Source organism: Drosophila santomea, chromosome 2R (genome assembly GCF_016746245.2).
Source record: "Drosophila santomea strain STO CAGO 1482 chromosome 2R, Prin_Dsan_1.1, whole genome shotgun sequence".
Taxonomy (NCBI): domain Eukaryota; kingdom Metazoa; phylum Arthropoda; class Insecta; order Diptera; family Drosophilidae; genus Drosophila; species Drosophila santomea.
The window spans coordinates 3,854,463-3,987,464 of NC_053017.2; the positions used below are offsets into that span (position 1 = coordinate 3,854,463).

Sequence of the window (133,002 nt, forward strand, 5' to 3'; positions counted from 1 at the left end):
GGTGTGGGTGTTTGGGGCACTTCCGTTTGGTTGTTGCGCCATTTTGACTGCGACTATTTCCGCTGGTCGCATTAACTGCAGGCGCATAACTTTTCCAATTTGCTTTTGGCAATTATTGATATAAGCCAGCAAGAGCAACAGCAACTTGAACGAGCTTCTGTCTGCCACTTCAGCCGATCCCGTCTACCCATCTACCCGTCTCTTTCGGTCCGTGCACTCCCCCTTCTAGCCATCTCTCTCTCTCTCGCACGCCCCATCACGTTTTCATTGGTCCAAGCATATTTTCCTGCATTCTTGCGCATATTTGTGCAACATTCCAAAAATTCTTGAGCAAAGTTTCGTTATTATTGCCATTTTGCCGACTCTGGCAGTTGGGAGCCTGCCACTTTGATTACTTTTGCACTTGCCGTTAGATGCAATTAGTTGGTTCATTAGAAGAACAACAACAACACCCCCGCCCGATAGGAATTCACACACTTAATTAGCAGTCTCGGATGGAGGGGAAACCTCAGTCCCAACTCTCACTGATTGCAGACGCTTGCACTCGGAAAAATTAATTTCCCCAATCATGCTTAAAAGCACTCAAATGGAAAGGCTTGTCGTCCTTGAAACTGATCACACAATCAATAGCAAGGTTTTTTATTATGAACAGCCCACTCTCTGTGCTTTTACTTTCCCATTCGAACACTGTTAATATAAAATAAATCAAATATAGATATAAATTCGTTTAATTTTCATTTCTATGCATTCATTTGCTCTTCTCTCACTTCGAGTGCAGGCGAGAAGTTGTATCTTTGTATCTTAAGGATGGCCGGACTACTGCTTGAGTATGCAAATCGGCCAGCAAACTGGAGCTGAGTGATTTGGCCAACTCTTTTGGCCCTCTGGGGTAAAATTTGCCAACCCCCCTCTCAAGAAGAACTTAGCATGCAAGCGGCCATGTGACCCGAGGCTTTGAGCCGGCTCTGTTGCATATTTGTTGCATAATGCCTTATAAACTTATGCACTGGCACATTGTTGACCAGTTGTCCGGAATCTCTCCTCCGGCATATATCCCGAATTCAGTGTCCAGTATCCAGTATGCCACTGCCTTCGCCCCTCGACTTACATTATTTGCCGCTGTGTCCACTGCCAAAGCGTTTCGGGTTGAAAAATCTACAAATCGCATGCCGCAAACAAAAGCAAATGCCAGCAGAAGGATGTGGATATCTGGGTATCTGGATAGCTGGATAGCTGGATAGCTGGATAGGTGGACGGATTGATGGGTGGATGGATGGAAGGTTAGATGGCAGAGCGCTTAGAGGGAAAGATGGTTAGCTGGCTGGCATACCAGCATTATTCCACGTCAACGGCCAGTGCACATTTCAAATTGGAAAGGAACGCTGCAAATACTGGGAACTTGGCTAAAATTCTCGGGCAAACTCTCATTCAATGCGAAATAAATAAGTAAATAGTTGAGATGCTCTCGCCGCTGTGACAATTTGGCTTTCTTTCTTCATATCTCTGCTCCCATCCTATGCGGATGCCCTCCCTGTCCTTGCGGTTTAATTTTCCCAACCCGTCGGCATGCAAATCACATACAATCAGAATGAAGTAAACGTGGGCCAAAGGCAAATATGACATTTCAGTCAGCCAAGTAAATAAATGTTAGGCGGCACAAATGGAACGTGCCAAAGCCGCTTGAAGAGTACGAGACCTCAGACACTCGACCCCAGAGTTACCTTCACCTGTGCTCCGGGCTCTTCATCTAGCCGACAGGATCCCCTTTCATCCCTGCCTCTTTGCCCCTTTGCCTCTTTGCCCCATGTCAATCCTCCGCAAACAACTGTGAGAAGTCATTTCGCAGTCTTAGAAATGTGGAGCTCTTCACACGAATTTTGTATGCTTACCAGTGTCTGGTTAAGGGAATGGCCAGTTATCGGGATTTCATATATTCAGCAAACTGAATAACCGATTTATAGGCAGTCGGTAAATAATCTTCAATTCGTCATCATCACATCGAAAGTTGCATATGCTGTATTGTTGCTTATAATATTAAAAGATTGATAATATATGCCTTATTAGGACAAGCATACGGACAAAACTTCAATAAGTTCAATAATTAAGCCTGTAACTATACAAGTGGCAGATATAGTTACTTCAAGATGGTGAATTTAGGAAGTCATATTAAATTTCAGACAGAATGTGCAATCTTCATCATACGATTTTCGCATCCTTGGGCATCGCCTTGCGCAGCTTCGCTATCGTTTCTTTTTAGCCTACAAATAATTGTATTAAAATGGGAATTCTTTCAATTTGAGAGTTTAGGCTGACAGGACTCGACTGCGACTAGCGGACATGTGACAGGCGAGACACGGAGCGAGACAGTCGGGAATGAAGTTGTGGCACGCATTGTCTGAGACTCCGGCGAAGGGGCCAGCGACATTTAAGCCACCAACCATGTGGGACTTGCTCCGCCGCCCCCACTCCACTGCACATTCTCCCGACTCCTGCGGGTTTGCTCGGAATTGTTTGATAATGACACTGACATGATGCTGCACTGACAACTAGGCAAGAAACCGGCTGCAGTAGTCCTGGCCACCCGTCTACCCAGCCACCCAGCCACCCAACAAACCACTTCCGCATCCTGTCTGGCCCACGGAATTATATACGAAAATTAGTTGAAGCGGCCGCCGCTGGCAAATTTTCTATGTGAGCTTTTCCTTTTTTCCTGGTCTCATTTCGCGTCTCTTCTCGTCTTATTTTACCAGGATGTTTTTTTGCCGTTGATTTGCTCTTCGGTTTCGGGCCTTATTTTTTGGGGGGCCAGTGCAAGCGGCGCTCTAAATTAAGTTTTAAGCAACATGTCTGCAAAAATCATGCCCCAGGATACTGGATACTCGTACTCGTACTCGTCCTGGCTCCCGACCGCCACTCGTGGCTCCCTTCATCCTGGCTGCTGTCGCTGGCAGTCGCAACGTTTTATTCTTAGCCTCCACTCGGTTTTACTTTTTTTGTGTATTTCTATTTGAAGAATGGAAATTGTGTTTTGTGTGTTTGCTGCAGTGGTCTTCCTTGTCCTTCGTGCAGTTCCTTGAGGAGCTGCAGGACTATTTTTTCGTATTTATTTTTTATTGTATTTCGCTGGCCGTGCTATTTACACTGGCGCAGTCAACAGTCGCCGCCGTCGCCAGTTGCTTTTCCTGTGCCTATTTATATATACATATACATATATATATATATATGTATAAAATTATATAGGTACTCGTGTACGTAGAGCTGCAGGACGGGCAGGGATTTAACTTCCTCTTCTTGGCTCGGAATTCGTATTTGTGTATTTGTCTTTTAGTTTATTGTGCGGCAGCTAGGCAACTTTGCCTTTTGTATTTGCGCTCCATTGAGGCAAGGAATTCAATTTTAAACCCCCAAACCAGGCGCAAACGAAGCTGGGACTTGTGGTCCTGGCCCTTCACTGCATTTGATTACAGTTCCCCGAGCCGAGGGCTCCATTTTAAATGATCGGCGGATCCTGGGCTCAGGAGCTGGGCTCAGCTAATTAAACGTGGCGTATACTTGATGTGCGCCTAGCCCAGTCGAGCATACGCCACGTTGAGCAAACAAGGAGCGGCCGCCAGAGCTTAGACAACCGACTTAATAGGGGATAAGCCAGCAGCCGGCAAACACTTGGCTGGCAATTAATTAAAAGCCCCCGAACAAGCAACCAAATATTTGGTTCTTAAGCGCGAAAACTCAAAGGAATGAGGGCAGACAACTTGGTAAATCCGATTTTATTTCCAACAATAAGCTCCAGAAGCTGAGAAAATCCAAAAGTGCAGCCCTGTCTCCCCTACATACTGCTGAGTGTCAACTGAAAATCACAGATCAGTTGCTTCAAGGCCACCGTGCAGCCCACTGTCCCAAAAATAAGACCAATCAGGATAAGTACTACATCCCGAATCAGCTTCCACATCAGCCGGCCATATCCCACGCTGTAGTTCAGGAACACATCGATTAGTGCCGGACACAGGAGGTTCAGGTTGCTCAGCGAAAAAGCGCCTTCCAGTTCCGTGAGAGCCGCTAGATTGGGCACACCAATCGCCACTGCACCTACGAAAATGCAGAAGTCCAGTGGTGGGTTTTTAATATTCTTTTTTTAAGTGTAAAACTCACCTGTTAGCAATAGGAACACTAACCGAACTAAGTATTCCATCAGCGTGCGATTCCTTTCATTCGCTTCCGATTTCTCATAGTCGCTAAAGATCACAGTGACCACTACAAATCCATTCAGAGGATAACTCAGAAATATTCCAGAGGCTATGAAGACCTTTATGAACTGGGAAAGGCTACGCAGAAAATATAAATATATATATACGTAAGAATATATATTATCGCATTGAATAAAATAAATGAAATTCAGTTGAATAGTTTGAAAAGCTAACTAACAATTGTATTACGCACATTTCATCCTGTGGAATATTTAGGGTAATACTGGCATGGACACTCTCCCCAAAACGCCAATAGCCGATAATGCCAAAAAACATGTTGGACAGCAGGATGAACAAAACTGCAAGGTTGAGAACTCCGAAGAGGCCCAGATAGCTCTGCGGATGTGCCATATGGGCCTCAACAACGAGCATCTGGAGAATGGGAATCCTAGAAGTTCTCAAGATATGTTACACAAAGTGATGAAACTTACAGAACCCACGGCTGTGAGGGAAAAGGCGGCGATGGCAAAGAATTCAACCCATTCGACTGGAGGCGTGGCCAGCTCGCGATCCTTAATATTGGGAAGACCATTGAACAGATAGTACATGATAAGGGCGAATCCGGCGTATAGCAGGAAGTTAGAGACCAAATTCAAGGGTACCAAATACTTTAACCGGCGTATCATAAAGAGCGGCAAAAGCAGCAAACAGGCGGCCAACACATAATACCTTTCGTTGTACCTCTCACCATAATGGTCACCAATCTCCTTGAAGTTCTTGGACACGAAAACCAGGTAAACGGTGCACAGCAGGAACTGACCGAAGACCAAAACACAAGTGGTCAGAAAACTAGCGGCCCGGCCAAAGCAATTGACCCACTTGGGACCCTCCTCGTACGCAATCCTCACGGCCTCCGGCATGGAAACTTGAGGAACCAGGCGTCTCCGACAGCACTCCGTCATGCCAGCTATCTGTTGAAGTCGTGAGGTATTTAAAGAGGGGATCCGGTTGGTCGAGGTAGCCACTTACAGACCAGCAAGTGGATGGAGTACGTCAGGAGTATCATCAGTAGAATGGACATCACGGCGCCCACCACGAATCCCGAGCACCGGAAGGCCAACGGCATCGCCAGGATGCCCGTTCCAATCACACATTTCAGCAGGGAAATGAAGGCGTCACAGTTACTTTGGGTGAAATGGCAAATTAAGCCATATGTTCATTAAGTTTATTATTCGCATCCTTCAATATCGCACATAAAACTCACGTTAGGGGCACCTCCACACTGCGCTTCTCGTACGGATTGTAGATGTAGAAAGAGGTCATGGACTGGCTGCAAAGTAGCCTTTATATTGATCCGAAAGGGAAACGGAAGCACAACACACTCACACTATGGTCGGCGGCTCATTCTGCGGGCCAGGATCGTCCCGGTTTTGGGCCTGATCCTGCGGCTTTGGCTCCATACCCTTGGCAACATCAGCGGCAGCGAAGCGAAAGAGTCAGGCACAAAATAGCTACAAAAAACACAAAGACAACGAAAACTGTCCCGCACTTTTGACAACAATTCCAAATTAGTTTAGTCGCTTGCGTAGCTCAGTTTCCATCCCCATTCCAATTCCCATTCTCATTTCCATTTCCGTTTCCGGTTTCCAACAATGCAGCTGCGCACATTCAATTCACTTACGTTTGATAACTGGCGTTGCATTTAGCACTGCCACTGCAATCCTGCCGCAGCCCAATCAAAATGGCTGCACATGCGCACCCATTATCATAATAAGCGCAACTTATTGCCCGTTTCGCGGTCCTGCAGGACATAAAGTTCTCTAACTAACGGCGGATTGGTCCTGTGGTCGCAGGACGAAGGTTTCCGCGCTTGGCTACGGTTAGCCCAAATTGTGGTGGAATTACCAGGCTAATATAAAACATGGTAATTTCAAACTGGTTTAGCTTACTAAATTACATTCGCACTCATCGGAAAACTTGCAACAAATCCTTTTTTTGGAATATTTTGTTACTACTAACCGTGTACTTAGAAACAGATATCTCAAATTAAAGAAGCAGCCCAATTTCATCAGCATGAACCCATCCTGAACCTATTCCCCCGTGCCATGGCTTCACTGTAGCCCTTGGCTGATGGTAATCTCCGGCTGCACCACGTCCTCCTCCCCTGCCGCCTGAATCGCGGGATTCCCGGGCTGCCGGAGGACGATTGTCATGCCAGAATGCGCACTTCCGCGTCCGCATTTAGTTAGTTGTTGTGTCTCTGGGTGAGTTTAACAGTAAATTGAATTAAAATTTATTGTGCAAATTGCAGAATTCCGAAATCGCGCTGCTCTGCACTGCGATGAGCTCCGTTGCACAGAGGAGGACTCGCCGAGACAGCGGCGCAAATCCAATACAAATAAAATTAAGTAAAAATGCACAAAACGTGGGCAGTAAAGGGTAACCAGGGTGCACTACAAACATACACACACGTACATACTTGTATACTTGCATACATATACATACATGTGCGCGTCTGTGTTGGCACAGAAATATGCAAATGCGATATTGTCGCTGGGCGACATTTACAACAATTACAATAACAACGAGGGCACCTAACTGCGTGCGACATGTGACACGAGATTTCGAATGGAGGCGGTGGGGCGGGGCCATTTATAGCATATATTTTGCATAAAGGGAAATATGCAGCAGGATCTCCGACTGCTGCAAGCAAGGAGGGGAAAACGGGAAGCGGGAATCGGGAATCGGGCGAGAGCAGCGCAGAAATCAAATAAAACAAATTTGGAATTTTACAGCAGACAAGGAACCGAGCGGCAGCGTCGAAGGAACCAAAGAACTGCTTATGTGCGACAATGTCCTGGTCCCAGGACCACTTTCTTCCTTTCCATCCCTTGCTCGCCCTGCCTGCCCTCCTCTCCTGGCTGCCTCCACATGTTCCTTAAACTGTCAGCAATGTGCGAGTGCGAGAGTGCGAGTGCCAGTGCCAGTGTGTATGTTATGGAAACAAACAGACTGACATTCAATTTAAATTCCTATACAAATAATTGCACGGCATGGGCATGGGCATGGGCATGAGCGTGGGTCAGAGGGCTGCGATTCCGGCAGGGAGTTCACTGTGATTGCTGCCGCCTGCCACCGATAGATTGCAGCTCCCGGATAAAGCCCTTACCTGCCCCTAAGCTCGATTCTTCACAATACTTATGCACAAAGCGAATCCAGGACACTGGGGACTGCAGTGACTGAAATGCTATTGATAGTTGCAGAAATTAACCTAAAGCTACCCGGAGCAAAAAACACAAGCTTCAACATTCACCCTAAACGTACCAATACATGTTTCGTTTAAAATCCCTATAAATTACGCATCAGATGGACTGAAAAGCAATCACCATTAAATCCAATAACTTTATAATTGATTTTTAACAGTAAGTTGATCCTGCAAAATCGTCATAAATTCAATGAAGTTATCCCCTTTTTGGAACCATAAACTATAAGTGACATGGTCCTTATTAAATAACTACTAAAATACATTTATTGCCGAAGGCCATTTAAAAAGCTTTGTATTGATTATAATTATAAACGGTTTAAATCTTTATAATTAATTTGTAACTAAGAGATTTTATATAAGTTTTCATGATCATGAAGTTCACACTATTTAACCACTTTTTGTGGCATTAACATTGAGTGTTAGGTATGCTCTTTTGAGACGAGGTTAAACAATAAGGTCAGGAACTGCACACTGATTTAAGTACACAAGCAGTGATGAATTTCCTGCTTTGCCCGTTTTTGGCCCAATGTCAATGGCCAGACTGCAGTCTCTAGCACATCCAGCTGAAATAATAATTATAAATTCCCGGTGCTGCTCGTCTGCCTGGATGCTCGCTCGCTTTATCCCCGCGCCATTATCCGTGGCTCGTCATCAGCTAAACCGAAAATAAATGCCATTTCCAACGAATTTCTCAATGCAGCGCACGCACAGGACGACGAGCCACGACCACAGCCACAAGGACATGCTGGCTTTTGTCCTTGCCAATTGGAGCTCAGGCGGCTCTCATCGAGGGCTGGAAAAGGTACAATGGGCTATCATTATCGAGCGTTTACTACCGAAGGTACTTCTATTTTTATTTGCATGTATGGAAAAGGCTAAAAGGATCATACACTTAATACTTTCACATATATAAATGATTATGTTTGTATAAAGAGCATAGCATTTAAATTTTGTGCATATATTAAAGGGACGAAAATCCACATACAGTTTATCCTTATAGTTCAGTACTGCAAGCCATGAAAAAGAATTATTTCAATCTGAAATGTAATATATGGTAGAAGCCATTGGTTATCCCTCGTGCGATTGTAGGTACACATCCTTCGTACCCTGGCAGGACTCCCCATGTTCGTCATCTCTGCTCCACCGACTCACCTGAAGTTGGGGATTTTGGCGGCGCCCCAAACATTATCGCCGCGCTTATCGCGTCGTCATCATCTGCGTTATCAACAGCTTAGCGTCGCCGCAAAAACTTTGCAAGTGCGCCACGTTCCGCTGCAGCGAGTGCCCCAGCACCGCCCCCTTCCGCGACTTACCCATTCCGTGCGCCTCAATAATTTTGATCAGATTTTCCGACGCGCTTGTCCAGCGGTGGTGTCGTGCTTCCTGCAATATTTTTGCATTTATAATGCAATTCATCGTTCATTTTTCATACTTGCACAAAGTGGATTTTTATTAGATTCCCTTTATACTCGCCACTTTTCCCCCTTCGCCCCGTCTTCCCTTCGTCCCCTCCCTCACTTCGGGAACTTTGTTTTCGCCATGCGTAGCCTGCACTTCTGCCCGCTTTTAATGTGGTCTGGTATATGACCGCTCCATATGGAGCGCTGGGCAACTTCGAAATTTCAATATCATCGCGCTGGGGATGGGTGACGGAACCAATAAATTCCAAATAAGTAGGAGTATAAGAATGCATTCGCAGGGAAAACTATTGCTAGTGGGGCTCGGGATTTTTCTTAATCTGGATAGCCACAAGTAGCCCTTTATCGAAAATGGAAAAATACAAAAAGAGATACAAAAATATTTCAGACATATGAATCTATTTTTTGAGACATAGTCCAGACCAGCAAGATTTCAAGATGCATGAACAACATATTTTAGATAAGATTTTTGAGATCTTCATGAGAAAAATATCTTTCCTTTCTCCCTTTAACTTTTGAGTTTTATGTAATAACTTTGTCACACAAATTCTAATTTTACACATAAATCATGATAGTAATTTAAAGAACGCTGTTTATGGAAGTTAAGAAACATAATCCACTTACCCAGTATTTATTGTTAGTGTCTTTAAATTCAGTCATGTCCTCGTGAGGAATTCCACACGCCCCCCGCTTTTAATAACTGCAAAAGTTCAAAGTGCGTGGCTTCATTTATTATGCATATTTTCTGCACAATTTGTCAATGCCGTTCGCGGTCGTATGAGGCCGTCGAGGAAAAACTATTTGGAAAACAAACGCCAAACCAGCTCCCATACACATTGCGAATTTTCTATTAAATAAACTGTCAGTCATTGACGATGGTGCGTCGGCGACGTGCGGATGCGAAAGTCATACCCGATGATGTTCCAAATAATTGCACTCGGCAGTGGGAAATAGGATGGAAAATGTGTGGAAAGGCGGGCTGGGAAATATTAACGGCATTTTTAGTGAGCGGCACGCAGACAAAGGATAAGAAGAGCGGCATGCCACCGCAGCATATTATTTGCCCGTCTGCGTCCTAATTGAATGTTGCACGTAAAATATTGGAAGGAAAGTGAGTTGGGTTCATTTAGGGCTCACTAAACGTGAGCTGGGGAGTTCATACATATGTTATGTACATATGTACATATATACATACATATATGTTTATCACATTTTGATTGCATTAAAAATGGGTGTGGAAAATAATAAAAAATGGAAAACCACAAGACATTGTCAGATATCCATTGAGTTAACGGTTACATCTTAAAAGTTTAATATATTTTGGACCAATAAAAAATTTTTTAAAGTCCAACATGCTTAAACCTAAGCAGTTGGAAAAGGGATCGATCTTCTTAACCAAATACAAAAGGTGTACCTTCTTCATTTACAAAAAAAAAAAAATGCACTTGTGAATTAGAATCAATTGTAATGAATTGCTTGGACCTGTCTGTCTATCCAGCGATCGGTTAATATACATATTTAATTTTCGTTCTATTTTTAATTTAATTTCCTATAAGTCTATTAGCCCTTGAACTCTACTGATGCAATCATGCAAGGTGATCCGAGCACGGTGCTCCGTACAAGGTGTCTCGTGTACGGTACCCCGTACAAGGTGCGCCGTACCCTTTGGGTTCTAAAGGTCGCTCCGTACAAGGTGCCCTTTATATTCTTGGTCCTTTTTTTAAAGGTCTACTGCTTTTAAAAAAGGGGAGCCAAAATCAAAAAAAAAAAATCACTTGTTAACTTGAATTAAACTTTGTGGCTTTTAATTTCGGTACAAACTTTTTCATTACCGAGCTAAAAATGTTAAAATTATTACACCACCAAATTATTACCACTCTTATAAATCGGTTTGAGTATTCGCTAAATATGCGACCAATGAACCTCTTTCGTATTTGCTGCAGCTGTCGAATGGTATTATTGGCAGCGGCACGCTCTGGTCCTACTATCGCATCCGCGTGCTCTGTTTATAATTTAGAAATTGTAAATTTTTGCAAATAACCATGGACGACGAAGCGGAAACCTACAAGCTGTGGCGCATTCGCAAGACCATCATGCAGCTGAGCCACGATCGGGGTTACCTGGTGACCCAAGACGAGTTGGACCAGACTCTGGAGCAGTTCAAGGAGATGTTTGGCGACAAGCCCAGCGAAAAGCGGCCCGCTCGCTCCGATTTGATAGTTTTGGTGGCCCACAATGACGATCCCACGGACCAGATGTTTGTCTTCTTCCCCGAGGAGCCAAAGATCGGCATCAAGACCATCAAGACGTACTGCACCCGTATGCAAGAAGAGAACATCCACCGGGCCATCGTTGTGGTTCAGGGCGGAATGACGCCCTCCGCCAAACAATCTCTCGTGGATATGGCCCCCAAGTACATCCTGGAGCAGTTCCTCGAATCCGAGCTGCTCATCAACATCACAGAGCACGAACTGGTCCCGGAGCACGTGGTCATGACCGTCGAGGAAAAACAGGAGCTGCTGAGCCGTTACAAACTGAAGGAGAACATGTTGATGAGGATCCAGGCGGGCGATCCCGTGGCCCGATACTTCGGACTCAAGCGCGGCCAGGTGGTTAAGATCATCCGTTCCTCTGAGACGGCGGGGCGGTACATATCCTACCGATTGGTGTGCTGATACTGGACTTTTGAACCACCGACTTCCGATCATTATACGTATTTTAAGAACTCTAAGATTTAAGGAAAAGGCAGCGAGTTGTATACATTAATAAATCGCAATCTTTTCGACGATTCTTGTTTGGTATGGGTAACAAAAAATGTACTTCCTTGAATATTAGGAATTTACTAAAGTAAAGAAATAGTTGGAAGTCTCATCTCTCTTACTTACGATAAAAAATACTACAAGTTGGCAAACTAAAATTAATTAAAGTAGCATATTTATTTTAGTTTTAACAAGTATTTAAGATCTAAAGTGATTTTTTATTGGTTTCTTTGTGGAGCGCTTAGGAAATCCAATTACAAACTTTTCTTACATTACAAAATTTACTGTGGGTATTTTAAGTTATCCTTTTCATAAAAGAAAAACCGTAGGAATTAAGGGAAATCAAAATTTATAAGCAAACAACATTTTTTATTGAAACAAATACAAAAATAATTTTTTTTAAATATTTTAACAGAGTTTTGCTTTTGTCCATTTGTGCATACTGAACTGCGGTCACACTGTTCTGCTTGAAGCAATTCGGTCGTAGGAAAAACAGAAAGAAATAAAAACAAATCAAATGGCCGGACGTGAAGCCGTGAAGCGAGCCGTGCAGCAGGTGCGTCCCATCCTGTCCGTGGACCGGGAGGAGGCCCGCAAGCGCGCCCTCAATTTGTACAAGGCCTGGTACCGCCAGATTCCCTACATCGGTAAGTGCTCCTGGTTATGTCATCAGAGTGCGCATCCGTATCCCGACGCCATATAATGCCATCCATACCCTTGCAGTCATGGACTACGACATTCCCATGTCCGTGGAACAGTGCCGGGACAAGCTTCGCGAGGAATTCGTAAAGCATCGCAATGTGACCGACATCCGGGTGATCGACATGCTGGTCATCAAGGTAAAACCATCCACAAACGATAAATGCTGAAGGTCATCATATCCTCTTACGCAGGGCCAAATGGAGCTTAAGGAATCCGTGGAGATCTGGAAACAGAAGGGCCATATCATGCGCTACTGGAAAGAGTCGCAAGAACCCAAGCCCACCGACTTCCTCTCAAAATTCATCCAGGGCGTTAATTAGTTATTGAAATTGAAATAGTTTAAATACAAACTCCGACAGAGTGTAAAACGAACCCAAGGGAGTTTTGTGCGCTTCAGAAACGCGTGTGTCCTTGTTTATTGAGATTGTGACTTCAAAAATATCATGGTTTCACTGTGAATACATATATATGAATGTTCAGATCTGAATTTGTTGAGCAAAATAGTTGTTCAAACTTAAACAGTGGTGGTGTATTAATGCTATTTCGGTTAGGGCGATTTGTAAAGTGCAGACAGTCTTCTTGCTCTCGTCAGCTAGTATTTGTGCCGTTTCAATTTGTAAATTCTATGCAGGTAGATTGATCTTCGCCTGTTTTTAAGGTATCAAATTTAGCAGGTTGTCCAGAGTGGCGGAGCTGGCAAAGAGATCTGTAGTTATGTCGTCATAATCCACGCCCAGGCTCTCCAGCTCTGTAAAACAGTCTTCCGTGAGGCCTGGAATCTCCAGCGAGTTGATCGACTTGTTGAATGCATCGTGACGATTGGTGTAGCCCTTCTTCTCGCGGAACATTTCAGCCAACTGCTCGTCGCTCAGCTCGATGCCATGCACCTTCTTGGAATGTTGGCGGAATCTGAAACAGGCATAGTTAGGAATTTCGGTCCCATTGATAGATTAAATTACGTACTTGCTGCGATCAGCGAACTCGCTGGTGCAATTTTGACACTTGTACGGGTAATCCATGTGCTCGTACTGATGCTGACGCCTTCGCCACCTGGTCTTCGTCTCAAAGTTGCACACCTCACAGCGCCAGACCTTCGACTTCTGGTGACTTCTTTGCTCGTGCTCGCGTAGCAAGGTCATATTTTGGAATTGATTGCCACAGGTTAGGCAGCTCACTGGTTCCTCGTTGACGTGAGCTCGTTCGTAGTGCACTCGCAACTCAGCCGAGTTAACGTAGTTAAGCGAGCACTTACTGCACTGAAAGTGCCTCTCCGAGTGCCGCTTGCGATGCATGGTTAGGGTTTCGGCGCTCTTGAAGCTCCGCCGGCAGATCTCACACTCGTGTACTGTTTCCACGGCATGAAGTTGCTGCAAGTGCAGCTCGTACTTGCGCATGCTGTTAAACTGCTGATCGCAGAAGCTGCAGTGCACGACATCCTTCACCTGACAGAAACGCTGGTGGCTGTGCAGGCTGGCCTTCTGGTTGAACACCTTGTCGCATGCCGTGCAGGCGTATGTTTCCGTTGGCGACACAGCAATTTGCACTGGAGTGTGCACCCTGGTGTAATGTTTTCTGGCCGAGCGCTGATCCTTAAAGATCCTGTCGCAAGCCGGACAATTCGCCTGCATATAGCAGTACATTTCTGGTGGATAAACACATTGAGTAATGGATCTCCTAGTCCGAATGTTAAAGCCTACCAAAATCACCATCTATTTTGTGATGTTCGATGAGATGCTTCTGCATTTCATTCCTGTCTTTCGTCTCATAACTATTGCAAGGTCGGCACTTGAAGTTTTGATCTGAAACAAAACTCATAGGATCGGTGCAAGGAAGTAAATAGAAAAAGCAGCTCACTTTTGTTTAGACCAATTATATCGTCTTCGATCATAGAAATCTTGTGAATACTTTTGTAATGAATTTGTAGCTGCTCCGCATCGGTATGCGAGTATTGGCAGATGTTGCATTTCAGAATGGGTATATTGGCCATCGTACTGCTAGTCGTGGCCAGCTTAATTAAGAGTGGAGATGAGACCTCTATTCCATTGGCTAGAAAGCAAGAATTGATAACTATGAAAAGGCTATAAATAGTTTAGATATACTTGCATTTCATCTGAGTTTCATTGTTGGGGTCCTTCTTGGGACTTTGGCTACAACCGTCGTCGTTTAGAGTCATCTCCAGAGCGCGTTGTATAAGGTCACACTCCTCATCCGTCACATCGCCGTTTTTGTTATTGAAACTGTAATTGTTATTATTCTCACCATTTTTTTCCGCGACGGATACGACCATAACAGTCTCTCCAGGTGTAATACTGTTCTCAAAGAAGGTCTCATTGTTTTTGGCATCCGAGCCGTCGTTCTCGTCTTCCTCCTCCAGATCATTGGTGTCGTACTTGACATCAAAAAGAATTACTTTTTCGGGGTGAAATTATGTATGTTAGGGTACATGTTAAGGTAAGAAATCAAGAAGGGTACCTTCATCTTCCTTCGGCGCCGTCTTGCTGCTCGATGAAGCGTCGACATCCAGTCGTGGAACCTTGGTTCCTCGCATGTAGAGGACATTCTCCTCGATGGGACCCGTAGTCGCACCCTCGTAGCCCTCAACAAACTGCTCGAACTCCTGGCTAAACTGGTTCCAGGGGATCGTTTCGTTGCTGGCCTTCCGTTTAAGTTCTCCAGTGGGACTGGGCAGTTTTACGCTTTTAGCTTCGGCCTGGAGCTTGAGATTCGACTCCAGGGCCATCTCGACAAAGTGCATAGCCACCTCCAGGGCGCGACAGCACCGCACGCAGATCTGCATGGGCCACAGGTAGCCACCTGGACTAATGACCCGCAGGTCCAGGTTGGTGCACTGCTTCAGACTCTGGGCGTAGGTCCGACTTTTTTGCAGGTTGGGCACCTCGGCGCTCAACTGCACGGTTTTCCGGTCCACCGATAGACACGCTCGACACTTGGAGCCCTTGTTCAGCTTGTTCATGGCCAGCAGCGCGGGACCCGGTACGGAAGCGTCCATGGCGCTGCGGTTGATCAAGATGCTCCTCTGCGCTGGATTATCAGTTTGTGGTAGGCGTTTCAAAATATGTTCGGCAAACAATGTGTATTGTATTTTATACCGCTCTTTTGTGATCAAAAGCAGTGTGACCGTGTCTCGAGTCACACATGTTCCCATGCCGGCTGCCAGGAGCGTATTTTTAGATTCAAGGGCGTACCCAAAGGAGTCCGGGGTTAATCCACTTCTTATGGGAGCCAAAGGAGTCCGGGGTTAATCCACTTCTTATGGGAGCCAATTTGCAGGTGTATTGCATATATACTTACATGATTACAATGGCTGTTGCGTTCGGGCAGTAAATTTTGAGTTACAGTCGCTGATCTGAAAATGTTTCAGGGGCTATAGCCTTTGCGGTTCGCCTTCAAAAATAGCTACAATACTGGACAAAAGTATTCTTTAGAAATAATTAAAAATAAAAAGTTCTTTATCGCCCATTAACCCCCGTTAAAAAAAACTTGCATACGCCCTCGCCTTTTGTACGTGCTTTCGCTCTGGTCACACTGCACCGAGTATATGTGGGCGGACGGACACTCCCTTGAGCGGACAAGAAAACTGTCTAATTTTGCAGCGAGTTCCACCAATTTCGACAGATAATAGTGTTCATCGCTCACTAGTAATGTTCGTCTCCAAATATGCTACCGGGAAGAGTCAGGAAAACTAGAACACTGCTCACTTTGGAGGAGAAAATGGAGGTAATCCGGTCCCAGGAGCGAAATAAGCTAACGGTTCGGGATCTGGCTAAGAGGTAAGGTCAATGCTTGATACATACATACATACAAATGAATAAGTAAAAGTAACGAATTTCTGCAGATTTAACATTGGGAAGACACAAGCAGCAGACATTTTGAAGCACAAACAGTCGATTAAAGAGGGTTTGTTGACCGGAGAACTGAAAATGAACCAGATGCGAAGGAATCCCCTCAGTCAGCGGGGCGCCCAGATCGATGAGATGTGCTTCGATTGGTTCTCGCGAGTTCGGAGCGAAAACATACCCATATCAGGGGAAATGGTCCGGGAGAAGGCCAAGCAGATAGCGGTGGAACTGGGCTACTCCAATTTCTCCGCATCCTCCGGATGGCTGGAGAAATGGCGGAAGCGACACAACATCGGTTACAATGCCACCGGCGACAGCCTGGATCTACAGGAGTTCGAGGCCATTCTGGTCAAAAGCGAACCCATATCGAATAAGGATGATTGTGATGAGCCTTATCCCGTGACTTTGATAGAGCCTATCTACTCCACCGAAGAGGCTATGATGCAGTTGGCCCGCCTAAAGGAATTCGCTAAGGATGACTATGTTTCCTACCAGCAGTTGCTCAGCCTGGAAAACCAGTGGAGCTGGAAGTGGAACATTTTTAAGAAGGAGCTTCCTTGACCTAAGCAGGCAATATAAATGCAATTTTGGTCGAATCTAGTAGTAAAAGTTATTTAATGTATGTTTATTTTATAAGTATAACATCGTTGAAGATTACTAATCTTTCTTTCTTTAAAACTATTGGGTTATTCTATCCATGACATCGCTCGTAATTATATAAAATACACGACTCATAAGAGCCGCTTGCCAAAAAAAAAATTATATATATATATAATGAAGAATTTTAAACACTATATGTGAAGCGTTTCTCTTTGGCCATTACAGAGCCAGCTGGTAGAGGTTGCCTCAATCATGCTTGGGAATCGAATGGATTAATTACTGTCACCTTAAGACGGTGAGATGGTGGCGGATTGTTATGTCTAAAGCGAATCCGTAAGTTGCATGTAGCCATTTGTGCAAGCCTACTTTTGAATCCACATAATACATTGAAAATTTCACTTTCACTGGCTGGAATCTATCTGTCTATAAATGATCATTCGTCTGTATTTCAGCTAATTTTATATGAGAGATTGTGTTTAATGGCTTAGGGTACAACTTAACAGGAAAACTTCAAGACATTAGATGCGCTAAAACGATGGAGAGGAACAGTACTTAGACTATATCAAACTTTGTACATTGTGCGATTACTTTGCTTGATTGTAAGAGCGTAGACTGAAACTACTTGGAATTATCATCAGCTCCTGTGGGCTCCCCATTTTCTTCTCTTGCACAACCCACATCCTTTCGACGGCCCAGGTGCGCCCGGGGCATCGTGTCTTTAAGATCGTTAGGTTCGGCCTGGCGCTTAGCCTGGGATGAGATTTTATCCAACTCTTCGGTGGTGAGATGCAAATTATGGATTAGGACAACATGGCTTGCGAGTCTGCGTAAGAGAAATGATTTTAGAAGGCTTACAAACGATTATAAATTGAATTTCTCACCTGCCACGCCGCAAATAGGAGCGATCGCACTTAGGGCACTTGTAGGTTATCTCACCTTTGTGCATGCTCATATGATTCTTCAAATGCACATTGGACTGCTCCTCCTTATTGCAAACGGGACATATGTACCGTGTGCTCAAATGTGAGGCATTTTGATGGCGTACCAAATGGTGTTTGAAGGCAAAAGTCTTCCGGCAGCCATCCAAAGAGCACCGAAGCGTCTTATCCTTGCTGTGCTTGGCCTTCGTGTGCCGCTCGAGCTCTGCGATTGTTACAAAGGTTTTGGGGCACAGCTTGCACTGTGATTTCCGATTGCTGTGTCGCTTCATGTGGAACTTGAGCAACGTGAGCGTGCGGTACGATGTATTGCAGATGGCACACTTGTGCTGATAGCCCCACCGAGATCGTTCCGTGTTGGAGTGTAGCTCCATTTCATGCTTGACCAGCTTGCCCAGCTCGTCAAATGTTTGGCTACAGAGCTTACACACGTAAATGGAAGAGCGATGCAGACGGGTGTTGGAGCGTAAACCCTTCGCTGGCGAAGTTTCCAGGGCAGTGGTGGACAGCAGTTTGTCGCTTTCATTAATTGGGCTGCTGGATGAGGCATTGTCGGTAAAGGCTTTGGAGACGTCATGGATATTTGGCGACGATTGCTGGGCTTCGTCTCTCATTATGTCGTATTCAAAATCAAACGGTGTGGGCGTCGGAAAGAGAGTAGTTGACGATGAAGCTGTGGTTGTAACGGGTGACTCTGACGAATTAGCTTCCGCTGCAGCTGCCGCTGATATTGCTGCTGCTATTGCTGTTGTAGTCACCGCGGTGGCTGCGTCCAACGTTACGGGATCCAGTTCTTCCTCTAGCACCGCCGGTTCCGCGTGTTCTCCTGATCCATCATCTTTGCCGGCTACTTCTGGTGAGTACAACAACAATCAACGATCATTGTTCGTCGCCGAACAACAGCGTTTTTAGATTATCTTTTGAATTATGCGTTGGCGTGTGTTGGGCATAGTTGGAATGGGAATTTGAGTTGATTCGTGCAAGGCTACTGAGGCTCTTACCATTGCCATCGCCATTGCCTAAAGCAGCCGTCGTCATCTTCTCAGCCCCAACATCCGTCTGCATCATCTCATTATGCTGGCTATCCTCTATGACCGCGTTTTCTGGCCCAGATAAAGTTAACGATGATGTGGCCATGGTCGTCGTGGTGGCTTCCTCGCTTTGCGGCACTTGCATCTCTATAATTGTGTCCACCAAATGACTGCGCTGCAGATGGCGACTAAGGGTGGTCTTAGCAGCAAATGATCGAATGCAGCGCGGGCATTCAAATGGTAATTCTGTTGTTGGATTTAAGAGGTATTAATATAAAGCCATAAAGAAGTAAATGGTTTCTAAACCAATCAAAATAACCGAATTACTTACTGCGAATGATAAACACTTCGTTTGCATGCTCGGACACTAAAATGAAAATATAATTGATCATATTAGAAAAATTCCAAAAAAACATAGGCATAAATATAAATTATACCTTTAATAAAAAGTTTTCATGAAACAATACAAACTTATTAATTGACAATAATTGGAATGAATATAATCATTAATGATAGAAAAACCACAAGTATGGCTTCACATTTGTTGATATATTGTTTACTCACCTCCTTCATTAATCCCATGGTGGGCATTCAGATGCTTGCGCATCTCTGAATCTGATTCGCACTCGAACGGACACTTGGCGCACATGAGCATTGGTTCTGAAGGTAAATAGAAACTGCTGATGCTGTAAACTGAATTATACTTCATGCAGCTTACTCTTTATCCTGCCAGGATACAGATTTTCGATGTTGGTGCGGGCAACGGAAACCTTATCGCCCTTCGCCTGGACCATGTCCCTCGTGGGCATTCTCTTGTGCACAGTTTTGTAGTGTCTGATCAGCAGTCGCTTCATGTTGTAAAGGTTGGTGCACAACTCACAGCGATAGGGGGCCAGGCCTGAAGACGAATCAGATATGTGCATAAGTATTGGGTTACTAGAGCTATGTGACCGAGTCAGCTGACTTACCTCGGTGAATAAACATGTGGTTCTCGAATTTATACTGGCTGGTAAACTTCTTATTGCAGTAAATGCAGTAGGGCTTCTGCAGATGCTTCGACTGCTCGTCATCAAAGTCGTCCACATCATCATCGTCGCTGGTCAGCAGCAGATTTTGATCCGTGGCAGCATCATTGTTGTCATTCTCGTCATCGTTCTCGACGTCTTCTTCTTCCTCGCCCACTGCGTCCTCTTCCTCCTCGAAGTCCTCGAACAAATTCTCGGCATCAAAGTCCAGACTGATATTGTTATTATCAATCACGATGTCATCACCATCCACAACGGGCATATCATCCGCAGGAATTGTGCATATGGCAGCCACATCGGTGTTGTCAATGAAGTCCTGCATGTCGCCAAACATCGAATTGCCAGATATGTTTGCTGGTGTCTGCTGTACGGCTTCGTTTACCGGCAAATTTCCCTCTGAGATTTCGGGAAAGATTCCAAATGCATGGTTGCCGGCTTCTCCGGTGGATTCCACCACCGTTGTCACTGGCGCCGGGTTCGTCACAATCAGGGAATTGGAGGTTGCTGCATAGAAGAGCGGCGTCGCATCTACCACTACATTGATGTCGCCCGATTCAGTGATGGTCGTCGATGTTGTGGCCACCGGCTCTATTTGCTTCACTGGGTTGAGCATTGGTTGATGTACCGGTTGCTGCACTGGCGCTTGCGTTTCCACAACAGCAGAGGGATCTGGAAGATATTACATTACAAACACGCCAACAATATGAAACATATTTAAAGGAAAGCCGGGGAATTCAAACGAGTGTTCAAATTTAAACTGTTGGACTTAAATCAAATTTGGTTAGAGTGCAGGCTGGAGTAACTTAAAAACAACAACGGTAACTAAGAACATTTACTTATTATCAAAAACGAGATAAACTGCTCCTTTAAAGTCCTTACCGAAAGTCCACAATCCCTCCACTTGTAATCGATTTGCTCTTATTTACATGGAATAAAGGCCTCAACGTTTTTGTAGTTTCATCAGCGCGATGGCTAAAGGGATTCCCCAATCCTACCCGATAGTTAATGCCAAAAAACTAATTGCCATTATGATATGAGCATCAATTTACTAGAAAGAGGACATTGCCTTGATATACACGATACATTAAAAAGTACACTGTGTTATGCTAAGTTTGTATGTACAAAAAATTTTACAATTTCCAATTTGATTGCTATGATCTATATTTTCAAGGATAAACATTCAATTTTACTTCTGTGCCGAATTTTGGTTTATGGTTTGTCACAACATTACCGCAAAAAAAAAAAATTAAAAAAAGAAAATATTGCACAGTGAGTTAAAAGCTCAAAAAAAATCTAATGGACAAAATATACTCATTAAAGTAACGAAAAGCAGTGAGAATTTTCATTTGCAAATAATTTCATAACTGTCCAAAAACCCGGCGAAAACTGATACCAGTTCAAATGCCCTGGTTAAAACGATCTCAAGACTCACATTTAATGCCCAACGGGATGTCGATGTGATTTGATATCGTAGCTGGAGTCTGCTGCTTGGCGGCAACGCCTCTCGGTGTTGTTGGGGCAGGGTTGGCTGCCGGCTCGCCCGTCCAACTTGGACGCAGCTGCACCTCCGTGGGTTGCACCGTGTGCCGCTCCTTGTAGTGGATTCGCAACTGGCTAACGGTGGACGTTTCAAACAGACACATGTCGCACGAGTAAACGCGGGACTCTGCAACTTGCGCCTGATCCCTTCCGAACTTGCCATTTTCATCAAACCGATGGTGGACCATCTTGTAATGCTGTATAAGATCGGCGCTGCGCAGTGAGTAAAAAGTGCATTGGTCGCAGTAAAATTTGGGCAGATCTGTTTGAAAGAGAGTGAATTAGTCATCGGGTATGATAAACGACGGCTGTTAATGAAGGTGGAATAAACTAACTGCTGTGAGTCAACTGATGAGATTTTAGACGCGCTACAGTGGAAAATGCTTTCGGACACAATTTGCACTTGTGCTTGTAAATGGATGTTCCGCTGGCGGCTGGTTTTGTCTTGACTGTAAGCGTACAAAAAATAGTAGAAACGGTTTTTAAGTCTCGGGAAATGATCTTACTTTTTATCTGCGGCATCATATCCTCCACGATTAATTCGTTGACATCGATGTCCATAGGTTCATTTTGGCTGGACAGCAGATTTTGTAGGCTTATATTGACGTTGGCCGAATTATTCGGTTTGCTATCGTCAATATACTCGATGACCACGCCTAAAAAAAGATCATTATGAGTTTTTCATTTTGCAATAATTTGCTCCTTGCTCGCTCAACTTACCGCTTCCGTTAACCTGTTGCAGCGAACCATCGGGTAGAACGAGGTACTCTGTGCCGATGCTAACATTGGGCGTATCCATGGGCGGAAGGGTGGAGGTCAGGGTGTCCACTGCCGGTGCGGGTTCACCCATGCTGACGGCCAGCTGCTGCTCAATGTCTTGCAGTTGCTCGTTATCTATATGAGGCTGCGGCTGAACATAGTCTTCCGGCCTTAGTACGGTGGGTATCAGCAACTCCATGTCCTCAAGCGTACACACCGCCCTGAGCTCTTCTTCTTTTGGCGCTGGGTAATGCTTTGATTTTACGTGCTCCTCTGCCTGGCTAAGGGGCATGTTATGCATGGTCACATAGTGCTCGAACAAAACGCGTTGCTTCAACGATGTGAAACTGCACAGCTTGCAGTTGTACGACAGACCCTCTGGAAAAGAATTTTCATTTCAAGTTAAATAAATTACGGTTGTGGCGAAATTCAAACTGTACCTGCATGCTGACGAATGTGTTGTTTGAGCTCCAGGCGATTGTAAACCACTTCTCCGCAGACCTGGCACTCGTGCCGCATTGTTTTCAGGAGCTGTGTCCTCTCGGACCCCGGCTGAAAGGAGAAAACATAATATTGTACGCTGGAAAGGCGACCATTTAGGGCAACACACCTCTGCAGGCGCTGGCTCTTGAGCCAAAGTGCCATTCTGTCTCCTTGAGACCTTGGGACACAGCTTCCGGCACAGGATCTCGTGAGCACGCAGGGCATTCTGAAGGAAGTAGTAAGCAATCTGCAGGCTTTTGCTGCACTCGATGCAGATGTTCTGCGGCAGCTCCGGCGTATTCTCGGCGCTCACGCAGAAGAGCAGGCAACGGAGCAGCGGGATCTTCTCAGAAGCGTCCGCCGGGTCCAGGCTGCGCGCAACCGCCACCGAGTCCAGTTTGAGATACTCCACATTCGTCTTCAAGCAGCAGCGACATGACAACTTGTAGTCCACTTCGGCGCCCGAAATTTCGTCCGAGTACGGGCTCTTCCTCTTGTTCAGCGCCATCGTTCACGAGCTGCTCATCTGGTGGCACCCGTATCGCCAGCGGTCCGTTCGAAGCGATTAGCTGGTGTAGCGCCACAATTTATCACGTCTTAGCAAATAAAAGTTGATTGTTTTTCTCCACTCGCGTCGCGTCGAAATAAATTGGGGAGACAGGGTTGTTTGGCATTGGTGTTTTGTGCTGCAGGGCTGGCACACAATTACCAGGGCTGCGACTTCGGTCGATGTGCAGCGTCTATCGATAGGCCGACTCTTTCGCGCCATCACATTTTCACTTTCCCAGGGATACCAAACTTTTTTTGAAAATGTTTGCTATTATTTATTTCTATTACTCGCATTGTAGCATTACATAGACTCAGAGGAAAACTTAAACATGTAGTTAATAAAAAGTTGCTTACCCAATTGCTGTTATAAAATAAAAATTAAATATATCACGATTAAATAGTCCAACATTAAATGGTTTTTTGTTGGTGATACGAAATCCCAGCGGTTATTTAAACTGCCACCTAATTAAAAAAGCCCGTGGAGTCTTGAATCCAGAAAGCTAATGTAAAACACGTACGTTAAACTGAAGACCATAGATGAATCTAGTGAATTTATTAGCTTTTAGTATTCAGCCCAGTAAGAATATTAACTTGTGTACTCCATGGGAACGCACTCCTCGGCTGCCACCTCGTGCGAGTGAGAGTCGTCCTCCATCAGATGCTGCAGGCTCTCATTAGGATAACTAAGAAAACACGATTTTTAGATTGGTGAGCCAATATGGAAAGGGTAAAACCTATTACCACTTAGAGGGGCTCTCATCGCTGAGCATTGTAGTGGGCACAGTGGCCGAAGTACACTCCGGACTCATGAGCTCCAACGGGTTGGGTCGTCGTTCCTGCAGCTGGCGGGCAATCTCAGCTTGGCTGAAGCCAGGCGACACCTCCTTTGGAGCACTGTGTAGTTGCAGTGACTGCTGCGAAGGTGAAACTGTGGCGGTAAGTTGTTTTTTGGCAGCGATTGCTGTGATTCCATGGTTTGCGGGCAACATTCCGGTTAGGATTTTCCGTCTTCGTCCTCGTGTGGCGCCCACAGTGGGCATGTGCGGAGGCACACCTGGAATTCCCGGTGCGCCCTTGTCTTTGTGCTTGCGCCGAATAGCGTCCTTTGATATCTGCGATCCCCCGGCGGCACCTGACGTTGATGCTGGCTCCGAATCGGAGCTGTCGGTGGCATCCGAGTCGCTGGAGTCCTTGGCAGGCTTCTCGTACAGCAGCAGACGGTCCAGCAAGAAGGTGCGATCCCGGGAAACCTTGAGCAGACGGCGTTGGTTGGTGTGCAACAGATCTTGGAAGTATTCGTTCTCCTGTAAACACAAAAAGCTGTGACTTGCCGTTGGCCAAGTTCAACTTTAGATATTTACGTATATCAGGAACTTCAGCTTCTTCTTCAGGTTCTTGTAGCGCTCCTTAAAGTCGGTTTCGCCCGCTCCCAGGCCCGCGGAAACCGAGGATGAGCTAGCGGGTGCTGCTCCACGGGAAATTGGCGGGACACGATCTCTGGCGGGTGGTGGGAATTCATCGTCGCTCGGAGGCTCGTCCTTGATAGCGCCATCTTCCTGGTTGGCCAGGGATCTACAGTACCAACCGTCTAGCATTGTATTTTAATCGCCTCTCGTTTTGTTAATTTTTTTCTATATGTACATGCCTCTTAGAGATGGGAGCTTTGCGATAGCTACGAGTTCCGCACACTAATCGATTAGCTCGAGCATTGCTATCGGACGATTATCTACCGTTTCTGTTATCACTCATTCAAAAATTGAGTTTTGTCAGTTAAGTAATTTATATTAATGTAAAACCCGCAATTATCTCTTGCATTAGACAACTTTTGATTTGAAAAGAGCTTAACTAGACTCTTGAAACTAATATGCAAAATAGTTGTAGCTAAACATTATATTTATAATTTCCCTAGTTAATTTATCATTTTAATGAAGGTTTTATAACTTCATTTGACTTTAAAATAGGCATATTTCTAAAATGTTTGACATCTAAACATTTAAAAATCGTATTATAAAAATGATCACCTGAGGAAACCGATAAAGATGTTAATTGCTAGAAACTGTTTTAAGTTTATTTTTATTGACATGTTTGTTAATTTATAAAAGCAAGTTTGATAAGTTTTTTTAATTTACACTAAAACGTTTCTGATTTATAGCTTGGCATATTGACTCTCATGCACCACCATTGCCGACGTGATGTCTCCCAAAGTTTGGCAACCAATCAGTGCCATGGTGATCTCAAAGTCTTTTCTCAACACACTCAGCATCTCTTCCACGCCCTTCTGTCCATTGTAGGCCAAACCCCAGACAGCTGGACGACCCACAAAGACAGTTTTTGCCCCGAGAGCCAAAGCCTTGAAGATATCATTGCCCTGCATGATGCCTCCGTCCAGCATAACCACCAGATTCTCTCCCACGGCCTTCACGATCTCCGGCAGGGCTTCGATCGAGGCCGGAACCGTGTCGATTTGGCGGGCTCCGTGGTTGGAAACAATGAGTCCGGCGCATCCAAACTCCTGGGCCAACACAGCATCTTCGGCAGTCAGAACTCCCTTCACCACAATGGGCAGATGAGTGATACTCTTCAGCCAGGCAATATCCTTCCAGGTGATGGTTGGATCAAACTGGCTAGAGACGTACGCATTTATGCCTGAGGCGCCCATTGCGGCATTCCCTACTCCAGTAGCCTTAATACCCTGGAAATTGGCCAATGTCAGGTGCGATGGTAGGCTGAAGTTGTTGCGCACATCGGCTCGACGGTGTCCAAAAATAGGGGCATCGATAGTCAGGACGAGCGCCTTGAAGTTTGCCTTCTCGGCACGGCGCACCAGTTTTTCCGTGATGGTACTGAATTTTAAAAGGTTAGTAATTAATATAGAGGTACTTGTTTACACATATAAAGAGTATTATCTCACCGATCCTTGTAGATGTATAGTTGGAACCATTTGATGGTGTCCGGAGCACCATTTGCCAAATCCTCCAGCGAAGTGGTGGACAGTGTGCTGAGTATAAAGATGGAGCCGGCTTTTCCGGCCGCCCTGGCATTGCCTACCTCGCCCTCCGAATGTGCCATCTTCTGCATAGCCGTGGGAGCTATGCCCAGAGGCCACTTCATCTGCTCTCCGAAGATTTTGCAACTAATGTCCAGGCTGGAGACATCTCTCAGACAGCGAGGCCGCAAACGTAGCCGCCGGAAGGCCTCGCGATTCAGTCCCAAAGTAAACTGCTCACCGGCGCCGCTGCGGTAGTAGTCCAGGGCATTCTTCTCCAGTTGTCCGGCAGCCTTCTTCTCAAAGTCCTCCACGCACACCAAAGCCATGGCCGTTATATAACAGGGGAATGGAAATATACAATGTTTGGCAACACCTCTTGACGCACCTCCCAGACTCGCACTGAATCCACTGAGATTAGGTGCCGGCATCAACAGCTTTTGCCCGGCAGGGTCTATAAACCGGGGAATCGCGATAAGCACGCTGTCTGCCGGCTGAAGTAGATAATGAATCCCTCATCAGCCCGAGATTATAAAGTACAGATCATAGCAGGGATCATTCAAATCAGAAGACGCAGTTTTCCTTCTCTGCATGGGGCGAAGTTTTGTCCGAGATGATAAGAACCCTCTTCGCAAAGGTTAATTGGGATCACCTACCTCCTGCTGTCTTCCAAAGTAATCAGAGTCGCCAACACGCTGGTTCCTATTTCATATGAGAGTTCCATGGATGGTTCGGATGGTTTTAACGAGTGAAAGCTCGCTGGGAATTGTGAACTATCAACGGGTTTATTGAAAAACAACGAAAAATGTCTGTAAAAAACTCACTCTTAGAACTAGTTAACCAGCTGCGCATAATTTAGACACTGTAAGAAGCCTTAAGGTTGTTGAAATACTCCAGATCCTTGGCGCTGATAGAGGGTACAAACTTGTTGAAAGACTTCGTGAAGTCTTCCACCTGCACGATTACATTCTCCGGCACCAGTTCCTTCTCTGTTATTGCTCCACTCAAGTGTCTGTCTATGGTGCGCCTCACAGCCGAGAGCCATGCATTCGAGCAGATGGAGTACAGATCTGCCCCGCTCATTTCACTCTTCAATCGCTCGGCAATCTGTTCCATGTCGACCCCGGCTTCCAAAGTGAATCGCTGGGTTTGAGCACGCAGAACGGCTGCCTTGTCTTCGGCAGTTGAACAAGGTCCCACGTAGAAAAGCTTGTCAAAGCGACCCGGTCGCAAGAGAGCGGGGTCAATAAGATCGGGGCGATTGGTGGCGGCCAGAATGAATATGGGTTTAGTAGTGTCGCCATCGCTCATTCCATCCATTTCCGCCAATAGCTGCGACACCACCCTATCCATTACACCTCCAGAATCACCAGCCACACCTCGATTGGGAGCCAGGGAATCCAGTTCGTCCAAGAAGAGCACACAAGGAGCCGCAGTACGAGCCCTGGAGAAGACCTCGCGCACATTCTGCTCGCTCTGGCCCACGTACATGTTTAATAGCTCAGGACCTTGAACAGAAAGAAAACTCAAGTTGCACTCGGTGGCAACAGCCTTGGCCACCAGTGTTTTGCCTGTTCCTGGGGGACCGTAAAGCAGGATTCCCGATCTTCGTAGATTCTTGCCCATCAGGTGAACATGCTTAAGCGGCAGACCGATGCTGCTCTGGATCTCATCTTTAAGCTTGGCCAAACCACCAATATCCGACCAATAAACCTTCGGTACTTTGGGCGCACCCAAACTGTCCGCGAAAGAGCTCTGCATGTCGGTGAGGTTCTTGGCAAAGTGGGACATATCCAAGGTGCTCCTACCCAACCTATTGCGAATCTTTATGCGAACCGCGTTGTCGTAAAGCAACTGTAGGTCGCCCAGCAAAAAGCCCTGTGACTTTGCAGCCACATCCTGCAGGATATTGAGCGTTTCCCTCCAACTGGGAGAAATGCGTGACATGAACTGCGACTGATTTTCCCGCGAGAACAAGGGCAATTGCTCAATGGCCTTCTGGTTGTAGATTACATCGTTGAAAGACTCGCGCACGTGCATCCAACGAAGAATCTCGAATCGCTCCTCCTTGCTGGGCATATCAATGTGTATAATCTCCAGGAAAAGTCCTTGTATCATTGGTTTGAGGTGTCTGTCGCTAGTCAAAGCCATCACTACAATCGGATGCTTGCGGTCCCTGTTGAAAAGTTCCTGGACCTGCACGTGGAAGGCGGAAAGCAGACGCAAATCCTCATTACCCTCGTTGTCTATGCCGAAAATCTAGAAATATATGTTGTAAAGAGTTTGTAAATTTACTCGAGAGCAAACCTCTTACCTCAAAGTTATGAAAACAAATCATAAGCGGTTCGCAAACTTGGCTCTTGGCAAATACGGCCTTTAGCTTCATCTCCGTGTGGGAGGGAACTTGCGAAACGATCTCTGCGCAATCTGCCCCGTAAATATGCATTCCCAACTCCTGGGCTACAGCGTTCACGAGCTTCGATTTGCCAGATCCTCGCTCGCCTTGAAGCAGGAACACAGGAAAGATGTGCTTTGAGGACAGGCAGGCGGACTTCTTTGGCAGGAAGGCATCTACCGAGGAGCGCAACAGTTTATAAGGCTTTCGCAGACCACTTGGATAGTTCTCAACGATCGCCATGCTGTCAAGCACTTGAAGAGGCAGGAAACTGTGCGATGCCGGTACTTGAACGAGGTTGCTAAAGTTTTTGGCTACAACCGCTTGCAGCTCGAACTCGCTGCCCTTCGTCTCCAGGTGAATACACTTTAGGTGGACGTGGCGTAGGTGAGCGAATATCAGGTAATAGTGGGCATAGGTCGCAGTGCCCACCAACTCCGCGTTCACCTCGATACGGTAGGTATGTCCACGATGCATGAGCCGAGGTGTATTAAAATAGTTGCTCAGGATAATCTCTGTCAGTTCGGCGGGAAGTTCATGAGCATCCGCGATTAAGTACACATGAGCTTTGGTTGCTATTCCAGGTATTGTCTGCTCATCGGCAAAATGCTCCACCTGCACCCAACAGTTGGAGCGGATTCGAAAGCGATCCAATATGTTGCCGTAGAAGTTCTCCTAAAATTTTACCAAAATTAGAATTATAGCATATATTTCATTTATTTATACTCGATACCCACCTGAACATACAGACAATTGGGTTGGCACTGGGCAGCCGGCAGAATCTGGGCCACAATGGTATGTGGCGCCTCCTGGAGCATTTGCTTGATAACCGTTTGGGTCGTATTTCCTTCATCTGAAGCTAACGGCTTACCGATCCTTACCCTCCTCCCGCGGATGACCAAGTTGACAAAGTTGACGTCCGGCGATTCCGCATAGTTGTCGTACACCTCCTGGCTGGCGAACACCAGATGCTCCGACTTGATCAGCTCGTTCTTGATCAGCAGATCGTAGAGGCGGTTCGGAATGGGGGTCAGCAGCAACTTGCCCTTGTAATATTTGGCGTAACGCCAGTATACAGCGTATGTCAGATATCCGGGGTAGAGAAACCAGGGCCACTTGGGCGCCAGCAGCTGTATGGCCGAATTATAGCCCTCGACTAGCTCCTGTACTCTTCCAGAGAAGCTGAATCTTGGTTGTCCGGGATCTTGATGATCGAACGACACCGAATTCCGCTTGCCGACGACTTTTTTCTGCGAAAATCGATCACGACATTAGCTAATAGGGTTAATATATTTGTTATTGACCTACCGCATCTTGGTTTTCATTCATTTCATACAATAAATTTGGACAAAAACACAACAGAAAGCACGAGTACAAGGGTTAATTTCGAGGAGGCGGTGTCAAAGTTCAAGGAGTTGGAGGGTAGGCGCCAGACAAATACACTGAAATACGCAATGGCAAGTTAATCCTGTTAATGCATAGCATATCTTAGCCTCTGCTTTAAAAATAAGCTTGCTCACTTGACCGGTTACTTTAGATTTTACCTTTTTCACAATAACTCTCCTCTTCATTACGAATGTTTTGATTCTTGTAATATATTAGCTTAAAAAATACTAAAAGTATTCTGTCAGCTGTCTACAGTAAGCCCTCTTAATCTAAACATTTAATTTAATTCGTCTTAGCCTGCATAATAGTAATCATAGTTATATCCTTATGCAATGTAAGTTGATATTTGTCTAAATTAAAAATGATTATCATAGGCTAAATGCTAAGCAATTTATTAGATCTTGTATTATAAATTATAACCCGGTAACACCAGTATTTACTGTATATTTTGGCTGTACTTGTAGCATTTCAGTATATTTCATTATGCACTCAAGCGTGTTAGCCCGCTGCAAATCTGGTCACACACATCCACGCACAACAAAATAGTACACAGGTTCTAAATATTAAATTTTTCGGGAAAATGAGTCTGGAAATGAGCAATATCAACGGGGGAAACGGTACTCAATCGTCCCACGATAAGCGTGAGTTGCTGTGCCTGCTAAAACTCATCAAGAAGTACCAGCTGAAGAGCACGGAGGAGCTGCTCTGCCAGGAGGCGAATGTGAGCAGTGCGGATTTGTCGGAAATCAGCGAAAGTGATGTTCAGCAAGTGCTGGGCGCAGCTCTGGGAGTTGGAGACGCCAATCGAGAGCGGAAACATGTCCCATCACCGGCGCAGGCTCATAAGCAGTCCGCGGTGACGGAGGCCAATGCTGCAGAGGCACTGGCCAAGTTCATCGGCGACGACAGTTTTGATGCCCAGCATTATGAGCAGGCATACAAGGAGCTGCGCACTTTCGTTGAGGAATCCCTGGACATATACAAGCATGAGCTGTCTATGGTTCTGTACCCCATTTTGGTGCAGATCTACTTCAAAATCCTGGCCAGTGGACTGAGGGAAAAGGCCAAAGAATTTATTGAGAAGTACAAATGCGATCTCGACGGTTATTACATAGAGGGTCTATTCAGCCTACTTCTGCTGTCCAAGCCGGAGGAGCTGCTTGAGAATGACCTCGTAGTCGCCATGGAGCAGGATAAGTTTGTCATTCGCATGTCCAGGGACTCGCACTCTCTGTTCAAGCGACACATCCAGGATCGCCGGCAGGAAGTTGTGGCAGACATTGTTTCCAAGTACTTGCATTTTGACACCTACGAGGGCATGGCACGCAACAAGCTGCAGTGCGTTGCCACCGCGGGCTCGCACATCGGCGAGGCCAAGCGACAGGACAACAAGATGCGGGTGTACTACGGACTGCTTAAGGAGGTGGACTTTCAGACTCTAACCACTCCAGCGCCGGCACCAGAGGAGGAGGACGATGATCCGGATGCCCCGGATCGTCCGAAAAAGAAAAAGCCGAAAAAGGATCCCCTGCTGTCGAAAAAGTCCAAGTCAGATCCAAATGCTCCATCCATCGACAGAATTCCCCTGCCGGAACTGAAGGATTCGGACAAGTTGCTAAAGCTTAAAGCTCTTAGGGAAGCCAGCAAGCGGCTAGCCCTCAGCAAGGATCAACTGCCCTCTGCCGTCTTTTACACTGTGCTCAATTCCCATCAGGGCGTAACCTGTGCCGAGATTTCAGACGATTCCACGATGTTAGCCTGTGGATTTGGAGACTCGAGTGTGAGGATTTGGTCATTGACGCCCGCCAAGCTGCGTGCGCTTAAGGATGCAGATGCCCTTCGCGAACTGGACAAGGAATCGGCGGATATCAATGTCCGCATGCTGGATGACCGAAGTGGTGAGGTAACCAGAAGCTTTTTGGGTCACACCGGACCCGTATACCGCTGTGCCTTTGCACCTGAGATGAACCTTTTGCTCTCATGTTCCGAGGACAGTACCATAAGGCTGTGGTCCCTGCTTACCTGGTCCTGTGTGGTCACCTACCGCGGGCACGTTTATCCGGTGTGGGATGTGCGCTTTGCGCCGCATGGATACTACTTTGTTTCTTGCTCCTACGATAAAACTGCTCGTCTGTGGGCTACGGATTCCAATCAAGCGTTGCGAGTCTTTGTGGGTCACCTGTCGGACGTGGATTGTGTGCAATTTCATCCCAATTCCAACTATGTGGCCACCGGCTCTAGTGATCGTACGGTACGCCTGTGGGACAACATGACTGGTCAGTCCGTGCGCCTGATGACAGGCCACAAGGGATCGGTGAGTTCGCTGGCCTTCTCCGCCTGCGGACGGTATCTGGCCTCGGGTTCCGTAGACCACAACATCATCATCTGGGATCTGTCCAACGGATCACTGGTCACCACCCTTCTAAGGCACACGAACACTGTGTCCACGATTACCTTTAGTCGCGATGGTACAGTCCTGGCTGCAGCCGGCTTGGATAACAACCTAACCCTGTGGGACTTCCACAAGGTCACCGAAGACTATATCAGCAATCACATAACTGTGTCGCACCACCAGGATGAGAACGACGAGGACGTCTACCTAATGCGGACGTTCCCAAGCAAGAACTCGCCATTCGTTACCCTGCACTTTACGCGCCGAAATCTCCTGATGTGCGTGGGTCTATTCAAGAGTTAGGAGCACAGATAAGCTTACTTGGTATACGTAATGTAGTCTTAAGGAATGCTCGGAATGTTTAGGGTTAATGTTTTGTATTCCGTTTGTGCCCCATCCCCCTGAAATGTCTATTATTTTTTTAAGCAGAAATGTGTAAAGTGCATATATGCACAACTTATCAATAAATTTTAATTAACATAAAAGCCGATCATTAGGGTCCTTACATTTAATTCATATTTATTTAAAAGTCATATAAAGCATAGATATACACAGATAAATACGTATCTGGACGATTTACCTACTCCGCATCAGCGATTCCAAACGTCCGGCGCACGGCTATCGAGTTTTTGATGTTAAAGATCGCGCAGCGCGGAGGCTTCTCTCCACCAAAGGCCAAGGTGTAGGGATCTTCGGGGCATTGGCGCATGCATTGCAAGCGGCCCATGTTGAACTCGTGCTCGTAGACGTGCTTTGCCTCTGTGCCATCAAAGTTCCACACCTTCAGTGTGCCTTCCGTGGAGGTAGAGGTCAGCAGATTGGGCATCTGGTTGTTGAAACACACACCGGAGATTTCCTCATTGTGGGCCTTTACGGACCACAGCAGCTGGCCAGGAGAACGTTTGTCGGCGTAGTGCAAGCTTCCATCGTTGGTGCCCACGATGAAGTAGTCAGTCTGAGTGGGATGCCACAGGACCTTCTCCACCTCACCGTCAACTTTCCACTGAATGCTGGACGAGTTGACGCCTTCAGAGTCGCGGCAATCAAAGAGTCGCACAAATCCATCGGCACATCCGGTTAGGATGCTTTGGGCCTCTTTCGGATGGAATTCCAGCGACTGAACCTTTTCACCAAAGGCAGTAATGGTGGTATGAGGCTGGCCCTCGTCCATGTCCCAAAGAATCACAGTTTGGTCCACGGAGCCGCTGGCCAGAATGTGCTCAAAATTGGTGTTCCAAGAGAGATCCAGCACTGCGTCCTTGTGTCCATACTGCTCCTTGTTCTGCTTGCGGCTGCCCTTAGAACCCAGCTTAAAGGTGGGCTCAATAGAGTCCTGGATGTCCAAATCCCAGATGGTGATTATCGGATCCATGCAGCCGATGGCGCACATGTTGCCCGCCTTTTCGCTGCCCGCGTCGTGATTCATCCACTCAATGCACAGGGGAAAGCTGGGCAGCAGAAAATCGTGATGGGTGTAGAGAGCCTCCTCTTCCTGGTTGAACACCCACACCTCCATGGAAGCGGCGTCATCCTGCACGTGACCCACGAGAATAAGGTTGTCGCTGGGCTTGATCACCTCGTCCTCGGCCTCGGAGTCTTCGTCCTCATCGGGGATTTGCTCGCCAGCGTCCACGATGTTGGCCAGACTGGTGACATTGGCATTCGTCTCGTTGTCATACTCCTGGAATTGGAACTCGTCCTGGGGATTGCGGTTCTCACTGTTGGCATCCTCGTGGTCGTCCACATCCATGTCGTTATGGTCCTCCGCGGCATTTTCGCCCTCCTCCGCCTCGTCGTCGCTCTCCTCGTCCAATTCCTGCTGCGTATCTCCAATAATCCTGGCCAGCTCCGCCTGCGTCAGCACGATCTTGTCGGGGCGATCCTTGGCCACGCCGCGTGGTACGAAGCAAAGAGCTGGGACAAAGTCAATGCTCGGTTCTGGTGGTCCTTCCTCAGCCATTATGGGTAAATTTTCAACGCAGTTTGCACTACCACACGAAATAGTCAACACGTGCAGTTCAAACGAGCCAGGTAGTGTGACCAGCCCTTGTCAATGTCGAGATTACTAATACTTTATACAAATACTGAATATCAATAGATTTTTATATTTTTAAAAACTTTTGTTTTATTCAACCTATTATTTGGAATGGAATTTTTCAAAATGCCTTTTATATTTATTTTTTGAATTTGCATTCCCCAAAGATCGTTCTAATCTCCTAAAGATTTCTGTCTTATAATTTTGGCATCACACTTATCTTTACTTTTCAAAGCTTAAATTAAAATGCAATCAAAGATTAAGATAAACATTATCATAATCTGCAGCTTTTGCTATCTGCTGAGATACCAGAAATACCTGCAATATTTAGTCTTAAAGTTGCCCTCAGGATGGAAGCTCGAAAATTTTCTACCCACATATTGGTAACCTATTTTCAACTTTTATATTTATAATTCTATATGTATTTATACGAAAATAACTTTTCGTTATCCCTCTCAGGATACATCAGTGGGAAAGGCGGCAGCCAATGTGAGAGTAACAGTTTCCAGGCTAGACGAGATTCAGGAGTGGAGATCTCTTCGAGCGGCCCAAACTGATGCGGATGGTCGCTGTCTACTTTTAGAACCCGGTCGATTTCCCAGCGGGATTTACAAGCTGACCTTTCACGTGGGCTCCTATTACGCAGAGCGCAATGTGAAGACCCTGTATCCAGCGATCGACTTGATTGTGGATTGCAGTGAGAACCAGAACTATCACATTCCTTTGTTGCTCAATCCCTTCGGATATTCCACTTATCGTGGCACATAACGTGATTGTGGCTCAAGGAAAATGGGGAATGAATTGTATACAACTAAGGAAACTATTTTTCAGTTGATTTGAATAAATGCCGTTGGAGCTCCACAAAATGTTTATTTCTTAAACCAAGTTGGGGATCGCTCAATACTTCGTGCGATGTTCGTGCGTGAGCTGTCGTGCCATGAATACAAGTAGCCTCACGATCCCACCCCTATTCGCCAGTACGGCATCTTGCCATCTCTAGCCAGCATTCGGTGTCGTTTGGTTCCGACTCAGTTTGTATTTTGCGGATGTCGCGGGAGGTTCGAGCGTTCGCTCCGTTGTCGGTGTTTGGAATTGAATGTTTTTGAAACGGCGATCGGCCGAGTCGTGTGCCGGTAGCTTGAATACAAAAAACATACATATTTGGAAATTCGATAACGACGGCAAGTGCTCTCTGCAAAGTGAGTGGATGATGGATCCTTGCATCCTACAGATCTGTTCGGGTTTGAATCTGCCACCGAGGTGCAACAGTTGTTTCGGAATAGGATTCTAAGTGGAAATAATATCCGTGTGTGTGTATTTTCAAAGAGCTAAACAAGAAGTGGGATTTGTTATTGGAAAGTACAAACAGCGCTCCCATAGACACACACACTCGATGCGGCCGAGCCAGCAAATCCCCGACAAATCTTAAACCAGTTTTAAGATACATATTCTTGGTGTCAGTGTGTGCATGTTGATTTTTTCTGGCATTGTTTTCGTTTTTTTTTTTTCATATTTCGTGCTGCTGGCTCTGCGTCTTTTTTGTGTACCCATACCCTTTTCGCCTGCCCCTAATCGCGTTTCCATTTTCTGGCCATCGTCCAGATCGGAGGTTTTGGTTTTGGTTATGATTTTGGGGTCCGAGAGAGCAACAAGTACCCCCGCCTAGTACCTATAACCAGACCCATACCTACATATACCTTCATCCATATTTGTACCCATACCAAGTGCCTGCCCGCGTCTCGCTCCGTCTGCCATCTGAAAACCCGAAAAACACGGAAAGAAACGAGCTTAGATTCTAACGAGATCAGCACGTCAGTTGGTAACTCTGCCCCAATTGGTCCAATTTGAATGCGGTACGAAGCACCTCCGGAATCCGGCGAAGATCGCACATACATATTATTCCAAAAGGTGAGTGGCGGTGGTTCTAGGTGATCTCATCAGGAAACTAGGAATATGTAGTTTTGGAATATAATTTAATCGGCCAAAAAACCTGTTGTTTGAATCTAGAAAACATTCTTCGTTTATTAAATTAAAATTTCATTCGTTCCTTTAACCTTATCTAAAATAAAAAAAGTGCAAAAAAAAAATTCAGCATGTACCTTTTTTGAGTTCAAATATCACAGAAAGGGTATTTAAATAAACTAGAAATTACCTAAATGATTTATTATAAGGCCAGACATGGTAAACATTACATTATTAAGTCAATTTATTAAGAAATAACAAACAATACATAATTAAGTACATTTATTATAACTTAGCTAACATTATTTTATTAAGACAGTGTCCACAGCCATAAATACATTTTAGAACAACAAAACAATGCAAGCATTCTTCAGATCGCGCTAAGTTTTTAAGCCTAATTAAAATTTAAATCCAATTCAATTTTATGAAATGTGCGAAAACGTCGCCAGAACCAGTTGAGCTACAACGGCGAAATTACCACTTTCATTGTTTATTCGGTATACAAGTTCTTTGAAACGTGGGAAACAATTTATGTAAAGTTCATATTTTAATTCGACTGTTTGCTTTAATTTTGAAGTGTTTAAATTGCTGAACTGTCTAGCTCGAGGGCTGTTACCTCACCTTTTCTGCGACATTTGGCGCAATTTGGTTTACCTAATAATTGAAAGTTCGGCGCCGCATTAAAGCGCAATCAAAATGACAACTTGCTAACGGTCAATTAATCACAAGCCCCAATGAATGCGACGAAAAAGAGCCGAAAAATTGTGTATATGTAATTGATAATCGATCCGACGATAAACACTTTCCTGGCCCGCAGCTCTGGCCAAAACCAATCATTAATAACTGTAATCCAGAGATAAATTAAACCATGGCTTCGAATACCGTTAAACGCGGCGCTGGAAAAGTGTCAAAAATCGTAACCTACGTGGATATAATTTGCACTGACGTAAAGCCAAAAGCCCAATATGCGATGATGGTTAAACGCTGTAGGCAAATTAGAGAGCGGCCAAGCGGCCAAAGTGCAGAAAAGAAGGCAAAAGTTGGCAGCAAAAACAAAGCACCAGCACCAGGAAAAAACATCGAAACACAAAATAGTAAAAAATAAATGTAAAAACCTTTAAGTCTGCACAGTTGGGGGGTAAAAATTGGGGGAAATCGCCACTGCTTGAGCATGTTTGTCGTCGAGCTCAGCTGACATCGCAAAATGGCAAGAAGCCTCTCTGAGATGCACAGAAAAAAATAATTGTTTAAAACATCCATACCAAATATTGCCATGAAATGCAAATAAGTTTGAAGCACACATAAAGGAAATTTTTAAAAAACCCTACTGAAAATTTACTTCCACAAAAGTACTATATAATCAGATTAGAATTCGGTTGCAGCTGAAAGCCGTAAAAAACATACAAATGTCCGTTCATAATCAAAGTTCTCCTTTCATTTCCTTGCTGTTACTATTTGCTGCATTTTTAATACATCAACTGTGATTAGTACAGATTATTTGCAACCGTGTAGCTGAAATGGCAAGAGCAAACAGGAAATGAACCCGCATGCACTTTTTCAAGTACCTTTCGTTCGAATTCGCTGGCCGATTGCATCGAGTTGTTCACTCGAGCACCGGAGTTGGAGCTCCGACTTGAGCTTGAGCTTGGTCTAAAGTAAATTTTGTCGTCGTCTTGTGTTTTTTAGTTCGCCTTTAAGTTGTGCACGTACCCAGCGACTTTTACAGCGCTTCCAGAGGGGTATATACGCACCTGGAGTTGTGAGAACAATGTTGAATGTGCCAACTATTCAGTGCGAGTTCCCAACAATTACATTTAGCCTTGAATACCATTGGGAAATTACATTAGTTAACCCTGTTTTAACTGTCAGCCTAGAATAAGTCCATTCGTCTTACTGTTTCTTGATTTGTGCATAGTTTCCAATTCTAAACTAGGTTTCTTCCATAATTTTTCGTAATTTAAAATAGAAACTACTATAACTTTTGATACGTTTGCTAGCCTTTACCAATTGCGATTTACTAATAATACCTTGCTTCCTATTTGTTTCTGAGATTTTAAAGACCTTTTTCCAGCCGCAACAAAAAGTTGAATCAGAAATCGCAATTCTCCGCGTCATCGTTCAATTAAAAAGGTATCGTCATGGCGAATCTAGAGGTCTAGCCTCACCTTTTAGTTTTATTTCATTGCATTTTGTTTTGTTAATTTCCATGCAATTTCAGGGCATTTCATTCCGCTTGGGCGTAGTTGTTCCCGAACCCCAAGTCGATGTTTTTCGCAATGTTTGCGCAGTTGTGTGGGCATTTGCATTTGTATCTGAGTGCTGTTTGAGTCCGGGTTGCAGGGGTGCGGATGTGTGCAAGTGTGAGTCGGCCAACCTGTTCGGAACTCAAGAAAAATGAGTCAGCAGCGGCGGGTCGGGCTTTGGCATCCATGAGATACGAGTATATTTCGAGTGGACTCCGCAAAGTGTTTGCCGAGGATATCAGGGGCTGCGGGGTCCTTCTTCCTTTCTGACCTGCACCCAAGCGTTTATCCGCCGAGGGTTTTGATTATTTTGTTTCATGTGCCCTTGGCAATGTCTCATATTACTTGGAGGGTATGGGCTCGAACACATATCCCTTGCCATCCGTATCTTTTTCTCTTCGCTTTGTTCATCGCCCCTTTGCTTCATTTCCCGGCTATGCATGGGGCCACTCTAAATGTGTTCAATGTGTAGTTTCCGATAAGCATGCATTGTGATATACACTTCGAGGCGAAGCCGTACTGCGTCTCTTTAATTGAGATACAAAATGAACTGCAATCGAAGGAGTAGGTTACACAGAAAGATACATTTCTAAAAACACGCTCCATCCTGTAGATGGAAACTGAACTCATTTTAAACATTGAAGCTACATTAATTTAGTTCTTCAAATTAATCTGATTATACGGATTTCTTATAAGGAAAGAAACCTTGTGTTATTTAAGTATATCTGAATATAGGTAAGAACTTTCAAAGTAATTTCCGACCATCCCTCGATGGATATATAATTTTCTTTTACCCAATGCATTTATCCGGACTAACTCGTGTGAGATGCACGACCTTGACAATCTCCGGCCCAAGAGTCTCGGCACAATTATCGTGTTTGGCTTTAATTCCACACGCTTCGTCTGCAGTGTTTACCAAATAGATTTGGAGTGCGCTTAGTACCTTCCTTACCTTCCTACCTACTTACTGCCCAAAATCCAATCCCAAGTGGATTGCAGCAGGTGTCGTGACTAAGACATTCCGCCATGGCAAAGTGAGTTTTTCAAAAATTCGAAACTAATTTCAGACTTTTTGTAGTCGCGCTTTTGAGCTTGTTCGGTAGTTTGGTAGCCGCTGCTGCTAACGAGCATTCAGCGTTCAGTCTGCCAAGCAGGCTTTTATTTTAGCCAATTTTTTTATATTTTTATTTTTGCACACACATAAGCACTTTTATGGTTTCGGCATTAAAAATGTGGCGCAAAATTCAAACACAGAGGGGTGTAATTGAAAAGGCATGAGAGATGCTTTATGGGTGGGGCTAATGGGGGATCCGGGTGGTTTTCCAAGGGGGGATGGGCGATGGGCGATGGTATTAGCCGAAGTCAGTCGCGCACTAAATCCCAATGGTAACGCACCCATTAATCACAGAAGAGAAACAATAATGCTCGGACGAGCGAAAAAGTGGTAAAAGCCGTTTCCAAGACAAAGCACGTTGAAAAACTGCTCAAAGATGTTCCCCCAAGATACCAGCGAAGTGTTAATTAATAAGTTTAATGTTTTGTGCCATGAGCATGAGCATTCTTAATATAACTACAAGTTTAGTGAGTCAGTGGCGGTACTCAAATAGAATGGGATCACTTTCGACGCAATTTAGCTGCAGCATCTAGTGATTTTACTGCCTGACATTTCGCCATTTCTACATTTCCACATTTCGAGGCGTGGTACCTGGTCTCCCAGTCTATAAGGTTTAATTAATCCAAATTGCGTTGTGCAAAACAGTTAGCTTCTGTATCTGTCTTTGTCTTTGCCAATTTTTTGTGGATTGGGGAGCGGCTGTAATGGGGTAATTAAAAGCATTGTTAATGGGATTCAACGGGGGAGGTACATGGATACACATGTACATGCCATTCGTATAGACAAGTGTATGAAAAACAGGGAAAATACGCTCGCGAGCATGTGTAACCAATTAATTTGGTAAATTAAAAAGTGGTGGGGATAACACTTTGCGACTGTATCAATTACTTTCCAAATGGATGCGATGGGAACCCAAGTTTTTGCATTGCTTATTTTTCCAAAATGTTATGCTTTATAAGCTTTTGATTCCCCTTTAACTCGATAAGAACCTTTCGCTTGTGAAGTTCGTTATGTATTTTAGCTGATATATTAGATTATCCCTTAACGCATTTGTATTCAGCCCTCAATAGGAACACTTTGGCTAAGCCCTGCAATGAACGTTGCAAGTAAACTGCTATTATTAGCGAGCACTTATGCCCGTTTTGGCCAGCTCATTAGCCATTCTGGGCACAAGCCACGTAACAGTAACAAGGCATAAAAGGCGAAATACACGAGTTCGTATAGACGAAAGGCTATAAGACATTTCATATTCACACCATTCACGATGGTTTATCAGGTTGCATGCACGCGATTCAAATCAATTGCCACAATGACACACATACAAATTGCTGAGCTGAGCCAGCTGAGATACTTGTCGCAGTCACTGTGTTTGTTTCAGACCCAGACAATCGCCTAATGCCCAAACCAGAACGATGACGAGGCAGTCCCGCAAAGAAGACCTTCACGCTGGCAAACAAGAGCCACATATACACGTATGTGTGCATATTATATATTTTCTGTGGACTGAGTAACAACACCAGTCGCATTCTATATCCTACGTCATCCAAGGAGAAGGGCGGTGCGAGGTGCTCGAATCGAGACAATTGCACGTGCTTTGCATGTCGAATTACAAAATAACGAGAACAGCCACTTGTAACTCACTTTACAATCGACAGCTACGCAGAAGCTCTTTTCAGTTACAGAGCAACAGGTTTCTTGCCTTCAATACCACTGGGAAAAATAGCAAGTGACAGCGTCAACAAGTGAACACCAAGTCTTAAAATTAAATGTAAATATTAGTTGTTATTCTTCACACATTTTGAATTCAGAGCGTTGGATGCAGGTGACTTCGTCACAACGTTTTGCCTGGTTAAGGGATGCGCTTGAGAGTTTCAAACCACTGACATATATTTCTAATTATATAATATAATACTTTTTTTTAAATTTAAACTTTTTTTGCTTAAAAAGAACCGCTCAGAAGAGGGGGTGTTGTTCGCTTTCTTGTAGCGGTTTTTCTTTCTTAATTATGCAGAAGCCTCTTCGGGGCATCAAATATTCAATCGACACAGTGGCACACATTCGACCTCTATTCTCTTCGCTCTTTGTTTTGGTCAGTATATCTTATATTTTTATTTTGGCTGCTTTACTTTTATTTGGGTTAATGCTGAAAAATTGTCAGAGTTGGCGGACAACTTTCGTTGGGGCAAAGAGCGGAAAAAAATAAGAAAAAACTAATCTTTTGCACACCAAAGCCGACTTCTTCGTCAATATCATGTCCGGCTTAGAGTCCGGAAAGGTATATCAGCTGTAAGCTGTATATAAACAAAGTTTGAGGATGAGACTGGGTGAGTTGGTAACTTTGGCTGCCTATGTTGGTAGAGTAAAGTTACTTTTTATACACAAGAGGCTAAAACGATTAGGCATTAATGTTGGCCAATCTTTTTTATGCGTTTCTTTTATAATTTGCGCGCTATTAGCGTACTTATTTTTAATAACTTTTTTTGGTTTTCTTTCTGGGTCACTGCTATTAAGTTTCTAGGTAGCAGATGGGTGGCATGTCTGTTTGGTAAGGTCGTGAATATCGTGAAAAAAGGCCTAAAGACTTTCGAACTTGGTGCAGTAAAAGTTTGGCAGAAATTACACTAACCTTGAAATGTGTTTGAATAATGATTTACCTTTTTGTAAAATTGCAAAATATTATATACTTCATTTTGAGAGCATATACTAGCGATTTAATTTGCGTCAATTCTCTGTTTGAATCCACAGCGATGACCTATTGAGCTTAAAAAAAGGGTAATAAATTAGAGAAGATAAAATATTTATATATTTCCAAATTCTCGGGCAGTTGTCACGAAAGCAGAGCCTAATATATATTCATATTGTTATTCAGTTGCTTTCCCTTTTGTCCATTTATCAGCTGGGGTGTTAAGGGAAGTGCTTCACTTTGAAGAAGAAATGAGCTCCAGGCGGATAAAGCACGGACAGATATATGGGTGGTACGAGAATATACGAGCCCAAGCGTAGCTGTGGGATCTTCAACCTTATCGCGAACTGTATCCGGACCACACCCAGGGATTGGAAAAAACTGAAATGAAACCAGATCCAATCTCCATTCAGCGCAGGAATGTTCAGAAGTCACTTGGCGGATTTCATGCTCCGTTGGCTTTGATTAGAGCGTTCGATTTGTTTGTTTGATCCGATCATGCCCGCAATTAAATTCAATGAAATTTAATTTCGCAATTGAATTTCATTTTCAGCGTGCTTGCGAATTACTCGAGCGTTCAAACTTAGCCAAGTATTTATCGCCCCCACAATTTTCCCTTTCGCCTCTGGTTTTCCGATTTTCACCAGCCCACAAAAAGCAGACACATCGATTGGCTTTCCTCGTTTTCTTTTGCGCAAATTATTGGCCATCGAATATTTCAGTGTATACCGGAGTATTATTCATACACCTAAATTGCTTATTGTTCTGTTGACTAACATCACTAACTATAAAGGGTTTCTGCAGAGTTTTTATAATAATAAAGTTCATGAATGAAACAAAGATACAAAACAAAATACCTATGATCTCAGCATAAAAATCCTTTTTACAACTATTCATTATAAGAACAGGTTCTTTCGTCAGAGGAAAACCCATCTTATTATCCATATACGTTACAATTTGGTGTTGCTTCGGTTTTCGCTATTCATGTTCATGCCCCATTGACTTGTACTCGAGATGATCGAAGTCGAGGGGCTTGGGGAAGACGATGATGGTGATGATGATGATGATGAAGATGACCAAGGGGCGAGGTCTATTTCCAAAGCTGGTCCGTACTCGTTTCATTGCCGAGCATTCGGGTTGGGGCTTACAATATTCTATTTAACGGCTCATCGGGTCTGATCGCCCGTGGAGCATGCCCCCAAGAGGGGATCTCGAGATTTTCCTTTGTTCCCAGCCCGCTGCAATCTTAATGTGCGGCTTAGGTGAGTGACTAACGGCCAGCTAAACCATGAGTAAGTGGCTCCAGGGCGTGGGTAGCTCGAAGAGTTCAGGTGTTCTAGATGGGAAATGATATTAATTTTGACAAATTTGCCAATTTAAACCGCTCTATGAATGGTTAAATGGTGATCTTGGAAACGATGATGTTACTGTCAGCAGTCAATTAAAAATCTGCCAAATTCGAAACAAGTGAGTCACCAAACAGATTCAGATATTAGAAACAGATATACTTTGCCTTTTACTTTACCACTTGCCATAAATAATGTTTTGTTGGCATTTTATGCCTGCCCGCTTAACCAAGTTTGAAATCAACCCAAGATCATATTTTCAGCTCAATTAGAGCATATTAAGTGTGGCAAGACTTAGTAGTGAGAGGTGTGGAGGGCGAGGCCAGGAGAGAGTACGTACTTCTTGTTACTTTTTTCCACTGTCTTCAGAATATAAATTAACGCAACAATTAACAGAAACGAGTTTTTGAGTTAGGGGGAGAAACAGAATGGAGTGAAGAATACGGCCATGGATGATATTTCGGTGGAGGGGGAATATGAGAGTGGCAAAGCTGCTTTATTGAACAACACAACTCTTCAACTATTTATGATGGACCCCGCTGAAGTGGCAAGTTCTGAGCGGTTCGTTTTGGATTTGTTTTGAAAAAAGCGGATCGAAAACCCAACGAAGCAATGGAAAGTAAGGGAAATACTCCACTGAAACATTAGAAATAGAGTGGTGGCAATAAGAAAATGTTAATGTGTTTGTGGCGCATTGATGATGACTTCGATTTTCCAAGCAATACGTTCGTTTTTTGAAACACTTGAGAAAAAAACCCATACTTCTATCAAAAAGTTGTATCTAAACAGTTCGGCAAAGCGCAAAATTCGTTCGAGTTATCCAAACAAAGTTTGGGTGGTTAGCATCCAAATGATGTGATATTGCTAAGTTTGCTGTGTTTGTGGTTCTTTTTTGTTTTTTACGCCTTTGACTTGATGTGGTCTTGTGGTTTTCCAGTTTCCAGTTTTCAGTTTGTTGTTTGGGTTTTCGGTTTTACTTTTATTACCATTCCACTTACGAGCTGTGTGGCATTGAAGTGTTGAGTTACTCCAGACTTTAGGCAAATTCTGTCTTCGCTGTATTCGCAATCGCTGGCGTCATTTCTTGGCCCACAAAGTTATGTGACAAATTTTCCATAAATACATTTCGCCGGCGGGCGAGAGAGTTCAGTAACCCCCATCTGAACTGACCTATTTGCGGCGATTGCCAGGCGGAAAACGTGAGCGAGGAAGTGAGCCAAACATCCCGCAATAAGCAGTTCGGAAAAACTGGACACTTTTCTTTGGAAAATCAAATACATTGTACTCTTCTGAGATAGTATTCTACTATAGCTCTTATTCAAAGGCACTAAATGGGTGTTTGAATGTGCACATATTTAGAACTATAATCTTTACATATATTCATTCTGATATTAATAGAAACATTTAGCTGACTTGTAAAGTATATGAAATTATGTATATTATAATATATCCACCATTTTGTGCAAGAGGAATAGTTGGCATTCCGCACAGCAGGCAATTGTGTCTTTCGTTCACTTATTATTGCGTGGATATATTAATGGACATGCAAAGTGTATCCCTCACTCTTGCATTTTTGTTTATTTTTGGAGTATTCAAGCGAATTGCGTTTGGCCTGATGAGTCATTAAAACTAAAAATGTTGCATTCTAAAAATGGTTATATATGGGCTTACGCACTATCTTCTTCCGGCACAAGCCAATCTGATTTGGAGAAAACAAAGCAAATGACAAACGAAATTCAATTAGACTTTGAATTGGTAAAATTAAGCTGACCGAAACCCGTTTAGAATCCAGGTTTGGATAATTTATTCATGGATTCATCATTCGATGCATTGTTCGATGGCCCAAACAGAAACTTTTACTTTTCAACATTGTTATGGTTCCATTGTGAGTGCTCATCTTTGAAGAGGCTCGAAGAGATCTCCCCTGCAATTAATCTCCGCCAGCCCCAAACAATCCAATTAGATAACCCAGGGCCTACTCATTTTCAGCGGGGAGTGAAAGTTTACGGCTCGTTCTAGCCCACTGGCCGGACTGGCCCGGAATCAGAAACACGAAATCCGGAATACGATCGCCATTTGCATAAAACTCTCATCTAATAAAAGCCCTTTACAGTGGGCAGTCGCTCGAGTGCTCGATCTCGAATGGCATGGTATCGTACGTGGAAATGCGTAGAAATCATGGTTTTAGATCAGTGTTTTTTGTATACACATGCTTTTTGGGCGATTAATGATGATGATACCGCTCGGTAGAGTTTCACTACCAATCGTAAAAAGCATCTTGAAGATTGCATCGGAAATGGAAAAGTGCATCACGATTCCAATCTGCCTTTTACTACAAAGAAATCAACATGTTACCTATACAAAGTTTTAACTATTTAATCATGTGCATTTGGGAAAACAATTTAAATTCGGTAAATGTTTCCTAGGTACTTCAATGCATATAAAAATCTCATAAAACACATAAAGCTCAATTATTTTGACCCAATTTAATTGCAGGCTCAGTTTTACGTTTTCACAAAGAACTGACCTCTCCATCGCCGACTTTTCCCGCCTACGACATTTTTGCAGGCCCATTTCTATGCAAATCAGCTGAGAACACGCACACATCAGTTGGGGAGGAAAGGAGGAGGTGGTTGGGATGGCCTCATATACTTATAATGGGGCACCGGCTTTCAATACACCGCATGATATGCGATAGGGATATGCAAATTCAAAGGGGTTAGGGTGGGCGAAAAGGGAGGCGCAGGGTCCTCGAAGGGAAGGCCTAGCCCAATGTGCAAATTCCTTTTGCCACGGGCTTGGCAGAAACGTGACGAAATGAAGTCTGTTTTGGGTATTCAGGCCTTACGTAATGCGCCTGTTCGGGTCTTTAGTTTCTTTCTCAGCCATTGTGGTATTGTAGTGTCGGGGGATAATCAAGATTTACGCCCGACTTTCGCCGTTATCAACGGCTAATGGGGCTGGAAAATCCAGGAGTCGCCTGTGGATGGCAGATTGTGCTGGGGGTTCATGTTCTCTTTGTGGGTCAATGACCGTCCAGAGTGGTGATTGATTCTATTGCAGGAGATTTTTCAACTGCACAGTGAGAAAAACTTTCATAATAAAGGTTTGCATAATGCCTAACCATTAAATAACATTTCTTTCCATTTCTTTTAGTAACATGTTATATTTAGTCATCAAGAATAAGACTTATTATGGTCGCTTTGCTAAATAAGCGTAAAATTGATACAGCGCTCTGACAATTATGGATTGCTTTTAAGTGTTGTGTATAGTTTTAACTCAGAGACATGTGTCTATAGATCATTGCTTGGTTTCGATGAACATGAACTTGATGAGTTCATAAATAGCTTACACTTCTTGGGGATACACATGCCCCACACATGTGTGGCACCTCGGCACCAGCTGATCCAACCTTGAATTGCATCACTTCACCCTCGAAAACCATGATCACTTATTCATTTACTCAATCTGTTTTCGTTCTTCTTTTCAGACCACCAACAAAAGAGATTCGAACAATGTAACGACACCTTAAACGATCTAAACACAATCGAAAGGCGGAAAATTATTGTACAAGTATTGCCCAGAAATAAAGTTGAACAGACCCCAAGACCACTTCAGCGAAATCAGGTGAGTTGGGCAACGATTTGGAATTGCTTCTGAGATTGGGAAACACATTCGTAGATAAAAAGTGATGCGCAATCATAAGTCGCTTTGATCTAAGTACATTCTTCTGCTTAAATATAGCAATTTTAAATTGCCATGAGATGTGGTTCCCTTTGGCAAGAGTTGAGAAGCCCCTCAGAAGGGAAATGACTTTGTTTATGGCTTTGTTCAAAACTGTGGAACATTGGCATTTGCTATGTTTTTTGGCCTTTTCAAATTTACGCTTATGCGCGGAAAGAACCCTTCAAAAATCGCTGTACGTGCAGCGTTAAAATATGAAGTGAACGGGCTTATACTCGTATATGCTAATATATATACTTATTCGCACCTGGGCGACGTCTCTGTTGTTATGGTAATGTGAGCTTCGTTTGGGGTTTCATTCTCATTACAATAACGCTTTTGCCCTCATTGTTTGCAGGCAGAGAAAGACCTTGGTGGCAGATCGACCTTGAATCCGCGTGTAATTTAAACAATATAATCAGACTGATTAACCCGTAAACCAAGCAGCTTAACACCTTCTCGCCGGAAAGAGGCAATAACTCTGCCAAAGAAAAGTCGGACAACCTTGTGCTGTCCTCAGTTGCTGAAGGCTTAGTTTTTGGCCAAACCCATAAATTAGACAGTCGGCTCCTCGGATTTCCTGGACTAATTTCAAGAAGGTGGAAAAGCCTGAACATTGCTGAAAATTTCCACTCCCCATGAGCACAGGGATGCAAGAGTACAGGGATTCTGCTGCAGAGAGGAAGGAAGTCGGCTCCTTTTTGCCTTATTTGGTTATTTGGTGACAGACTTCTGCCAAATTCGTTGACTAGGTCAGGCTCTCTCTTTTTATACCCGTTACTCGTAGAGTAAAAGGGTATACTAGATTCGTTGAAAAGTATGTAACAGGCAGAAGTAAGCGTTTCCGACCATATAAAGTATATATATTCATGATCAGGATCAATAGCCGAGTCGATCTGGCCATGTCCGTCTGTCCGTCCGTCTGTCCGTCCGTCTGTCCGTCTGTCCGTCTGTCCGTCCGTATGAACGTCGAGATCTCAGGAACTACAAAAGCTAGAAAGTTGAGATTAAGCATACAGACTCCAGAGACATAGAAGCAGCGCAAGTTTGTCGATTCATGTTACCACGCCCACTCTAACGCCCACAAACCGCCCAAAACTGCCACGCCCACACTTTTGAAAAATGTTTAGATATTTTTTCATTTTTGTATTAGTCTTCTAAATTTCTATCGATTTGCCAAAAAACTTTTTGCCACGCCCACTCTAACGCCCACAAACCGCCAAAAACTGTCAGTGTTGAAGACTCTCCTTCGCACTTCTACTAGCTGAGTAACGGGTATCAGATAGTCGGGGAACTCGACTATAGCGTTCTCTCTTGTTTTTGCATGGCTTCGTGTGTGTGTTGGCTTCACTTTTGTTTTCTGTTGGCCAAATTGCGACTGCGCAGGGAGCCGCGAAGGTCCTGGCAACATTCAGTTGGCAACATAACTTCTTTAAAGTTCCCGACAATAATTTACACTGAGACCATAGGCTAGACCAAGCTGAAAAGAAACTAAAACGATATAAGTACGTTTTTATGCTTGATATGCAAAAAATTTAAATAATATTTTAATTTGACACGGAAATTGTTTTTCTTCAATGACTAAACTAAAATAATTGGGTTCAAAATAGTTATAATAATATTTTAATAAAAATCCCCCATAGGCTAGACCAAGCTGAAAAGAAACTAAAACGATATAAGTACGTTTTTATGCTTGATATGCAAAAAATGTAAATAATATTTTAAACTAAAATCATTGGGTTCAAAATAGTTATATTAATATTTTAATAAAAAACCCCTTTCTAAGGGAAGAACTCCTCTAGTGGCGGCATCACATACTCCTAAGTTCCCTGCAACATAGTTCCAGTGACTGCCAAACTGTATGAGCAACGATGCTGCGATGCTGTCGCCCACGCAAAAAGAGCAAGCAGGATGGCGAGACAGAGGGAGCGGGACGGCGCACTGAGAGCACATCTCGCAGTTGCGCTCCTTGACCTTGGGCACGAACGCACTCGAAGCCCCCTCTGCTTCCACCCGCCACCCTAAAAGTGATTTACCCTTCGGTGACGCGAAATCCGGACAGAAATTCCGAGTCAGTCGCTCACTTTCAGCAGCCACAAGTTGTGGCCACGCGGATGGAATGAAAAGCGCGGAGAAGCAGTGAAGATTCAAAAGTGATGTTTTATGGTGAATCGTGAATGGTGAATGTGAACGGAATGATCCCCCGCAATGTCAGCAGTCCCACCGATTCGGATCTGGATCTGCAGTATGTAAATCACACCACAATCCCATCTGTTAGTCAATTAAAACGACGCAGAAGTAAACAGCCAATAAATCAACAGCAGCATCAGTCAGTCAGTCAGTGTGTTCTCTTTTTAGTTTCTCGGGGTCAGAATCTCTGAATCAGCGATTGCTGCGTCATCATCATCATCATAATCGCTCTTATCGGAACTTTTACCGACCCCAACCCCATTGATTTCCATCGATTTCCATCTATCATACACAGATTGATTGATAGGAAGGAGGGGACATTTCCATGAGCCCCTCTAGTGGGCCTCGGGTTCAAAGTTCGCATTTGTCAAATGGAGTGAAAATAGGGACTGTATAAACACGGCTGTCGTTTGAAGAGCCCAATCAAATAGAACGAGATGCGATTAAATGGCTCTGCGAAAAACAAAGGTTGACACTGGACAGAGACCTCTTCTAGGTTCGGTGGTTAATTCATTTGTTGTTGGGCACCTCTCTTAATAGCTGCTGAGTTGAATTTCAAATAATTGGCTACCTATTAGGCACCAGAAGTGGATGATAACTCAAGAGGCTCATTTTGAATTGAAAAATTGGGGCTTTGATCAGAAGTATTTATGCTCTCCTTCCCCATCTGTATACATTACCTACCAAACTTTGTGTACACAAGATACAAACAGCTCTTTCCTCATAAATAAGCAAATATTTCATTTTACTGGCGTTTTCATTTAAGATTCTCAATTAAGCTGCTGGAAAAAATGCATATAATTCAATAGCAATCGACAAACTGCTTCGCCATGAGTTACGCCATTGCACTCTGAAGCCCTAACTTTGGCATTTTCGCACTTTGAGACGACCTTCATGGCCCGAATCGCCCCCGATTCGCATTTTGTCCAAAGTCGTAGAAGCCGGTCATTAAAAGTGATGACAGATCCATTCAGTTGGCGGCATTAGGGTGAGGTAATACTCCGGTTGTGCACCGTGTGATGAGCATGCACTTTTGTTCAGCCCGGCTGTTTGCTTTTCCTTCTCCGGTTCTTCGAGCTTTCCGGTCAGGGGCACTTTCCTTTTCAATTTGACCAGCTCTTTGGCTTGGCCATTGTGCCTCTTGGCCGTTTTGCATTGACGCTTGCTGTGCTGACCAGCGTTAGACATTGGGAATTGTGCTGAAGTGTCGGTAACAAGTGGCTACACTGACACTTTTAGTTTGTGTGATTCATTCGAATATAGTTATCCGATCAATATCATGATATATGTGATATTGTGTTATATTAACTCATTATATAAACTTAATAGACAACTAAAATGATACAGCGAATATTTATCGTAAATTTTGTTCATTGTGAATTGTTTATAAGATAATTATTGTAAGTATAATCCTATAGTTTTTCTGCCTGTAGTTAATGCCTTAAACAGAGTCGAGAATCTCTAAGCTCACTTGGAGTTGAGTTTGCTTTAGAGTTAGAGCCGCGGCCTGGCTTCCTGGGCCATTGTCTATGCCTATACCACTTCGTAATTAAGTTGGCAAATTTGTGTAATGAGCTAGTGCAATTATACGGGCTGCACCGTGTTGGGCCTATGCAAATGCCACACATAATTATACCCGTTACTCGTAGAGTAAAAGGGTATACTAGATTCGTTGAAAAGTATGTAACAGGCAGAAGGAAGCGTTTCCGACCATATAAAGTATATATATTCTTGATCAGGACCAATAGCCGAGTCGATATGACCATGTCCGTCTGTCCGTCTGTCCGTCTGTCCGTCTGTCCGTCTGTCCGTCTGTCTGTCCGTCCGTATGAACGCTGTGATCTCAGGAACTACAAAAGCTAGAAAGTTGAGATTAAGCATACAGACTCCAGAGACATAGAAGCAGCGCAAGTTTGTCGATTCATGTTACCACGCCCACTCTAACGCCCACAAACCGCCCAAAACTGCCACGCCCACACTTTTGAAAAATGTTTAGATATTTTTTCATTTTTGTATTAGTCTTCTAAATTTCTATCGATTTGCCAAAAAACTTTTTGCCACGCCCACTCTAACGCCTACAAACCGCCAAAAACTGTGTTTAAGACTCTCCTTCTCCCTTCCACTAGCTGAGTAACGGGTATCAGATAGTCGGGGAACTCGACTATAGCGTTCTGTCTTGTTATAGTTTGTGGCCGGCGTTTTTTTACTTTGGGCTGTTTTGGTTTTGGCTTTGTTTTCCTTTGCTGCTCGTTTTCATTTTCATTTTCCCTGCGGTGTTTGCCCACTTTGCCAAGTGAGCTGAGTGCTGAGTGTGTGCTCATCTGCGAAATGCAAATGAAAGTCAAAGTTAATTTGTAAGATTTTCACGTTGAGATACAAGATCGCGAGACCGCCGGCAAAAACTGCGTGACTGTGATGAGTTACTTTTGCGGCTACGGTTAAAAAACAACTACAGTAACGAAGTGAGATAAAAGTGCCGGGGACCACGTCTCAATTTTCCGTCTGCCTGCAGTCTCGTCTCGGCGGAAAAGAAGTGAAAAACCCTCAACCGGGGAAATCAAAGGCGGCATTTACATTGCGGCTGCCTGCCTCGAAAATGAAGCATACTTTCGGGCTGTTAATCAAATACCGCTGCGGAAATTTGATGGATTCGTCGTTAATGGCTGGTATTTAGCTGGCCGAGGAAACTCCAGCTACCAACAAATTTATAATTGAGTATTTTTAAGGAAATAAAGTAGCCTTTTACAGGATAATTCTTGTTTCATTAAACCAAATCACTGAATTTAAATTAAACTTTAATTTACCAGAAGAACAGGCTAATGTTCCAAAGGAAACAACTTCAGTCAACTTTCAGTAAATTTATAATTAACGTACGATATTACTGTTTTGTTGAAACATATTTCTAAGAATTCTCAGACAAAAGACAAAATTGTTTGGCTTGAATAGAAATCGTTAAAATAAGGTTCAGATATGCTTAGTTAATAAAGTGAATGATTTATTTCGAGTGCATGCATGATTCATAAACAAACGGTACGCATAAACTATACTATTTACCGTTCTAATTTCCACTCATGCCCAGCTCAATTGGAAGTTTTTATGAATTTCGCCTTGGCATTCCCCCAAGTTCAATGCCAAAATCGTATTTAGTGGACTGATCCCCCATTTATATCATCTATATGCCGGCCAGACCCCCAGTTCAGTCATTCCGTTTAATTAACCATTGCTCAAAACGAAATGAACATTTTGCAGTTGTGTTGGATGAGTGCTGCTCATCTGTCTACCCCAATCAACATCATCGTCATCGCCATCGTCATCGTCACCGCGGTTTCTATCATCACTACGAGGCTCTTCATCATTTTATCAACTGGGTGCATGGGTGCACTCATGCACCCACGAGTGTCGACACGAATCCGCGGCTGCAGTTTCCATTTGAATGCGCAAAAAACGCTTAAACTGCAATTTGCGCTTGCTTCAAGCGGGTAAAAGGAGCGGCAAAAGGGGTCCCAGAGGGGAGTGAGCTCCCCACTAATTAGCACATCAAATACTCTGTGCACACGGAACACGTTCGCATCGGCTTGTGGGTGGGGTTGTTGCCTTAAAGGGGTCAAATGTCAGCTCAACGCACAACGCTATTTGGACAGCCCCACTAACTGGGTTAACTCAGTGGCCTGTGGAGCAGGAGCGTTGGTAGTTAGGTTACTCGCTCGCAAACGCGCTAATTACAACATGCTTCTGATACAAATAGGCCGCCCAAAAGTATGCAGCGAAAAAGGTGTCTACTGCACTCATTTAAAATTATTATTAGTTGACGTATAACCATTATTAAAAGCGCTTAAATAATACTACTATTTAAGCAGATTAACAACGAATTATTGTTGGTCTTACCTTTTACTACGCAATGCAAGGGTTTCTTGACTAAGTGTGTTTCTCGTTGAAGAAATGAAAAAGTCTAAGGGCCGCAACAAATAATTTTTTACAATGAGTGCTCATTTAAACATTTTTGGTCATTAATCAATCAATGATTGTTTATGGGGAAGGCTAACAAATATTAAACAATCTCATTTAAACCACCCGTAAATCATGTTAGTGACCTAAGATCCGCCTGATGTAATATAAGTCTCACAACGTCTGTGAGTGTTCGGCATCCCCGAACTTGGCATGAATCATCTGCTCGAGAAGCCATTACTCACGACCCATTCGTCCGGCGCCAAAAAAAAACCAAAATAAAAGCAAAGACAGCGGAGGAAGACCATGAGCCAAAGGCATATGCACATCGACAGAGTCTGCAGGCCACAGAGTTCAGGAAAAGGGGCAAATTCCTAGATGAAAATAGCTTTCCTTGAAATTCCTTTGGACCAGCCGCGATTTCGATGCAAGCGATTCGAGGGAATCCGCCGAACAAATGGAAAATGCATTCTGCTCTTGCCGGGCCATGACTTTTATTTATTGGATGACTCGGGGTGATCAAGTGGGTTGACTGAACTAAGGATGGGTTGGGCTGAGCGACAGTAATTTTTGGCATTTAAATCATTGTGAATCACATTAATTCCTAATGCTTTGAGCATATAGTCATTTATGTGAACCCGAAATATATTGCTTGTCTTTTTAATAAATAAAGCAAAAATTCTATAGGCCTAACTAAAAATATTCACAGGCAATGATCGATCCATTTAAAACTTCAATGGGACATTTTATTGAATTTAAAGGCACAAGAATTGAGATTTTTTCTTAATTTTCCAAATGTGATTGCTTCTTTAAGAGGGGATTCACTTTCAAACTGGATTCATACTCTTCCCTGTTGCCTTCTTCGGTTGAAAGGTAATTGTTTTAATTGTGAAAACTGTCAAGTAGGCTTTTAGTGTTTATCTATAATTACCAAGTCAACACATCAAATTACCCAGCATTCAATAAGTAATTCTGTTTTAGATCCGCACTAATTGAATTAAATGCCACAACTTAAAACTCTTCAAGTCTCAACCAATTGCCCTGTCACACTGTCACTCTGCAGACTGAGTTTTCCGCCAGGTTGTGGTGGCTTTTACGGCGAATGCAGTATGACGTTTAATTTCCCCCAGAACACAACCATAATGGAGATCCATTAGTGTGATGTCGCTGGATGTCAGTGCAGTTGAGCGATGGGTACGGGTTAAGTCAGGAGAAGTTCCTACGAAGGACTCCGATGCGGAAGAGTCCGTCGTCGTAGTCACCCACCGCAGAGAAGAGATATTTCTATTACGCTAATACTACTAATACTACTAATACCGCATACTCGCAGATGGCAATTACACATAGTTTTCCCTTTTTCCAGCATGTCTTCCGGCCTGATGTCGTGTGTGAGGGAAAACTCGCCGCCGCTGGAATCGGAGTTGGATGCCAGCTGTGCCGGGGGACCATTGTCACTGCCGGAGGGCCACGCCCACTCTCACAGCCATGGCGCCACCTCAACGCCCATCTCCAGTCCAGGAAACGATGCCCACCAGTCCCCGACCGCCGGTGAGTTATCTAATTGCTTTCGTAATACCCCCAACGAACTGGGCTAACAAACAAACACATCCCGTATTCCTGCCAAGGAATTTCTCGTTGGGCTGCGTTATTAAATCATTCAAGTGCGGAATGTGGGATTATGAAATTGCCTTGGGGCCTTGGCTCTCGCTTTCCGGGAATCGCTTACAATATTGAGGATTTCTCCTTCACGTGTTCATCATTTGGGGAAAATCCCCCAGGACACCGGTTGCGAAAAAGGTTCGCTGATTGCCAAAGGATTGGAGTTTGGTTTTTTTTTTTTTTTTTTTTTTTTTTTTTTTTTTTTTTTTTTTTTTTTTTTTTTTTTTTTTTTTTTTTTTTTTTTTTTTTTTTTTTTTTTTTTTTTTTTTTTTTTTTTTTTTTTTTTTTTTTTTTTTGATTGCCATCCTAGCGGGTATATTGCAGTTGGCCAGGTTTTAGCCTTGGCTTTTTTTTTTTTTTTTTTTTTTTTTTTTTTTTTTTTTTTTTTTTTTTTTTTTTTTTTTTTTTTTTTTTATGGATGCTTTATGAGTGTTGAATTTCGTTTTTTTTTTTTTTTTTTTTTTTTTTTTTTTTTTTTTTTTTTTTTATCTGTTCCTCTTTTGAGTTCAACTTCACACCACCATGATTTGATCGGTATTTCTCGTCACAGGTCTTCCGCCGGCTGGCTTATCAATGGTGTCGTTTTCACCGGCTCTGAATCGTCGAAACCATTCCTCCGCGGTTTGAGGTGATAGAGTACCATCCCCCAAAACTCCATTAATCTCACGGAACGTTTCTCTAGCGCATTTGCCTTTAACGAAGGAAAACTTTGAAATGGCGCGAATTTCGGCGTTAGTGAACTCCATGTTTACACGTCTATAACTGTTGAACGCAATATCCAAACTAATCATGCATCATGCGTTGTTTTGTAGGTTATTTCAAGACCTTTCAAATGATGTATAGTGTTGCCAGATACGAGCTCTGTAGCGCTTTGTACATAGCCGCGAAATTCAAAAGACAAAAAAGCTTTTAGTATCATAGTAATATATCCTATTCTTTTTTAAGGAAATAATAAATTCCAAATTCCTTCTACCATTGGACTACTAAATCAGGAAATTTCCTTATTGACTATGCATTGTTAAAGTATAGGGTGTTTTTTTTAGAGGTATAGAACTTTAAATTGCAATAAAACAACGATGGATTATTCGATTGACATGAATTTTATTGACATGAAAGATAATCTTGTGCATTACATTTTAAATATGATTTCTGCATATGACCGCACGGCTGGCTCGGATGTAGTCCAATCTGACGTCAATTCGCATGACTTTTTCCAACATTTGCCGTATATCGGCAATAACACGGCGAATGTTGCCTTCCAAATAGTTTAGCGTTTGTGCTTATCCGCATAGACCAATGACTTTACATAGCCCACAAAAAGTAGTCTAGCGTGTTAAATCACAAGATCTTGGAGCTTATGAAAAATCGGAACAACAGCAATCTCGTTTTGGCCATTCGACGATCTACGCCTTGCTTGATATCGTTTGTTTCAATTTGCACGAGTTGATTTTGTAAGCACGCATGACGAATTGCAAACAAACTGAGAATAAATCACTTGACAGCTGTTAAATCGGTCGCCATCTTGAACAGTAATGCCAACTTAAAGTTCTATACCTCTAAAAAAAACACCCGTTACAATGAATTCCCTTCACTCGGCCTTGTCTTAAAATATCCGCAGACTGGATTGCATCACTTGCCGCAGTAATGCCATCGATCATATGGAATGGAATTGGGGCTGTGCTCTTCCTTGAAAACTGAGTGAACTATCTTTGTTGGAATCGCATTGCAGAGTTCAGAGACGTGAACCCTCTGCAGATCGTATGGTAGTTAGGAAAGTGTGTGTTGTACCCAACAAAGCCATGTTATTGTAAACACCCTGTACGAGGTTGGGTATGTCCGACTTGGGCAGACGGTTGGGTACGCACAAAGATGTAAGATGTGGTTTGTTGGCTGTTTCGTATGTGCATAATTAGTGGGTTGTTTGGCTTTCGGTTTGTACTTTCAACGCCACCTCCCCCTGAATCAAATACAGATGCAGATACAATGAGCTAGAGATAAAAGGGGCCGTAATACATATTCAGATTGAGCCACATCTACATGGCTGCCACTGCACGTACATATATATAGTTCAGTTCACATGTGAAACGGCCTTTGTCTATTTGTTTTCGTTGGGCTAGCCCTCATATAGGCACCGACAACTGAATAACTGGATAATGTTTATATAATTGTGGGTATTACTGGCTACACGTGCTAATTAACGCCCCCAACTTTCTACGGCTAATGCAAATGCACAGCGAATCCAACCTCATGGGTTCTGCCAGCGGATTCGTAATGGGAATAGGAAGCTTTATCCATTTGGGGTCACCCCAACCGTGGTCGTTATGACAACTCCCACAAAGAAACGCCATCAACAATAACGGACCGCACTCATATTATTCACCTGTGTGGGTCTCAACGTGAATAAATGGATCGATGGACAGTGGGTGAAACTTCATGAATGACATAAGTTCAATACTTCATTGCCTTCAAGAACTCAGCATATTCAAGTATTTAAGTTTATTCTTATGCTTTCAATATAATTAAACTTGGTTAAAAATCATTCCCTTTACTCAATGCATTCACGAATAATAAAGTTATCTGTATCAAGATGGTTTTATTGAGCATCATATTGTTTGAAAAAATTAGAAAAGCATTTTTAATGGTCCGTCGGAGTTATTGGGCCGTTTGATATTGTAGCGATTGCAAATATTTACATTGCTGCATAAGATAGTGGTTGGTAATACAACAGCTGTGATATATATCTTTAGGGAACACTCGCGGAAGTCGTAAGCATGGTGTAATTTTATTTCTTGATTAGGCTCGTTAAAGCGCATTTATGGCCCACTGTGCTGTTGTGCTGTTAACAGCGCTGTTAGCCGCGCAAACGGCAGGCAGACACCTGCAGCGAGCCAAGAAACGCTAATCAGTCCGAATTGGCAACACAACGCGGCCAATAAGCCCAATCCCGCTGTCGATGACTCGATTCGATTCATTTTAGCCGAGTTCAGTTGAGTACGCTGGTTCGCTTTTTTCCGTTTTGTGGGGTCTGTTCGGGCTTTTCGCTTCGTTTCGTTTTCGTAGATTTCAATTTCAGTTCCCGAGAGTGAGTATCATTTGCCTGCATTGTGTTGGGGGTCTGTTATTTCGATTTCCATGGCGGTCCCATTGATTCAATTCATTCTGTGCGCTCCGCTCCACCTGAACAGGTGAGCAATTTCGCTGCCGAACGCGTCGCGCCGGTTATTGCACTAATTGAATTGTCGCTGAATGCAATCGCAAAATTCAATCCGATCCGTAATTCCAATTCGCCATTCGCAAGCTGCGAGCGATCAATCCGAATCCCAAAGATACAAAAGACACACGAAAGATGCAAAAGTCAACAAAGTTTAATCAATAATATCGGGAAAACATACCAAGACATCACTCGAGTCATCGAACGAAGTGCAAACTTGTGTGTTCTGCAAAGTGAAGTTCAACTAAAGCAGATACTTATACCCAAAGATATATGCCATATTCTGTCTTCTAACTAAAAAACTAAAAAAAAACAAGCTTGTTTACAATAGGCAACAATCAGTAAAGTAAACAATTCGCGGGAATTTTTCAGTTGAATAAAACATCTGTCGCTATTTTGGGCCTCATGATACATATTTAAACAGGTAATAAAACGTATTGTGTTCTTGTGCATTTTTTGGACTGGAACGAAGAGCGAAATTTGTGAAATTGTGTAGATACTGAACACTGAACCCTTTTTGTTTTGAATTTGCATTTCAATATTTTCCGACTGATGACTGCCTCCTAACAAAGAGTATTACAACCCAATTAAAACGCACGATGAACATTTAGTTTAAAACTAACACCCGTCCCACAAAACCATGGGCCATTATATAAGTTGACATACGTTTGGAGCTTATCAAGCGATGATAATGGGTTGTTTTGGGCTCAATCCCATCTCTTCTCGAAGAAACCTCGTTACGAGCTGATGGGGATTGGTCCAATTGGCCGACGCCTCTAATTGAAGTGCCACATGAGTTGTGTAATCAATTTGCTGCGTTGTACCGCCGTTGCCGTTGTCGTTGTCGTTGTGATTTGTCGCGTTCGAGTGCGAACACCTCAAGTAAAAGGCACTACGTTTCGGCCTGGTTAAAACTGATAAGCCGTGGCCATTGGCACGCAGACGACTGATTGCACTCGACGTCTTTTGGCCCAAAGATTGGCAATAGGTCTTCTCTGGAATAGGCTCTGATTGGCGTTCGGTCTTTAATAAAACTGCTAGAAATTAACTTTAGAGTATGTAGACAAATACGTTGTTTAGCACATTACATTTAAGGCAGTATTGGGAAAACAATTGACTTTATCATTAGCAAGTAATTATTAATCAACTCAAGAGATACATGATATATGTATACTGCTATCACGAATAAATAGACCTTTAGCTTTAGTATCCGATAATTATATGCTATTTGAAAACTATAATAAAAGTTCTTAAGCCCTGGCCTTGTTGACTCCCAATTTCTAGTACTGGGATTATGAAGTTTCAAGAAATAACAAAGTAACTAAAATAATCGAAGGGGATAACCATTTGTGGCCATTTCCCTTTCTTCGACCATCTTCTATAGCTCACCGATAGTCGTATGCCCAAGTTATTTATAGTTATTGGGCACTATGTCTAATCTTTATAGCCACAAATGCACTGATACAGCCAGACGGCGATATCGCAGTCTCTGTGTGGAACAATTACGCAGCAGTTGATTGGAAACTCGGCGATTATTCGCAGTGTTGATGTAATTAATCATACGCCTGTTGAACTCTTTGACCAACAAACTCAACGAACCTTGGCTAACCAACCCATCGGCATAACATTCAATTCTCGAGGTTTACAGCATTGCAATTTACTATATGCCCGAGTAGAGCCAACATTTGAAGGCCCCGAGACCCGTTGTTATTTTATTTCATTTCATTTTATTTTGCTGCCAGAGTTGTGCAATTCTTGGAGCTCTTGTCTGCCTCTTTGGGGCCTCGGGTGCTGGTGCTTTTGCTGGTGCTGGTTCTCGTTCTCCGCGATGGTTCGCTATTTTTATTCCACGCAAGTGAACTCAGCACTTGTTAAGCGGATAAGCTGCCCACATGGGGTAGCCCCCCTCCCCTCCGAGGGGCGGCCAGTGCCCGGTGGGATGTGGGCGTGGCTCTCTTGACCTTACCCAATACAACAATCCCAAGAGCTGGTCGAGCTCACATCCGCTGGCAAATAAAGAAACGCTGCGAAAACTGGCAAAAAAGGTCTCCAATTACTGCAATCGGTTGAAAAGTTGTTCGCCATTTGATTTGCACAATTTGCATGTTGAGACTTGGGAGTGTGGGGCAAGACGAATGTTTTCGCCAATGATTAATTAATAAATAACGAACCCACAGCCAAACCTCTTTGGCATTGCAAATTCAGAATCGAATGGCAATCGGTGTCACTTGAACACCTCCAAAAGTCCCACGTGGGCACTCGAAATCGCTATTAGAGCTAACATTAATCCCCTGGGCATCGGGTTGCCAAATTGAAAAGACGAAAATCGCTTTTGATGAATTACCAAAGCCCAAGCAGTGCCAAGCCAAAGATGACAATGACGCCAAGATTTCGCCCACATTCGCGGAAAAAGCGAAACCCAAACTGATGACAGGGGGCACAGCCAAGTGAACAATATGGGTGCTCAGGCAATGGCGAATCTTGCTCCATAGACTTTAGACAAGATGAATTAGAAATAATGTATCCACAATGCTGATGTAATCGCGATTGCCTCATAAATTGAATCACAGCTTCGTTAGACTGAGCCAAGCCGAAACTTTTCAATCTAAGATGGGCGCCTGTTTGTTAATTAATCTAAGAACTTCGGTAGGCTGCAGAAGCAATTCCATTCTCGGCGCGAAAAAAAGACTGACTGCTGACCCAATTAGGCATTCCATAAATAAACAATTTTCACTTGTTCAGTGGGGTGGTAATCCCGCTTCAAATTCCATTAGCCCCGGATCCCCAAGCAATTTTGGAGACGAACCGAGGCTGACAGCCAGACACCCCAAGGGGCAATACTCGTAAATAGAATGACGTGCCACTGGGAGTCCTCTTACCCCACGCTGCATATGGTGTATGGCGTACTACTTCTTTTTCCATGACTAATCAAGCGATGACCAGCCCCAACGCAGGTGAAATTAATCATTAAAATCGAGCCCTCAGCGAAAAACATAAATGAAGTAGTCGTACCCATGACTACACATGTGTTTGGCCATAAACAAATTTGTACATATACAATATATAATATAATATACTGTGTATACAGTGGTCTTTCGGTGCTCGCGTGTCGCGGCCCCAAAACGTGACTGTTTTTTTCGATTAGAGGTCGAAGCTTTATTGGCTGAGTTCTTTGATTCATTTTTCGAAATTCTTGTACTTCCGTTCAGTGGCGTTCTTTTCTCTAATTAATATATGCACTTACTGCTGCTGATATGCAGACTTTCCACTGAGTGATGGGTATTTACTCTCCGAACTTTCATTTCTGGCAATGACACACAAAGAGTGATGATGCGTGAGTCACTTGGGAGATGTTAAATATTCGGAGATGAAGGGCTTATCAGTACGCTTTGCGAATAATGAGGTCAGCGGTAGTAGTGGACACACATATTGATTATAAGCCCATACATAAAATCCCAACAAAGTCTTCCAAGTCGTAGTATTTACACTTCACTTAGCTCTGATGCATGGGTATACTTACTAGTTCGTGTACCTGCAAAAAGCAATAATTTCTTTATGATCGATAACGAATGGTTCTTTTTCTTTCTTCTGCCTTATCGGCCATCTAAATTGTGCAAGCATGTTGGCGTCTACAGACATTCAGAAAGGAATAAAAGCCATTAAAGCTATTTAAGATAACACAAATCGATTGATAAGCACTTTTTATAAACCCTTTTTTCTCTCTCGGATTTTCGTATGCAATGGCTCTTTGTCTGGGAAGTTGTGTATTGTGTATCGCGCAAACTTGAGATACGATATGACCTTGTCGAGTAAGCCTCTATACAGGTTCTTCACGTGGTGTCCAATCGTTCTTATCGACGAGTCACCCATATAAGCCATCCCTGTCGCTCTCCTAATCCCTCCGTATTTCCCTCTCATTCGGCTGGGAACTTCCACCAATTGAGAGGTCTTCAACTTTTGCCTATTTATGGTCATGTTTCTGGTACTATTCGCTGCGTTTTCACTCGGTTATTGTTTACTTCTTATCGCTCATTTAGTTTTCGGTGTATTGGGGTCTTAACTTCTGATGAATGACAGAACGATTCTATTAACAATCGATTGGTTCAACTGTTGAGTAACCTAGGATGTTGACCACTTTCTCGGAAGTTATCACGAACTGTTTGTGTTTTTTTACGGAAGTACTGATTGCAAAGTGAACTTATGTCATCACCTTAATTAAAATCCTTTTCCAAATGAAATCTATTAAAGGGAAAAAGCATAAGATTCGCTGGCTGTTGCTGCGATAACGTAATTCCCATCGCCGATAATTTAATTCCCTTCGCCTGAGTGTGAAAACCCAATCCCAAGCGATTTTGCTCTCACTCCGGAATATTTATGCTCGCATGTCAATCAAAGCGGGAGCTTTGAATACATTGCCTTACTTGACATCCTGCATTTCTTGACATTAAAATATTTTGAAATTTTAATGTAGATATGTTACAGGTATATATTCAATGATTTCCCCAAACGCAGCAGTAGTTAAATAAACGTATAAAACACACGGATTTTAAAATACATTTTTTTTAAGTTTACATTTTGGCCATAAATGCGTATATTTTATGGTTTGGGACAATGACACCAGCAAGCGTCTGGAAAACTACTCTTCCTTCATATTTCAAATTAAAAAAAAAAAAAAAATGTTATATTAAGCCTAGTTCCTAAACGTCTTTCTTGGTCCTTCCAGAGCACCCAAATCAGCAGCAACAACAGCAGCAGAAGCGTCGTCGTTTCCATCCGCTCCGTAACCTGCGGCGCATCTTCCGGCGACGTACGATCAATAGCTCTGCGGACAGTCCTGCATCCTGCCAGTCGCCAGGACCCGGATCCTGCAACACCTTGCCACCGCCCGCCAGCAGCAGCAGCGAGAAAAATCTGCGCAGCGGGATCGCCTCGCCACCAGGATCCCCCCTGAATCCGCAGCAACTGAAGGAGAACTACCAGACGCAATCGCTGCCCAAGTCCAAATCGTACGGCTCGCATCGCGATGAGCTGCTGAGTGTGCTCCTGGGCAAAAAGCGGGCCAGCAAGCAGGACCACAGCCAGGTGGCAGTTCTTCCCGATTCCCCATCCCAGTCGCAGTCCCCACAGGAAGCCATGTACCAGGCCCAGCGACAGCATGGCGGCGTGGCCGTCTTCCCAGATTCCCTTCTCCTCAACCGGAGCAGCTATTTTGCTGAGCAGAGAATCCAGCAGCGCCATCTTCGCAGTGTGGGTGACTCCTCGCAGGAACTGGAGTCCAGCATAGGCTTGGGATCAGGAGCCGGATCTGGACCTGGAGCTGGTGGTGCCGCTGACATCTCCGACAGCCAGCGCAGCCTCAGCGAAGGTCGCCTCCTGGATGTGGACGGGTGAGTTCATCTCCTTTTCAAAACGACAACGGTGGTAACATCTCCGATTTCAGGGATTACTCTCGGGACACCTTGTCTCAGTCACATGACAGCGTCTTCTCCGAGTCGGCCACAGCCAGCAGTCTATCTATTGTACTCAAGGTGAGTTGCAGAGTATTTAAAATCATATTTCCTTGACCCATTAGAACTGGACTCTATAGCTCATACTTTTGCGATAGGAAGTGATTTCACTTCTGTTTTCATTGAACAGAGTTCACGGACCTCGGGTCACTGGGGGAATCCGCTTGATGTGATTGTTATCTGAGCACTTGAGCTGCAATCAATCTAAATTGATTTTAATCAAAGTCAATTGGTGGCTTTGTTGGCACTTGTGATGACCAAATCTTCTCCAGAGTCCAATGACTCACTACAGTTCTGATTTTTATTTAATGGTTTTTTGTTTTCGAGATTGGTGGGAAAAACACATCTTTGTCACAACAATGATTAACTAGCTAAGTTATCTTCGATACAGAACATCTATTAATTGAATGTTTCTCGCATTGGGAGATACAATATCCGATACAACTATTTAGCAACTTCAAAAACAATTGCAAACTAAACTAATTAAATCGAATTGAAACTTGTGCCAAAGGAAAGTCGAAAATAAAATAGTCTGGCTAAGACGGTTATCTAATAGACTGAAACCTCATCGTGAACATCATTATCAACATTAATGCATAAGTCGCTTGAGTGTTTTTCTCTTCTTTTTGAGTGAAAAAAGAAAAACTATAGCCAACGCACGAGTTTTGCAAGTTGCAACTGGAAACAGAAACCAAAGTTAGATGTGGCACTACAAAAAATCGATTTAAACAAGTTGATATTTAAAAAAAACTAAAGTCTTTGCTGTCAATCAAATTTTTATATTTTACTGATTGACGAATCATTTTAGCATCCTCTAATAGTTTCTAAAAATACTTTAAAAAACTGTTTCCCAAAATAGATTTATATTTTATGAATTATTTATAAATATAATTACTTAAAACTTTAGTTGCTGATAATAGCCCATTTATTCATGACCCAATATTTTCTTTCTGTGCATCCATGCAGTAAGTCTTTCCACCACCCGCCAACCGCTTTTTCCCCCCTGAAACTCCCACTTTTCCCGGCGATTTTCCACCTCTGGCAGCGCGTGGCAATTTGCGGCTTCTTCTCCCGGCAGTCGGCTGCTACTTCTATTGCTTCTTCGGTTTCTGGACAAACGAGTTGGCAGTTGGCAGCCGATGGTCGCTTGGTCGCTTGGTCGCTTGGCCGCTTCTTGTTATTCCACTTTTTTCCACTTGGCCAGTGCTCCTCCGGCGCCCCGCTTTTCACTCCTCGGGCTCCCAGCTTATTTGCCAACCTGGTTAGCAAATAAATCGCATTTCTTTCTGTTTCTATGCTATTGAACTCCTGCAAGTTTTCCGCTAAATCAGTTTGCATCGAGACTTTAGCCAGTGAAGACACACGATTTCCACGATTCCGATTCCTGTTTCGAAACCGACTCCGATCCGCGCTATGTCCATGATCCTCGAGATTCCTGGACTCTAGCCAAGTGAAAAAGTTACTGAACCTGCAATTTAACGGTCCAACTGGGTAACTGTGGTGGAGATTGAAAGAACTGCGATTCCCTGGTTGTCGGATTAATTGGATTAGATAGGCGGAAGTCCCAAGTGCTGGAAGGAATTCGGACGATAGAATATTGAACATTAACTTCTATTATTATAGGATAGAAGATTAGATAGATATAGATTAGGTGGATTTTGTAATATACACCTTGTTAATTGGAAAAAGGCTAGGTGGTAAAATCTAAAAGACAATACTAAAAGTATTCAAAGTACTTTATCTTGTCTTGTAGTCATTTCCTTGGAAAATAGTTAAAAGCACTCATAGGAGGGGATCAAAGCCCCACAGAGTCCATGAGTCCCGTCTTCCTCGTCCGTTCTCCAGTATACATATTTTCTAAGACCATTCTGTCCTGTGGCTACCTTCTAATCCTCCAGCCAGTCAAGTGCACTTAGCGACTTTCCTCTGAAAAGCTGACGAGCAGGTCGGAAAGCGAGCTTAGATCTATAAATATTTACCAGCCGATGTGCAGCAGATGTGATCCCAGAGTCAGAGCTCTGGCTCCTGGCCAGCCAAGCAACCTGTTTGATGAATTAATTGCGGATAAATAGAAAGAGAAAAACATCTACACGATGGCCATAATGGAAAAACTAAATGACAATGCAGTCGAGCGATTTGATGGCCGGTGGAGAGGGGCGGGCATTTAGTCCGGACGACTTGGAATGACAGCGATATGGTAACACGGTAACACGCATTAAAATCGCATGGGAGCGAGCATGGCCGTCATCGGACTTGGACTTGGATGTGGATGTGGATGTGGATGTGGATGTAGACGGGTGTGTGTGGATTGAAGGGGGAATCATTTCACACGCTCTGCGCTAATTGACCAACTCTGGCGGGTAATGGGGAGGGCAGAAACCACTCCTTCCTAGCTCCCGACACTTGAAATTTCATTTTCGGCCTACATTCGTTTGCAGCAACATGAGATCTGTGGCACTTCCCGTCTGGTGGGCCTCACTCCCAGATATTACGTAACCCATATTCCACTGCTGAATTTGACTAGCGCACCGATTTCCGCGTCCATTAGGAGCACTCTGGGACCCATGTACCATGTGCCATGTTCCATGTCCAGTAGTTCAATCGTCCTCGGTGCATCCGCGTTAGGATTTTAATTGCATTTCTTCGCACGCCGATTGGCGCATTCTGGAGTTGGCGAGAAAATGCGGCCCACGTCCATATCGGCTGGCCACTTCTACTAGCCCACTTCCAGGCCCCACTTTCCGCCACTTGGGTTGACAGCCGAGGAGAAATTGATTCGAGGCGATTTGATGTGAGGCAGCCGGAGGAGCTGAGTTGGTTGAGAGTGTGGAGAAGGGTTCTTCAGTGTTCACTGGCTCTGTCTGCTTGGGAGAAAGCCCATCTTAACATCGCTAAAGCGAAGCGCTTAGAATGTATGGCTAGGAAATCAATAGTGCCTAGAAAGCATTTAATGTAAAGGTAGTTTTACAAACTACAAATCATTTAGGTGTTGTTTCTAAGACTTTATATTTATTTCGGGACAAGGCTTTACTTCACCTTCAGGAATATATTATATCTATGAGTTAGAGATAATATGGGAACTATTCATTCTTATATTTTTAGACAATTATTATCTAGGAAAGTACAAACAAAATATAGTTCCACGAGCCGTTAAAACCCAGCAATAAGCTCATTGCCTTGATTTACCCACATGCCGTATCATTTGTGCCAATGAAATAAAATGTCTCGTGCAATTGCAATTGGTCTATATAGATATTAACGATTATGGTCGAAGTCAGGGTCAGTTCACTTTAACCATTCGCCGATCGGGGCTTCCAGTGGTAAATGTGCACACTTTGGAGCATTTATCCCACTTGCAGATGGCGGCCATTTGTTTGAGCCGCATTTGAAATGCAACTCGGACGGCGCAATGATGCAATTGCATTTAATTCAAAGCGATTGCCATGCCTCCCACTTGGCCAACTGTTGTGCCCGTTCTCTGGACGAAAACCCCTCTCTTGGATTGCGGTAATCAATGTTGGCGGTTGTGTGTGGCCATGTTGGGAGCCGACTATCCATCCACCGGCCACCAGCCACAAGCCACTGGTTCCCCCTCCTGCTGTCTCCTCCTCCAACGCGAGTTGGCCCACTCGCCAAGTGGGCCAATAAATCAGTGAACGTGACGACTGGTCGAGTCCGCTCCGCGATTTTTCTACTCAAAGCCGAAGTGGAACTTGGCTAAGAAGTGGCTATCCGGTGCAGGTAGCTCCGGTGCGAAATGGGTTAAGGTACGCAGGATGGCAACTACCTGCGTGTAGTCGATCCACCGAAAATTCCGCGGAATAGAAGCAGCTGTAAAACGTTATGTAAAAATATATTTCAATTTAGTGCGGAAATACTAGGTGAAAAGTGTAAAGTTGATAGAAAAATGCGTATTCAGCAAATTATCTATTAAAAGATATTAACGGCTTGTAGACCATGTGATTCTAGCTCACCGTGAGAAATAAAGGTACTTCTAATGTTTGTAAAGCCAAGTTAATGTGATCTATAATTTTGAAAAAGCATAAACAGATGCGTCCTAATAATAACCTAACTATATATGTGAAGTTTGAATTAAGTAGCCTTCATATGTACCTTGGGATGCAGGCGCCGCTGCTGATCATCTGGCAGAACATTGAACTCGCCCCCAAATCCCAAATCACCAATTGCAATTGTTTAGCCAGAATTGATGGGCGAGGTCTTTAACCTGAACCAGCCCAGCACTTAATCCTCGGGCAACGAGCTCCCAAAAATAGCATCCCCACCAGAAATGAGTCCAACAAACAGATGGCGACGTCACGCGCCGCAAACATTGATAGATGAACAACATGGGATACGAAAAGGCGGGAATTCGGGCGTTGGAGGAGGGATTCTTCCCCGTTTCGGACTCGTTTGTTTACTCTGTGGACAGAGTTCGGGTGCCTCGAGTCTTACCCTTGAAACTCGGTCGCGAGCTGACAATGAACAGATCTTCAGTGCCTGCCCTGCACCAATTGTGTTCGTCTAGGTAAAAAGCAAATGCGACGCCATTTCCATGCAGATTCCCATTCCCATTTTCGTTTTCATTTCACTCTTGAGATGCATCTGCATCGAAATCTTCAGTTGCACATTGCACTTTGGTGTCGTCAGTTGCCGCTGCTCGAGTTGAAAGTGAAATCTTTGAGATCGCGTGATCCTCATAGGCAGAGATATTTCCACAGTCACATTCACGTCACAATGGTAGCCGGAGGTTCGGGTTCTCTCAGGGCGCAGTCCAATCCCTTCCAGCTTTCGTTTGCGGTAAGAATTGGTAGTGTCTTTTTGCAATCTATTCGGAATCGCAGGCATCTTTGCTACCCACAGTTGCCCAGCTAAATCGGGGATTGCCCATCAGTCATTTGTAGTCTCGTCCGCGCGGTGAGGCCCACCAAATGATCGACTTCAAGCAGAATCCCTTCAAGATGAAGCTGGGTGGCTCTTCCATGGGCGAAAGTCGCCTGGGACGCAGTTGTCTGCGGGCTCGTTTCGTTTTCCGCTGGAAAAGCTGGGTAACCCACCAAAAATGAAACCATGAAGCACATGCCCTATGCCAACAAAACCCGAATAACATCTTTATAAATGCTCATTTCAGGCGGAACTCACGGATGTTCTGCGCAAGCGACGAAACAGACCCGATGCCTCTGACGAGGATTTGGGTCTGCCCCGCAGCCCGGCTTCTCCGCAGCGGAGGGCAGCGGGTGGGACCAGCAGTAGGAATACCTCCGGAGTGGGTCACCAGTCACGGGGCCACCAGAGCGAGGTGTCTTCACTCAGCTTGCACAGCGTCAATAGTGCCGAAGTGGAGACGGAGGACAGCCAGAGCTCCCATCAATACCGTCACCACTCACGTGTATCCACCAGTTCATCGATCTCCATGAGCTCGGATACACTGCGATCACATCACGAGGACGACGTGGACGCCGTGGGCGGAGAACATCATCGCCTTTCCCACGCGGCCGCCAAACACAAAATGGCAATTAGGCCTGTGAAAAAGAAAGGACCCACCAGGCAGCATCGCATGACATTGGAGGTAAGTGAATATAACATGTCTTCCACATGGATCATGGGATTATTCAGGAGTATAATTGCATTCTTTCACATTAACTTTTAAATCATATTAATAACTTTCAGACTTCCATTCCGGAGGCCAATGAGGATGTGCCGAAGACGAGTCCTGGATTACGAGCAGTACATGGTAAGAAAAGATTAATTCATTAGATCAGTTGATTTTCTAAACGAATCTCTTTAATACCAATTCTTAGAAGCCGATCTCAAGATCAAGACGCGCTCCATGCCACCGAAGACTCTAACTGCCATTGCACCACCGGTCCATTCTAACGCCACCAGCTCGGTGACGACCAAGCGAACTAATACAATCGAGCAGAGCTCCACCATCACCAGCACCACTAAGACCACAAGCTCGTCTTCCACGACGTCTCACATGTTTGGACTTCGAAGTCTGACCAGCAAGACCAACACATTGCTGGAGAATCGAGGAGAGTCTTCTACGGATGCGGATGACTTCCTGGCCAACGAGCGGGAAAAGGAGAACGAGAGTGGATTCCTGCGCCGGCTGATCCATCGGAACTCCAAAAGATCCATAGCCAGGGCCAACGACGGAGTTGAGGATACGGACTCCAGCCAGAGTGTGGCCAAGAAGCTGCAGATCTCAACCTCCTGCTTGGAGGCCGCTGCTCGGGAGGCGCTCCAGGTGCCGGACAAGTCACGCAGTGCCACATCCCACGAGCAGCACATCCAGGAGACGCGACAAACGATCAAGCGGGAAATCCACCACGAGGGCAAGCACGGACTAAACGCCATGGTCAGTAACTACGGAGTGCATCCACATCCACCCACGGCAATAAAGCCGAAATCAGGCCCTGCCGCCAGGCAGCGGTACATGCCCAAGGAACTGGGAGCTGCTCCGCTGGAGAAGATCACTTCGGGCAACGACGTGACCAACTTGCTGTCAAAGAGCTCGCGGGGCAACGACACCTTCCAGTCCACCACTTTGGTGCGGGAACAGCAGAACAAAGTGGAGACCTCAACGCATTTCGAGAGGAAACCAAGGATTGTGGGCTTGAGTGCCTTCCAGCAGAAGCTATCCCGATCCAGTGACTCAGTGGGCCAGCACTCCAGCTCCTCCAACTCCTTGGAGACCAGCACGGACGAGCCCTCGCCCCTGTACTACGAGGAGAAGCAGCGCAAGACGGTTGAAAAGTCCCGCAGCTTCCGAAATTATGAGGAGGAGGCTGTAGACTCCACGGCCGTGCACAACAATATGCCGAGTTTGCCGGATCTGTCACTAAGTTTTCGGGTACCTGCCTACTACAAGCAGGCGCCACAATCGCCCTGTTCACCAATTTCCCCCAACGCCAAGTGTGTGTCCCTGGGATTCGAGATCAACGACAACAAATTGCTGCAGGCCCGAGCCGAATCCACGGGTCAGTTGCCATCTGCTGCGAAAATCTCCCCGCAAAAGGCCGGCTCCACAAAGCTACTAGTGAGCAGTCCGGGATCAGTTGATATCTCCCAGATTGAGCAGAACATTGACCTTATCGTAAAATCACCCTTGGTGAGCGTTCTACGGAAATCCGGAAATGCAGCGGAGAAGCTGCCCAAGGAGCAAACCACTCCGACCAAACAGCGTCCCAAGCTGCTGGATTTGGGAGCAAAGATGACAGCTCCTGCGGCAAACTCAAGTCCAAGCCCGGCAAGTCCTTTGACCAAGAGTGTCAAGCTCTCGAACAGCCCACCCACCACTCCGGCTAAAGGGCAGGGATCCTCCAACAGCAGTCGCCGGAACTCCAGTAATGTGGAGAATACCGGAGAGCCGGAGTTCATGAAGATCCAGCTGAATCGCGTGGATCAGGCGCGTCTGCACAACAAGACCAATCACTTGGTGCTATCCAAGAACTTCAAGTCGCCCACGGAGCGGAGTCAAAGCAACGATGATCTTAGCTTCAGACGGAGCAGCGGCGAGAATATGCCGGGAATCGAAATTGTGGAGCACCCTCAGCCGAAGCCTCTTAGTCCGGCGGTCAGGCCGATGACACTGGAGCCAAGCCTGAGCAGGCAATTGAAGTCCGTTAGTGCCACTAGTATGAGGAATAGCTATGGAAGTAGTAGTGAAGGATTATCCACTCCAGTTACTCCTGCCTCTACACCAAACACACCGAAAAGCAATGGGTTTTCAAAGAGTAGTCCCAGTGCTCCCAAGAATGTTAAGGAAGTAAAAGATGCCAAGGAGCCAGTCAGTCCCAAGGAGCCAGTGAAGAGCAATCGCCTTTCTCTAGAAGATCGCAAGCGGTTGTTCCTAAGCGAAGAGAGATCGAAGACGGTGGAGCAGCGCAGAAAGTCCATTACCAAGACGGAAAACACTGCTCCACCCACTCCGTTGGTGATTCCAGCAACGCCCGCTATTCCAGACACTCCGATAACTCCCACCTCTCCCGAAATATTCGAGGTCAATGGAAACACTTCACCCACCTCCAACCCTGTGGTGTTGCGCAAGAAATCCTTTGCAAGCAGCAACGGCAACCCCAGCCCGTCCAAGGATGATCCCACACCTGAGCTGATGAAGGTATTTGCCCGCCGTTCACTTAAAGTGAAGGACGACGATGTTGTGACCATGCCACAGGTACAACCCCCCGCTCCAGTGAGCAACAGCAAGAAGCTCTCGCCCAGTGGAGGCGGAGGACAGAGCGTGGATAGCGACAAGGAGAACCAGTCGAACAGCGAGGAGAAGCTGGACAAACTGGCGCCCAAGAGCGATGCCCAGGTGACCCATCACCCCAGCACCAACCGCAATTCGGTGGCCGACTTCCGCAATCTCAACAATAACAATCAGCAGCATCAGAAGGTGCCACCAAAGGTGGTCACCTACCTGCCTCCCATTAAGACCAGCAATCAGGGACGCAATAGCCTAAATAACAATATCAGCAACAGTAATGGGGGTGCCAGGCCCACTGCCGAAAGGTTTTCCCTCCAACTGAAGCAGGCCAACCCGACAGCAACTACTCCAACGTCTCCGGCACCGGCAGCAGCAGCAACACCTGGTGCAGCACCAACTGCAACATCTGCAGCAGCAGCTGCAGTAGCACCCAGTAAGCCCATCGAGAGATCAGCCACCGTGGGCGAGTTCAAGGGCATCCACCAGAGACGCGCCGAGTGGGAGCAGAGGGCCAAGGAGGCGCTAAAGTAATGGATTAGTGATTTAGGATAACCTAAATTGTCCGCCGACCAGACTGTACCTAGCCTAGCTGCAATCCAAGTGCTTTTGTCTAGTGATGCGCTCTCCTTCAAGCAAATAAAGCCAACTGGGAGGCAACAAAATTACTAAGGGAATAATCAAATTATCATTATAATCGTTAGCTTAAAACCTGTAAAGAATCGCAAATGAAATCAAAGTTGAGGGCGCCGGACTGGCGCGGTCATCCAAAGACAATAACGACCTGCTCGGGTTCGGTGCCCGAAAGACTCGATAGGCAATAACTATATACCGATCTTCAAAAAGTGACTAGATTATACTTATTTTTAGTCTATGCAGAGTATGGCTTACTATTGACAACTAGGCTTCATTTCGAATTTGTTCTGTGCATGTCGAGAAATGTTTGAAATAAACTAAATTACATCTATTGATTGAAAGTCAAGAAAACTTTAAGGACTGTGAGTATAATTACGCGTAGCAAGGATCCCGATATTCGAAACATCTGATTTACTTTAAGATGATATTTTGCAAGCTTTTAACCGGTAAAAGAGATAGATTTTACTATTTAGGCTAACTATTATTACTTATTAGTATCGTACTTGTTTCAAAGCCCTTGTTTATGTATAATATTTAGAGTCTGCTAAGATTACAGATCAATATGAATGTAACGTGTAGAAATTGAAGCATATTCACACCCAAGTGTATTTAAAACATTGCGAGTGTACAATTGTTTTCGAAGTGTCAAGTTTATAAATGTACATACTACAAATAAAAACGATTTAATAAATATCCAAGTACAAATTTTGTTTTTTATACCTATTCCGGACTTTGCAGATTTGTACAATGCTGCACTATGATCTATAATTTGTTTAGAGGACATTTATACTTTCCCTAAATCTTATAACTAAATGGGGAAAAAAGTTGCAGTTCATAGTTCTACCATTAACTTTGTCAAATATTTCACGTTGTTGATCTTACGATCAGAAAATAAATCTTTAAAACTATTAATTTCAAAGAGCGAAAAATAATAGAAAATTCAGCTTAAATATTGTTTCTGTTTTTAATCCGTAGCCCTAAAAAACGTTTCATGCGAGTCCATTGATACAGTTCCATACGCGCCATGTTTTGAATTAAGGTGGTCGCTGTTCAACACTAAGCGCAACTACGCAGTGAAAAAACAGTGTGACCGAAAGGCAGTAATACAAAATCCCTTTCTGGGTGGCAGCTCCAGCAGGCACATGTGTTTCTCTGTATTTACAAAAGATTTCCCGAAAACAATCCAATAATGGTGGGTAAAACACGTTTAAACTGGGTAAAACCTATTTTAAAGGCACTATTCCATTGCAGGTTAAGGGCAAGAAGCCGTACATTGACCGCAAGAAGGCGGTCACCTTCCATTTGGTGCATCGCAGTCAGCACGATCCACTGGTGACCGATGAAAATGCTCCGCAGAGGGTGCTCCTCGAGGCGGCGACGCGCCAGCAAAAGCCCAAGGACCCAGAGCCACCCACCGATCCGGTCAAGCGGCAGGAGGAGCTAAAGAAGTTTGGCATCCACTTCGACGATGACTATGATTACATGCAGCACCTGAAGAAACGCGAGAACGACGTGGTTTGGGAGTTTATGGAGAACCCCAATCAAGCGAGAAAACAGAAGGCCCAGGATGACGAGAAACCGGGCCCCGCACCCAAGCTTATGCTGCCCAGCTCAGTGTTTGCCAGTGAGTTTGAGGAGTCCGAGGGCATGCTGAACAAGGCGGCTCCACAAACCTTGCGTCTCGACTGGGATCCCGATGTGGTCGCCGCCTTGGACAGCGATTGTGAGAACGAAGAGCTGGAGGATGACTTCGTAATGCAGGCCATGGCTGAGGGCGACTCCGACGACGAGGAGTGGGATGACGAAGATGGGGAGGAGCAATCTGACATGGACTTCGATTCCGATGACCTAAACGAGGATGAAGACGAGGACGAGCTTATGGATCGCTTGGCGCCCCTAATGCGCGAACGTCGCTTTGACGACGAGGAGCTTAAGTCGCGCTTTACCGAGTACTCCATGTCCTCCAGCGTGATCCGACGCAATGAGCAGCTGTCCCTACTCGACGATCGCTTCGAAAAGTTTTACGCCACATACGATGATCCGGAGCTGGGCGACCTGGCTCTGGAGGACATCGAGGGCAACTGGCACCAGAAACATCCTGTTGTGATGCAGTGCTTCCAGGAATTCAAGAAGAAGGACAAGAGCATCGAGTATAACAAAGAGTGGGATCGTGAGCGCATTGAAAAGTACCGAAATGTGGTCGAGGGCGAAGAGGATCCCACAGAGGAGTTAGTGGAATACGAGGTGGACGACCCTAAGCAGAAGAAGTGGGACTGCGAGTCTATCCTGTCCACCTACTCGAATATCTACAATCACCCGAAGGTGATCGACGAGCCACGGCGCAGTCGTCGTTCCAGTGCCAGCACAAATCCAGCTCCCATTCAGATCGACCCGAAGACAGGTCTGCCCACAAATGTCCTGCGAGGTGGGGTCGATGGCCAACTAACAGCCAAGGCGCTTGCAAGTCTGGCCGATCAATCACCCGCTGCCACTGGGCCAAAGTCACTGTGCGCCAAATCAGTACTCTCCACATTAAGCGTTCTGTCCATCAGACCCAAGGACGAGACCGCCGAAGAGAAAAAGGAGCGGAAGCGCCTGCTGAAGGACTATCGTAACGAGCGCCGCATTGAAAAGAAGGCCAACACGGAGGCCTTCAAGGAGGAGAAGAAGCGGCAGACGCACGTGAAGATCAACCAGCGAACCAATCAACAGGGAGCCTCCATTGTCTAGCTTAAGTTTCCGGCTCTGTTCTCTAGGCTTAAATGTGAAATGTATACACAGGCGTATATATTAAGTGATATCTTTAAACGAAGGATTGGATAAACGACAAACTGTTGCGGTGATTCCGATGATTGCGGGAATAGTTCCTCCGAATCAAATGCATTAGCATTAGGAGTTGGAGTCGGCCCGTGATATCGCCTTCTGTTGGCGTCATCGTCGGTTGTCAGTTGTCGGTCGACCATTAATCAAAGTGGCTGACTGCGCCGCACGCGCCGAGGCTATAAACCACAACAACAATGCCACATCACGATACCCTGGAAAAGAACGCAGCGCATGTCCTGCCTGGCGGCAATTAGCCCTAACTGACTTACTGACTGGTTGGCTGACAACAAATGTAGTCTAGCGATTTGCGAGCTGCTAAATACTAGCTCGACGGGCGGACATAAAGCGGAATTCACAGCGAGACAATCGAAGCGAAAATAAAATAAACTCCAATTCATTGTCAGTTGGCGAACCACAATGCCAACTACAAGAATGCTATAACAAAGTGGCTTTTTACCCCGCCACAAGTCCATATGTACTGTACAGCTCGCAGTAGCGCCTACATCAACTATATGCACGACATGTCTGTGTCAGTGCGCTACTATATATTAAAGTCGGTCCTACAAACGCGATTTGTATTTACACAGTCATATAGAAATTTCCCACGAGGTTTGAGGTCGGGGGGCCATTCAGGCCTCGTTTCCAGCTCTTGGGCACTGGTTAGTGGCAGGTGGGGATTTGCCTGGTGTGGCAGTTTTTTAATGTTTTGGTTACTTTGTGGAATTTTCAAGTCAACTCGCATGCACCTCGTTGAAAAACCCAACCGATGTCAGTCAACAACTAGCTAGGAATATTAGATATTAGGATATTACTTTATACATTCCAATATCGAGTCTATGCAGAACCCACTTAAAGATCATAGCTGTCATGGAACACCCAAAACTAAATAGATAACCTTTCAAATTTTCTGTTTTTATGTATTATTAATAATATTATTAGGACTATTTTTCTTCTACTTATAATTACACATGTACAATGATTATGATAATGATGGATTTGTGGCAGCAAGTGGAAATTACACTTGATCATTCTCATGGCGGGTGTGGGCATGGGGATTAGAAAATCCCAAACACACTTCCAGGGAACCCAACACCAATTTGCAAGCGAACCGAGGGCCCGCACCCGCACCCGTGCCCATGTCCATGCCCATGCAATCGTCCTTCCAGGCCCCCATCGGGCATCGCCCATAGCCCATAGCCAGACCCATTCCGAACCCAACTCCCATCATTGTAAGTGGAAACCCGTTACAGTTGGTTGTCGTGCCTGAGCCTCCGCAGAACGTTGGGGATTTTTTCGTATGTCGTATTAAAGTTGGCAAGGCGAGCGGCCAAGAAATTCGCGTATTTTCACTGCTTAGTTCCGCTCCGCTCCATTCAGTTGAGTTGAGTTTAGTTCAGTTTAGTTCCTGAGCGAAGGCGAACGGACTCGGGCGCGCGTCGTTCCCGCAGCGCGGTAATTCCCCATATAATAATAATATAATAATACATATCTGAATAATATGGCCTGGTACAAGATGGTGCATGGAGTATGGTGTACGGTGGAGTTCGCGTGAGGCAGGCGTTAAAGTCGCGCAATTTTAGGCAGTTCTTTCGGAAAACGGAACCAACCCCCCGCTGGAGCATTTACTAATGTAAATGCCCCTAACTACATAATTAATGTAATTGTAATTGCTGGGGATCGAACATCCTGGTGTTGATATAACGAAATGCGGCGGCATGTTGGGGCCTTTTAAATTTCCATTAATTTCAATCCGAGCTCGATCTTTGAACATAGCCGCCCGGCAGGATCCAGCGCATGAATATTAATGGCTTTCATTTCGACTCATCTGAGAGTTAGTGCGTGTTTTCCATCAAAGTGAAACCCATCATTCAGGCGAATGTGTAGATACAGTATCTGTGAGATGTGAGATCAACGTTATGACATGCCGTGTGAGTGATTTGGGGAAGATCCCTATCTGTGTCTGTCCACACCACTTCCCAAGTGGTCGGGCCGGGCCTAGCCGGATACGGTTCATCTCACGATCTGCATACAGCCGTAGTATATAGAAATACTACCTACATATGTACATACCTATTGCCCGAGAGCTGGCAGATCTGGAAGTGGAATTTTTAATTTGCGCGAAAATACCCATTGCCATTGCCAATGTCAGCCGCAGAAAGTAATTTATAGGAAGTGGATGTCCATGCAATTATGTGTGTGCTGCTGGCCAGGAAGCCTGCAATTGAAACCCTCGATCTATCCATCTAACCCACTGTCCCCCACTGTCCGCTCCCCGTGCATCTGGGAAATCCGCACACTGGTATCTGCCAGATATCGGTCGCATAAATAGTCGCATAGATTGAGCTGTTACACCGGCCACCGTAAAAGCTGTCTGTCTGTTCAGCGACTTAAGTAAAATTGGCACGCGATTCAATTGAATCTTGGCGAGAAGTGTGCTCTGTGCTGTGTGCCGTGTGCCGTGTGCCGTGGCCGGGGCAATTGTCAGTACATCAGCATTATGCCATGCCTTGACCGCCGGCGGAGCTCCACCTCCTCCTCCTTCTCCTCCTCCTCCCGCTCCCGCTTCTTGCGACCCTTATGCGTCCGTACGTACAGTGTGGCCTTAACCCCCTTCTGAGCTAGGGAAACAGAGTATTTCTTTGGAACAATAGGATTAGCTCTTTGAAATATTTGTCTTAAAAATAGGTCCAGTACTATGCTCAGAACTACTTTAGTAAATGAATCTACACCATTTCCATTTAAGGGTATTCCATATCAACAACCAATAAAATAATAACATTTTAATAGTCGTTTTAGCTCTTATTCATAGCTCTTTCTTACGATATTAATCTTAGTTCCACTTGCACTTAGAAAAAGTTAACCAGAGTGACCACTGTAGATACCGTTTTACGACAGCAATCCGCAATCGGACGCCTACACACCGAGCGTGGAATCCACATATCACAGATGCGGATTCAGATACTCGTATCTAGATGATCACTCACTCGGCGCGCGAACTCGGCTCTTGTTTATTCGAGTTCCGAACGGCAGCCGAGTCGGAGGGAAAACCTTGCGGATTAAGTTGGCCCCAACCAGGACCCCGTCTATGTGCGATCTCTGCTCTCCATATATACGAATATATCTTTTGTTCAGTGCATATAGTGTGTCGTGCATATAGTGAAAAGCCGCCAAAAAGAAAGTAAGAAACCGCCAGAGAACCACGTAAATCCCAATCAAAACAAAATGTAAGAACCAGACCAAGCTACAGCAGTCCAAAGAAATATAAGTTGCGAATTCCGAAGGCGAGCCAATGCAAATGATTGAAAATATTGTGTTACAGAAACCGAATTATGAAATTCCCACGTCGGTGTAAAGTGAGATGATTTGAGGTCTGTGTGTTACAAATCCTTTCCCGTGCCGTCGCCCCAACATCATGCTCGACAAATTCAACACAAACGCATTCATATCGTTTGGACTGGGATTCATACTGATGTGGTAAGCTCGAGTTACCCCGATTCCCGATGCCCATTCCCCATACCCATTCCTTATACCATCTCGAGCTTAGAGTCCGCCAAGTGCAACCCCAACTTATCCCAGACCCAGAATCGTTTCCAGTTCAAGGGGAACCTTCGGCCTGCCAAATGTGCAAAATCGGTTCAGTTCAGTTAAGTTCGGTTCGGTTTAGTTTGATTTCGGTTCGAAATACCTATAGCAAGGTCAATTGGATCACAGTCAAATGAGAATCCTGCACGGCATATGCGGCCGATTGGAGCGGAGGAAACTAATGTTATTACTCGCCTGCCAGGAGGTTAAACACCAAAACAGAACAGCACAGCACAGAACTGAACAGAGCCGAGCTGAGCTGAATCGAGTCGAATCGAATCGAATGGAATCGAAGCGCCGGCCAGCACGAAGTTAATTTCAAATTCAGACTTAAATTGACAAAGTTTCCTACAGTTGCATGTGGCAGACATCAGGCGAAAGGACTACCCCTGACTCACCGCCCCAAAAAGGTGGGGTTTCCCAAGCCACCAATCCCCACTATCCAACCCAACCAAGTACTTCCCACAAGGAACTGCATTTGAATTTCCCCCTTTTGTTTTGTGCTGCTCATTTTGCAGGCTGAGCGAAGCCACGGAAGCCCACATGAACTACACAGCCAAGCCGCGAGTAGTTCTTCCGCCTAATTATGTCAAGGGTAAGTTGAACTCCACCCATAGCTGTGCCCCCGGCAAAGCCCCCTAATAGCCCCCAACAGGCCCCAACAGGCCCCAATGCCCCGATGCAATACGGTTACGGCCTGCGAATCGTACTCCTCGGAGGTGTCCTTTTCGATGCGGTCTCCTTCTTTTGTGTTTAATTGCTACGGATTGCCCACAGCCGTTTTTTCCTTTCGGTTTTCTGATTTCTGATTTGTTTGCACCATGAAACCGCCAACCGTGGGTTTGGATGTGGATATGGATATGCGTGTTCGGGGTTTTTCTTCACTGTTTCAGCCTTTATTCCTCTCCGCTGGTTTCGTGACGCGGAGCGGCGCGGCGAATTTCAGGGCCTCCGTCTATGGCATACTAGGTTAGAGTTACGGATTACGGGGTATGGGCTAGGAGCTACTGGGGTCCCCTCAGTCTCCCGGGCGGGGCTTTTGACGTCATCCGGCATTACGATCGATTAAAATCAAAATAACATTTTCCGGCGCCAATTGCCTGCCCGAATTGCCGAAGAATTTGTGTAATCTAAGGATCTGAAGGAGAGCTGGCATTAAAGTTACATTACTTCGTAAAATGCTTCATGCTAAACGGAAACATTCTACCGAAACTCATCCGCATAATTGTATGATTATGAGTATGAGGTGAACCAGTCAAATTATTCGCTTATTAGTTCCCTTTTTTTTGGTTTGCACCTAAAGCGACTAAAGTTCACTAAACTTAATGTTCACCATAAATTTCTCAACACAATTAAGTACATTTTGTGCGGAAAAAAAAAGGCTGGCAAGCGCTGGGTAATAAATCTTTAAGACACATATATTGAAAAGAAACATATGGTTATCCACTTAAAATCATTGTCTTGCCAATTAGTGCGGTACGTGAATAACAAGTTTGAAACACCTTTATCTGATGTATAACTTTGTTTTAGGCGAACTCAAATTCTGGAAAACATACTTCTTAAAAGTGTAATATTCATAAAGTATGGTTAAAATTGTAAGTGAATTCTAATAAATCGCATAGAATTGCATTGCAAACTTATGCAATAGCTGCTTTGGTTTGTCAGAAGCCGTTGGCAAAGGTATAAATAATTCACCAAAATGAGCGGGAGGCGTGTTTTCTTCTTTCGAGGCAATTGCTGGAGCTAATCAACACCTTTATTTCCATCGATTTTCGCGGGTTGTGTAATACGCATGAAAACCGTGAGCTGCCCCTGAACTTGGTGGGGAAATCGGGAGTTAGGTGGTAGGAGTAGGGGGTTTCCTCGAGTTGTTTTTGGGGATTCCAGACGGAGGCCCCTTTAAAATGAATTCGCGCACGAAAGTTTCTCCGCATTTCTCAGTAGGATGGGCTGGGGTAATTGTGATTCGTGATTTGCGATTTGTGATTTGTGATTTGTGATTTGCGATTCGTGATTGTGCGAATAAAGTGTTCACACCAAATGTTGGCTAACCGGAGATCGCCTTGATTTATTGCAGAAATACGACCGCCCTCGAAGAAGGGCTCCCCAGTGATAGTAGACTTTAGCATATTCGTTGTAGATATTAACTCAATTAACGTAGAGGATATGGACTTTAGGTAAGTGCCGTCGCGGCTGGAGACACCTCAGATCGGAGGATCGTAATGGAGCATATAGCGATACTGTGTACATTTTCAGAGTAGACATGTTTATACATCAGCGCTGGCTGGAGTCACGTCTGGAGATCCCAGATGACATATTCGAGGAGGGCGACGACTACGTGACGCTGCTTCCAGAGGTCTTTGAGAATTTTTGGCAGCCGGATCCGTACTTTCTTAATTCCAAAATTGCCGGTACGTCCACCCCCACTACTCAACCCCATAGACTATGTATGTGTATGTGTATATGTATGTGTATGTGATTAGTGTATGCGAATGCTTCATGTTCGATTAGTTGATTAGTCGATTAGTGTGTGTGTTGATATCTGTGTGTTTTATGTAAGTATCTTGTACCGGGATTCATGCACTTTGTCCAGCTGAGCTCATCACCCTATGTGTCTCTAATTAAACTCTATAAGTGTGGACCGTTTGTATATAGTAACGAATTACTTTGTTTTGTTTCCTTTGTTTGTTTGTTTTTTTCCTAATCCATCGGTTACTAATCCACCGACTAACAATTCCCGAACTAACAATACCGACACTTCTGCATAGGATACGGAAGTCCATATGTTGCGTCCACTTCCCTGCTACGCAATAAGGGTGAAAGAGATTCGAAAAACTTTCATCTAGACAAAGATATAAGTATATCAAATTGACTCTAGATCTGTGTTTGCCACTTTTGTGTTTCTGTTTTTGCCAAAATCCATCGAAATCGATATCAGTTTCAGTATCAGTATCAGTATCAGTATCAATATCAGTTTCAGTTTCAGTATCAGCGCATAACTTCCATCCAATGTCTCCTGTATATTCAACATTCTTCGAAATCTATCTATATACCGAATATCTAAAGGCTGAATCAAGTGTTTTTCCTCGTGCCATTCAGTTCCTTGTGTGTATATATATCCATACATCGCACACCTAGCGAAAGAACCAGTGTACATTTAAGTTTTTTTTTAATTTTTTCCCCACCCAATACCGGACCCGCCCACTTGCGGCCCTCATTATACGCACGAAGTCCATTCCGGTTCCAATGCCATGGTCAAAACAGGACACTCCAATCCACCGTAGAGCCACCCGTAGTCCCCCTCCGCCATGGTCAGGACCATCGCCCACGCTCCGAATCCGAAAACGAAAACGAAAATTTGCAGTTGCACCCGGGGTCCTGATAAGATCTCACCTTGGAATCACGTGTGCACCCCGTTGGCAATTTGGTTTTTTCCATTTTTGGTTACCATTGTCAACATTTACAAAACAAAAATCGATTCCAAATCGGTCAGCCTTGTTCATATACCCAGTCACGATTCTAGAGCACAAGTCTGTCTTGGATTTTCAAGTAATATAGTTTTTGAAAACGATTACGCATGTCGTACTTTTATATATAAATTATTGTTTGAAATCATTATCCGCAAGTAAATTGAGATCCGTTCACTTGTACAATTTTTAAGTTTTTATTATTAGTGGATTCTAAATCCATTAAAAATGTTCAAATTCAATAAAAAGAAATACATCATTCGTCGTTAGTAGATAATCGCGCTTTAACCTAGACGTTAGGTGATCACAATCAAGATCACCATCACGGCACCACCAATTGACCACCAATTGATCACCACCCAACCACTAAACCACCACCGAAATGCGCAAGAAATGAGTCTATCGATGCCAATGCCATAGTTCTAATCAAAACCCATTTGTTCCGCATCTCTGCAACGTCTTCTCGATGTCTTTTCGTTGTAGAAATAGCGACACTGACCCACAAGTTCACGTCGGTGACGCTCTACAAGAACAAGACGGTGCGCTATGCGGCCCGGATGCACGCGATCATCGCCTGCCAGATGGAGTTCCAGCTGTACCCCATGGACATCCAGGTGTGTCCCATCTACATCGAGAGCTGTAAGTTTGAAGACCCCCCTATGGCAGCTTTATCTGACGATATCCACTTTCGAAGTCTCGTCGAACAATCAGAAGGTAAAGCTGCGCTGGTCGGACTCCGGGGTGACCCTGAATCCGGAACTGAAGCTGCTGCAGTACAATCTGGGCCAGCCGCTGGAACTGGAGGAGAGCGACGGCTACATGCCGGAGAAGGTGGGCAACTTCTCCCGCCTTACCGTATACTTCCGCTTCGAGCGCCAGATTGGTCATCACCTCATCCAGACCTTCGCCCCCTCATCGTTGGTGGTGATGCTATCCTGGTTCAGCTTCTGGCTGGGACTGGACGCCATTCCGGGGCGGGTAACGCTCCTGGTGACCTGCATGCTGACCCTGGTGACCATGTTTACGGGCGCCGACATCCCGCCAGTCGCCTACGTTAAGGTGGGCTCATTACTCCACTTGCGGTCCCAACTCGAACATAGAGGATTAATTTCACCTTTTCCAGGCCCTGGACCTCTGGATGGCCGGGTGCATGCTGTCCGTGTTCGCCGCCCTGGCCGAGTTCGTGGTGGTGAAAGTGCTGGACGTGCAGTACCAGTACCAGGTGAACCGCATACCCAAGGTACTGCCCATGGTAAGGCAGCTGTGGGGATATCGCTTTAATAAGTAATGCCACCTTCTTGTCGTTCTGACTTCGATTCGATTCGTTTCGATTCGATTCGCGTAGCGCATCAGCAACATGGAGAAGGGTCAGTGTGCGACAGTGGCCAGTTGGGAAGGCGGAGCGGTGCGGTCGCGGAAGGCCACACAGACGCCCACGACACCGGGCCAGGTGAGCTATTATTAACCACTCATATGGATATGTGGGGGAACAGGGGCACATGTCACACGTGCTATATATACTCCTATATGTAACTCCTTAGACCTCGCTTCAGGGAAACGGAGGACCGCCCAAGCCAGCAAGACGCCAGAGTCTACTTTCCGTGGCGTGGACGGATACGGATACCGGCGTGGAGAAGATCATGTGGCGGGAGATCGACAAGGTGTCCCGCGCTGTATTCCCCATCCTGTTCTTTGTGTTTGTGCTCCTGTACTGGCCGATTCTGCTGATGAAGTCGTCCTAGGATTTGGGGAGCTCCAGACTGCACATGTCTGGACTCCGTTAAAAAGTCAAACAAACGCGAATCTGCTGATGAAACTACAACTGTACCGGAATTGGAGCCAGGTGCAATGCCAGTGCCGCTAGCTCTTTGGATCCTAATATTTGGAAACGGAGCTATGTATCTGCTTCACGCCATCAAAGTACAAGAAACCACAAGGAAAGTCTACAGTTACCTACATATGTAATAGGTGCATGGGTATTACTACACAACCATCGGGTACATCGAAATGCCAGTACTGAGTGTATAGCTTAGTTATGGACTATTTGCTCACAGAGAATATATATTGTTCATTTGAGTATTTGCTTTGTACAAATCCGATCTAGCCTCGAACAATTCCGATATATCCCCCACATTATTTTAAATCTATGCCTCAATCGCAGAACTAAACACGTACGTAACTCTTTCGGACACCGCGCACTTCCACAGGTTGGATTGCTTTGCTACTCTATATATTCGCTATATTAACCAAGATCCCGCAACGATTACCCAAATTTGAGTTTAGTTCTGCCTTATACACCGGATATCAAACTAACGTATATCACTGTGCTAGTGACAATACCCACAGTCGAAAGGGTGGTCCCTACTTTCAAAGTATACACTCTTTACAATTGCGAGCTACACGCATAAATCATTTTCGGGCAAACGATTTGAATTGAACTTTTGTATTAGGCTTAAGCAAATCCGCCAAGATATTGAATTGGTGCTTTACGGAGATAATAATACAATGGCCTCTAAGGATATTTGGATTGTAAATACAAATAACGAGACGAACAGTGAATGCTTTTAGAGATTTTTACATATTTAGAATTATTTATCCATTATAGCGCATTTTAATGCAAACATTAGAGCTGTGGCTTTTACATCTAATACTAAAATTGACCTGTAGTTCAAACAGCGCACATCAGGCATAATTTTTGAAACTATAAACATATAAATATATATTTGTTAAGCTAAATCGAGTTTATATTTGATATGAAAATACAAACACTATGTAAATATATTACATCACTACTATATATTACATGCATGTATTTATCTAGGATTGTAACTGCTGTACCAAATTAAGTTTATATAAATATCTGTATTCTTTCCATTTTTAAGTTATGTTGTTCACTCAGCTATTCGTAGTTCAGTGAACCCTCTAATAATGTTATCGGAAAGCTTTAAATTTATTCTTAATAAAACCCAAGGCGCGTACATCTATCAAACAAACTATTCGTCGATTTAAATAACAAGGAAATAGGTGGTATGCTTGAATTCAAACCATCTCCTCTTCGGAACCGCTGTCGCTCTCCTCCTCATCGCTAAAATGCGACTGCCCATTTTCGTTGTCCTTCGACCTGATTAACAGCATTTCCTCATCACTATCTTCTTCCGTCGCATTGGTTTTGCCCTCGTTTTCCTGCTCCAACTTATCAGCTCTATCCAGAAGTACTTTCAACGTGTACTTGTTGTAGTCGCAGCTGAAAATATGAACCCCTTAGCGAGACTTCTGTAAACAACTAAAACAATTTACTCACATTTTGTTAAGCATTTCGTATTTCCGCGAAAGAACCTCGTGCAGTGCCAGCAATCCCGTGTGCTGAAAGACTCCATCTTGGTTTCCGTGTTTAGTCAGCAGACAGCAACTCCATTGCAGATAGAACTCAATGTGAGGCGTGGACTGGAGATGACGGGCCAATTGTTGCAACAGTCGCTGGGCAAACTCCGGCGATAGATCCGCACAAACCAGTTCGACTGAAAAAGCGAAAGAAGGAAGGGCTCAATATGCATGCAATGCAGACACGTGCTGGCAAAGCTGTTTATGGCAAGCCATTTGCATGTACTATTATAGTTCGTATGCAAGCGGTATTGAAAGGGGTTATTAACCAAGGTGAGAGTTGGGGCGAGGACCTTGAAACTGTTTATTAACACAGCAAAAGTGCAAATTTGCACATTCGATCGGAGAACGAAGTCAGGGCAAGTGGCGACCGCCTCTACGGCGGAGTGTGTCGCCGCTATTTTTAGTCGCGGCAGCGATGAAGGTTGCCAAAACTGACAAGGACTGGTCCCTGAATGCAGCAGGCGATTTAGCATTTTACTCACTGTCCTTATACGGCACTCGCTCCAGCACTAGGGCAATCAAATTGGGCTCGTTTAGCTTGAGGGACATGACCAACGCCTTGGTATAATTCTGCTGCTTGAGGGACTCGTGGACCGCTTTCGGTGTAACTTCCAGCGAGAGATCGAAGGGATCGAAAACAACACCTGGATAGTAAAAATGGAAGATTAAATATTTGAATTACTATTGTGTTGTAAAAATGGTTATAGCCTACCCTTATCTAAGGCGTATATGCAGAGTCCTTCAGTTCCAGCAGCCGCAAATGCCTGTCCCGTGGGTGAGAATTTTACGGAGAACACCCTAACCTCTTGCTGGAATCTCCTGGAGGACATGTCTCCCCGTTGAACACCCGGCAGTCTGATGGCCACCCTGCCACCCTCTAGCTCTTCGCGGTCTTCCACCAGAGCCATGTTGCCGAATTCACTTAAATGTTTCCGACTGATAAAGTCCTAGGAACGAAGTAAAAAGTGTGAGCGAGGGTTTTCGTCTAAGATTTCTTTGAGTACTTACGTTAAGTCCATCTAAGCTGTGGTTTTGTGTGATTTCAAATTTCTTTAGAAGTATAGCCTCCCGTACGTGATAAATACATATGTTCGCAGACTTGCCAGCAGCTAGTATGCACTCGCCATCCGCTGAGTACTCAATTGTGGAAAAATAACTAGGAAGAGATTCAGTTAATACATAATACTTATTATAAATTTGAGGTCATCTCACTTTGCCTGAGCGTTCTTTCTCGCTGTTATTATATCAGTTTCCAGACGTCCTGCGCTCAAATCATTGCGACCCTCTATAGCACTAACTTGGCCTGCAGATTTGATGTCGAAAATGATTATATTACCACTGAGAGTGGCCACGGCAATCTGCAAGAGTTAGAATGCAATATGTACTAATGTAATATCAAACTAACGATGGAGTTAACGCATACCTCTTCACCATTAGGACTGAAAGTAACATTTGTAACATCTGAAACAGCATCAATAGTTTCGTGCTCGCTGTTGCTCTCCAAGCAGTTCCATATCTTGACGGTTTTGTCCCAGGAACCAGACACCAAAGTAGATGAGGTAGCAACTGGAGAGAATGCTATGGAAACTACGGGTCCCTCATGGCCACTGATGATCTCCAGCAGTTTCCCTGTTTTAACTGACCATAGGAAGATGTCGAAAACATCCTGCCCGCCAGCCACAACCAGTTCGCCAGAGTAATCCACAGCCACACAGGAAAACTGAGCAGGATTTGGTGAGGTAAAAGTCCTGAAGTTGCGATATCTGAAATAAAGAAAAACGTATAAGTTTACCACGGTTAAGACCTGAAAAAAACCCACCTGTTGATATCAAAAGCACGCACTGTTCCGTCTAGGGAACTACTTACCAGGAACTTCTTGTTCCTGCTGAACTGTATGCCAGTTACTCCACTTGTGTGCTCGCTGAAAGTAACAAAACAGAAACTGCTCTGCGTGTTCCAAAGCTTCACCTTGGAGTCCTCTCCGCCAGTGGCGATGAACTGACCATCCGAGGAGTAAGCAATGCAGGTCATTTCGCTGCTGTGTCCCTGCTGTTTCATTATGTACTGCTCGCTTTGCCACTCCCAAACCAGAAGTTGGCCAATCTCCCGGGAAGCCAATGCCACCCAGTCACCTGTGCAGTTGAAGAGGGCCGCCGAAATGGGATAGTCGGAGATGTTCAGCGAATGAATCATGTTCACGTCAGGCAATTCGTAGAGGTAGAATGCTCCGGAACTAAATGCTACCACCAAAACCTTGGTACGAGTATTGTAGTTCGCCGCGGTAAGTTGCACATCCCGCTGCTCTTTGCGCGGTTCGTCGGCCAAATAATGACGAGTTATTTTCTTGTAAAAGAAGGGGTGACCCTGCGTCTCCTCCTCATTTTTTATATGGTTGACATCTTCAGCTTCTTTGGATGATTCCTCCTTTAACGCATCCTTTTCCACTACGTTTTCAACGTCATCTTCCGACTCATTGTCAGATGCTTCCTTTTTTTCCCTCTTCCTTTGAGGGGGAGCAAACTTTGGCCTTTCAGCATCCTCTAAATCCGAGGGAGCCAGGCTGCATTCCCACAAGCAGAGCTGACCATTGCGGCTTATGGTGTTCAAGTGCAAGCTGTTCGCCTCGAAGAAACATGCCACAATAGCATCTGTGTGGCCACTTAGGTTATAGGTGCGGAAATTCTTTGTGTAGTTGATGGCGACGATTTTGGTGGAGCTGTCCCGACAGCCGATGGCCAAAAGCCGAGAGTCCGAAGACCAGTCCAGCCAAGTGACATCGTCGTATCCCCCAAGGAATTTTCGGCGCAGGACAAAAGGATTGTACTCCCCGGTAATCTCACCGGGCGCACAGAATATTAGCACTACGTTCTGTACAGCCACGGCAAAGAATGCCCCATTTGGACTGAAGCAGATGCACTGAACGCCCATTTGGAACTTGTGACGATGTATCACCGTACAGGACACCATGCTGATGAGCTGCGCCTCCCCTTTTTCATTGACTGCGATAAGCAGACTTCCATCTGGGGAAAGAGCCAAGTTCGTGTAGTTATACCGCGATTCCAAGGACAAGGTGCGCGATTTGTTGCTGCAAATAAATTAAATATATCAATAAAATCCTTGGTTTTTAAATGGTAACTCACTTTTTCAAATCGTAGACCGTTATCCTATTGCCAACCGGACTGATAACCGAATTGCCATCCGGTGTGAAGACCAAGTTTCCATTGCGATATATTGTGCCCAACAGGTTGGAAAACTGTGAAATCGAGCATTAGCAATTTGTAGTGATAACATTTGGCACTAATTACTTTGTAGGAAAACTTCATTTTGTAGCGGGTTTTTAGCAAAAACCACGAGCTAAAATATAAACAAAATCTCCCGCACGTGTTGAGGTAAACAGCACATGAAGTTGGAAATGCACTAACGCGTTCTTAAATCCCGCTGCAGTATATACCACAACGGTGACGAACATCAAACAGAGCCAAAATTAAATAAAAGCCTTTAAAAGAATTTCAAAACATAAACAAATAAATGATTATTAAAATAGTACATTGTTTGAACTTTAAATTTTGTTGATTTTATAGTTATTAAATTTTTACATTTACATCAGCTGTCATACTTTTTATTTACTGTACTGCGCTGCAAAACAGATGTTTTCACTGGTGCTGCCAACGCGGCTCAAAACCTCGAATTCAGGGCGAAAAAACAAAGCAACGCATTTTCACAATTTCTAAAAAGTAAACAAGTTTTATAACAAACAAACGATGGAGACCACAAAAACAGCTGCTGCGGAAAAGTTGGCGGAGCGCAAGGCCCGTCTGCTGGACCTGCACAAGAAGCGCCAGGAGGCGCGTACGGACAACCACCATGAAGTAGTGGCAGAAGACGCCCGCAAGAAGCTCCCCAAGAACTGGGAGGCTCGCAAGCGACAAGCGGAATGGATCCTAGCGGACGACAAGGCGCGATCGGAGGCGCAGGCAGCTGGCAAGGATTACGAACGTCTAAAGCTTTTGGAGGTCTCCGCGGTCGATGCGGATCGCATTGAGAAAAAGAAGAAGCGTAAAGACAATCCAGATCTTGGTTTCTCCACATACGAAGCCCAAACAGCCAGGCAGTACAACAGATTGGTCAAGAGTATGCCTGCCCGCGATATGGAAAAGTACGAGCGCCAGAAGGAGGAGCTCGGCGACGCATTTTACGGTGGTGCACACACCACTTTGCATTCGAGGACGAAGGACACCCCAGGTGCTATTACCAAAATGGTTAATGACCTGGAGCAGCAGATAGAGCGTCGCAAGAAGTACTCTCGCAGGAGGATCTACAATGACGATGCGGATGTGGACTTCATCAACGAGAGGAACTCCAAGTTCAACAAGAAGCTGGACCGATTCTACAGCGAGCATACAGCCGAGATCAAACAAAATCTGGAGCGTGGAACAGCTATTTAAGTTTAGTATTTTATTATTTCTTAACCTTAAGATCAGAATCCGAAATGTACCTAATCAACTTTGTGTACGTATAATATTTGCCTATCAATAATACACCCTTTACATAAAATTCGGCTAAAATTTAATAGACTCTTTTACACAACCGTTTAATAGTTGAGTAAATATCGAAGTTAAAAGGTGTAAAATTACTTATGAAGCGAGTTGGCAGCTCCGATTCAAAGAGCAAAATACGTATTTTAAAACCTATCGGAATAATGCAGCAGTTTAGTGCGCGGGAGAAGTATTTGGTGTCCAATACCTTGAATTGCTGGCCCGTAATGCTGCAGGGCCATTCCGTGCTGATCGATCTGCACAACGAGACCTCCGTGGCCGGGATCATCGATGTGGCGGATGGACACATGACCTGCGAGCTCACCCATGCAGTTTTCTTCGATCGCAACGGCGGTCAGCACCCCTTTGATCACTTCATGGTGCGGAATCGCATGATCCGGCAGATCCACATACCTTCGCACTTGGATGCCGAGCAGGAACTTCGCAGCGCCATGGAACGGGGAGTCCTGCGAAGAAAGCGAGTGGAAACCAAGGGTGGAAAGCGGACTTTCAAGCAAAAACGAGCGGAAGTGCGTCACAAGGAAACATTGCAAATGATCTCCCAGCAACAAAAGAATAAGCAGGAGACCTAAACTAAACTTCTTATTTTTACCAAAAATACAGACATTTCTACTATTAAATCTATGAACCACAAAATTACCCTAAAACAAACAAGAGATCATTTCTTTTTTTCAGTAAAAAAAAAACCAATCATTACAAGTATAATTCGTATTGGATGAAGCACACAGCATAGTCTCTAGCACGTTTATTTATTCCAAGAAATTCAAACGTATACAAACTGAATATCTTATATTCCCTTAATCCAAACTCTACTTAGCGGCCTGCTGCTTTTGCTGCTCCTGGTATTTGTAGTGCAGCTCCATGCAATCGGTGTTGGAAATGTTGACCCAGCCGTCTTCCTTAATGTGATACACGCGAATGATACCCCCGGAGTAGGCATCCCTGAAGGTGGCATGGTAGATGGCGCGACGTCCCAGCTCCTGGGCCTCCTCGTCCTCCAGGTCCCAATGATAGCCGGAGTCCAGGACTCCGTAGGCGTACAGTGACCCACTGCCCACGGAGAAAAGATTGCCTGGCGTCCGGGATCCCTCGGAGTCCACATAGTACAGGCCAGGACCACGCTTATCGAAACCGGCCAGCATCATGCCCATGCTCAGACCCATTCCCTTGTATTCGTGGGCTATGTTCGCCATTATCTTGCTGGCGGCGGCCACCGAGATGCGCTCCTTGTTTCGCAGCTCGTGCAGGCGGCATTCCTTCGAAAGGACTCTGTCCCAATAAACACAATCGGCTGCACCACCGGCCAAAGTGCCCAGCATGAACTGATTGATCTCCACGATCTTCTTCATCGACTGGGAGCCAATGTACGATCCACCAGTGGCACGAGAATCGACTGCCAGGAGGACGCCACCCTTAAACTTGAAGCCCAACGTTGTGGTGCCATGATCGAAGTCGATTTTGATGCCGGTCTTGTCGGCATTGGCCTGAATCTGATTAAGGTTGTGAAGGGGCTAAGAAGATTTTTAACTGTTAAGTAAAATCTCTAAGAAAATTAGTTAATTAACTACATACATTCTCGAATGGCGGAGCAGCCAGTGCGTAGGGATTGGCCAGATTGCAAGTAAGCGCATTTTGCCCTTCCTCCACGTCCGCCGATGACCAGGCCGTGGGCTTCATGTACGGAGCATTTGATATCTTGCAGATTTCAGCCAAAGCCATTTTGTAAAGCTCCTTAAAAACAATTAAAAACGTTGAATGCGAAATGCCAATGACAAACAAAATTCGATGCCTACTTGTAAAGAGACCGTACTTGTTGGGGGACAAAAACGGAGACTATCGGCTTCACCGATAGGTGTCGAAGATACGGCAACCCTTCTCGAAACCTGTTGCCAACTTTGCCTGTGATTGGCTTTCTTTTAGTCTCTTTTTAGGCCTGGCTTGAAGCCAAATTAACTCTGGGCGTTCCACTAATCGTTGGCCAAATATTGCAAAGTCGGGCACTGAAAAATAGTCGAATAGAAACATGTGTAAATACGTGAGAGTGGCGCATTGCAATGAGTAAATTACGGTCCGTAGACGGGATTTTAAATTAGTGAAAAGTAAGTTGGGAATAAAGAAAACCAAGGCGCACTTTAAACCTGGTTTTCAAGCCTAGAAATGTACTGTAATAGTGTTAAGCATAAAGGAAACCATACATGTTTTATCAATTTGCAATGAAGAACGATCATTAAACTACACATAAAGTTTGTTTTCGAAATTACGTGATCTTCATTCGAGCATTTTTGGTAACTCCCACAACATTTATTTGTAATGGCAATTACTACGTGGTACGCCATTACGTGAGACACACACACATGCGCATACACGTCTAGAAAATATGGGATCGAAGATCATATTTATGTGATCCTAGGTCATGCAAGCTCTTTTGTCGCCAACAATGTTATATCAAAACATAAAATACGTCACACAATTTTTGGCTTTTCAAATAGTTCTAACGGTAATTACACTAAATAGCATGAGATCCATTTAAATATAAATATTATCTTTGCTTCTGATTTTCCTTGTTTTTAAGATCAAACGTGGTTCAAATTCTAGAACCCATTGAAACAATTTTTCGCCGATGATTTAACACAAATTTGATGAACTCCTAATCTTTTCACAGACAATGCAGCATGGATCCTCCCGCATCCCGAAACAGGAGGCTCTTCCCAACGCGATCTCCGGGGTAAGTTAGGGCACTTGCCAGTACCAACCAAGTTTACACTGATGTAACCAATTTTCCGATTTTAGCCCGACTCCAGCAACTGGACTTCGCTGCACGAGGCGGTGGCCGCCGGCGATGATCGTCGGGTGGAGGGTCTCCTGTTCAGCAATGCCGATCGATTGGCCAGGGAATCCGTGCAGGGGAACACCCCGCTCCACGAGGCCGCCAGTCGCGGGTTCAGTCGCTGCGTGAAATTGATCTGCGCGCCCCCCACACCACCCGCTTCCTCGGGGGTGGGAAAACCAGCCAAGGGGCAGAAGGACAAAGACAAAGACAAGGATAAGAGCAAGGGCAGGGTGAAGGTGGCGCACCAGACCATCGAAGCCCTACACAATAGCGCCCTGGGAATTGCCAACAACGAAGGGTTGTCCGCCCTGCACTTGGCCGCTCAAAATGGTCACAATCAGAGTTCAAGGGAACTGCTCTTGGCCGGCGCCGATCCTGATGTCCAGAATAATGTAAGTGGGGTCGATATCCATTATAAGCAAGTTTAAACAATCGGTTATTTCAGTATGGAGACACTCCGCTGCACACCGCCTGCAGATATGGACATGCAGGAGTCTCTCGAATCCTGCTCTCCGCCCTTTGCGATCCGAATAGAACGAATCTGAACGGTGACACCGCTTTGCACATCACCTGTGCCATGGGTCGGAGGAAGCTCACAAGGATTCTCCTGGAGGCTGATGCTCGGCTGGGCATTAAAAACGCACAAGGTGACTGTCCCATGCACATAGCGATCAGGAAGAACTACCGAGAAATCATCGAGATCCTTAACACGCCGAAGAAGATACGGAATCGCAAGGAGAAACCCAAGGAGGGCGGCAGCAGGTCGGACAAGGACAGAGATCGAGAAAGGGATATGGTTGACAAGGGTATCAACTGGTCACCCTATGGCTGCCATTACTTTCCCGACCCGCGCGCCTTTCCCTCACCAAAACTGGAGACACTGCCTAAGGAACCACTTAAGTCGGGGGAGCAATATTTCCTGGATTTGGCAGGACATATTCACAAGGGTCCGGTAAGCGTGGGCAACACATGCTATTGCGGTCCCTTCTTCCGACATATTGAAAACAAACTGAATTGCAATCGAAAGAGTTTAAAGAAGTACGTTCACAAAACGAAGGAACGTTTAGGTCACAAAGTTCAGGCATTGGCAATCAAAACGAACGATCAGATTGAACAGCTCACAAGAACGATGATCGAGGACAGACTGAGATGCGAGAGCAAGAGGCAGCACCTCAGTGAGTTCCTGAGAAGAGGTGAACCTATGCGGTCCACCTTCGATCAGCAGAACAAAAACACAAGGATCGAAAGAACAATGTCCAGATGCCGCAGTCTAGAGCTCTTGGAAAACAACCATAAAGGTGGTAGGCTCACCAACTCACGGAGTGTAGATGTCCTCGAAGATCAGGCAGTGGAAGCTATAGTACACCGATCAGCGGAGGTCCAGCTAGATAGTGACAGCGAAGAAGATTCCAATGAAGCCGGTGAAGAGGAAGATGCAGAAGAGGAGGATAAGGACCAGGTGGAAGGGGAGGCGGAACCAGAGGCGCAACTGGAGCACTCGAAGTTAGATGAACTCAAGCTAGATTTCCTGAAAGTTTCTGAAAGACTGGGAGTTCTTTTAGAGAAAACCACACTGATCATGGAAAGGGACAGCGAACAGGAGGGCAAGCACCAGCTTTCTTCCTTATCGCCACCCTATAATCCCCATCCTAGAGCAGAGTCCGCCCAGCTACGGGAAGACAAAGAGAGTGTTAATAGTCCCAATTTCGACGAGTACGCCAACGTAATGCGGCGCTATCCAAACTCCAGTGGGACCTCAAATCCCTCCCAGAACTCCAACAGCTGGGACTGGGAGGCATCCCCCACGGGCAGTAATCCCCAGCCAGATTACAATAAGTACTACCAGCGTATTGGGAGAGGAGAGAACATGCTGAACTCCGTAATAAAGGCGCTTCGGAAAGATGCCTCTTTCGCGGATTTGGGCAAAGAGGAGACGGCTGTCAATGAAACTGCCGAGGGAATGGGAGGCGACAAGCTGCTGTACAAGGAGCAAGCAAGCGAGGCTGCAGGTATCTCCAATCTGATGAAACGGCAGCCGCTGTGTTTGGAAGACAATTATCCCGTCATGTCGAATTTATTTTACTCCAACCCCATCATGGAATACGCCGAGGAAACAGAAGTGAAGCAAAATGGCAATGAAAATATGAGTAAGGTGGAGATTCGGAACAGTGAAATCAAGTGCCTAAAGAAGCCGAATGCTGGACAGGTAAGGGATATGGTGGCCCAACTCCAAAACACTATTGACTCCAACCGCCAGGATTTCCAGACGGCACATGTGATCGCGTCACGATCACACTCCCGCTTGAACAATAACTTCCACCACATAGAGGGCACCTCTTCGAACCCTTCGCCCACCTATAGTATTCCCCACCGGACTGCCGCCCAGTTTGGACTGCCCGAGAGACACATACCCAAAGATGCCTACTTTCATGAACTGCCCCACCGTCCACCGATCCCACAAACCCCGCAGAGAAGGATGCATTCCGGCTACGTACCAAATGCGAGTCTCTATCGCAGTGAAGATCTATACGTGGGTAGGATACCACAACCAAACGCTCCTCCGAGACAAGGGGACTACGTGGATGCGGTAACCTACAGGCCGCTTCAGTCCCCCACCTTTCAGGCCATTGTGCCGCCCCATCTTAACCATCGGCCAAGAAACTGGCCTCATCCGAATCTTCCAACCAATGAAATCGATCTGGACGAGGTGTCTGCCGTTGGCCTCTACAACAATGTCTCGAGTCTAGTTTGAGTTTGGTAATCCCTCAGAGGTGCCCAATGTACATAGCAAATCTTATATATTTATCTTTATTGTAATCAAGTTTTAAACTACAAAGAAAAGTTAACTTATTTCCAACTGATGAATCTAATATGGAGGGTCTAAAATATATAAATATAATACAAAGTTATATACGCAATTTGTTGTTTGTACGGTTTTATAAGAAGAAAAATTATAAGAAATAAGATTGAATTAAATTGAGTTTTAGAAGGGCTCCCGAATTAGGTTTTTTGGTTCTCCCACTTTTGAACCCAAATATTGAAGATGGTTCGCCCCGCTCGCTTGAAAATCAAACCCAACCGAATGTTTTCGATCAAAATATATTTTTCTTTAAAAATGTTTAATAATAGTATTTATGCATGTGTAAATATCAGAATGTCAAGTACATATATATTTATTGATAACAGATCATTTTGGTGTTTTGATAGACATGCGGCTTATGAACTCTGTATAATTGTGTAAACGAAATCAACCAGGAAATCATCTCAAAAATCGAGCTCCGATGATTGGCGGGGATTCAAAAAAAACCTAATCCCCACCGCTGACAAAAGTAAACAAGTAAATTGGGCAACGTTTTGATATCGTTCACCAATATGTCTGCGGTATTGTTAGTACAATTTCAGCAAGTGCCTAATGATGATTTCTCGATGTCTTCGTATTTAATTTAAAATTCTATAAATGACACTGCTGCTGAACGGCGCCTGCTACTTAAATTTATCGGCCACTTAATAATATCTTAATTCTGAATAGTAATATTACAAATACAAATTACAATAGCCAATAATTTAGTCACTTCGCATTTATGTATAAGTATGTCTCAATGTAGTTATGTTCTATGTAAGTATGTATGTATTTCGCCTAATTTAAGTCTATTCATAATAGTTGTTGCTTTCTATTTAGGGGCTTTGTAGGCTTGGAAATTGATGTGACATGAGTAACCCGGCTTTTCGCTCTGTGTAACTTAACAATGTTGGTCTTAGGACTGTTGTTGGATGTGAACTATGATCGCTTGTGTATTTTTGGTCAGGTAACGTCTCAAAGGGGGCTGTTGTCGGAGTCTTCGCGTTCTTGGATTGTGGTAATGCTTTGCTGCAAGGCATTTGGTGTCAGCCATTCTCTAAAAACCAACATAAAGTAGTTAATAGTCATAAACTTGGCTTTTCTTGCATTTAGGTAGGCTTACTTTGGCAAACATCTTTGTAGAAATGGCACACAGGAGCTGAAATGCGCTAAACGATTGACCCAGCTGGGTATTTCTTGGCCGCAAAGTATCTAGAACGAGTAGTTGGTATTGCAGATATAGTTGAATTATCATTGCTCTTAAAGATTGCATTTCGTTTCTTCCAAACAGGAATTGTTTTATAATATCTTATTGAATTTGATGCATTCGCGATGTCCTACTTTTAAGGTGATTCACTACAAGAAATTCTGGTTGTAACTGACCGTATCTAACAATCGGTGAATCATTTATCAGCACACCCAAAATGTTGCTTGATATCTGCAAAGGTATTGGATCCACCCAGTGGAGGGTTTCCTCGATTTATGTCTCACCTGAGTTAAAGAGCCCGAAAAGTGGTTGCAATTGTTGTTCATGAGATGATATCGGTCGCCCCGGAATTGATTGCCCAGCTCCTCGACGATTCGTCGCACCTCCTCGTACGTGAAGTCGGTGCAGCCGATTTGGATGCTCTGCCGGAACTGGAACTGATCGCCCAACTCGTCGTGATCCCGCGGTGAGATCTCAAATACACCCGTAAACGGGAATGGATGTCCACCGTAGGCGAATTCTGTGCCGAACGCTTCTACGCCGGAGTGAAATACGCCCAGACCGATTGAGGTGGTGTACTCGTTGATCCAGTACTGCAAATGCAAGGTTACACATAGTTGTGCGATAAGGAATGAGAGATCGGAGTAAGCGTACCATATCGTAGACATTGAGTATAACAGGCTCGCGAGTCCCCATATTGGATGGCAGGAGCTCTTCATTACCGATCTCGTCTTTTGGTACACTGAGACAGCTCGGAAACGACAGATTGCACGGCAATCCGTTGGAGAACATTGATTAAATGCGTCGTTGGTTTTGTGGGGCTCAAAGTATATGTAGTCTGCAATGGGGGGCCTTTGATTAATTTCGGTTTGCAAGCATATGCTGGTTAAAAATATGTATATATCCATCGCATGTGTACTTTAAATGAAGGCTTTAACTTCTGCCGACTGACGGTTCACACATATATGCATCATATATGGTGTGTATATAGCCGAGAGTGCGTAAGATACATGTATCATATATGGATGCAGTTACATACATGCATACATATGTGTACATATGTACGTATGTATGTAAGTTCGTCTCGGAAGAAATGTGTCATAGTAAGCGACGACAGGAGGACTTACACCTGTTCAGGGCTGTCTCAGCATCCCATTTTCCAAAACAGAAACTTAACAAATCATAAGGGTCCAAACTATACGCTAAAGTGTTGTTTTTCAACTTCCGCTTTTTGTTTCTCGTTTACACAAAATTTTTTTTGTTTATGGATTGGTTGCAGAGTTGTCACTTGTGCCAAGACAGTTTTCGCGGAACTAGTTCGGCGATTACTGCAGCTCGATAACGATAAGTATAGGTTTAACCTGAAAGCTCTTCATTTAAACACTACTAATATAAGCTAATTACCTTGAGAAATCTATGCTTTCCCACTGGAATATCTTTCTTATGTACGGATATTTCGAATACGTTTATTAAAGCTGCACTTTAAGCCCCGAACCAGTTCGCAAGTGAGTCACAGCTGTTTGCTTATCAGAACTGCCCCATTCCCAAACGTTCCATTTCCATTGGCATAGTAAAACGCAGACAAAAACAATATAAAATTAAATTAAGACCACTAAAAGTGCTTTGTTGTGCTCAAAATGTGGAGTTAGGGCTGCCGCACACCAGTAGCCTGGTAATTAAGCCCGATTGAGGATACACTGCCGCCAGCAGAGGGCTAATTGAGTGCCCTGTCGAAAGTTCAATCGATTGTTGACCGAATTAAAAATAATCCAAGAATTTGCTAAACTACAGTGCTAACCGGAAGTTTAGGCCATGCTATATAGGATCAAGCAACTGGAAAAGACTGCAACCTGAATCCGGCTATAGGATACGGCGAATGTGGTGTGGGTGTGGCTTATAGCACACACATGTGTTGGCGTGAGCATAAATAAATGCCAAGAGCTCAAGTCTGAAGTCTGAAGGGAGTGTTCTGCTTTCCAGATCCGTGAATATCGGCTGATACGTGCTTTAAGAAGAGAATCGTCACCGGACATGCGGCTGGGAACTCAACTGACCAACAGAAAAGCAATAACTAGCAACTAGTAATTAGGGGGATATCGTGTTAACTTGCATAGACTTCGTTTTAGCCATGTTTTCGGACGACACCGATGAGTTGGACACCATCGCCGATGTGATGGGACTCCGTTCACAGGCGCGTCTCAATACCTTTCGCGAGATGTGGTACCATGTTTTTCTGTGGGCCCTGTTCTCCTCTATTTTCATCCACACCTGCGCCGCCGTGGTTGCCTTCTTCACGCTCCGGAAGCACAAGTTCGGACGATTCTTCTCGATCCTGATTCTGGTAATGGGATTCCTTTCGCCGGCGTCGAGCGGCATCATCAGCAGTGCGGTCATCGCCTTTGTGCATCGCGCCTCCAGTTTGCCGATGTCGCCCATATACGCCATGATTTGGGGCCTCGGACAGACCATCGTCTCTGCCTGCCTGGGATTCACCCGGATTCTGGCCACGCTGTAGAGCACGGACTGAAGTTTTTCATTGGCCATGGCCACTACATCATTCTCCTCATCGCGCCCAATCCAATGTTCACAGAGTTCCGACTTCCGAACGGACATATTATCAATTCTTCAGGTGTGCAAACCACAATTAATTGAATTCATAGCTATGTGTATAGGAACATTGTGATTTATAAATTTTACCTTATACGATGAGAAAATATTGTATAACATTTAGCTCTTAACTTAAAACCTAATTCTAATTGTACATATTTTAGAAAATCAATATATGAACAGATTCTAAAGCTAAGAAAGTATTGGTTTATTACTTAGTTTTAAGAGTCTAATAATTTATTTTCCTAAATCAGAGTGTTGGGGTCCTTGGCAGTATACAATGTATACAGTTTGTTGCTGAGAACATTTCCAATACGTCGTTCGGTGTGAAGGGGTTGAGGTCCATTGCAGCGCTTGATCTTTAAATCGGCGAGACTTTGGACCGCCTGTGAATCACTGGAAAAGTGATCAATCAGTTTCTTGGGACAAGGATACTGGGCTATAATGGACTCGGCCACTTCTAGGGTGACCAGTGGCAGTCGATTCAGATGCTGCTGCCAGAGGCGTCCGTATCCATTGCCCTGATCCACTCGGACGCACTGCTTCTTGTCGTTGGCCAGATACTTCTTGAAGCCTTCCAATGTTTCGCTGCGTTGTTTCTTGTAGGGAGCTTCGGCTATTGCTTTTGTATAGCGCTGCAGCAGGGCCACTAGTTCCTGGCTTTCCGGTTTATTGAGCTGCTCCACGTGCAGCTCCTGAAGCAACTGCATCTCAATCAGAGCGTCCTGGCTGGCCGAGCTGCCATGCTTGCTATGACGGAGCGCTGGTAAGACAATGGTGTACTGACAGTCCGGAAATGAAGCCTGCAATCGGGGTCCCAGACAAACAAGACTTTCATCCTTCACTGCCTTTTGGAAGCTGCTTTCGGGTAGCCATTGGACCACTTGGTTTTCCGGTGTCCAAGCTTCATCCAGGCCAGTGGGACTGTTGCCCAGAGCAATCGTATGCTGGCCCACATTCCGTTCCCACAGGATGCTGTGGCTCACGGGCAAGCTCCTAATTTCAAACTTCAAATCCGTCGCATTCAATTGCTGCAAGGCCTCCTGTCCCACGGGAATGGACATAAATCCGGCATCTATAACCAGTCGCACGTATTTCATGCATTCTCCAGGCTTGATTCGCTTCTGTTTTTCCCGTAACGCCTGTTTTTGCAATTTGTCCACTTTATTTGACATTGTGGCCAAAAGTCCGCCAAATATTGTAAATAAATATATTTTGAGATGGAAGTGAATCGATAACAATAGGATTTTATACGGAATTTATTCCACGGTTTGCAGCATGGCTAGTCGATTCATATGGATTATTTAGCACTTATTATATTTCAAAACATGGTAGCACACTGAAACGCACGCCACACGTGTTTTATTTTCTGCTTCTTTGACCACGGAAAAACAATTCAAAAACTTCAAAAATGTATCTGATGTACACGATTAACGAAAACGGCGATCGCGTTTACACCCTGAAGGTAAATTGTTATCATAGGTTTTGATTACAGCACGGCAAAGTCACAACTTCTTTCCCTTCCAGAAACGCACTGAGGATGGTCGTCCAACTCTGTCTGCTCATCCAGCACGTTTTTCGCCGGAGGATAAGTACTCGCGCCAGAGGCTCACAATCAAAAAGCGCTTTGGACTGCTGCTCACCCAGAAACCGGAGCCCATTTACTAGGCCGCAGTTTAGTTTTAACTAGTGTACACCTTTATTTACAAATAATAAGCTACGTAACAACAAAACTTGACCTTTAAATGCGACGCTTAAGGCCCGCTGTGTAATCGAATAGCTGGGCATTCCGAAACTCGCCGCGCATATCCAAGACGTAGTACAGTGTCTTGCCCTTGACTTTAATGGGTAGCTGCACCCTGGCCAAGTTCCGGGATTCCTCGGCGGAGACGCACTTCAAAGGCACAGTCATAATGCGATTCCGGTTGAAAGGCCCATAGGTCACAAAGGACACGCTCTGACCACCCTTCCGCAAGATAAGAAATCGCACCGAGCGAAGGGTAAACATCCAGACAGCAAACAGTATGCCATATCCTAAAATGTTGGTTGAGATTCATTTGGGCCCCGCCGAAATCGTAAGAAAGCAGTCTCACCTATCAGAAAACTACAGACTGTGATACCATTTCTGTACTTGTTATCGCCCAGATTTATACGCTGGAACCACTTTAGATCCTCTCCTGGTTTTTCCACCACCGGAGCATCCTTTAGCGTCGTGAAGGCGAAATGCGATAGATAGGTCCAAAAAACAAACTGACAGATTCCGAAAAAGTTTAGCATCTGGTAGAACCGCGGGTTCTCATACTTAAAAAGTATTATGTCCTTGGGAACACTGGTGTTCACATCGAAGGGGGCGGTTTGGGAAGAGAACCTCTTTATCGTGGAACTGACCGGCGTTTTGGTTACAATGGCCGGAGCTGCCAGTCTGAAACTCTGGAGTCTAAGGCGCTTAATGGAATTGAAGCCCTGACGCAGGGCGAAATTCAGCAGATTGCTCATCTCAATTGAAAACTTCCTGCATTTTTTATTATAAAACAAATTAACCTATAATCTACAGATGTTTTTGTTCCAATTGCCATTGGTTTACTAACTCCGGAACTAGAGCTAGTTTTACCAACCGCCTTCAGGGCTGGCACATGCTGACTCCAAATACTAGTTCACCAATTGGGGAACTTATCTAAACTAACATGATTATTGCAATATACATAACTAAATTTTATGGGTACTTCACATTACTATAACGGACTAAATTTTATGTCAATACAATTTAGTTCACAGCAAGAGAAAGGGAGGGGTAATCATGGTGTAGTTCCAACTGACACTTAGGGGTTCCGCTCCTAAATATTTAAAGTTCAGTTAATCAGCCCTATCAGCAACATATGATTTTGTTTGGTTCCAAACTAGAGATGAGCACTTGCCTGAATAGCACGAAGTATTTTGTATATATATGCATCCAATGTTTATTAAATGATGTTTTTTTTTAGCTATTATATAAACGTTCATTCTAATAATATTCCTTTTAATAATGTTTTTATATGCTAAAGTACTCATTAAAAGTTGTGTTTTTTTTCTCTTAGGAAAAAAAAAAGAAAGAAAGGTTGCACTATTCAATTAAAGGCAAAAGAAGAAGGTTTAAAAAACACATTTTAATAGAACAATAACTAAATCATTAACTAAATAAATCTCTTCTCGACGCACGAAATCAGTACTTGGCAACTGGAATCACGCGCCAATCTCTATTGCACATGCCGCTTGTTTGCAATCTGTGCGCTGCTCTTCGGAACCAGTTGTGCATAGACTGGTTCTTTTCGGCACCTTTTGTTGTTGTCCGATTTTAGTCTGTGTTTCATTCTTCATCGTTTAAGGGCATCGGAAGCGGAATTCCCTGAGAATTGTAAACAAATCACAAAATAGCTGTTAAATTCATTCAAATCATTGACATTTGATAGTTGCCGATAACCCACATGTCATATTTCAATATTTTTCGCGACTACATCAGTTAATAAACTAGTTTATCGGGTCGTAGAAAGGTAAGTGCAGTTTTATTTTATTCCTTTTATGTTATATATATACTATACTTAAAATACACTATAATATAATGGTCCAAACGAATGTTACACTTGGTATTTCGATTTGTTTTAGGGTTTTTGAAAGTTTTTTTTTTTTAATTTGGGCTGGGTATTGGTACCATACGTCAGATATGGTTCGAGTCTCTTTGAAGACATTTGTGTTTTCAGGGTTGTCAAGTAACCGCAATTCGCAAATCGGGCGAAATTGGATATATTTCTGAATTCGTTACAATGCTAATATATAGACAAGACGACTGACATATCAGCAGGACAAACTTAAGGAATGCCATAGCAACAGAACAGTAAATGACCTGCCGGTGGCAACCCTGCCCGCCAGCAAGGTCGCAATTATGCAATTAATGGCATTTGGTTTGCATCAAGTGGGGCGTAGAGCGTTTTATATTACATTTATGACAAACATAATGCATACCTGGCAACCCTGAAAACATAAAATTGTACAATAGGTGAATAAAAACGCTGCCCCGTTTTGCTTTTGCTTCTGCTGGCAGCTTGCTTGTTTCAGGTTTTTCGGGGTTTTGTCTTTATTGGAAGTCTGATAACAGACTCCAATAGAGGGCGACGAGGGGATTTCAAAAATGTCCTTGGTTTCGTAAAACATGCAAAAACTTGGATGTTTTTCGACCTAACCTCACTTTGCATCAAAATCGATACGTAACCTAAAAAGAATGTAAATGCGTTGCAAAATCGCACACATACACATTCTGATATACATACACACTCTCACCGATTTGCCGTTGCTACAAAGAACTAAACTGGTGTGTGTGTGCGGGGGCTAGAGCGGGATAGCTATAATAGACATAGAGCCTAACACGGGCTTGAATACAAAAACCGAACTTTAAAGACCATACACTAGTTCAAAGATACTTTTTGTTGCCTATTTCTTTTTACATTTGTGTGCTTGTGCAACGGTTTATTGGACCATAAGCATGAAATCTTGATAAAAGTACTATCATCGGAACAAGTCGAAATCGCGCGATCCAACGGCACTAGCTCGTAGGACATACTCCTTAAATAGAGGTAATATTGCCGGTTTCAGCATTTGACCCGCAAATATAACGACTATACGCCTCTATTTTTGTTTGCCCGGTGTTGTAGTTGTTGCGTTCGCCCTGCTGCTGTATCTTTGTCGTGCGGTGTTCGGCGCTACGCGAACTTTATTCATTTCCTACATACACTGGCAAATATATATAGACACGTGCATATATATATATTTGGCCTCTTGCTCTCTCTCGCAATTGCTCTCCGGCCGCTCTCTCTGTCCGTCCCGCTCACTCCGCAACTTTCTACAAAACCGGTATCCTGGCAAGGTCCTAAGTTCGTCTCGGATAGACCAGAAGGACGGACGGACCGGACTCTAGGTTCTAAGTTTTGAAAGTTTGAAAAGTTTTTTTTCGACATGGTATGGTAATCAGTTAATTTTTTGCTTCAGCCTTCGCTAATTCCTCCTGCTCTTTGCTTTCGGCCACTTCAAATAATCTGTTTACTAACTATGGTTGAAGATATAAGTAGTTGCACTAGAAAATAGATATTCCATAATCTTTTTTACTTAAATGATGCTCCCCATTAAGTTGCAACCATATAGTCGTCCCGCTCTAACTGCCCATTCGCGCATCTCGCCCTGCAACTCGCGGCCACCAAAACGCGTTCTATTTGCGTTATTATTAAATGCTTTGCTTTTTTGTTGTTATCAAACCATTTTTTTTGTTTCAACGAAGATCCCTTCTCACATAGTTTCGGTTTCTATACCACCCCCAAGTTGCTTGTATTTTTATAAATTTATAGGGGCACTACCATACCAAAAGAGACTGCCACCTTGCCATATAGCACTGTAAAATTGGCGACTATAGCCTTGACCTATTTTTTGCCACAGGCCAAGTTCAAGATGCGAATGTGGTTTTCTTAAACTCCGGGTAGAATTACAGTATCGAATCTTATCATATTATCCCCAGACACGCCCTCCTGCCGTATATCTCCCTTTTGCTCACCCGTACGCCCCTGCCGCTTTTACCGCTTTCAGCTGTTTGCTCTCTCGCTCTCTTTTTCGTTCGACGTCAGCTGGTTTGGCGTTCACCTCGTTCTTTTTTGCACTAAACGCGGCGAGATGTTGAAGTCATTTTGATTTCTTCGAGTGTAGCTAAATCTAAATAAATCATAAACAGGGTATCAGGACGCTTAATCTTGTAAGTTGCCCAACTTAATATACCCATTACATTTCTAGTTACGCTATCGCTTGAAAATCCAACAAACTTAACATAACCTCACTTTTGATGGTAAAAACTATTATATGCATTTCTGTGTCACTTTTGACCATAGATTAATAGGTAGCAGTTAATTTTCTCTTTATCCCCTTCTTCGCATCTTTCGTCACGCACTTTTTTCCTTTGCACGAATTTTTATCTACGCTTTGCTTTGTCTTTTCGCTACAATCGTGTAGTTATTGTTGCGTTCGGAAAGCGACGAACGTCTAAGACAACCAACAATAAGAACAACAACACAGTTATACTGTAGGTAGATACACACCGAATCGAATCCGAAAACAAAAAAGAAAAAAGTTGTTGGTCTTTGAGTTATCATGTTCCTGGATTTGGACTTTTCGGATCGGGTCAGTATGGAACATCTACTCTCAAAGATAATAATACAACATATCTTAACTTAGCTTAGAGTTAGAAAGGGCTTAAAAATGAATTCGGGAAAGCGGTTAAAAAGATACGAGAAGTCCGAATAAAATATCGCTGGCCCCAGACTCGCTCAAAGGTATAATTCTCAACTTATTACATTAGCATTTTGATTGGCGAAAACTGTGAAGTAAGCTTTTGGAGAGCTTTCTTTTGGAAGCTATTTTCCAGACATTTTTAAAGGAGCAATCTTTTAAATGTACTTTGTATGCTTGTTAATCCCAAAACCGGACGGCGTTTTCTTACAAAATATAAAGTTGGGGGAAGCACGTCATTGTAACAGAGTTGCCAACATACGTCGCTTACTATTAAATGGTTTTACTTTCTTTTAGCAATTCAATGACGTCTGAATAAATCGGTAAAAACAAAAAAACTTTGAAAATGATGGAAGTAAGCCAGAACATGGAACTGAAGGAACTGTCTACGGAGGAAGCCCTAATGCGATCCCTATCCTCAGAGCTCGGCAGTGAAGTGGAACCCCTTTCCACCCCTGGTAAGTGCGACTTTATTATTTGTATAAATCCGATTGGGATATATCGATATCTGAATTACAGCCATTGTCAACAAATCCAGTCACACGTCTGTCGACGAAGTGAATCTGTCTGTGCTGGCTAATGGCGTCGATACCTCCGATAGCGTCAAGGTTATTGACAAAACGAAAAAGGTATCGGAACGAGAACGTAATCCAGGCAGTGATTTGGACGCGCTCCTGGACAAGATTAGCTCCATTGTGGCTGGTAGTCCCAAGAACTCCGACGATCTCGAGTGCCTCGATAGAGACGAGGAATGCGACTCTGTGTCGACGAAGATGGGAACAGCTGCTGATACGGGCAAATGTCTTACAGAGCAAAGAGAAAAACCAGAAGAAGAAGAAGAAGAAGAAGGAGATGTGCTTAGTTCTCTAGAAGGAGAAGAGTGCGTCGATCCGGATTCTAAGTTAAAGACTGAGGAGAAAGTAGAAGAAACGGATCAACACATTCCAGCCAAAGAATCCACACAGATTACCGATGATTTGACTGAGCCAAAAAGGGAGAGTAAAGAAGTATTAATAGATGAAAAATTAGAGTCAAAGAAAGAAGATGAAATCACAGAAAATATTGCGGATAACATTGAAAAAGACCTGAAAAACACATCAACAGATGATGTGTTTATAGATGCTTTAGAGAGCATTTCCAGTTCCGATGAGTTTGATGCCTTCACCTCTCAGGACTCTAAGAAGGTCAAGCCAGGAAAAAAACTAAACGCGGAAAAAAAATCACCTTTCAATGATCTAGAAGAGATTTCATCTGATGATGATAATATAAATAAGGATGAGAAAGTACATAAGGTCGGTTTATGTGAAAAGCCCACCCCTGAAGTTATAGATTTAGACTCATCGGGCGAATGTGTGGACTGCGAAACGCCAGCAGAGCTCGAGGAAACCGTAGCTAAAACAGAAGATACTGAGGAAGTGACTCATGTGAAAGTTTCTCTAAAGGATTCCTTTAATTTGGAAAAGAAAATCTCAGGGAAGTCCGTGAGTGCAGACGCAGTTGAGCTGGTCGAAGCTGGTGAAGAGAAAGAAAAGTTGACAAAAGGTAACGAACCTACGGAGTCCACGTTACCTGAAGACGAGGGGCCAAAGGTAACCGAAAAGTCGCAAGAGTCTATCCTAATCCACAGCGAAGAGTCATTGGAAGTCAATGAACCGGATAAATCCAAAGAATCCGAAGCACTCGAAGAACATAACGAAAGAGAAGAGCTTGAAAGCCCTAAGGGAACAACAAATTCGGAAGAGGAGAAGGAAAAAGATGATTCGGAGATCAAAATAATAGAATTTTCGGAAAAAGCTGAGATACCGATAGACACCAAGGGAAAAGAAGATCCAAACCCAACCTCAAAGGTGGAAGGTGTTAAGGAAACAGAAAAGCCGGAAACAGAAAAGACGGAAGACCATGAGGAAGTAGTGGAGGTCGAAGGGGATGAAACAGGGGATCCCAAAAAGGAGGACCAAACTGAAGTTAAGGCTCGAACTAAAACCCAGGAAATGAATGACGCAACCATAGATGATATACTTTTCGAAGCGGACAAGGATGTGGTAGAGGTCGAAGTAAAAAAGTCTGCAGACGATGAACCTGGGGTTATATCTGAAAACGATAAGGAAGTCAGGATAAATGGAGTATGCGAAATTTCAACTGATGACCATATAAGGGATTTAGAAAGCAAGAACACAGCTGCTGTTGAAAAGGAGACCAAAGAAACGGAGTCTGATGACGAAGTCATTTTCTTTGAACCCCTCGAGAAGACCGAACAAGTGGAAACTACAGTAAATTCGACGATTGAAAATTCTGAGAAACCGCAAGCTAAGGACGACGAAGTTGTTCTTGTCTCCGAGGATGAGGATGAAAGCCTAAGACAGCAGCCTAAGACACCGGAAAAGGATGTTCTGACTTCCCAAAAGGAAACAGCTATTAAAGGACTTCCAAATGAGTCCAATACAGAACAAGCTGAAACTAAAGACCTCCAAATAGACAATTCCGACAACGCGTGCGATCAGTTTGAGAAACTGAAGACCCATGAAATGGTGAAGCAAACTGCCACAGAGGATGGGAACAGTAATTCCAGTAATCTATTGAGACCCGCCGAATACTCGGAAGAGTCGGCTCCAAAACGGTTGCGTCTCAGTACCGATGAAAAAATGGAACTTGAAACGCAGACGGAACAAGAGGCATCCTCACAAGTCAGCAGAGCGGAGGATTCTTTGAAGGATATAACCAAGCGAAGCCATGATGATCTGGACAGCCCTCAGGAGGAGATACCTAATAAAAAAGCTAAGACTGATGACTCTGACTCTAACAGCTCCCACGAAGGCACGCTGCAAATTGATATGGGTGGTCAGGAAGACGATGTGAAGACCATAAATGAAGAATCCCCTAAAAAAGAAGTCGAAAAGAAACCCGAGTTCGACCTGAAACCTGTTCCAGAAATTAAACAGGATGTCAAGCCTCTGCGCTTGGAATTCTTTAAGGCCTTCCGACGGAATTTTGACACAATGACCCGTGATGATCTGGAGGAGCTGGTGCTGCAGAAAGTTGTCGAGGCGATGCTGGTAAAAAGTGATTTCGCAGAAATCCGTATGCAACTGGACAAATGCGAGAGCACGCTCGCCAATTACCGTCGCAAGATTGCTGAAGTTTCGAAGCAATTCCTGGATTTGGAGACGGTGCACAAGCGGGTGCTTAAGGACTTGGAGGCTAAGAACTCTCATTTCACCGCTCCGGTGCGGATAACGCGAGCTGTTGGTCTTCAGGTGGGCATTCCGTTTAAAGCCATAAAGCCCGCGGTTGCCGCTCCGGAGCCACCTAATGCTGCTGGCAGCGTGTTGGCGCCGCCCAGTGGAACGCCACCCAAGGCCAGCACCTCCCCGATGCGATCGACAATGCGACCAAGACCTCCTCCGCATGCCTTTGGACCATCCACATCCTCAACCGCAACGAGTCCGGGCATCAGTGCGTCTCAGAGTTCCAATCCTCAGCAGCAGCCAGCACGGCCATCTCAATCCTTGACCGCGACTAATAGTACGCCACCTGTGCGACGGGGCTGCATGCAGAAGGTCACGCCCCAGCGACCGGTACCGGGTAACATTCCGCCCGTACCACAAGTCAACAATCAGGGCAACGTTCACCGTCTGCAGACGTCACCGGCTGTAGCTCAGAGGACAATGTATGCCTCCAAGCACACTGGAACCACTAGCTCAACGCCTTCCTCGGTGGCTAATGCGACAAACAAAGCCGTCATGCGTGGCCGAAACTCAGCGTCCGCTTACTTAGCGCAGAAACAGCAGCAGCAACAACAACAACAGCAGCAGCAGCAACAGTTCCAACCGTGAGTATAAGCCTAGTCGTCCCCTTAGATTAAAAGCGAGTTCCACTCTTGTGTAGAATTTTTCATGTAGCAATTTATTTATTTATTCAGACCCTAAAGATTCCGATAACACCTAAAAATCGTAATACTTGGTAACTGTAACCATTACTTGATAGGATAATCAACCCAATTGGTAGATGATAGCTTTGTCCGTCTGTTCACAGTTCATTTGTCCGTTCGTCCATTTGTCCGTTCGTCCATTTGTCCGTTTCTCCACATGTGCGTTCGTATAAACGACGAATTGTCAAATTCTTCGCCAACAGAAACATGTTATATTCATATTACTCACTTACAATTGTTTCACATTGCAGACCTCGACCTGGTCCCGGTTCCACCACCCCAGGACCGAGTCCCGCCAAGCAGGTGCCGAAGTGCACAACGAAAGTGCGCGCCCAGCAGCAACCGCTTTCAGGGGCCACGGTTTCAGTTCCCATGTCATCTAGCAGCAGTGGGTCGGGATCTGGCAGCTATGGACAGCAGCAGCAGCCCAGCTTGGCGCCGGCCAAACCCAAGGAGAAGGCGGTCATAGACCTCACGGATGAAGATGATGCAGCGGCTGCGGCGGCGGCAAGGGCTGCCCAGGCTCAAATCGAGGCTAACACGCGCTTGCGTCAGGCATCCAATGCGGCGGTTAAGCGGAATGCTCAGGCTGCAGCAGCGACAAGAGGAGGACGAGGAGGCGGAAATGTGGTGCGAGCTTCTCCAATGCAACTTGGTCGCGTTAATGCGCGACAGTTAGTCCAAAATAATGGAGGAGGTAAGCTGGAAAATCATTACATCCAAAATATTCAGCGTACTAATTTCCAAACTTACCCACAGGTCAGCGAAGTTCCTTGGGCTCAAACGTAACTATGCAGATACGTTCGGAGAATACCCCTCCTGCAGCCTCTCGTTTACGATATTCACATCCTGCGCCACTGCCCACGTCTCCCGCCCAGCCCTTTAATCCATCCTGGAAAGTGCCTCCTTCGCGACCAGTTATTCGAATAAGTCTCCTTGACACTGGCATCGTTATATCCTGGACGCTGGAGGATACAAGCCCGCGGTTCGCAGAGTGCGTTACGTACCAGATCTATGCTTACCAGGAGACGATTCACGAGCCCAGCACGGATAGCTGGCGACATGTGGGCGATGTCAACGCTATGTTGCTGCCCATGGCCGTAACCTTGAATCAGTTCCAGGAGAACCAGAGGTATTACTTTGCTGTGCGGGGCGTTGATAGTCACCAGCGATTCGGGCCGTTCAGTGTTCCCAAGACCTGGTCGTGAATGGATTGGTCGAACCTCTTCCTTAGGTGTAAATTCTAGTTTTAGTAGACCACATGTAATTTATTTTTGTCCCTGGAAATTCGTTCTCGAAACTAGCCGGAATTATGAGTTTAGTCTTAAGTTATAAAGAGTTTTTTGGAGAAATTTTAAGAAGTAATAAACAAGTTATGCCAAGCAGCCAATCCTCTGCAGCTGAGAGTCACTCAGTAAAGAAGAAAAACGAAACAATTGTAGTTTATTCACAATAGGTTATCTATTATAAATAAGTTTAAAACTTACATGAAATAATACACAACATTGAATAAATATCAAATGAGAAATGTTTTTATCTTATGCTAGATTTTTTGTGGGCCCTTTTATTTTTATTACGTGGTCATTAAGTCATATTAAAAAGTACTCTTATTAAAGGTGCACTAAGTTAGTTAACTAAAGATCGATAACATGTATTATTTTTAATGTTATCCCATCTACGCGCAGCTACGGTAAGTGGCTTTAGCAGCTTTGAAATCGTTCGTCTGAACTACTGTTTATTTTCCTAATTAACAAGCTAATTGACGAAGCACCTGATGTTTGATATTGGCAAACATTGAGCATATAGTCACTAATTGGTACTCAAGTGAATGGGCCTGCGGTGTTGCAATAAGGACAATAATTCGTGCCAGGACACAGAGCATGAGACAATTTTTGGGTATAAGGACGGATTGTGGAAAGGGGCAATTGACTGCAATCGATGGAACATAAAATATAGATACACTACCATTTAGGTGAGTGTGCCATCCAATTTGGAGGTCGCAACAGCGATCGTCCTAATGCTAGGGAGGTACAGTCAAGATTGTGTACGTTGAACTTTGCCAAATATGAAATTCTGAATTTTGTAGACTGGATACTTTCAGTCTACATAAAAGATTCCCAATATTATTGAAAACCAAAGGCATATTTTTAGAAGCTCTACTGTAGCTGCTCAGGGCAGAGGGGAAGGGGAGCTGTCGGCGGGGTACAAGGGTGCCAGTAACGTGTTCTTCTGCCTCCATATCCTTGTGCCTCGTGCACTTGACATTGGCTTTCGAGTCGGGTCTGTCGCGGCATTTTTGCTCATTCATGCGCGGCGCAGACGGGGCTTGGGGTACGGGTGATCCAGGGGAGGAGAGGTGCGGGATTGCCCTGGTAATGGCATAATCGACCCTCCTTCGGGCCCCTTTTCATTTGGGGGGGGGGCAGGACACGTGCCGTTCTCTGTTCTGTTTTTTCTGCTGCACTTTCAGCAGCAGCCAAAAAACCTTGACATTAAGCGGCGCCGTCGACGAGGCACAAAATCCTGCATTTGTGTGCAAGTCGTCCTGCAAAAAAGGCGCTGTACTTCAGCTGTCCTAGCCAGACACATTTGTGTTTGGAAAAACGTGGTTTCTTAAAACGGCCTATTATTGTTACCAGTATCTGATTATTAGTTAATTGTGGCTTTATTGTAATATGCAAGGAGCACAAGCAAATATAACTACCTTTAACCACTTTTACATTTATAGCTCGATAAAGGGGTAAAAAACAGATATCTATAAATTGTATTTGTTCTTTTTACACATACTGATATTTATAGTTTATATTTCTGATGATAAGAACTTTCTTAGACAAATTGTCAAGGGTTTTCGTCTTTTTGCTTGGTTTTCCTTTTAAATGAATGTCAAATAGCATTAATCACTGGACGTGCATATGTACTCTTCGCATTAATCAATCAAAATGAGCCCGCAAATCGTTTGTGTGCCATCAATTAGTCGGCAGCCATTTTCGGTGACCGCGAGTCACGAGTGAGTGTAATTGAAATACCTGGATGTTCAGTCGCCACAATAGCAATTGAACGGCTGCAGTTGTTGCTATAGCTGTTGCTGTTGTCGTCACAAAAGCATAATAACAAAAACACAGATGTTCCGTCAGCAGGTTGCATTTCGCAGAGAGCGGGAGAGAGAAAGTCGTCTCTACTTCGCACTGCGCAGGACTTGCAGCACGGCAACACTGGTCGTGGAAGTGCGACAAAAGTGCGGTGGAAGTCCGTTTGTTTATTCGCTTGCGGAACGCGTTTCTCGACGGTTGGTTCGGTCGCAAAGCAGGAAGCGGAAGTGCTGGCAAAACGTGCAACATCCGGCGGCAAAGCAGCAAAAAGCCAACTTAATAACACCAAAAAAGAAACCTGTAAACACACCTTTGAAGATAAATTGTTAAATCATAACAAATTTACAAAATTATAAATGCATAAAAAAAAAGCCTAGATTTGTGTGCGCTCGTTGATCAAATCAAGAATTCAAATTAATGCAAATAATTCAAGTTGTCAAGTGATTTCCAAGGGTATAAATATCTAAATTAAGGGCGCGTTAAGCCTCCATTTAAATATCGATTACAAAAGGTCGCAAAGTTTGTGAAACCGATTCGTAAGTGCGCAAAGAAGTAACCCCCTCCCAAACACCTTTCACCTTCTTTTGTGTGCCACGTTCTTCTTATGTGTGCCGGTGTGAGTGTTTATGTATGTTAATTAAATTACCGTTATGTGTGCTTACCACAGGACAGCAATCCACATACACAGAAAAACAAGCTCTATCGCAGTAATTATACAAAAAAAACAAAAGAAAAACAAGAATAATACAAAAACAACAATTACAAAGGCCACTGAAAATCCATTTCCCATTTCCTTGGGCTTTCTCTCGCATTTCCCACCGCATTCCCCACTCATCATCGCATGTTTTGCCCGCCCCGACACTTGGGGCATATTTCTGTGTTAACTGGGCTGTGCGTGTGTTTATTACTGCGACTACGGCCATTGGCACGTACATCGGACGGAGTACCGTCAATTCGCCGCCCATGTCCTTGCCATGCCCCCTCCTACTCCACGCCTCTGCTGGGCACTACTCACAGTTATTAAGCGTCTTATGGCAACTCTCAAAGCGGCCCATAAGTATGCTATAGTTTTTGCTATTCTGCTGAAGAGTTCACTCAGGAACACTTGAAGAAAACCCTTCTGCTTCTAAAGCCAAATGCTTAAATAACTTTAGCATCGACTGATCATGTATTTATGAAATAAAATATATTTTCATAATTCTTCGAGTGATGCAATCAATAAATTTGCGTGAATTTTAATGTTGAAGATTTCCGTTTAAGTTAAGTACTTTCAAGCTCTGGTACTCTAATAAAAAAAGACCTGGGGCTATAATGTATGTGTAACATTATACAGTACTGGGATTCAACTTTCCTACTCAGCAGCCACTTTTAAAACTGCATTTGACTCAGAATTTCAGGTGATAGAAGCGATCTTCTGACCAGAAATCAATAGAAAATCAAGCTTAACGCTTATGGATCTGGTTGGGGGATAGTCAACCGCCTGGTGCAGCCATATACATACGTCTTTATTGCCCTTTGTTACATTCACCATTTGAGCCACTTTAATGTTCGGCCGTTTGCACATCAAATTGATGATAAATTGCAAATTACGACTATAAAATCCCCAGAGAGTTATTGAAAAATATCAGCGAAGAGGTCGTAAGGAACCAATAAAAAGGTATAGCATTTCATATTTATGGTATTTCCAGCTCTCATTTCAAAGTATTAGGAAAGCAAATGGTACAAAATTTCTCGTGCAGATGTTGATGAATAAATGCTTGGGGAAAACGTTAAAAGGTATTACCCAAAATACATGAACTGTTGCAATTGGCATTACCATAATAATTATTTATTCAAAATAAACGTGTGTTTATATTTAGATTAAGAGTTTAAGAACATGTTTGAATTGGCCACAATTGATATTTCAAGTTTTATAGGCTTTTAAATGTTTGATCTATGCAATCAATGTTTGCGGGCCAGTTAGACTGAAACTTTTTTGGAGTCATTATCTCTTATTTCAATTGAGGACAAAAAATCGCTCTGGCAGTTGGGCCTATGGCGATGGTCTGGCTCAATTAAACGACGTCGAGTCCTTCGTTGGAGGGAATTGAGTGGACGAATTCAGGGGATTTCCCGGGATAACGGATACGGGTGGCGACATCTTCGACTGGCACATGCCCGTATGCAAATTGCGCCATAATCTCCACTGAGCGTTGGGCACTGAGTCGTCGCCTATTGATTATCAGTTTTGCATACTAATATGCCCAAGTCGGCAGTGCATTGAAATCGAGCCAAATAAAGTGACAAGCTCCGTGTCCCATTGTTTGTTTCTGCCCGTCCCTGTCGCTCCCACCGCCCGTCTCTTTCGCACGTTTGCCATGGCAGCTGTCAAGGGGTTCCCCTCGCCTGAATGTGTGATGTGTCCGGGCTTAAGTAGCTTTGTGTGTCTGTATGAGTGAGTTTGTGTGGTTATACCATTTTTTGTTTCGCTTTTCTCGGTTTTCGATTTTCACCACGGCATTTCCACGAAATCTTGTTTTTCCTTTCGATTCCACTTTTTGCTGGCATTTTTTTTAGCTTAACCTTATCGATGAATGAATGAACTACAAACAGGAAGTTAACTAGTTATTCGTAACTACAAAAAATTAGGTACGCAATAAGTCGTGATTTCTGCATACTTATATTTGAACTTGAGTTTATAGGAAATGTTTCAAAGAAAACTATTTAAAGCTTCGTCCCTCTGTTGCCCTTTATTTTAGGATTGTTGAGAAGCGCCAACGCCGTCGTCAACGTCACCATTGTTTTATCACTCTGTAGTTCTTATTTTTGTGGGTGGGTTGTATCACATTACGTATACGCATTTAGTTCCAATTTTTGCCTTTCGTTCCGTGGACTTCGCTTTATTTTTATCGCCTTGCGTGTGTAAACGGGCTTTCATGTGCCTTAGTGTGTTACTGTGTTTGCACCACCACTGGCGGTTTTTTTTGCTTCCGCTTTTCCTCGACTGTTTTCCACTTGCTTGTGTATTTCCGCTGAAGTCATAATGGAAAACAGCTGATAGTACACGCCCCCTTCCACTGCCCCCTAATCGAGCCTTTTCTCCGGGGACACAAACAGGGGGCGGGGCAGCCATAAAAGAGTTATGGGCGTTAATGGGCGTGTTTTTTGGGCTTTCTATAGTACATCTTTTTTTTATATGGGGCCCGTTCTTGTTTTTGAGTGCTGCAACATTGGTTTTACATAAGTTGTGCTTTTTGAAACACCTAAACTCCTGCGGACTTGGGACTCTGGACCCTGAACCCCCGAAAACCGTGCCACGCAATCAGAGCCAATTACTCATACAGGGAACTAAATATTTTAAATTCTAAAAGGTGGAAAACGTGGAAAAACAATGCTGTAAGGTAAAAAAAATGTTTAAATTTTTCATCTCCAAAGTATTTAAATTACCTATTTTTAAAACTGAACGTGCTCTAAAAACTAATTGGTGGGCATACGATTCTAGCTTTCAAGTTTTAAAAATCTTGTTCTTCCAAAACCACCTTCTTTAAGCTGGACAATCCGGCCTAAACTATCAATCAGCGCACAATCCATACCATTTGGCCCGAAACATAAAACAACACACAACGATTTCAATGAGCAGACTTTGGGCAGCTGTCAGTTGGCATTAAAAGTTGTTTGGATGGCGTATTATAATTGCATTTGGTCATTTTTATTTGGAGAATTGGAGTCCCAAAGGGAAGCGGAAGTTGGGCAAATGTGAGTGATTTATGGTGGGAAGAACGCATGGCACACAGGGCGTATGATAAATGTCTACAACAAGCTAAATTTGTTAAGGATGGAAATGAAATTACAGAAGTGCTCAAAGCGAACTGAAAAGAAAACAAAAACAGGCACGCATAGACACCGAAAAAATAAGATTAATTCATTAAACGGGGATAATTGAACAAAAGCCTACATAGGTGCAATTTCAAGAGCTCAACAACACCTTTTGGATATTTAACTAATTTATCGAATTTGAAGCCAGGATATACAGAATATAGGTAGAATTTCCTTTGAAATATAAGAATAATAAAATATTTTTCTATTTAATTTTGAATGTATTTTTGTAGGTATAGTTATCAATACAATATCTCTTATTTGAATTGAAATGTTAGTATTACGTCATTATTTTTATCCGTGCACCCCACACACACATTTGCAATATTAATGATGCTGCTGCTTATGTAAATTGAAAGCAAAAAGGGAACCGCAGAGCATCATCATCATCATCTGCATCAGCATCATCATCAACTATAAAACTGTTCTTATTCTACCATTTTTAGCGGAATCAGAGCTACGGCAAGGAAAGCAAGGCAAACAAACGATATGCGTATAGGCCAGGCCAAAAAGGACAAGATAACAAATCCCCCAGCACCACTTAAGGCATAAATCTCAAACTCAATCAACCATCTGAGCATAAGAAAGAGAAAGGAGCAGGTCCAAAAGACAGGGACAAACGATCTAAGTGGCTGCCGTTCGTCTGGATATTGGGACAAAGTCGGCAGCTAAATAGGGAGCAGGATAAAAAGGAGCGGGAGCAGAAAGCAGAGCACCATCGTCATCCTGCATGTAGATTTCACTTGGAACTGCGAACACAACGAAGGACAAGCAGTAGAAAGCTTGCAAGGACGTAACATGGCCAGGTAAGTCGACTTTGACCTTCTCCAAATAAATTTTGCCGGCAATTTTATTTATTCGCTTGCCTGCCAAAATATATTTCCAGTTCAATGCAAACGAAAGCGAAGAAAGAAATTCGCATTTATCATTAGCCGAAATAAATGACAATGTGCCGCGGTTCTCGCTATTTTGGGGCAATTTTTTGGGAAATGATATAAACAAATTGCTTTCAATTGATTTTCGTTGTGGGAGCACATGTAAACGTCGAGAAAAGTGTCCAGGTGTTCACTAGAGACATAAAATGTCAAAGTTCCATATGATAATATTTATATTTCACACATTCGGTGACAAACAGTTTAGACAAACGTTCCTTTTATTAAACAGTTAGTGTTATGTAAAAAGTAAAACAACAGCTTCCTTGCAAGCTGAAGTAAATTTATTTTTTACCAACACGGGTACTTGGTACCCTATAGAGCCAAAATAATTTGTCTGTTTTTGCAATAACCTGCTAGGAGAATCACAACCGTTTAAGCAATGCCTCAAATAATCATACCCGTTACTCGTAGAGTAAAAAGGTATACTAGATTCGTTGAAAAGTATGTAACAGGCAGAAGGAAGCGTTTCCGACCATATAAAGTATATATATTCTTGATCAGGATCAATAGGCGAGTCGATTTGGCCATGTCCGTCCGTCTGTCTGTCCGTCCGTATGAACGCTGTGATCTCAGGAACTACAAAAGTTGAGATTAAGCATACAGACTCCAGAGACATAGACGCAGCGCAAGTATGTCGATTCATGTTGCCACGCCCACTCTAACGCCCACAAACCGCCCAAAACTGCCACGCCCACACTTTTGAAAAATGTTTTGATATTTTTTCATTTTTGTATTGGTCTTGTAAATTTCTATCGATTTGCCAAAAAACTTTTTGCCACGCCCACTCTAACGCCTACAAACCGCCAAAAACTGTGTTTAAGACTCTCCTTCTCCCTTCCACTAGCTGAGTAACGGGTGTCAGATTGTCAGGGAACTCGACTATAGCGTTCTCTCTTGTTTTTCACATAATAGTGCTGTTCATTCGATCAATTTAAATTATAATTTAAGTGAATTGTATACAGTTTAATTATAACAGAGTATTAAAACTAATGCCGATTGGCTTGCAGAATGCTAAGTGTATATAATATATTTACCATTCAATGTAGGTGTGAATGTTACATAAAAAATAGAGCTAAGTGGAAATCAATCCTTTTCGCCAATGTACCGTCCGTTTTGCAAAGCGGACCTTATTAATCAAAAAGTTTTTTGGCAAGTCGACAGCAATTTACAAGACATAAACAAAAAAAATATCAAAACATTTTTACAAGTGTTGGCGTGGCAGTTTTGGGCGGTTTGTGGGCGTGGCAACATGGGTCAACACACTTGCGCTGCGTCTATGTCTCTGGAGTCTGTATGCTTAATCTCATCTTTCTAGCATTTAGAGTTTCTGCGATCTCGGCGTTCATATGGCCGGATAGACGGACGGACATAGCCAGATCGACTCGGCTATTGATCCCGATCAAGAATATATTTACATTATATGGTCGGAAGCGCTTCCTTCTGCCTGTTACATACTTTTCAACAAATCCAGTATACACTTTTACTCTACGAATAACGGGTATGATAAGATAATACGGATTTGGCGATAACTTACTTGTTAATGAGCAGGCGAAAGGTGCTGCTCCAAATGATGCTATTCAATTCTATAACCGAAACTAGGTATAATATCCACGATGCGTCAATAATAGCGAAGATCCGCAGATATGATAGAAAGTTTTCTTTATAGACATTGCCTTACGGTCCTGGTATCGCTATCGATGACCACTCGTGTAAAACAATCCGAAGTCCGAATAAATCTGATGAGGATAGAAACAGTATTCCTCTTTGGTCTTGAGCTCCTTGTCGGAGTGAATAATATAAATATATAAAATTCGCATTTATCATTAGCCGAAATAAAAGTGTTGTGGCTCTTGATGTAATTGGGGTATTATTTGGGAAATGATAAAAGTAAATTGCTTTCAATTATTTTTCATTGTAGAAAAGTGTAAAGTTGTAAAATATAAATATATCCCATAATTTGATATAAAATCCATTTGGTGTCACACAGTTTAAAGCTTTTTCCACTTCGCTTTAATTATAAAAGTAGTAAAACGACAGCTTCCAACAGCAAATCACAGTTTATGTATTTGGACTCAACAAAGACAGACCTACGAAATAGTTTGGCTGTGTAAATTATCTTTTAGCGCATATCTGCAGAAAAATAACATATCACAAACGAATCAAGTATACCCTTTTACTCTACCAGTAATGTGTATAAAAAGAGTTAAGTGGAATAAATTCCTTTTTCGCCATTGATCGTTTTGCAACCCAGATATTATCAATCGATAACTACATCATAGCCCTGATTATTAACATGACCTATAGACTTTCTCGAAGCTTTTAACTTATATAAAACTTGTAAATCATTATTATTTTGAATAAAATAAAAATTGTTTCACTTTATAAGCCTATTTTAAAATTAAAATATTTGTAGACAGTGTTGAATAACATTGGTTCATCAATAATCAAACATGATTTGTGCATCGGGCTGTGTTAAAAGTTCTCACCACGAATTCTGATTATAATATACTTATGTCATTAAAGAAAAAATATAATTTGAGGAGAACTTACTTATTAATGAACAGGCGATAGGTGCTGCGCTTAAAAAAGAGCAACAGACATATTAAGATACCAAAACCACGATGGAGCACTCGAATTAGTATAACGAAAATATTCCAAAATTTGGAATTCAATTCTAGCATCGAAACGTAGAACAGTATCCAAGATCCGCCCATAATGGCGAAGATCCGCAGATATAATAGGGTCCTTGAATGAGAAGATGTACTAATTATAATAAAGGATTATAAGCTCCAAGGTTAAAGAACTTACTTATGAAAATCGACAGTAAGGCACATTGTGGTTCCATCTGGTCGATGCGTTAACTTATTGATTTCTCTTTTCGTTTTTTTAATGTGTTTGATGGTCAGAACGAATATAATAATATTAATGATACAAATAGTAATAGAAGGCCCCAGGTAATAAACCCAGGACGACCACTTATAGACTGTGAATTGGAAAAAAAAGGTGTGATAGGTTAAAACTTTAAAACGGCTTCTGGCATAGAGACGTACCCTCCACCGAGCATCTACTGAAGCCTACTAAGGGTAACCAGTTCCATTTCTGGAGATCCTTTTCCCAAAGTTGATTTATCAAAAAGATGATACCGAGTGGGATGGTAGAAATGCCCCAGACAAAGATACTGTATAACAGAAACTGATGGCGATGTTCTTGGCGACCGAGCCCTGTGATTTGCTTCCATAAACAAAAGCTAATTACAGAGAGCCAAACAGAAGAGGCAAAGTCAAAGAAGTAAGAGATATAACCTGTAGAACACAAATTCAGTAAAAATAAAGGTAAAATTTATTTTTGATGTTTCTCTTATATTTAAATATATTAAATCACTAACCTGCCAGTGAGCAGAAGTCATCAATCCATCTTAATTTATCTATAAGCCAGATCAGGTATGTAAGAAATATGCAGAATATGCAACTCACTAGGCACATTCCAAAGACATTTCGTAGTTCTTTTACGAAAAGATAAATGCCGATTGTGAAGATATTGCATATAAGAGAAACTGATGTGACTAAAAAGACTATGAGACTTAAAGGAAAGTTGTCTTTATAGACATGCCCTTACGCTCATAAGTTCCTGGTATCTTTAATAATGACCACTCGTGTAAAAGAATCCATATAGTTTCTGGGAAGTCCGAATAAATCTGATGGGGATAGAAACAGTATTCCTCTTTGGACTTGAGCCTCATGTCGGAGTGAATATATATGGTTCCGTTCTGAAATTAATCGGAATTATTCTGTTCTGTCTAATAGACAGAAAAATATAGCATATATCTGGGTTATACTTTGTACAACGTGTACTCATCTCTGGTCAGACCGATCATTTCATCTATATCCCAAAACGGCGTTGTAAGCAGGGTTTGGTTGTTGAAATATAGGGTCTCTGTCGAATTGTCATCGAGTTTTACGATTAAATTAAGTTTTGTTCGGAAGAGTTGTTCCTTAAAACTACAACCGCCATTGGCCATCATATCTTTACGAGGGCAACAAATTCGAATGCAGTGCCAGAGATCGTCGTCATCGTTACAATTGTTATCACATTTTACACATGATTTCGCTTCGGTATAATTAGAGTCTGTATAAACCGCTCCGAATTTTGCCAAGCTTAATACAAGAAATGTCCCAAGCAATTTAAGTTTCATTTGAGGGCAGGAAACGTTCTGCGTGGATAACCAAACTATATTGACGCTTTATGAATAATTTTTATTATTTGTTTAGCTTTATTTCTAATCCAATTTTTTCAACAGAGAACTCGTGCTGATATCCGTGTTCCCTTAGGGATACAATCTGGGTACACTCGTTCACATATTATGTGCAAATCTACCGATAATTGGCGGCTTGAGGGCGTTAGAGTGGGCGTGGCAACATGGGTCAACAAACTTGGGCTGCGTCATTGTCTCCAAGTTTTATATATGTATATATAAATTTAGTACATTATAATTGTAGTTCTTTAGGTTAAATTAAAGAGATTTTGTCTCCTTTTCAATTGCCTTACTGTGCGACATCCGTTTTCGTTGTACCGGCTGGAATGGCGGGAGATCTGATCTTCCACCGTATGTATGCCAAGATCTCTGTGCAGAGTCTTGTTACTCACGTACCATTCGCAGCCGGTAATGGCTCTTAGCGACTTGTTCTGAATCGCACATGCAAGTGGTTGCTATGACAGGTTCCACCTTTTGGCCCATTCCTTAAATAGCTCTACATACTGTTAAATAACGTCAGCAGACTCGCGTTCTCTGGGCGAGCTAAATAGTACGCAAACTTCGTCTGAGAAAGTGGCCAGCAGCATCTTCTTCCTGTTGATCTCGAGTGTTCCCGCATCAGTTGTTTGTGTATCTGCAGTATAGATCGCGTAGAGAAAGCGACTGCAGACTCTAAAGGTAGTTCCCTCATAAAGTGAAAAAGGAAATTGGCATTTTTATCATTAGCCGAAATAATTGGCTTTTCTCACAATTTTCCGTGGTTCTTGATGTCAATGATAAAAGTAAATTGCTTTCAATTGTTTTTCGTCGTGGGAGCACATGTAAACGTCGAGAAAAGTGTCCAGGTGTTCACTAGAGACATAAAATGTCAAAGTTCCATATGATAAAATATATATCACACATTCGGTGACAGTTTAGACAAACGTCCCTTTTATTAAACAGTTACTGTTATGTAAAAAGTAAAACAACAGCTTCCTTGCAAGCTGAAGTAAATTTATTTTTAACCAACACGGGGACTTGGTACTCTATAGAGCCAAAATAATTTGTCTGTTTTTGCAATAACCTGCTAGGAGAATCACAACCGTTTAAGCAATGCCTCCAATAATTGTCCACTTAATAGTGCTGTTCATTCGATCAATTTAAATTATAATTTAAGTGAAGTGTATACAGTTTAATTATAACAGAGTATTAAAACTAATGCCGATTGGCTTGCAGAATGCTAAGTGTATATAATATATTTACCATTCAATGTAGGTGTGAATGTTACATAAAAAAAAGAGCTAAGTGGAAATCAATCCTTTTCGCCAATGTACCGTCCGTTTTGCAAAGCGGACCTTATTAATCAAAAAGTTTTTTGGCAAGTCGACAGCAATTTACAAGACATAAACAAAAAAAATATCAAAACATTTTTACAAGTGTTGGCGTGGCAGTTTTGGGCGGTTTGTGGGCGTGGCAACATGGGTCAACACACTTGCGCTGCGTCTATGTCTCTGGAGTCTGTATGCTTAATCTCAACTTTCTAGCATTTAGAGTTTCTGCGATCTCGGCGTTCATATGGCCGGATAGACGGACGGACATAGCCAGATCGACTCGGCTATTGATCCCGATCAAGAATATATTTACATTATATGGTCGGAAGCGCTTCCTTCTGCCTGTTAAATACTTTTCAACAAATCTAGTATACACTTTTACTCTACGAATAACGGGTATGATAAGATAATACGGATTTGGCGATAACTTACTTATTAATGAGCAGGCGAAAGGTGCTGCGCTTAAAAATAAGCAGCACACATATTAATATACCAAAACCACAATGGAGCCCTCGGATTAGTATAACGAAAATATTCCAAATGATGCTATTCAATTCTATAACCGAAACTAGGAATAATATCCACGATCCGCCCATAATAGCGAAGATCCGCAGATATGATAGAATCCTTGGATGAGAAAATGTAGTAATATATTTAAGGATCATAAGCTCGAAGGTTAAAGCACTTACTTTTGAAAATCGACGGCAAGGCAAGCTGGGGTACGATCTGGTCGTATTGTTAACTTATTGATTTCCCTTTTCGTTTTTTTAATTTGTTTGGTAGTCAGAACAAACATAATAATATTTATCGCACTAAGGATCGTAAAGGGTCCAAGATAATAAACCCAGGATGCTAGCTTATAAACTGTAAATTGAAGTTAAAAGGTAAGAAAGGTTAATACTTTAAAAATACTTCGCCCATAGAGACGTACCCTCCACTGAGCATCTACTAAAGCCAACTAAAGGTAACCAGTTCCATTTTTGAAGATCCTCTTCCCACTGTTGATTCATCCATAAGATTATACCTAGTGGAATAGCAGATATGCCCCAGACAAAGATACTGTAAAACAGAAACTGATGGCGATGTTCTTGGCGATCGACCGATGAGATTTTCTTCCATAAACAAAAGCTATTTACAGATAGCCAAAGATAAGTGGCACAATCAAAGAAGTACGAGATATAACCTGTAGAACACAAATTCAGTAAAAATAAAGGTACAATTTATTTTTATGCTTATTTTATATTTAAATATAATATTTATAAATAAAATACATTAAACCACTAACCTGCCAGTGAGCAAAAGTTATCTATCAATCTTAATTCATCTATAAGCCAGATCAGGTAGGCAAGAAATATGCTGAATATGCTACTCACTAGGCACATTCCAAAGACATTTCGTAGTTCTTTTACGAAAAGATAAATGCCAATTGTTAAGATATAGCATATAAGAGAAACTGATGTGACTAAAGAAAACTCTGAGAATTAAAGATTTTACGGAAAGTTTTCTTTATAGACATTGCCTTACGCACGTAAGCTCCTGGTATCGCTATCGATGACCACTCGTGTAAAACAATCCATATGGTTTCTGGGAAGTCCGAATAAATCTGATGGGGATAGAAACAGTATTCCTCTTTGGACTTGAGCCTCTTGTCGGAGTGAATATATATGGTTCCGTTCTGAAAATAATCGGAATTATTCTGTTCTGTCTCATAGACAGAAAATATACCATAGATCTGGGTTATACCTTGTACAACGTGTACTCATCTCTGCTCAGACCGATCATTTCATCTATATCCCAAAACGGCGTTGTAAGCAGGGTTTGGTTGTTGAAATATAGGGTCTCTGTCGAATTGTCATCGAGTTTTATGTTTAAATTAAGTTTTGTTCGGAAGAGTTGTTCCTCAAAACTACAACCGCCATTGGCCATAGTATTTTTACGAGGGCAACAAATTCGAATGCAGTGCCATAGATCGTCGTCATCGTTACAATTATTATCACATTTTACACATGATTTCGCTTCGGTATAATTAGAGTCTGTATAAACCGCTCCGAATTTTGCCAAGCTTAATACAAGAAATGTCCCAAGCAATTTAAGTTTCATTTGAGGGCAGGAAACGTTCTGCGTGGATAACCAAACTATATTGACGCTCTATGAATAATTTGTATAATTTATATAGCTTTATTTCAAATTAAATTTTTTGAACAGAAAGCTCGAGCTGATATGCATGTTCCCTAAGGGACACAATCTTAGTACACTCGTTGTATATATGTATTAATACTTGTATGTTTAAAAAGCTTTACAAATCTACCGATAATTGGAAATGCGATAATATTTCAAAACAAGAAAAAACTCTCTAGTCCAGATCCTCGACTATCAAATACCTGTTACACTGCTAGTGGAGAAATTTTAACATTCATTTTGCATATCGATAGCCAAAAAATAAAAAAAGGGGCGGCTCGAGGGCGTTAGAGTGGGCGTGGCAACATGGGTCAATAAACTTGGGCTGCGTCATGTTTTATATATGTATATATAAATTTAGTACATTATAATTGTAGTTCTTTAGGTTAAATTAAAGAGATTTTGTCTCCTTTTCAATTGCCTTACTGTGCGACATCCGTTTTCGTTGTACCGGCTGGAATGGCGGGAGATCTGATCTTCCACCGTATGTATGCCAAGATCTCTGTGCAGAGTCTTGTTACTCACGTACCATTCGCAGCCGGTAATGGCTCTTAGCGACTTGTTCTGAATCGCACATGCAAGTGGTTGCTATGACAGGTTCCACCTTTTGGCCCATTCCTTAAATAGCTCTACATACTGTTAAATAACGTCAGCAGACTCGCGTTCTCTGGGCGAGCTAAATAGTACGCAAACTTCGTCTGAGAAAGTGGCCAGCAGCATCTTCTTCCTGTTGATCTCGAGTGTTCCCGCATCAGTTGTTTGTGTATCTGCAGTATAGATCGCGTAGAGAAAGCGACTGCAGACTCTAAAGGTAGTTCCCCTCATAAAGTGAAAAAGGAAATTGGCTTTTATCATTAGCCGAAATAACTGGCTTTTATCACAATTTTTCGTGGTTCTTGATATTTTTGGTCAATGATAAAAGTAAATTGCTTGTTTTCGATGTGGGAGCATATGTAACCGGTGAGAAGTGTCCAGCTTTTCACTAAGGACATAAAATGTGAGTGTAAAACCCTTAGAGCGGTTACACGTGTCTTTAATTTTAAAGGAAGTGTTATGAAAATTAGTGAAACAACAGCTTCCTTGCAAACTTTAGTTAATTATTTTTACTTTACAAAGCAAAACTATTTTGTAGGCCTGTCATTGTAATAACATTTAGGGCATATCTGCTAGGAAAATATACATATCTAGATTGTCCTTTTAAAAGTCCTGTTCATTCGTTCAATTTTCATTATATTATTTACAATTTTCATCCACTTATCACTTAGGACTGTTTTGCAAGCCGGGACGTTATCAATCGATAATTATATCATAGCTCTGATTATTAACAAGTTTGTTGCTTAGAAATTGTTTCACTTTAAAGGACTATTTTAAAATTAAAATATTTATAGACAATTTTAAATTTTATTGGTTCAATAATCAAAAATGATTTGTGCATCGGGTTCTCACCACGAATTCTGATTATAATATAGTTATATCATTAAAGAAAAAACAAAAAAAAGATTTAAGGAGAACTTACTTATTAATGAGCAGGCGATAGGTGCTGTGCTTAAAAATAAGCAGCACACATATTAAGATACCTAATCCACGATGGAGCACTCGGATTAGTACAACAAAAATATTCCAAATGTTGGCTTTGAATTCTACCATCACAACGAGTAATAGAGCCCAAGACACGCCCATAATGGTGAATATCCGCATATATGAAATCATCCTTGAATGAAATTATGTAGTAATTTTATTAACAGATCATAAGCTCCAAGTTTAAGGACTTACTTTTGAAAATCGACAGTAAGGCAAGCTGGGGTCCGATCTGGTCGATGTGTAAATTTAGAGATCTCTTTTTTCGTTTTTTTAATGTGTTTGAAAGTCAGATCGAACATAATTATATTCATCGCACATAGGATCAGAAAAAGACCCCGATAATAAGCCCACGAAGACCACTTATAAACTATGAATTGAAGTTAAAAGGTAAGAAATTGTAACGCTTTAAAGCGACTTCTGCCATAGAGACGTACGTTCCACCGAGCACAAAAAAAAGCCTACAAGGGGGAACCAGTTCCATTTCTGGAGATCCTCTTTCCAAAGATGATTCATCAATATAATTATACCTAGTGGTAAACAAGATATTCCCCACACAAAGATACTGTAAAACAGGAACTGATGGCGATGTTCTTGGTGATCGACCGATTTTCAGTGTCATTTAAATTAATTAGAATGAAATTGAATATTTTAAACCACTAACCTGCAAGTGAGCAGAAGTCATCCATCAATCTTAACTCATCTATAAGCCAGATAAGGTAGGTAAGAAACATGCAGAATATGCAACTCACCAGACACTTTCCAAAGACATTTCGTAGTTATACCCGTTACTCGTAGAGTAAAAGGGTATACTAGATTCGTTGAAAAGTATGTAACAGGCAGAAGGAAGCGTTTCCGACCATATAAAGTATATATATTCTTGATCAGGATCAATAGCCGAGTCGATCTGGCCATGTCTGTCCGTCCGTCTGTCCGTCCGTATGAACGTCGAGATCTCAGGAACTACAAAAGCTAGAAAGGTGAGATTAAGCATACAGACTCCAGAGACATAGAAGCAGCGCAAATTTGTCGATTCATGTTGCCACGCCCACTCTAACGCCCACAAACCGCCCAAAACTGACACGCCCACACTTTTGAAAAATGTTTTGATATTTTTTAATTTTTGTATTGGTCTTGTTAATTTCTATCGATTTGCTAAAAAACTTTTTGCCACGCCCACTCTAACGCCCACAAACCGCCCAAAGCTGCCACGCCCACACTTTTGAAAAATGTTTTGATATTTTTTCATTTTTGTATTAGTCTTGTAAATTTCTATCAATTTGCCAAAACAAATTTTGCCACGCCCACTCCAACGCCCACAAACCGCCAAAAACTGTCAGAGTTGAAGACACTCCTTCGCACTTGAGTAACGGGTATCAGATAGTCGGGGAACTCGACTATAGCGTTCTCTCTTGTTTTTTTACTAAAAGATAAATGCCCAATGTGATTATATAGCATATAAGCGAAACTGACTTAAAAAAGTTAAAGGAAAGTGTTCTTTATCGACATGCCCTCCTGGTATGTTTATTATACCCGTTACTCGTAGAGTAAAAGGGTATACTAGATTCGTTGAAAAGTATGTAACAGGCAGAAGGAAGCGTTTCCGATCATATATATTCTTGATCAGGATCAATAGTCGAGTCGATCTGGCCATGTCCGTCTGTCCGTCCGTCTGTCTGTCCGTCTGTCTGTCTGTCCGTCCGTATGAACGCTGAGATCTCAGGAACAACAAAAGCTAGAAAGTTTAGATTGGGCATACAGACTCCAGAGACATAGACGCAGCGCAAGTTTGTCGATTCATGTTGCCACGCCCACTCTAACGCACACAAACCGCCCAAAGCTGCCACGCCCACACTTTTGAAAAATGTTTTAATATTTTTTCATTTTTGTATTGGTCTTGAAAATTTCTATCGATTTGCAAAAAAACTTTTTGCCACGCCCACTCTAATGCCCACAAACCGCCCAAAGCTGCCACGCCCACACTTTTGAAAAATGTTTTGATATTTTTTCATTTTTGTATTAGTCTTGTAAATTTCTATCTATTCGCCAAAAAACTTTTTGCCACGCCCACTCTAACGCCCACAAACCGCCAAAAACTGTCAGCGTTGAAAACTCTTTCCCGCACTTCCACTATCTGAGTAACGGGTATCAGATAGTCGGGGAACTCGACTATAGCGTTCTCTCTTGTTGTTATATATAGTAATTATAGTTTCATTTAGGAGCAGGAAACGAGCTGCGTGGATAACCAAACTATAATGACGCTTTATGAATCCAATTTTTTGAACAGAAAACTCGTGCTGATATGCGTGTTCCCTAAGGGAAATAATCTTGTTACACTTATTTCAAATATAAATGCGTTTGAAAAGTTGTACATTTCTACCGATAATGGAAATACAATAATATTCAGAAATAATTTAGAAGCGATTGGGGTACGCACAATCCAAAGTTGGAGCTTGGAGGATTAAGCCCAACGAAACGGTTGGAAACTTTCCCAAAGGTTTGGATCATATTGACATGAGGTGCATACTTGGCATACTGTTACTGTTCTAACAAACGTTCATCAGCTAAGGGTTAAAGCATTTCGAAAGTGGGGGCTCTAAAACCAACAATATGTTTCGAACTACCAGTACTATAGTTGTCTCACTGCCATCTTTTTATTAGTTATATTAGCCTGGAAGAGTCCCTTTAAAGCTCGCGTACTTCAAACGATCATTTTCTGCTGATATTCAAGAATCGCCGTTGTGCAAATTTTGAGTGGACAACTTTTTACCAGAAGTTATATCCAACCACGTGTGTTTAAAAACATATCCACAGAGCCAAAACTTAACCTCAGCAAAATGGCTAGGCAACCCGACTTTAGAGCAGTGATCAGGAAACTTATTACCGGTAGTGATGCTAGTCTACCGGTAGTGAAAAGTTATTATACCCGTTACTCGTAGAGTAAAAGGGTATACTAGATTCGTTGAAAAGTATGTAACAGGCAGAAGGAAGCGTTTCCGACCATATAAAGTATATATATTCTTGATCAGGATCAGTAGCCGAGTCGATCTGGCCATGTCCGTCTGTCCGTCCGTCTGTCCGTCCGTCTGTCCGTCTGTCCGTCCGTATGAACGTCGAGATCTCAGAACCTACAAAAGCTAGAAAGTTGAGATTAAGCATACAGACTCCCAAGACATAGACGCAGCGCAAGTTTGTCGATTCAGGTTGCCACGCCCACTCTAACGCCCACAAACCGCCCAAAACTGCCACGCCCACATTTTTGAAAAATGTTTTAATATTTTTCCATTTTTGCATTGGTCTTGTAAATTTCTATCGATTTGCAAAAAAACTTTTTGCCACGCCCACTCTAACGCCCACAAACCGCCAAAAGCTGCCACGCCCACACTTTTGAAAAATGTTTTGATATTTTTTCATTTTTGTATTACTCTTGTAAATTTCTATCTATTTGCCAAAAAACTTCTGGCCACGCCCACTCTAACGCCCACAAACCGCCAAAAACTGTCCTTCGCACTTACACTAGCTGAGTAACGGGTATCAGATAGTCGGGGAACTCGACTATAGCGTTCTCTCTTGTTTTTATGTTCTAATTGAAGTTAATATATCTAAAAGTTCATCGCAGTTGCCCCAGTGTGAGGCAACTATGTTGCACGTCGTGATAGCCACCATAAGCAACCGCTGAAAGGTATGTTGATGTAAGGGATCTCAGATCGGAAGGACAGGAAGTTCGGCAGCCTGGAGGTGTTGCGATGAGAAACCCGAATTTTCTTGTTTCATAAAATAAGTTTTCTAATGCTCAATATTTCTAGTGGCCTAAGAAAAAAAGAATTTGAACAGCTACATATCTCATACATATTTGTAAACCTAATGTGATGTATACATTCCAATACCCAAGGAATGTCCGCCTGACAATCATTATATACAACATACATACACAGCAGTTTATAAAATTACCTAATGACGTAAACCGATATTGAACAAGAGAGAACGCTATAGTCGAGTTCCCCGACTATCTGATACCCGTTACTCAGCTAGTGGAAGGGAGAAGGAGAGTCTTAAACACAGTGGGCATGGAAACATGAATCGACAAACTTGCGCTGCGTCTATGTCCCTGGAGTCTGTATGCTTAATCTCAACTTTCTAGCTTTTGTAGTTCCTGAGATCTCGACGTTCATACGGACGGACAGACGGACAGACGGACGGACAGACGGACGGACAGACGGACGGACAGACGGACATGGCCAGATCGACTCGGCTATTGATCCTGATCAAGAATACTCTACGAGTAACGGGTATAAAAATGCATATTAAGGAACCAAGGATACATTCTTGTGTAAAGGCTTTTTTTTTAAATTTGAAAATGAATTAAACCTAATTTCTCCTAGATTATTAAAAGTAATCTTCTCGGTTTGCTTATATTATCGTGCGGAATATCCAAAAAATACTGAAATTAAATATAAAGTAGAAGTTTAAAATTTAAAACAAAACACCTTTAAAGTAGACCAGCGCGGGTATAGAACGAGTGATAAATTCCTACTAAATCACGCATCGATAATCCTGACTCACGTCCTCCATCTATCATCTATACCGTTCGCGGAAATTTTTTTGTGGTTTTTTGATTGTTTCAATTAGTTATAGTAGAGTCAGGAAGAGCATTTTCCTTTTTTATAAGAATGGTGAGTACATAGAACATTGGAAATCTCCGGCAGCATAGTGCACTGAAATTCCGATTCTCTCTCCAACCGAGGCAGTAATCGGGAAAAGAATCGACAGCCGTACCATTACATGGTTTAAATCCCTAACCGAACCAAAGCCCTGATTGTAGGCGGGAAATATCTTTAGAGGCTGAACAAAATTTCTAATTCGAAGTCGCCTTGTAGGGATATGAAGACAATTCTTTTTATATAATTTAATATAATTTTTTATGTAATATTATTTTATTTTGTATATAATATTATGTAATTTTTTATATAAATTAATAATGTTTGTTTATAGTAATGCCTGAGGTAATAAAAAAAATTTCTTTCTCAAAAATGAATATTGTATTTGAAAAACTTGTACAATTCATATCGCCGCTGACATCATAACTTGTGTAAGTGATGCCGGCCTTAGTCTAAAGTCAACAAAAAGCTTTTCGAAATTCGAAAAATAAATGTATCAAACAGGCTTAAAAAATCATATTCGAAATTTTAAAAAAAAATCGGTTTTAATGCTGTCAAAAAGTGTCTACAAATTTCTTGTTCTTAAAATCTTTAGTCTATATAAAAAACAAGAGAGAACGCTATAGTCGAGTTCCCGACTATCTGATACCTGTTACTCAGCTGGTGGAAGTGCGAAGGAGAGTCTTGAACACTGACATTTGTGGGCGTTAGGGTGGGCGTGGCAAAAAGTTTTTTTGCAAATCGATAGAAATTTACAAGACTAATACAAAAATGAAAAAATATCAAAACATTTTTTAAAAGTGTGGGCGTGGCAGCTTTGGGCGGTTTGTGGGCGTTAGAGTGGGCGTGGCAAAAAGTTTTTTGGCAAATCGATAGAAATTTAAAAGACCAATATA

At 43.5% G+C, this 133,002-nt stretch overlaps 28 protein-coding genes and 1 pseudogene across 52 annotated transcripts; 14 read left to right on the forward strand and 15 right to left on the reverse strand.

Moving 5' to 3' along the window:
• Positions 1-3,752: 3,752 nt before the first annotated feature.
• On the reverse strand, positions 3,753-5,742 carry LOC120445449 (glutamate transporter polyphemus). Of its 7 annotated transcripts, none has more exons than XM_039625890.2 (7): positions 5,571-5,742; positions 5,449-5,514; positions 5,218-5,368; positions 4,676-5,155; positions 4,438-4,616; positions 4,173-4,322; positions 3,753-4,086 (listed from the first exon to the last, which is right to left on the reverse strand). In XM_039625890.2, exons 1-7 carry the CDS (start codon positions 5,642-5,644, stop codon positions 3,855-3,857), a joined length of 1,332 nt encoding a protein of 443 aa, XP_039481824.2. In that variant the 5' UTR covers positions 5,645-5,742; the 3' UTR covers positions 3,753-3,854. The 7 variants fall into 7 exon arrangements, with proteins under 7 accessions (XP_039481824.2, XP_039481823.1, XP_039481821.1 ...); XM_039625889.2 differs by having other exon boundaries at positions 3,753-4,080; positions 4,150-4,322; XM_039625887.2 differs by having other exon boundaries at positions 4,150-4,322.
• A 5,080-nt stretch (positions 5,743-10,822) lies between these two features.
• Positions 10,823-11,652, forward strand: LOC120446648 (DNA-directed RNA polymerases I, II, and III subunit RPABC1). The gene has a single exon (XM_039627719.2). It carries the CDS (start codon positions 10,910-10,912, stop codon positions 11,540-11,542), a length of 633 nt encoding a protein of 210 aa, XP_039483653.1. The 5' UTR covers positions 10,823-10,909; the 3' UTR covers positions 11,543-11,652.
• A 415-nt stretch (positions 11,653-12,067) lies between these two features.
• LOC120447223 (NADH dehydrogenase [ubiquinone] 1 alpha subcomplex subunit 6) lies at positions 12,068-12,700 on the forward strand. Its single transcript, XM_039628742.2, has 3 exons — positions 12,068-12,273; positions 12,350-12,465; positions 12,520-12,700. Exons 1-3 carry the CDS (start codon positions 12,144-12,146, stop codon positions 12,646-12,648), a joined length of 375 nt encoding a protein of 124 aa, XP_039484676.1. The 5' UTR covers positions 12,068-12,143; the 3' UTR covers positions 12,649-12,700.
• A 10-nt stretch (positions 12,701-12,710) lies between these two features.
• Positions 12,711-15,521, reverse strand: LOC120447221 (zinc finger protein 175). Its single transcript, XM_039628740.2, has 6 exons — positions 14,801-15,521; positions 14,432-14,737; positions 14,183-14,374; positions 14,026-14,127; positions 13,292-13,970; positions 12,711-13,237 (listed from the first exon to the last, which is right to left on the reverse strand). The coding sequence occupies exons 1-6, from the start codon at positions 15,492-15,494 to the stop codon at positions 12,982-12,984; spliced, it is 2,229 nt and encodes a 742-aa protein (XP_039484674.2). The 5' UTR covers positions 15,495-15,521; the 3' UTR covers positions 12,711-12,981.
• Positions 15,522-15,846: 325 nt separating this feature from the next.
• Positions 15,847-16,984, forward strand: LOC120447222 (tigger transposable element-derived protein 6). Its single transcript, XM_039628741.2, has 2 exons — positions 15,847-16,119; positions 16,185-16,984. The coding sequence occupies exons 1-2, from the start codon at positions 16,007-16,009 to the stop codon at positions 16,747-16,749; spliced, it is 678 nt and encodes a 225-aa protein (XP_039484675.1). The 5' UTR covers positions 15,847-16,006; the 3' UTR covers positions 16,750-16,984.
• Positions 16,985-17,244: 260 nt separating this feature from the next.
• LOC120447224 (transcription factor E4F1) lies at positions 17,245-23,254 on the reverse strand. Of its 4 annotated transcripts, none has more exons than XM_044005770.1 (13): positions 22,691-23,250; positions 22,521-22,632; positions 22,042-22,458; positions 21,828-21,977; positions 21,657-21,770; positions 21,215-21,583; positions 19,726-20,451; positions 19,476-19,655; positions 19,322-19,417; positions 19,089-19,124; positions 18,728-19,003; positions 17,670-18,576; positions 17,245-17,611 (listed from the first exon to the last, which is right to left on the reverse strand). In XM_044005770.1, exons 1-13 carry the CDS (start codon positions 23,069-23,071, stop codon positions 17,407-17,409), a joined length of 3,969 nt encoding a protein of 1,322 aa, XP_043861705.1. In that variant the 5' UTR covers positions 23,072-23,250; the 3' UTR covers positions 17,245-17,406. The 4 variants fall into 4 exon arrangements, with proteins under 4 accessions (XP_043861705.1, XP_043861704.1, XP_043861707.1 ...); XM_044005769.1 differs by having other exon boundaries at positions 17,670-18,579; positions 22,691-23,249; XM_044005771.1 differs by lacking the exon at positions 17,245-17,611 and having other exon boundaries at positions 18,437-18,643; positions 22,691-23,254.
• A 377-nt stretch (positions 23,255-23,631) lies between these two features.
• Positions 23,632-24,785, reverse strand: LOC120446608. The gene is made up of 3 exons (XM_039627648.2): positions 24,474-24,785; positions 23,854-24,416; positions 23,632-23,795 (listed from the first exon to the last, which is right to left on the reverse strand). Exons 1-3 carry the CDS (start codon positions 24,705-24,707, stop codon positions 23,699-23,701), a joined length of 894 nt encoding a protein of 297 aa, XP_039483582.2. The 5' UTR covers positions 24,708-24,785; the 3' UTR covers positions 23,632-23,698.
• A 384-nt stretch (positions 24,786-25,169) lies between these two features.
• Positions 25,170-26,554, reverse strand: LOC120445341 (peroxisomal (S)-2-hydroxy-acid oxidase GLO5). Its single transcript, XM_039625677.2, has 2 exons — positions 26,024-26,554; positions 25,170-25,955 (listed from the first exon to the last, which is right to left on the reverse strand). The coding sequence occupies exons 1-2, from the start codon at positions 26,527-26,529 to the stop codon at positions 25,259-25,261; spliced, it is 1,203 nt and encodes a 400-aa protein (XP_039481611.2). The 5' UTR covers positions 26,530-26,554; the 3' UTR covers positions 25,170-25,258.
• A 200-nt stretch (positions 26,555-26,754) lies between these two features.
• On the reverse strand, positions 26,755-30,142 carry LOC120445340 (peroxisome assembly factor 2). 4 transcript variants are annotated; one of them, XM_044005822.1, is made up of 5 exons: positions 30,038-30,082; positions 29,231-29,743; positions 28,413-29,168; positions 26,923-28,357; positions 26,755-26,871 (listed from the first exon to the last, which is right to left on the reverse strand). In XM_044005822.1, the coding sequence occupies exons 1-4, from the start codon at positions 30,062-30,064 to the stop codon at positions 26,954-26,956; spliced, it is 2,700 nt and encodes an 899-aa protein (XP_043861757.1). In that variant the 5' UTR covers positions 30,065-30,082; the 3' UTR covers positions 26,755-26,871; positions 26,923-26,953. The 4 variants fall into 4 exon arrangements, with proteins under 4 accessions (XP_043861757.1, XP_043861758.1, XP_043861759.1 ...); XM_044005823.1 differs by adding an exon at positions 29,802-29,935 and having other exon boundaries at positions 26,865-28,357; positions 30,038-30,142; XM_044005824.1 differs by adding an exon at positions 29,802-29,961 and having other exon boundaries at positions 26,865-28,357; positions 30,038-30,070.
• Positions 30,143-30,377: 235 nt separating this feature from the next.
• LOC120445416 (transcription initiation factor TFIID subunit 5) lies at positions 30,378-32,725 on the forward strand. Its single transcript, XM_039625832.2, has one exon. The coding sequence runs from the start codon at positions 30,460-30,462 to the stop codon at positions 32,572-32,574; it is 2,115 nt and encodes a 704-aa protein (XP_039481766.2). The 5' UTR covers positions 30,378-30,459; the 3' UTR covers positions 32,575-32,725.
• A 39-nt stretch (positions 32,726-32,764) lies between these two features.
• Positions 32,765-34,317, reverse strand: LOC120445417 (periodic tryptophan protein 1 homolog). The gene has a single exon (XM_039625833.1). It carries the CDS (start codon positions 34,229-34,231, stop codon positions 32,852-32,854), a length of 1,380 nt encoding a protein of 459 aa, XP_039481767.1. The 5' UTR covers positions 34,232-34,317; the 3' UTR covers positions 32,765-32,851.
• A 278-nt stretch (positions 34,318-34,595) lies between these two features.
• LOC120445492 (5-hydroxyisourate hydrolase) lies at positions 34,596-35,167 on the forward strand. Its single transcript, XM_039625937.2, has 2 exons — positions 34,596-34,689; positions 34,766-35,167. The coding sequence occupies exons 1-2, from the start codon at positions 34,657-34,659 to the stop codon at positions 35,072-35,074; spliced, it is 342 nt and encodes a 113-aa protein (XP_039481871.2). The 5' UTR covers positions 34,596-34,656; the 3' UTR covers positions 35,075-35,167.
• A 200-nt stretch (positions 35,168-35,367) lies between these two features.
• LOC120444389 (serine-rich adhesin for platelets) lies at positions 35,368-73,436 on the forward strand. Of its 2 annotated transcripts, XM_039624005.2 has the most exons (8): positions 35,368-36,214; positions 47,145-47,281; positions 54,876-55,060; positions 63,106-63,769; positions 63,823-63,910; positions 69,018-69,455; positions 69,557-69,620; positions 69,688-73,436. In XM_039624005.2, the coding sequence occupies exons 3-8, from the start codon at positions 54,877-54,879 to the stop codon at positions 72,627-72,629; spliced, it is 4,380 nt and encodes a 1,459-aa protein (XP_039479939.1). In that variant the 5' UTR covers positions 35,368-36,214; positions 47,145-47,281; position 54,876; the 3' UTR covers positions 72,630-73,436. The 2 variants fall into 2 exon arrangements, with proteins under 2 accessions (XP_039479939.1, XP_039479940.1); XM_039624006.2 differs by lacking the exons at positions 35,368-36,214; positions 47,145-47,281; positions 54,876-55,060; positions 63,106-63,769; positions 63,823-63,910 and adding an exon at positions 68,509-68,686.
• A 392-nt stretch (positions 73,437-73,828) lies between these two features.
• On the forward strand, positions 73,829-75,562 carry LOC120445930 (protein LTV1 homolog). The gene is made up of 2 exons (XM_039626591.2): positions 73,829-73,923; positions 73,983-75,562. Exons 1-2 carry the CDS (start codon positions 73,921-73,923, stop codon positions 75,459-75,461), a joined length of 1,482 nt encoding a protein of 493 aa, XP_039482525.1. The 5' UTR covers positions 73,829-73,920; the 3' UTR covers positions 75,462-75,562.
• A 1,372-nt stretch (positions 75,563-76,934) lies between these two features.
• Positions 76,935-85,381, forward strand: LOC120446221 (glycine receptor subunit alpha-2). 8 transcript variants are annotated; one of them, XM_039627085.2, is made up of 12 exons: positions 76,935-77,006; positions 78,405-78,778; positions 78,874-79,028; positions 79,655-79,731; positions 81,214-81,313; positions 81,393-81,547; positions 81,905-81,994; positions 83,087-83,242; positions 83,298-83,662; positions 83,727-83,855; positions 83,949-84,053; positions 84,157-85,381. In XM_039627085.2, exons 3-12 carry the CDS (start codon positions 78,967-78,969, stop codon positions 84,343-84,345), a joined length of 1,428 nt encoding a protein of 475 aa, XP_039483019.1. In that variant the 5' UTR covers positions 76,935-77,006; positions 78,405-78,778; positions 78,874-78,966; the 3' UTR covers positions 84,346-85,381. The 8 variants fall into 8 exon arrangements, with proteins under 8 accessions (XP_039483019.1, XP_039483018.1, XP_039483016.1 ...); XM_039627084.2 differs by having other exon boundaries at positions 76,936-77,006; positions 83,727-83,843; positions 84,145-85,381; XM_039627082.2 differs by having other exon boundaries at positions 76,938-77,006; positions 78,405-78,819; positions 84,145-85,381.
• A 153-nt stretch (positions 85,382-85,534) lies between these two features.
• LOC120446220 (periodic tryptophan protein 2 homolog) lies at positions 85,535-89,496 on the reverse strand. Its single transcript, XM_039627079.1, has 10 exons — positions 89,293-89,496; positions 89,128-89,240; positions 87,807-89,072; positions 87,411-87,750; positions 87,200-87,345; positions 86,996-87,143; positions 86,700-86,934; positions 86,470-86,631; positions 85,905-86,121; positions 85,535-85,847 (listed from the first exon to the last, which is right to left on the reverse strand). Exons 1-10 carry the CDS (start codon positions 89,308-89,310, stop codon positions 85,643-85,645), a joined length of 2,850 nt encoding a protein of 949 aa, XP_039483013.1. The 5' UTR covers positions 89,311-89,496; the 3' UTR covers positions 85,535-85,642.
• A 102-nt stretch (positions 89,497-89,598) lies between these two features.
• On the forward strand, positions 89,599-90,541 carry LOC120446225 (pre-mRNA-splicing factor Syf2). The gene has a single exon (XM_039627092.2). The coding sequence runs from the start codon at positions 89,749-89,751 to the stop codon at positions 90,430-90,432; it is 684 nt and encodes a 227-aa protein (XP_039483026.1). The 5' UTR covers positions 89,599-89,748; the 3' UTR covers positions 90,433-90,541.
• Positions 90,542-90,623: 82 nt separating this feature from the next.
• LOC120446227 lies at positions 90,624-91,190 on the forward strand. The gene has a single exon (XM_039627094.1). The coding sequence runs from the start codon at positions 90,624-90,626 to the stop codon at positions 91,113-91,115; it is 492 nt and encodes a 163-aa protein (XP_039483028.1). The 3' UTR covers positions 91,116-91,190.
• Positions 91,191-91,273: 83 nt separating this feature from the next.
• Positions 91,274-92,344, reverse strand: LOC120446223 (proteasome subunit beta type-5). Its single transcript, XM_039627089.2, has 2 exons — positions 92,116-92,344; positions 91,274-92,054 (listed from the first exon to the last, which is right to left on the reverse strand). The coding sequence occupies exons 1-2, from the start codon at positions 92,260-92,262 to the stop codon at positions 91,353-91,355; spliced, it is 849 nt and encodes a 282-aa protein (XP_039483023.1). The 5' UTR covers positions 92,263-92,344; the 3' UTR covers positions 91,274-91,352.
• Positions 92,345-92,446: 102 nt separating this feature from the next.
• LOC120446219 lies at positions 92,447-96,291 on the forward strand. Of its 3 annotated transcripts, XM_039627077.2 has the most exons (5): positions 92,952-93,040; positions 93,206-93,268; positions 93,334-93,765; positions 93,819-95,579; positions 95,631-96,291. In XM_039627077.2, the coding sequence occupies exons 1-5, from the start codon at positions 92,957-92,959 to the stop codon at positions 96,123-96,125; spliced, it is 2,835 nt and encodes a 944-aa protein (XP_039483011.1). In that variant the 5' UTR covers positions 92,952-92,956; the 3' UTR covers positions 96,126-96,291. The 3 variants fall into 3 exon arrangements, with proteins under 3 accessions (XP_039483012.1, XP_039483011.1, XP_039483010.1); XM_039627078.2 differs by lacking the exon at positions 92,952-93,040 and adding an exon at positions 92,447-92,642 and having other exon boundaries at positions 93,819-96,291; XM_039627076.2 differs by having other exon boundaries at positions 92,954-93,040; positions 93,819-96,291.
• A 225-nt stretch (positions 96,292-96,516) lies between these two features.
• On the reverse strand, positions 96,517-98,709 carry LOC120446226 (deubiquitinase DESI2). The gene is made up of 5 exons (XM_039627093.2): positions 98,547-98,709; positions 98,074-98,257; positions 97,704-98,012; positions 97,336-97,424; positions 96,517-97,269 (listed from the first exon to the last, which is right to left on the reverse strand). The coding sequence occupies exons 2-5, from the start codon at positions 98,209-98,211 to the stop codon at positions 97,188-97,190; spliced, it is 618 nt and encodes a 205-aa protein (XP_039483027.1). The 5' UTR covers positions 98,212-98,257; positions 98,547-98,709; the 3' UTR covers positions 96,517-97,187.
• Positions 98,710-98,955: 246 nt separating this feature from the next.
• Positions 98,956-100,222, forward strand: LOC120446228 (transmembrane protein 170A). Its single transcript, XM_039627095.2, has 2 exons — positions 98,956-99,336; positions 99,400-100,222. The coding sequence occupies exon 2, from the start codon at positions 99,548-99,550 to the stop codon at positions 99,932-99,934; it is 387 nt and encodes a 128-aa protein (XP_039483029.1). The 5' UTR covers positions 98,956-99,336; positions 99,400-99,547; the 3' UTR covers positions 99,935-100,222.
• Positions 100,223-100,236: 14 nt separating this feature from the next.
• On the reverse strand, positions 100,237-101,252 carry LOC120446222 (crossover junction endonuclease EME1). Its single transcript, XM_039627088.2, has one exon. It carries the CDS (start codon positions 101,199-101,201, stop codon positions 100,272-100,274), a length of 930 nt encoding a protein of 309 aa, XP_039483022.1. The 5' UTR covers positions 101,202-101,252; the 3' UTR covers positions 100,237-100,271.
• A 79-nt stretch (positions 101,253-101,331) lies between these two features.
• LOC120446229 (H/ACA ribonucleoprotein complex subunit 3) lies at positions 101,332-101,759 on the forward strand. The gene is made up of 2 exons (XM_039627096.1): positions 101,332-101,491; positions 101,554-101,759. Exons 1-2 carry the CDS (start codon positions 101,438-101,440, stop codon positions 101,692-101,694), a joined length of 195 nt encoding a protein of 64 aa, XP_039483030.1. The 5' UTR covers positions 101,332-101,437; the 3' UTR covers positions 101,695-101,759.
• On the reverse strand, positions 101,702-102,617 carry LOC120446224 (transmembrane protein 223). The gene is made up of 2 exons (XM_039627090.1): positions 102,120-102,617; positions 101,702-102,060 (listed from the first exon to the last, which is right to left on the reverse strand). The coding sequence occupies exons 1-2, from the start codon at positions 102,520-102,522 to the stop codon at positions 101,768-101,770; spliced, it is 696 nt and encodes a 231-aa protein (XP_039483024.1). The 5' UTR covers positions 102,523-102,617; the 3' UTR covers positions 101,702-101,767.
• Positions 102,618-103,391: 774 nt separating this feature from the next.
• LOC120445134 (titin homolog) lies at positions 103,392-111,792 on the forward strand. 2 transcript variants are annotated; one of them, XM_039625285.2, is made up of 5 exons: positions 103,392-103,553; positions 106,621-106,781; positions 106,843-110,152; positions 110,503-110,948; positions 111,011-111,792. In XM_039625285.2, exons 2-5 carry the CDS (start codon positions 106,670-106,672, stop codon positions 111,457-111,459), a joined length of 4,317 nt encoding a protein of 1,438 aa, XP_039481219.2. In that variant the 5' UTR covers positions 103,392-103,553; positions 106,621-106,669; the 3' UTR covers positions 111,460-111,792. The 2 variants fall into 2 exon arrangements, with proteins under 2 accessions (XP_039481219.2, XP_039481220.2); XM_039625286.2 differs by lacking the exon at positions 103,392-103,553 and adding an exon at positions 105,680-105,793.
• An 8,884-nt stretch (positions 111,793-120,676) lies between these two features.
• Positions 120,677-123,220, reverse strand: LOC120444628 (probable G-protein coupled receptor Mth-like 7). Of its 2 annotated transcripts, XM_039624437.1 has the most exons (7): positions 123,132-123,220; positions 121,966-123,068; positions 121,746-121,896; positions 121,516-121,692; positions 121,181-121,432; positions 120,939-121,113; positions 120,677-120,893 (listed from the first exon to the last, which is right to left on the reverse strand). In XM_039624437.1, exons 2-7 carry the CDS (start codon positions 122,320-122,322, stop codon positions 120,677-120,679), a joined length of 1,329 nt encoding a protein of 442 aa, XP_039480371.1. In that variant the 5' UTR covers positions 122,323-123,068; positions 123,132-123,220. The 2 variants fall into 2 exon arrangements, with proteins under 2 accessions (XP_039480371.1, XP_039480370.1); XM_039624436.1 differs by having other exon boundaries at positions 121,966-123,209.
• Positions 123,221-124,120: 900 nt separating this feature from the next.
• Positions 124,121-125,792, reverse strand: LOC120444629 (probable G-protein coupled receptor Mth-like 12). Its single transcript, XM_039624438.1, has 6 exons — positions 125,436-125,792; positions 125,217-125,367; positions 124,978-125,154; positions 124,624-124,875; positions 124,382-124,556; positions 124,121-124,319 (listed from the first exon to the last, which is right to left on the reverse strand). The coding sequence occupies exons 1-6, from the start codon at positions 125,790-125,792 to the stop codon at positions 124,121-124,123; spliced, it is 1,311 nt and encodes a 436-aa protein (XP_039480372.1).
• A 1,590-nt stretch (positions 125,793-127,382) lies between these two features.
• Positions 127,383-133,002, reverse strand: part of LOC120444630 — a 7,429-nt pseudogene continuing 1,809 nt past the window's right edge.

Coding starts and splice junctions, on each gene's coding strand:
- LOC120445449 (XM_039625887.2), bottom strand. CDS start 5,644: ATGGAGCCAAAGCCGCAGGATCAGGCCCAAAACCGGGACGATCCTGGC. Junction 5,156..5,217: donor CGTACTCCATCCACTTGCTG/GTCTGTAAGTGG, acceptor CGACTTCAACAG/ATAGCTGGCATGACGGAGTG. Junction 4,323..4,437: donor AATATTCCACAGGATGAAAT/GTGCGTAATACA, acceptor TTTTCTGCGTAG/CCTTTCCCAGTTCATAAAGG.
- LOC120446648 (XM_039627719.2), top strand. CDS start 10,910: ATGGACGACGAAGCGGAAACCTACAAGCTGTGGCGCATTCGCAAGACC.
- LOC120447223 (XM_039628742.2), top strand. CDS start 12,144: ATGGCCGGACGTGAAGCCGTGAAGCGAGCCGTGCAGCAGGTGCGTCCC. Junction 12,274..12,349: donor CCGCCAGATTCCCTACATCG/GTAAGTGCTCCT, acceptor ATACCCTTGCAG/TCATGGACTACGACATTCCC. Junction 12,466..12,519: donor TCGACATGCTGGTCATCAAG/GTAAAACCATCC, acceptor CCTCTTACGCAG/GGCCAAATGGAGCTTAAGGA.
- LOC120447221 (XM_039628740.2), bottom strand. CDS start 15,494: ATGGGAACATGTGTGACTCGAGACACGGTCACACTGCTTTTGATCACA. Junction 14,128..14,182: donor TATAATTGGTCTAAACAAAA/GTGAGCTGCTTT, acceptor GTTTTGTTTCAG/ATCAAAACTTCAAGTGCCGA. Junction 13,238..13,291: donor GAGTTCGCTGATCGCAGCAA/GTACGTAATTTA, acceptor TGCCTGTTTCAG/ATTCCGCCAACATTCCAAGA.
- LOC120447222 (XM_039628741.2), top strand. CDS start 16,007: ATGCTACCGGGAAGAGTCAGGAAAACTAGAACACTGCTCACTTTGGAG. Junction 16,120..16,184: donor GTTCGGGATCTGGCTAAGAG/GTAAGGTCAATG, acceptor GAATTTCTGCAG/ATTTAACATTGGGAAGACAC.
- LOC120447224 (XM_044005769.1), bottom strand. CDS start 23,071: ATGGCGCTGAACAAGAGGAAGAGCCCGTACTCGGACGAAATTTCGGGC. Junction 19,656..19,725: donor CCACATGTTTATTCACCGAG/GTAAGTCAGCTG, acceptor ATTCGTCTTCAG/GCCTGGCCCCCTATCGCTGT. Junction 17,612..17,669: donor TCCTATTTGCGGCGTGGCAG/GTGAGAAATTCA, acceptor TCTCTTACGCAG/ACTCGCAAGCCATGTTGTCC.
- LOC120446608 (XM_039627648.2), bottom strand. CDS start 24,707: ATGCTAGACGGTTGGTACTGTAGATCCCTGGCCAACCAGGAAGATGGC. Junction 24,417..24,473: donor AGCTGAAGTTCCTGATATAC/GTAAATATCTAA, acceptor TTGTGTTTACAG/GAGAACGAATACTTCCAAGA. Junction 23,796..23,853: donor GATGAGAGCCCCTCTAAGTG/GTAATAGGTTTT, acceptor GTGTTTTCTTAG/TTATCCTAATGAGAGCCTGC.
- LOC120445341 (XM_039625677.2), bottom strand. CDS start 26,529: ATGCCGGCACCTAATCTCAGTGGATTCAGTGCGAGTCTGGGAGGTGCG. Junction 25,956..26,023: donor CTATACATCTACAAGGATCG/GTGAGATAATAC, acceptor TTTAAAATTCAG/TACCATCACGGAAAAACTGG.
- LOC120445340 (XM_044005822.1), bottom strand. CDS start 30,064: ATGAAGAGGAGAGTTATTGTGAAAAAG. Junction 29,169..29,230: donor CCAATTGTCTGTATGTTCAG/GTGGGTATCGAG, acceptor GTAAAATTTTAG/GAGAACTTCTACGGCAACAT. Junction 28,358..28,412: donor TTTGTTTTCATAACTTTGAG/GTAAGAGGTTTG, acceptor ATATATTTCTAG/ATTTTCGGCATAGACAACGA.
- LOC120445416 (XM_039625832.2), top strand. CDS start 30,460: ATGAGTCTGGAAATGAGCAATATCAACGGGGGAAACGGTACTCAATCG.
- LOC120445417 (XM_039625833.1), bottom strand. CDS start 34,231: ATGGCTGAGGAAGGACCACCAGAACCGAGCATTGACTTTGTCCCAGCT.
- LOC120445492 (XM_039625937.2), top strand. CDS start 34,657: ATGGAAGCTCGAAAATTTTCTACCCACATATTG. Junction 34,690..34,765: donor AATTTTCTACCCACATATTG/GTAACCTATTTT, acceptor TATCCCTCTCAG/GATACATCAGTGGGAAAGGC.
- LOC120444389 (XM_039624005.2), top strand. CDS start 54,877: ATGTCTTCCGGCCTGATGTCGTGTGTGAGGGAAAACTCGCCGCCGCTG. Junction 63,770..63,822: donor CGCCTCCTGGATGTGGACGG/GTGAGTTCATCT, acceptor CTCCGATTTCAG/GGATTACTCTCGGGACACCT. Junction 63,911..69,017: donor GTCTATCTATTGTACTCAAG/GTGAGTTGCAGA, acceptor TGCTCATTTCAG/GCGGAACTCACGGATGTTCT.
- LOC120446221 (XM_039627082.2), top strand. CDS start 78,967: ATGCTCGACAAATTCAACACAAACGCATTCATATCGTTTGGACTGGGA. Junction 79,732..81,213: donor TCCGCCTAATTATGTCAAGG/GTAAGTTGAACT, acceptor GATTTATTGCAG/AAATACGACCGCCCTCGAAG. Junction 83,856..83,948: donor TACCCAAGGTACTGCCCATG/GTAAGGCAGCTG, acceptor CGATTCGCGTAG/CGCATCAGCAACATGGAGAA.
- LOC120446220 (XM_039627079.1), bottom strand. Junction 87,751..87,806: donor CGTGCTTTTGATATCAACAG/GTGGGTTTTTTT, acceptor TCTTTATTTCAG/ATATCGCAACTTCAGGACTT. Junction 86,632..86,699: donor CATATACGCCTTAGATAAGG/GTAGGCTATAAC, acceptor TTTACTATCCAG/GTGTTGTTTTCGATCCCTTC.
- LOC120446225 (XM_039627092.2), top strand. CDS start 89,749: ATGGAGACCACAAAAACAGCTGCTGCGGAAAAGTTGGCGGAGCGCAAG.
- LOC120446227 (XM_039627094.1), top strand. CDS start 90,624: ATGAAGCGAGTTGGCAGCTCCGATTCAAAGAGCAAAATACGTATTTTA.
- LOC120446223 (XM_039627089.2), bottom strand. CDS start 92,262: ATGGCTTTGGCTGAAATCTGCAAGATATCAAATGCTCCGTACATGAAG. Junction 92,055..92,115: donor CTGCTCCGCCATTCGAGAAT/GTATGTAGTTAA, acceptor AAATCTTCTTAG/CCCCTTCACAACCTTAATCA.
- LOC120446219 (XM_039627076.2), top strand. CDS start 92,957: ATGCAAGCTCTTTTGTCGCCAACAATGTTATATCAAAACATAAAATAC. Junction 93,041..93,205: donor CTTTTCAAATAGTTCTAACG/GTAATTACACTA, acceptor ATCTTTTCACAG/ACAATGCAGCATGGATCCTC. Junction 93,269..93,333: donor TTCCCAACGCGATCTCCGGG/GTAAGTTAGGGC, acceptor TTCCGATTTTAG/CCCGACTCCAGCAACTGGAC.
- LOC120446226 (XM_039627093.2), bottom strand. CDS start 98,211: ATGTTCTCCAACGGATTGCCGTGCAATCTGTCGTTTCCGAGCTGTCTC. Junction 97,425..97,703: donor TTTCGGGCTCTTTAACTCAG/GTGAGACATAAA, acceptor TACTCGTTCTAG/ATACTTTGCGGCCAAGAAAT. Junction 97,270..97,335: donor CTACAAAGATGTTTGCCAAA/GTAAGCCTACCT, acceptor GTTGGTTTTTAG/AGAATGGCTGACACCAAATG.
- LOC120446228 (XM_039627095.2), top strand. CDS start 99,548: ATGTTTTCGGACGACACCGATGAGTTGGACACCATCGCCGATGTGATG.
- LOC120446222 (XM_039627088.2), bottom strand. CDS start 101,201: ATGTCAAATAAAGTGGACAAATTGCAAAAACAGGCGTTACGGGAAAAA.
- LOC120446229 (XM_039627096.1), top strand. CDS start 101,438: ATGTATCTGATGTACACGATTAACGAAAACGGCGATCGCGTTTACACC. Junction 101,492..101,553: donor ATCGCGTTTACACCCTGAAG/GTAAATTGTTAT, acceptor TTTCCCTTCCAG/AAACGCACTGAGGATGGTCG.
- LOC120446224 (XM_039627090.1), bottom strand. CDS start 102,522: ATGAGCAATCTGCTGAATTTCGCCCTGCGTCAGGGCTTCAATTCCATT. Junction 102,061..102,119: donor AGTCTGTAGTTTTCTGATAG/GTGAGACTGCTT, acceptor CCAACATTTTAG/GATATGGCATACTGTTTGCT.
- LOC120445134 (XM_039625285.2), top strand. CDS start 106,670: ATGATGGAAGTAAGCCAGAACATGGAACTGAAGGAACTGTCTACGGAG. Junction 106,782..106,842: donor GGAACCCCTTTCCACCCCTG/GTAAGTGCGACT, acceptor TCTGAATTACAG/CCATTGTCAACAAATCCAGT. Junction 110,153..110,502: donor CAGCAGCAACAGTTCCAACC/GTGAGTATAAGC, acceptor TTCACATTGCAG/ACCTCGACCTGGTCCCGGTT.
- LOC120444628 (XM_039624437.1), bottom strand. CDS start 122,322: ATGAAACTTAAATTGCTTGGGACATTTCTTGTATTAAGCTTGGCAAAA. Junction 121,114..121,180: donor CAGTAGATGCTCGGTGGAGG/GTACGTCTCTAT, acceptor TCCAATTCACAG/TCTATAAGTGGTCGTCCTGG. Junction 120,894..120,938: donor CTTACTGTCGATTTTCATAA/GTAAGTTCTTTA, acceptor TATTATAATTAG/TACATCTTCTCATTCAAGGA.
- LOC120444629 (XM_039624438.1), bottom strand. CDS start 125,792: ATGAAACTTAAATTGCTTGGGACATTTCTTGTATTAAGCTTGGCAAAA. Junction 125,368..125,435: donor ATGAGTACACGTTGTACAAG/GTATAACCCAGA, acceptor GATTATTTTCAG/AACGGAACCATATATATTCA. Junction 124,557..124,623: donor TAGTAGATGCTCAGTGGAGG/GTACGTCTCTAT, acceptor TTCAATTTACAG/TTTATAAGCTAGCATCCTGG.